The sequence below is a fragment of the Cydia amplana genome, chromosome Z, assembly GCF_948474715.1.
Source record: "Cydia amplana chromosome Z, ilCydAmpl1.1, whole genome shotgun sequence".
In the NCBI taxonomy this organism is placed as follows: domain Eukaryota; kingdom Metazoa; phylum Arthropoda; class Insecta; order Lepidoptera; family Tortricidae; genus Cydia; species Cydia amplana.
The window spans coordinates 30501831-30631883 of record NC_086096.1 but is presented as its reverse complement, the minus strand read 5'-3'; the positions used below and the strand labels follow the sequence as shown (position 1 = coordinate 30631883).

Genomic DNA, 130053 nt, shown 5'->3' with positions numbered 1-130053 from the left:
TACTGGGAATTATATTTCCCAGTAGTTACCAGTGGTAAAAGGTGGGAAAAAAAATCCCAGTAGTTACCACTGGTAACAACTTGGTGGTAACTAGTGGGAATAACCCGCAATGAGGCATTACGGCTATAATCTACATTTACTGAAATGTTTGACACATTTTTATTAAATTTACAATGATTTATTTGGTTTTCTAAGGCAGATATTGTTGAAAAAGCCCAATACTCATTTTGATGTACAGCACAAGTAAACAAAAACAATTTTTTTTTTGTAAAATTACGTCTGTTTCTTAATATTATTGCATCATGTAGTGAGTATAATGTCCATATGTAAGACTGAATGTTTTTAGAATCATAATATTGATAATAAACAGATATATATCCCGATAACATTTTCGTAATACGATTTACTGCTGTGCCCTTTCATTTGACTTTTTTTCGATTATTATGAGATTAGAAACAAAAAATAAATTCCAACCAAATTTATGAAAGCTAACTCATATAATAATTAATAATAATGGTTAATTTACATCACATTTCGTAAAAAACATTTTCTGTACCTAAAAGTTAATATCCAGAGAGGAAAAAGGGGACTATTTTTTGTACGGAGAAGCAGTCTACCAAACTTCATCCCCTTTCGTTTTATTTTAACCTTTTAACCGCCAGCTATTTTTGATCGAGCGTGCTCGTGTCGCCACCGAAAGTAATTGTACCACACAGAGTAAGGTTGGCATAGTTACGGGAGTTATAAATGTGCTGTAAAAACCAAATCAGATCTTTGTCTTATTTATCAGACTGTGGCGAAATGAGCTGAATATGTAATGTCTTATATATCAGACTCTGGCGGTTAAAGGGTTAAGGATGACAAGGATCTCATCATCCAAGAATGGTATTCAACAAGGAAACCCCGAAATAACTAATATTAGGATGGTTCCACATTTACAAAGGCTTTATGGTGCAGTATATATACCAACTGAACATCTCAATGATGTACTAGCTTAATAATATGAATACGATTCGAATTATCAATCTAAAGGTAACGCTTCAACATAATGGATATATATCAGTTTCTAATAACATTTAGGCAGTGTAAATTTAATGCACTAGATAGTATCTAGTCTTGGCCTACCCTACGTAAAACCAAAGAGAATTTATTGTAATAGAGAGGTAAAGTCAAAGAAAAAAACGTTCCTCTTAGTTAGACACTCAAAACAGATGGCGCTGTACTGCACCATATGTTTTGTGGTCACTGAATTGTCAGACGTCAACTTTTAACAATCCGAGTTACCACAAAATGTATGGAGCTGTACAGCGACATCTCATTTACCTGTCAAATTCGAAGCACGAAATTGCCTAAGAATTTACGCATCATACTCAGTCAATGTCTTTACTAGTAAGAAAGAACGGTGGCAGCAAAAATAACTAAGGAAGAGACTAGTATTTGTAGAATAGTATTCGTAAACTAAACATAGCAAGAAAAATACATGTCGGTTTGCGTTCTTGTAACTATTGTTTATTTATCAATAAGGTGACTCTTACCGATAACAGATTTATCAATGTTTCATTTTATCAAGCACTCGTTTTTGGCAAAAAAAATAGGTTTACTTATGACACGATGTACAGTCGGTTCCTTAACATAAGTATCCACTTTTCTATACAATAAGTATGGCAACTTGGTTACTTAAGTTGGGGCACCAACACCAACCATACCAATACAATGATTTATAACTCAAGATAGGTTATAGGCGTTCCAAAACTGAAGCGCTTAACTTGTGACAAATTGGACAAGTTCCCTTTAGACGCGGCTGGACAAGCGTGAAATGTGCACGTGCTAACGAGCTCCCGCACACCGAAAGAGAAAGAGACGACCTTATGTTTAACAACGAGTGTGACAAAGATGGATGGAATGAGAAAATTAATCAAAAATAACAGATTTCTTCTTAGGCACAAAAAAAAAGTATTTTTTTTGCTCCTCAAGTATGAGTATAACCTATCTATGGTTATATAATATCATTGTACCAATATCAATTTAGGCAACTCCGTTATCCAAGAGAACGACATGTTTGTGAGACATTGTACCGCGCAATCATTAAGTATCTTGCCTTCTTTTACCAAAGTGCATGGAATTATGGTAATGAAATAGGAAAAAAAATTGGGACATTATTTCCTATTAGGTTCAAAAGAGCTCGTGATTCTGAGTAGATTTAACATAAAATTCACAGAAAATCTCATAATTTTAATAAGTAGCTTATTTTTTAGAAATGCGTACTTACACGTACGTGTCCTGACAGGTTGCCCCTGCCACTACAAAGATTTGGGAAAGACTGACATAGGTTGCCCTCTGCCTGAACCGAGTCCACATTTGTATTTTATAGAGTATATAAAATATGCAATATACCTAAGGGTACATTAATTTGCTACAAGTGTGGACTAAGCTAATAACTAATAAGATTTGCAGCGATACGCTTTGGTAGAAACTTTTTTTTTTCTTTTTGACTTAATTCCCGACGACGTCTGGTTTGACAACAAACACCAGATTCATTTATCTTCCAAATGAAGTTAGTGTCAATTCTGCCTATATCATTGCCTTTGTGGACACGGACCGATAGCCGGAGAGCTAGCCACACCACAAGGCGCACGCCACGTTACCTGACATAGTTCGTTCAACGATTCAGACATCAGCCTGAGCATGGGCAGCGCACCATTGACCTAAGCCTATTCCTTACATCAGTCTGAACGTGGTCGGTTCGCAGCGCTACCCCACAACTCAAGGGAAGTGTCCATCCTTTTAACGAATTCAACAAAATTTACAATTTAAAGCGAACGCTAAACCATTCAACAGTTTCCTGTGTGCATTTTATAAAAATTAAATTATTGTTACATTCTTATTGCTCGCAGCCTGTTCCTTACTGGTACCATTAGGGAACAAGAAAGACTTAGCCAGGTATAGCCTGACCAGTAATATATGATAATTGTCAAGAGGGCGCTGTTATTCTCATGTATAGGGTGACAATTCAGTGTAGTATGAAAAAATTAGTTCCAGTGAAATTCCGCAACATGGCGCACCCTCAATAGATCCTGGTTCACCTATAGATAGCCTTTTAGTTCATAAGACTCATTTCGGTGTCACACTACCTCTTATAAATTACCTGACTCTGAAACTTAGCTGATTTCGGTGGCAGTTACCTTTTTTTATACTATCTATGATTTTGTGTGGGCAAGGTGTTTGTCTACTTATTTATTTTAAACTGTTAATTATAAAGTAGGGAACAAGAAAGACTTAGCTGATTTCGGTGGCACTTATTTTTTTTATACTATCTATGATTTTGTGTGGACAAGGTGTTTACTTATTTATTTTAAACTGTAAATTATAAAGTCTATTATTTATACTTTCCGAATAAAACGTGGCAATCTTGATATATTTTTTCACCTCAGCAGCTCGAACAAGGGTACTTTGATTCTTAAAAACAGTGAGCAAAATGCGATTTTGCTCACTGAGTGAGACAAAATGACATTCAAGTGACCTTTATAGTCAAATGTAATTTCAACATGCGGGGTCTAATACAAGTTCGAAATACTTGGGTTCTATTATCTCTGTCCCTTTCACACTGTTAGCAAAAAGAAACAGACAAAAAAAAGTTAAAACGACATTCAACGGTATATTCACGGTTTATAATAGACCCCCGAAAAACTTCAGACCGCATCGTTCCAAACCACGTACGAGTATGAATTCTTAATAATTAATTAATAAAAATAAAGTTTGAGATTTGATAAAAACTGATAAAATACTATATTTTAGGTATTTTATTGTAAAATTAAAATAATGTACTCAAAAAATACACAGATCATCACGCAAAATTAATTATTTTACTTTTAAGAATTTCTACCATACTTGACAAATAGTACGTATCCGCAATTCGGACCGTATCTTACAAAGATTTTTTTTACAAAAAAAAGTTGTCGAGAAGTGTCAGTTAATGTTTGTTATTTCTATATTATTTTACTGGAATTTATTATTACGTTTTGTTTTTGTGTTCCATTGCGGTAATTAATCTTGTTTGTATTTCTTAAGAAAACATGAGTGCAGGTATTAAGTGATGAAGAAGGATTACATTTTTCAAGTTGTCTAATAGCTATGTTCTCACTGCTCAGGTGAAAAATGTTGTGTACTACACGAGATCAAAGTTATTTACATCTCGTGCGCTTTTGAGTCCCTTACTACGCTCAAGATTCTAAATTAGATTAACTCGCTACGCTCGTGAATCTATTATAGAGTCATTCGCTTGCACGGGACTCAAAATAAGCACTCGAAGAAATATCAAACTTTGATCACTTGTTGTACAAATAACTATTTCCATTCCTAATAAATTTGCTACAGATTCCAGGAGGAAAACTGAATAATAATAAGTGATTTCAATGAAACTATTTGTATTGTACACAGTAGGTAATTTTTCTAGATAATCTAGATGCATATACATTCGTCTTAAAAACTATAAAAAACGTGTCGCGCCGAAGGCAATACATAATAATTATATTATACACACGGTATCATCAATAATTTTAGAGCTCTATAAAGCTTAATATAAGTAAACTAGAATCTAAGATGAGGTTTATTCTTCATCATGTGCCTGTAACAAGAGAGGGATTGTTAATATTTAATTAACATTTAAAATAAAGGTATAACAAATGTTGTGTGAATTTAGACATTTACCTAACGACAGGGGAATAACATGAAATAAATACATATTACCTTTACTTGATAATCAAAATTCACTAACAAAATGTGTTAAGGCCTGTCTCCATATTGCGCGGCAACGCGATCTGATCGAGTTGGCTCGCGAGCCCGGTATCCATTGCGTGCGGCTGCCTCGCGAGCCAATGTTCGATAGTTTGCCGCGCAATATGGAGACGGGCCTTTAGGGAACATACTTTATATACCGTTATGTGAGTTAAGAGGTGGCATGTGGCTGTGCTGTGACCGACTTACTTGTCCAGTGTCTCCCAGAAGCCGAGCAGCACGGCGCGGTCGAGATGCCGCTTGGTGCGGCTCAGGTTGAGCACGGTGACCGCCCACCGCGACACGTTCGCGTCCAGCTTCATCTCGTCGAACTTCAGGTGGAACGCGCAAACTGTAAAACGTACGCAAAGTTAACCATAGAATAGGGTATGTTGCTACTAGTCAAATCAGTGTCTTTTTAGGGTTCCGTAGCCAAATGGCAAAAAACGGAACCCTTATAGATTCGTCATGTCTGTCTGTCTGTCTGTCTGTCTGTCCGTCTGTCCGTCTGTCTGTCCGTCCGTATGTCACAGCCACTTTTCTCCGAAACTATAAGAACTATACTGTTGATATTTGGTAAGTAGATGTATTCTGTGAACCGCATTAAGATTTTCACACAAAAATAGAAAAAAACAATAAATTTTTGGGGTTCCCCATACTTCGAACTGAAACTCAAATTTTTTTTTTTCATCAAACCCATACGTGTGGGGTATCTATGGATAGGTCTTCAAAAATGATATTGAGGTTTCTAATATCATTTTTTTCTAAACTGAATAGTTTGCGCGAGAGACACTTCCAAAGTGGTAAAATGTGTGTGTCCCCCCCTGTAACTGTGAGAGTCAGAATGGCGGGTGTATGTAAACAAAAGTAAACAAAAAGCATACCATATTTTAGTACCTAATTTGTACTATTTGGTACCTCATATAAAAAAATTAGTACCTCACGGTATTTAAAGTTATTACCAAAAAACGTTACACCCGCCAACCTGACAGTCAGAATGGCGGGTGTATTTTATTACGCTATGATCCCGCGATTATTGATAAATTCTATAAAAGCCAAATTTTAGTACCTTTTTAGTACTTTAATATTCAATTATAAATTGAGCCATTTTATTTGTGGGTTCCGAGTTTTACACATTTTACACTTTGCATTGCTATTAAAAAATTTCAGGCGCTTTAATTTTTCACCGTATCGATATCGTTTTTAAGAAAAAACGCTACGCTAGAACTATTTTGATTACGCCAGGATTTAGTACCTTTCATGTTTAATCTGTTACCCTTTCACGGTTAATCTGTTAGGATCAATGAACTATGAAAATTACGTCTTACAAATGGCCAGGCGCCATGTCAAAGGATTCTTCCTAAAAAGAAATTCCGCTCTTCATTGTGCATGTAATTGTGTACCTAATACCTATTAACAATTTTTTCAATTTCAAAATATACTTTATTCATGTAGGCCTAGCAACAAGCACTTAGTAATTAGGTATTACATAGGTACATATTATCTTAATCTAATTATCAGAGCAATTTATTGATGTTAACCTACTACTAAGTCTACTAACCCACTCTTAAGTACATGGTGATTAATCAAATAAAACCCGCAAATTATGTCTGTTTGTCGGTATATTAGTGTGAATAGTGTGATGTACATATATACTTCTTTGTGGGATCTCGTAGTTTCTTAACTTATACATAACTTATACATAAGTTAAGAAACTATAACCAAGACGATAGTTATGTATAACTAACAAAATACCACACCCGGTGGTATTTTCATGTCCAAAAGGTTCTATGTCGAGTATCTGCTAATGTAATTTCAACTTTATTCTTAAAACAGTAAGGATGTTATCTGTGTGGAATCATTTGTGACGTCCCACGGGTAAAGGTACCTTATGGCCGTTGGCGCTTACGCTATTATAAGCGCCGCTCCGCCGCCGCGCGCTATTATTATTGCGGCGCTATGCGACGTAAGCGCCAACTGCCATAAGGTACCTTTTGCCGTGGAACGTCACATTGGTTGTTATTTGTTTCATTTTGCACGCGTAATTAGCGGTTGGGTTTAACAAAGGATAACAATGCGATTCATCGCCGCGAATCTCTCTATTATAAGTATATAGTAGATTCGGACATTTTAAAACCATCCTACTATCACAGAATAACTAATAGTACTACCGTACAGAAAATTCACTCCTTCACAAAAGTCAGATTTAGGTATAAAATTACACCTATATCGCTGCCTGCAAGCAAAATTGAAACTTATAACCGCGCACGAACCGTGAATCTCCTTTAACTCACGGCCTATGGATCGATACTCCAGCGCTCTGCCATCTGAGCCACCAAGACCTCATCCATAGCCAGCAAATCTTTCCACCATATGGGTCAAGGGGACCCGAGCGATATCTACCGTAAGAGCGTAAGACAGTAATTTTTCCACTTTTAAATGTATTCTAAGCTTAATAGCATGGATCGCAGACGTTTCTGCTTGTTAAAAATTAGTCGTATATAATAATTAGTAATTTAGTCGAGTAGTCGGCGAATTATTCGGGTTGGTCTCGGACTGTCTAGCTAGAACACAAAATGACAAGTGTAATATTTTGCCTATATCCCTTTTAGTCTACATCGCAAACGGTCTAGAACACAAAATGACTACAATTATTTAGACCTTTATTTACCTACATTTCGTCGGTTTATCTTTACGTTAGCGATGTCGACGGAGCCCCGCTGCCGCGGGGCTCCTATTTCTGTGCGGTTTGGCCTTCGGCCATTTGAAGATACCTAACTAACGTAACCTACCTATATGTGGTCATTTTGTGTTCTAGACCGTTTGCGATGTAGACTAAAAGAGATATAGACAAAATATTACACTAGTCATTTTGTGTTCTAGACAGTCCGAGATCAAAGCCCACTAACTCTTACTAGTCTCCTGGACTACATTTTTGGTGTTCAGACACGTTTAGTAACTAAAATACTCGCTACTTGACTAAATTAACGTAGTCTCTACTCACTTGTAACTAGGGCTTCCAAATACCGGACTTCTCACAATACCGGTATTAATACCGAAACTGTCTTCATCAATACCGGGATCCCGGGATCCCGGTATTGGATATGAATCGCTTAAAAATATATAGTTTTATTAAAAAGGGGAATTAGAAAGGCTCACTGGAATACCAGATATGTCCTAAAAGCTATTACAACAATTAACAATCAATGCCGCCATCTGCAATAATTTTATTTCACACTCCAGGTTGGCAATAATTTTATCCAATTTGTTGACTTTACCCAAACTTCACCTCACCAATTTCCGTCAAAATTGGTTTGCCATTATTACAGTTATCCCTGCTCTTTTGTTTTATTTTTTGATAAAATTACAAGAACTAATTATGTTAATGTTAATGTCACTATCATCAATTCATCATATTCATATTCATGTACATATTCATCACTCACATAACTTCAGGATTCATCCACCATCAACCACCAAATATTTATCTGACGCATTAGGCAACGATCTTGTTTCAATAATAAAATGCGGGCTAGAGACCAGAGTTAGACCAAGTAAAGTCTGCAACGATTTTGATAGCATACGCAGTACGCAGTGCAAGTATTATTTGTGTACGTCATAATTTCATAGAAGTTTGACGTTTAATATAACACTTGCACTGCGCGTGCTAACAATATCGTTGCAGACTTTTCTTGGTCTAACTCTAGATGCATCTGACCTTTAGTAAGCTTTGATACAGCCGAATATAATGGATTTAAAGGGTTTATACTGCGCATTTCCCTCATTTTTTTAAATACCGGGATCCCGGTATTGCCTTTAAAAATACCGGTATTGAAAAATGTGTTTAAAACGACGGGATCCCGGGATCCCGAAATACCGGGATACCGGTATTGGAAGCCCTACTTGTAACTCGTTCATCTGTAGTGCGAACGATTTTTGGTCAGTTGACCGATTTTAGTCAACTAAAATACTCGCCACTCGACTAATGTAGTCCGAATATAGTGAAATCTTTTCAAAAAACTGTTTTAAGGCATAGTATGTAGGTACATGTACAGGCATAGGCTATCAGCGGGCTCAGCACGGTTCCATTTTTATCGACTATCACTATGCCCATCACTTTCGCACTTACATACTTGTTAGAACGTGACAGGCATGGTGATAAACGATAAAAATGCGACCGTGCTACTAGGGCAGCGGGCTCAGCACGGTTCCATTTTTTATCCACTATCACTAAGCCCGTCACTTTCGCACTTACATACTTGTTAGAACGTGACAGGCATGGTGATAAATGATAAAAATGCGACCGTGCTACTAGAGCTGATGTTGGAACGTTCTCCCACTCTCTATCGGGCAAGCGCAGACCAAATTCACATTCAATTCAAGCGCATGCTGCGCAAGCATTTCCTTGACAAACTTTCTTCTTCGTCAACTTTAATTAATGATTCACACTAGGTCACTAGCTAGGTATACATGTTGGCCTAAAAATAAGTGCATTCCCGTTGCCAGGGAGGTTTTGGGATTATACTGAGCAACTTTTACTGATAGGACCAACCCCGAAAACGAGTTATTCCCACTAGTTACCACCAAGTCGTTACCGCTGGTAACTACTGGGAAAAATAATTCCCAATAGTTACTACCAACTCGGTTTGGTGGTACCTACTGAGTAGATACCACTGGAACACGCCATACCTACATCAAAAATCATTTGCGTTTATATTATATGTGTGCACGACACGTCTGTACATGCGTCATTGTGTGGGTAAGTAAGTCGCTTATAGGGCTGATGAGGGCCTTTCATCCCTTGGTTAACAATCTACTAGTAACACACCTTTGTTTTTATTATGAAATGATGTAAAAAAAATACCCCGTTATTTGAAGTCGAGTGTGAAAATTATTATTTCTTGTAAAGATTAAATATCTGGGTGATTAAATATCTGGTGACACATATAAAAACTCGAAAACGAGCGTTTTCCCAGAGATAAGATCTAGCTAGATCGATTTTTCGCCCCCGAAAATCCCCGTATAGCAAATTTCATCGAAATCGTTAGAGCCGTTTCCGAGATCCCCGAAACCCCTGATATATATATATATAAATAAATAAATAAACAAGAATTGCTCGTTTAAAGGTATTAGATAGAGTCTGTGCGGAAAGAGAAGAGTCGTGAAATGTATGGGCTCCCTTACATTCCACGACTCTTCTGCACAGACTCTATCGACTAGTCATATGATCAATATGATTCGCTCGGATTATCCTGACTGACCATAATCAAAATTGCATATAAAAGTGCCAAAACGCTGAGCGTGACGTGCCTATTTGTGTTAATTTAATGAATGTATAGAGAATGTATACTTAGTGAACAAAAGCTAGGTACATTTATTAAGTGATTGTTAATAATAAATAATTACAGCATTCGTTTATTTGATTTGATTTCTAATGGTTTAAGTATTTTCCTCGCGTTGGTGTGGAAAGAAATGTTTAATTTGGTAGCAAAGGTTTTTTTCTAAGCCTCATGCTCTGAAGTTGAAACCCTCGCAACTTTCAAGATTCCTGTCCTTTTTTTTGGAACTTTCACTTACTCGTGTATCAATATTAGCACGAGGATATAAACAACAACTTTTCCCCTTGTAAAACAATTGCACATTGTACCCTACCGAGCGACCACGACCTAGGCCAAATTTTTTATTTATAAGTTTTTATTTTTTAAGTGTTATTAAGTTTTTCATTAATAATTATATGTGTAATAGTTATTGTATATTATTATAAATATTATAACGAGCCTTAACAAAACGATCACGTGTACTTTAGGCATTCTTATTGGAATAATTACATCTATCCATTTTCGGGAAACTTTCTGCTGAAAGGGACGGAGAAAACTACTGCCCCTATTAGCAGCAAGTTAGCAGAAAAGTGTCCGGAGGAAGGTTGTATGTGTAACATGAATTATTATTTTTATTATTATAAGCCTATACAGTGTCCCACTACTGGGCAAAGGCCTCCCCTCGATCTCCATCTTATTTGATTAATCACCATGTACTTAAGAGTAGGTATTATAGGTACACAATTACATGCACAATGAAGAGCGGAATTTCTTCTTAGGAAGAATCCTTTGACATGGCGCCTGGCCATTTGTAAGACGTAATTTTCATAGTTAATTGAACCTAACAGATTAACCGTGAAAGGGTAACAGATTAATCATGAAAGGTACTAAATCTTGGCGTAATAAAAATAGTTGTAGCGTAGCGTTTTTTCTCAAAAACGATATCGATACGGTGAAAAATTAAAGCGCCTGAAATTTTGTAATAGCAACGCAAAGTGTAAAATGAGTAAAACTCGGAAACCACAAATAAATTTGCTCAATTTATAATTGAATATTAAAGTACTAAAAAGGTACTAAAATTTGGCTTTTATAGAATTTATCAATCATCGCGGGATCATAGCGTAATAAAATACACCCGCCATTCTGACTGTCAGGTTGGCGGGTGTAACGTTTTTTGGTAATAACTTTAAATACCGTGAGGTACAAATTTTTTTATATGAGGTACCAAATAGTACAAATTAGGTACTAAAATATGGTATGCTTTTTGTTTATTTTTATTTACATACACCCGCCATCCTGACTCTCACCTGTAACTTCTAAAATAAGAGAATGATAAAACTAAAAAAAATATATGATGTACATTACCATGTAAACTTCCACCGAAAATTGGTTTGAACGAGATCTAGTAAGTAGTTTTTTTTTAATACGTCATAAATCGCCTAAATACGGAACCCTTCATGGGCGAGTCCGACTCGCACTTGGCCGCTTTTTTAGAACTGTCAAAACGATTTGCTAATATGGAATTTATATGAAACATTACATCGTGACGTCACGGTCAACTCACCTACTTTTTATATTTCTATCCGATTTACATATTAAATAGAACTTGTGTTTGAAAATAACTGCTATAGATGGTCAAGCAGATCTTGTCAGTAGAAAAAGGCGGCAAATTTGAAAAATGTAGGCGCAAAGGGATATCATCCCATAGAAAATTTGAATTTCGCGCCTTTTTCTACTGACAAGGTTTGCTGGACCATCTATATTTTTCTAATAATTATCTGGTGCTTTATTTCATGCATGGTGTGAAATAATTTATTTTAAATGCAGTATAACACCCTGTTATTCGGCGAGATATTTTCTTGATAAAGACTAACAAGTCTATGGAGTCTACATGTTCATGATTCATGATCCAACTCCGTTTTTTAAATATTAGACATTACGTCGAATCTACTAAGGCAGCGCATATCAATCTTTTTTTTTTTTGACGGAACCCTTTTGGAAAACGAAATACTTGATGGAACCCTACAATAAAACAATAGTTTTTAGAAGTGTATTTTTTATTAATAAGCATAATTCTAAATTCTTGCGGAACCCCAGCAGGGGTGTACCCCTAAACACACTTAGAGTATGGCTGTACTAAGGAAACGAATACTCACTGTTGGCAAAGATTTGCACAGGATTCCCGTCCCACGGCCACCCCTTGAACTGCCAGGCGGGCCCCTGCACGAACACCGCCACAACTCGGTCCCATTCGGCGGCCGACAGGCGGCTCGGGTTGTCAACCACGCGGTACGGCACCTGCACCACATCATAGAGAAATATAGTAAGACAAGAGTGCTCACTCCATACCAGGGATGTTGCGGATGCAGATTTTTTGACATCCGCGGATGCGGATGCGGATTTTTAAGGCTCACATCCGCGGATGCGGATGCGGATGTCAAGATAGGTACATAAAAAACATCAAATATTACATTTTAGTAATTTTTATTTCAAAAAACCGGCCAAGTGCGAGTCGGACTCGCGTTCCAAGGGTTCCGTACAATAAGTCCCACTCACGCTTGACTGCTAATTTCTAATAGGTTTTTTTGGTTAATTACTAAATTACCTAGCAGTCTAGCACTTCCGCCGATGCTAAGACGTTCCTGTACCGAACTGTTCCACATCCGCATCCGCATTAAATCCGCATCGATTTTATGCGGATGCGGATGCGGATGTTGAAAATAATGCGGAAGTTCCGCGGTTGCGGATGCGGATGTTCGCAACATCCCTGCTCCATACATCAGTTCAGACTATTAATTTCAGTGTCTACATCTAGCATCGAGTAGCGGAACTATCAGTACTGCTACATCTATTGTCAAGTAGCAGTACTGATAGTTCCGCTACTCGATGCTAGATGCTAATAGTCTTTTTAGTACTAAAACTGATGTATGGAGTGAGCACTCTATGTATTTTTTTCTCTATGACCACATGCATATGTTAACCTCGTAACAGTCGTAACTCCCAAACCTATATTTATGTTTTTGAATTTGGAAGTTCTTCATTTCTACACGAGTTGAAAACTCGTACACGATGTTGTAATTATACAGGTACAGTCGCCATCAGATTCATCGGAGCAGCCAAGGTGCTCAAAAATATGCACGCGGGGATGTACGAAGTCAGTACGAAGTACTAACCTTCAATCGCATTATTTAATGGCCTGTCAAATGTAACAAATATTTGTGTTTGTTAGAAAATAACAAATATTAACAAAGATTTGCTAATTTTTATGAATAAGGTGGTAACACTGGTAACACTTTGAATGCCATACGCAATCAGTTGCAAAACGTATCTCACACACCAGGATCACGGATGCAAGTGAGCTAGTATAAACCTGACTTGAAAGTATGAAGGTTACTTTGATAGTGCAAATAAGTGTATGCCTTAACACAGGTGTTCTTAGAGTCCAAAAGGGTAAAGTGGCAATATTAAATAATACGATTGTAAAATAATAATAAAAACAACATTACAACACATACCAATTCTTCAACTGACTGAAAAATACAAGCATAATTAAAAACAACAACTATATGACTGCCCTAGGAACAAAAATTACCTTGTAAGTACTATGTTAGTAGCCTTTACAATTGATAGGTTCAATATTTGTTAACTGATATATTTTACGTATCAAATAACTATTTACCGTTATAGCGAAGTTGTTTGCGGGCATATTTTCCCCACCCTTTCTTCTTTGAAGGAGCACTTCGTTTTCGCGAACTGCGCCTTCGGCTTTCTTTTGCTCTACTGGGACGAATCTGGTCAAATAAAGCAAGTTTTTAAAATATGTCAATTTAAGAAACTGTTACAGCTGATGACTAAATTCTGCATGTTATGTAACTTGACACCATTCATAGAAATTGCCTCAGCACTTTTGGCGCTATGGTGAAACTGACACATTCGAAACATAAGACCGTTTCCGGGTTTGACGTCGGGTAAGGAATGTGTCTACGCAGTACTTACTTGTGATCTTGCAGCATGTCCTTGACATTGTACATGGTTATGAGTGAGGTGGCAGCGGCCGGTATGATGATGATGGGCGTGCGCGAGGGCCGCTTGCCGCCGCCAGAGGGCGGGCGCGCCGCGGCCACCGGCAGCAGCTCGCGCCGGCCCGGCGTTCCCGCCGATATTGGCATTTCTGTCAACGACATCACTTTTTAGGGTTCCGTAGCCAAATGGCAAAAAACGGAACCCTTATAGATTCGTCATGTCTGTCTGTCTGTCCGTCCGTATGTCACAGCCACTTTTTTCCGAAACTATAAGAACTATACTGTTGAAACTTGGTAAGTAGATGTATTCTGTGACCGCATTAAGATTTTCACACAAAAATAGAAAAAAAAAATTTTTTTGAGGGTTCCCCATACTTAGAACTGAAACACAAAAAAATTTTTTTCGTCAAACCCATACGTGTGGGGTATCTATGGAGTATGGATAGGTCTTCAAAAATGATATTGAGGTTTCTAATATCATTTTTTTCTAAACTGAATAGCTTGCGCGAGAGACACTTCCAAAGTGGTAAAATGTGTGTCCCCCCCCCTGTAACTTCTAAAATAAGAGAATGATAAAACTAAAAAAAATATATGATGTACATTACCATGCAAACTTCCACCGAAAATTGGTTTGAACGAGATCTAGTAAGTAGTTTTTTTTTAATACGTCATAAATCCCCTAAATACGGAACCCTTCATGGGCGAGTCCGACTCGCACTTGGCCGCTACATTTATGCTTAATACGACGAACGAAAATTCCGCATACATACAAAGCTATAAGCGAATTGTTGCAGTAACAACACATTGCAAGTTGTTTGAATTGTAATTGTCAACATTCAAGTCAATGACCTACAATCTAGTACAGATTTGAGTGCAACATGTACATATGGCATCACTACATAGTATAAAACAAAGTCGCTTCCCGCTGTCTGTCCCTATGTATGCTTAGATCTTTAAAACTACGCAACGGATTTTGATGCGATTTTTTTAATAGATAGAGTGATTTAAGAGGAAGGTTTATGTATAATTTGTTAACCCGTGCGAAGCCGGGGCGGATCGCTAGTGTCTGTTAAAAATATCGACACCAACTTGGCAGGGACAAGTGACAATACATACATATCCCATAGGAGCGCCATAAACGTAAAACTTGTCATTAACGCTTAGCGTAGTCGAACTCCATATCATAACTGCCACAGACCTTACCGAAATTCCTTTGCAGTTTAGGTCAAGTACATAACCTAGCTATCTAACATAAAAGACAGACGGATGCTCTATGTAACCTGGACTACATAGTAAATAACTTACGTGGCATTGGCCGCTGACTAGGATTCTGTGGGGTGCGCGCTGCGAGGGGAGCGCTCGGGCCTTCCGTGACTGACTTCAACGTCATGCCGTGATAGGTCCCCATGGTGTCGATTTTGAAACCCTCCGTTTCTGAGGATACAAAGTATTTGTTAGGTCCCATGTTAGGTTAATAAGGCATTAAATAAAGGTAGAATATAGTGTTTTAGATTTCAAACAACTTTCCATGGAACAATAAAATGAGATAATACTAATAAGGGCCTAGTTTACCCTCTGGGTTGAAAGGTCAGATGGCAGTCGCTTTCATAAAAACTAGTACCCACGCCAATTCCTGGGATTAGTTACCAAGCGGACCCCAGGCTCCCATGGGCCGTGGCAAAATGCCGGGACAACGCGAGGAAGAAGATGACTAGCATCTACTGGTCATAGGGAATAACGCTAGTGTTACAAGTTGTTATACAATAGGTCTCAATGAAGTAGCCAGCGGCATATTATTTTCCACACCACTTGGACCCAAAGAGAAGTGATACTGACCTTCTTTCCTCGTTATAAATCTTTCCTGATCGTATCTGTTGTACTGCGCCTGCTGGGCCGGTAATGCAGTAGGCTGTGGCAGTACTACCGGCTGCGGCCGCGGCACCCCCGGCCTGCCTTCTTCACGCGCTCGGATGCTTTGCAGCAGTGCCATAATACCCCTGGCAAATATCTGTCAATAGCACAAATATGGTTAACCAACTTTTAATACCACTTGCATTAACATTGTTGTGTTTTATAATTATTGTAATAGAAGGCTTGATAATGTGGCTAGTAAATATAGCAATAGCAATACACAGGAACCCTGGGCATTAACTGCGCATTTAGCCATTGCGAGGCGCCAGTTAGCAAATCTTCACAATGCAGTTGTCTTTTGCGGTAAGGTAAAAAAACCGGCCAAGTGCGAGTCGGACTCGCGCACGGAGGGTTCCGCACCATCAACAAAAAAATAGAGCAAAACAAGCAAAAAAACGGTCACCCATCCAAGTACTGACCGCGCCCGACGTTGCTTAACTTTGGTCAAAAATCACGTTTGGTGTATGGGAGCCCCACTTAAATCTTTATTTTATTCTGTTTTTAGTATTTGTTGTTATAGCGGCAACAGAAATACATCATCTGTGAAAATTTCAACTGTCTAGCTATCACGGTTCGTGAGATACAGCCTGGTGACAGACGGACGGACGGACGGACGGACGGACAGCGAAGTCTTAGTAATAGGGTCCCGTTTTTACCCTTTGGGTACGGAACCCTAAAAATGGATACACAAGAGTGCGGTCCTAACTGCCCTACTCCCCATTCCCAAAGGCCGCCACTGCTCAGCATTTTTAACTAGATAATTACCTACTCACGCAGCATCTGGTATATGGACATAATATACGCGACTTTCAAGTTCTTTGCAATTTATCATTCACAATTGATATAATATAATGTATTTAAAACCAAACAAGATTTTATTTAGGTCAGAGATAGTGTCCCTACAAACTGCTTACAAATGGAAATAATGTGAGTATGTCATGTCATGTATAGTCTGTTGTTAAAGAGTATTATTGCCAGTAAAATAAATTAGTACCTATGAAAATCCGCAAAATGGTGAAGGTCAAATAGAATTATGTCAGGCTTTAGAATTTTTTACAAATGAAATTCCGTTAGTGTTTTTTGTTTGAAAATAATAAATTTCACTTACTTTTCCATGACTTTGTAATACTGTAGTCCTTGTCCTCCACTGCCTCTCCCGACTTATAATGTGATTCACATCATAATCTAAGATAGCTCTTAAATCTGAACCAACAACACCTAGGGTGTCAGAGTAGTCATTACTTTTGATTGTAGTCCTCTTTTTGGCTAAACGTTTTGCTTTAATTGCTGCAATCTTCTCTACTGACATAGCATCTGACAATGATCTACAAATAAAACATGATATTAGAAATTGCACAATTACACCATAAATATATGGTAATGTGAATAATATAGCTTACTTAATATTGTCAACAGTGACAGAGGCTTCTTTAGTAACTTCAAGTCGGGCAGCAAGCTGCTCACGGACCTTCTGTACGTGGGTTTCTTCAATACGAGGCTTTTTTGCCACTGATTCACCGACCTCATTGTCATGGGTACGCTTAACCTACATCAAGAAACATAAAAGAGTAATATTACAATTACTATGAAATAAAAACTTCCATTTATGAGCTTTGAAGATTAAGTGCCATTTTCAAATTTAAGGCCCACATCATAAAGGCTACTAATGCCTGGTTTGTATAGGTCTGGTGTCTCTATTATTAGGAGGGTTATCTTGACTGAAACTTTTATTGAAATCATCATAAGTATGTATTTAAGAGAAATGAATAACTAAAATTAATCAAAGAAAGGAAAATGTTGGTCTTATAATAGATAATAATGTCTGTATCTGTCATTATCTACTACATTAAGTACAAAGTTGAAATGAAAGTTTCCTAATTTGTTACCTGTGTTGGAATTTCCAGAGGGGCACTTTTATCAATGGAAGCACAAGTCGCAGTTTCACCATTCAAGTATGCCAATATTTCTTTACGATCTGGACGGCGCACTGCAGGTATATTAGCAGCCTAAAAACACAGATAAATAAAACAATTGTTAAAACAGCAACATGCTTTGGTCTAAAATATATGTCTAGGTAAGTGACTTACCGCTGCTTGTCTGACATATACTGGATGAGTTAAGTGTATATTTTTGAGAATAAACAGAAGACATTCCAATGTGTAATATTCTTTTATACTGCCCTCCTTGCCAGGTCTAGAAATAACAAAAATAGCATATAACCATCTGCAACACTATCAGATGCATACATTTTAAAGAATATAAATTAAATAACACGTGAATGCTTACCCCCACATAAGGTAGTTCGTTTTAACATTCTTCGGCCAAGAAAACTCTCCAAAAATTATTTGATTATCGCGTTCCACTATTTCTTTTTTATTTACATTATATTGCCGAAGTAAACTGAGCGGGTCCGCCATGATTGCTTTACTTCGTTACTCTCCTGAAATTCACAGCATTTTTACAATTAACCTGGTCTATCCGATCAACTATGATAGGATACAAAATTTAAAGGCATTCTTTTCACTGATAGCTTCTTATTATAGCCAACGTATTAAGATTTTCGCGTCTTATGACGTAGTCTTTAATCACCGACATAAAATACGAATTCAATGAATATCACCACGCACAGCTTTTAGAATATATAGTCAATAAAATATGTAAACATACCTTGTAACCAATAACGTGATCCACCAAATTATTTTACTTTCCAAAAGTAAAAGACTTCTTGTTGCACAAGTTTACACTACCTCATTGCCTTGCTTTGCTTGCCTGCCTCAGAAAAATTGCATAGATAATGACAAAACTAAATTAAACGTCAGCTTCTATTTCGTTTACAAGGATTGCTAAAGTTATTTGAACCGTTTGAACGTGTGATTTTTATTCTGCGGTATTGATATAAAGCCGGATTCCCACGGCCTGTTTTTTCACAGATCTGACCGCGCCTCTACAGGCCGAAGATCGTGGGAACGGTCGCAATCGACGAGGCCTGTCGTCACCCGTCCGATCCGTCGGGAGTCGGTAACTTCAAAGGCGCGTCGCGGCGCGGCGCGACGGTGCCTGTAGGGGCGCGTCTGCGTCGGTTCATTTCACCTGGGACAGCGCCACAGATTATTAATATGTAGCTAGGACAGCGCACAGGCCTCATCAGATGCGACCGTTCCCACGATCTGTCGGCCTTAGAGATGGGCGACGGGTAAATACCCGGGGTAGATATCGGGTATTTATCGGGTATTTACCCAATCTACCCGGTATTTACCTTTTCTACCCAAATGAGTGGGTATAAATAAAAGTTGGAAACGGAGTAATAAATTGAATTGAGATAATGTAAATAACAGTTTTTTTGATACTCATGTAGTTCTATAAAATGTATAATATTTGTATTGACTAAGGAATTTGTCAAATGTTTAATATCTTAATACATACATTCTACAATACGTGTGTTTGTCACTATACTCCTCTTAAACGGCTGGAACGATTGGGATGAAATTTTGTGTGTATATTCCAATGGGCTCCTGAAGGGTTGGGAAAACAAATGAACCCGGTAGGTGGCGCTGCTAACGGTATATAGCCAAATTCGATTTACTGTAACCGATTTGGGTGAAATTTTGTGTATATGTATATTTCAACGGATACCTAGATTGTTTGAAATAACTATTGGACCCGGTAGGTGGCGCTGCTGTCGGTATATCACCTAATTTTATTTAATGAAACCGATTTGGATGAAATTTTGTGCATATATTTCAACCGGTACCTGGATTGTTTGAAAACACTATTGGCTATAGATATGAGCGCCGCGCCGGCGCGCCGCCGCCTCCGACAAAATTTTCGCGCCGCCGCCGCCGACAAAATTTTCGCGCCGCCGCCGCCGACAAAATTTTGCGCCGCCGCCGCCGACAAAATTTTCGCGCCGCCGCCGCCGATAAAATTTTCGCGCCGCCGCCAGTTATTTACATTTACCGCGAATTTAACCATTGCAAGCATGGTTAAATGTCTTTAAAAGGTATAAAATGGGGTTAGTTTTGAGATATTAAGCGTTTCCACGTCTAAATGTCCGGCCGTTGGCTTCGCATGGAAGAGCGTCGGAATCGGGTCTCAATTAAACTTGGCCACTGTTCAAATTTCAAGCTTTGCTTTCTCGCAGCTCAATCTTTGGCCTTGCATCGCTCGCATGGAATTAAGCCGCTATCTGAACCTGCAAGTTTTTGGCCCTGTTTGGAGCTCAACTTTCGGCCTGTTTTAAAACGCTTGAGCATTGGTCCTTATCCGAGCTTAGCTCCATTGCAGCTCGGCCTTTGGCGTCGCACGAATGCGCCCGCAGGAAAGCTCCAGATCTTTAACACTATGGCTTCAGTCTTTATCGGCCTGCGCCCTCGCTCTGCTCTCTTGCAGCTCGGCCTCGCACAGAAGCGCGCCAAGCCAAGCTTACACTTGGCGTTCGATTCTTAGCTGTATGCTTACCTGCAGCTCATCCTCTGGCCTCGCATTGGGAGGCGTCGAAATCAAGTCTTCGGTGTTACATGGAGCTCGGCGTTGGGCCTCACTTTTTGACATAAATCGGTTTTGTTGAATCGATATTGGTTAATGACGGATCTCGATTTTCTTTGGACTGTCGACAAGAAGTTTCCCTGATACAGTCAATCCGCAATTTTTAACTTAGCACAAAAGATAAGGGCCTCGCTAAGATCTTCCGGAGAGTCTCGCCAAGATTAAGACCGCCTCTGATGCCGCGCGATACCGTTTATCCACAGTTTATACGATATCAATTTTTTTCGTACCATTATTCAATAAATTATCCTTGAAAATAAAAAATGCATTTATTTCATGACTTTCTTACAGCAAAGACATGTTTATTCGGTAAAATTTTGGTTTGAATTCTTTTTTCATTAATCGAAGGTGTTTCAAGGCCACGCCGCCGTTTCGCCGCCGCCGCCGACCAATTTTGACCGGCGCGCCGCCGCCGGCTAAATGCCTATCGGCGCTCATATCTAATTGGCTATATACCTATAGCAGTGCCACCTACTGGATCATATTGTGTTTTCAAACAATCTAGATACAGACAAAATTTCATCCAAACTGGTTTCAGTAAATCAAATTTGGCCATATACCTAACGATAAAATTACTGTATTAAACAATAAATAAAATAAAATGTAGAAATATCAAATCCAAATTATGAAAATAATTTAAAAATAGTAGGTAAAATAAAAATAAATGAAAAAAAAAGGAAAAATATAAATACATAAAATAATAATACGTACACAAATTAACAAAGAAATGTAAATAATACGGTATACAATAGCTTAATTAAATTAACATTCCTACAACACAAATTACACAAATCGGTGAACAAAATGCACTCGTCGAAAAAAATTTACATTAATTGTGTACAAAAAAGTTGTGTGATTGTGATTTATGTACTTTATTTTAACTTATTTTCATATTTATACCATAATAATGTTGATATATCTTATTTATATAATGAATTTCTTCAATTATACGAACAAATTTTAAATACCCAACAATTTGGGTAGATACGGGTAAATATCGGGTAGATTGGGTAGTTTTGGGTATTTTCCCGGTATTTACCCGCCGGCGCCCATCTCTAGTCGGCCTGTAGAGGCGCGGTCAGACCTGTGAAAAAACGGGCCGTGGGAAGCCGGCTTAATCAACCGCACAGGCATCCACAGGCGTGGCGCGGTCCGGCCTGGCCTGTAAAGAACACGGGCCGTGGGAAGCCGGCTTAATAGAGTCGGACCAAAAAAAGTCTGCAGCGGATTTGATAGCCCACGCAGTGCAAGTGTTGTTTATACGTCATAATTTCATAGAAGTTTGACGTTTAAAATAACACTTGCACTGCGTGAGCTATCAAATCCGCTGCAGACTTTTCTTGGTCTGACTCTAATACCTTTGTCCTATACTATAGTCCGTCAACAAATCTTGTCAGTAGCAATGTAAAGCAAACTAAAGTAGGGCAACACTCAAAGAGCAGTATTGCGCTAAGAAAAGCAGCAATGTACATCGAACCAAAAGATTTTTTTTCCGCTGAGCGCGCCCTGCGTACGTCAATTTAAATTGTCACTCGCGGTTTATTGAAAAAATTTGAATCATGGACGGACAATTTAAAAGCGATGTTAAAACAATGTTAATCAAAATGATGAACAAATTTGACGATATCAAAAACAACTCCCTATCGTAGTGCTTATATTCTCTTTGTTCCCTATCTATGTCTTCTAAGTTTACTATTTTTTTTTATTTGTTATTTACAATATAATATGCCACTTGTTAATGTAAATTCTTACTCTTCTGGATGAATATGACATACCTGTGTAATTTTTTTGATTGGTATATATTGTATAATATACATATTAAAAATAAAACAACTGATATTTGGGTGTTTATTTAATTTAAAGGTAAATAAGATAAGGGTCACTTTAGCTTACACTATAATTCAGGTCATTAATTGAGAAAATATAATGAAGTTACCAATGTTACCGGGTCACTTCAACCAAGCATAATACTCTGTAGTAATTTATTGCATCTTAAGCATAAAACAGATTTGTTTCAAAATGTGTAATTTAAGTTTTCAAACATATGGAATTACTCTAAGTCTTCTCTATGAAAGAAGACTATTCTTTCGCATTCTATGAAATATATAATTTAAATTAACTTACAACAAAGATTTCTGAGGTATTAACTGTTTTTAGTTTACCTAAAGTAAGTAAAGTAATTAGTCTAATTTAAAAATTAAGTACCTTGGTACCATGACGCTAAGAAAAATATATAATTGATAATTTTTAGGGTTCTGTGGCAGACATAAAATAGATTCTTTATGTAGTTTGGCCTAGGACTGACTGTCTAAACAAAGAGAGAGGGAGTCTTACTGTCTTTGTCTTATGCTAAAGCTATGAGTATAATTTTCTACTAGTAGTGTTTGCCAGACTAAAGTTTAGAGAATATGTTTGAGAAACATATCACAATTATAATATTGTTATATTGTGTGTGTATAATTATAGTTCAGTGATACTCTTTACTTGTTAGCTTGGTAACATTTTGCTCACACTACTGTTTTGCATACGAGCTAAAAATGTTTTATATATTGGATAAATCATATTTTGTATGCTGCTATTTAAAAAGGTCATTATCAGGAGAATACTGTTAAGAAATTTTATTAACTTGCACATAGGGCTATCAATACTTGTCATTTTGCAAATGTGAAAATACTTTTACTACTACTAGTAAAGAAAATAATTTATTCAGCGTGCATATGAAGCCATATTCACGCTGAATAAATTATTTTATTTTATTGAACAAACAGGTATGTACAGCGACTTAAAACTTCTTTTAAATACTTAGATACATCCCTACTTGATTGATTGATGATTGTTAGTAAAGTGTCATTCAATAGAACTTGCTAACTATGTAAACAAAAGTTACTAGTAAATTAACATTCAGTGTCAATTTTAGTATGGCGGTTTGTTTACATAGTTAGCAAGTTCTATTGAATGACACTTTAAAACACCAGTTTCAGAAACGCTAAGGCCACTATGCCACTATCCTTAAATAACCAAATAATAGATAGGGTAAAAAGTTATAAGTATTTGGGTTGTTGGTTAAATGAAGACTGGGGATCAGAGAAGGAAATACGAACGAGAATTGAAATAGCCAGAAACACCTTTCAGAAAATGAGGAAACTTTTAACTAACAGAAAAATAAACCTAAAACTGAGGTGGCGAATGGTTAAATGTTACATCATCCCAATTCTTATGTATGGTTCCGAAAGCTGGACTCTGAAAAAGAAATTGGTCAACAAACTAAGGGCTTTTGAAATGTGGATTTATCGAAGGATGCTCAAAATTAAATGGACAGATAGAATAACTAATGTCAGAGTATTGGAAATCATGAATAAAGGCTTAGAAGTAGTATCAACAATTAAGAAAAGGAAAGCAGCATATTTTGTACATATATATATAGAAACAATAAATACAACCTACTGAAATTAATAATTGAAGGAAAAATTGAAGGGAAGCGTGGCCGTGGTAGAAGGCGCACATCATGGACTAAAAATATAAGAGACTGGTTAAAAGTTAAGAGCATAGATAGACTAATTCGCAGGACTGAACATAGAGAGACATATAGACATATGGTCGCCGACCTCCTGGACGGAGAGGGCACGTGAAGAAGAAGATCCCTACTTCAGCAAGTATAAACTAGGATTTCCCATAGGCAGTCCCATAGGTACATATGTGCAGTAACTGAGTGCATGAATCAAATCAGCCTACATAATCTATTTTACATGTACGTTTCGCTTCTATTACTTCTTTGTTTTGTGTTTAAACTACTTCCTACGAGGTCGAAACTTGAATGATACTGACAAAACGTTAACAAATCACCAAAATGACTTAAATTTTTCTGTACAGCAACGCGTTAAATTTATCAAAAAATTAGATCAAAAGTGAATAAAAACTTTATACTAAAAAATCTCCTGTGTTTTCCACTCATATATAATATTATTTATTGGGAGCGCGTACCATTTGCGACAGCTAATACAAATGAAGTTGGCTACAAAGGTCACTCCGTTGTCCTGCTATGACGTATGCGCAATTTTATCGCCCGCGCAATCTTATACCACCCTATCCTATGCATAACTCAATAGTCCCACAAATTATCTTAGCTTTGCTAGTAGTCTTCCTACTTTTCATTACTTGCCCGAAATTGACTGCTAGAGTTAGACCGAGAAAAGTCTGCAACCATTTTTTTTGATAGCATAATAAAATTGTCGTTTAAAATACACTTTCACTGGGTGTGCTATCAAAATCGTTGCAGACTTTTCTTGGTCTAATTCTATTACATTTTTAAGATCCATTAGGTATGCTTAAGGTCTATTAGTAAGTACTAGTTTTGTCTCAAAATAATTTGGCTATTAGGTTTTCAGTTTGCCGCGGCATACTCTCATATTGTATATAAAATTATCTACACTTACCGTCACACCTACCATTTTTAATTTCATTAATTACTCATCAAAATACGATTTTTTTAATAAATCTTATTCAATATAAATTGCCGGAAAAGACCCCGGAACTGACAACTTAGAATACCGATGTCGTCAGAATACGGACGTAGACGCGGTGCGCGGGAATGGTGCGGCGCTGCGCGGGGGCGCCCGCCTGCCTTCGTCCGCTTCACCCCCTTGAATACCTAAAACTTGACTATAAGAGCGCCTTAAATCTTACATTTCTTTGAATAACGTCAACAAGTCATAAATCACTAGAGTTAGACCAAGAAAAGTCTGCAGCGATTTTGATAGCCCACGCAGTGCAAGTGTCATTTTAAACGTCAAACTTCTATGACTTTATGACGTGTAAATAACACTTGCACTGTGTGGGCTATCAAAATCGCTGCAGACTTTTCTTGGTCTAACTCTAGGTATCTATTTCTGATTGATTGATGCCTAAAAATAAACACATAGAATTAGCATCTGTCTCAATATCAGCAATCAGGCAGCGTTAATTCGAAATGATCGGTCAATCCTCAATCATCAATTCGGATTGACGATTACTTTGTATGTACCCAAGGACCGGAAAACCCCTCTTTACGCTTAATCCTATCAATTCGGTAAATATTGTTTATTTTATTTATATTTTGTTGATTTTATTGACTTTATTTATTTAATTGATTTTATTAACTTTATTTATTTATTTTATTTTATTTGTTTTGTTTATTATATTTATTTTATTTATTATATTTATTCTATTTATTCTATTTGTTTTATATATTTTATTTATTCTATTTTATTTTATTTATTTTATTTTATTTTATTTATATTATTTATTTTATTTATTTCATTTACTTTATATACTTTATTTACCTTTGGAAATCTCAGATATCGTTTTAAAGTGCCAACGATCAATGGTCAATCTAGATTGAGAATTGATTTAATCCGAATTGAGGATTGATGCGTTAATTCCAATTGATTCAATCGAATTGACGCGTCAATCAGAATTGAATCAATTCGGATTGATCAATTCGGATTGACGCGTCAATTCGATTGATCAATCCGGATTGATTTAGTTCAGATTGATGCCAACACTGGTCTGGAAGTCTGGATACCACTTTAGTAAGGTTGTGTGAAGCGTTTTACAGAAGAGAAAAAATCTATATCCATCCTTTTTCTGGAGCAATTATACTAGCATAGGGAAAAGACAGTATGATTCTCTACGACTATGCACGAATGAGAAAAAAATTTGGCCAAACTATACATTTAAACTTATCCTAATATCCTACATACATATGACTTATGGTCACCCTTATTAGAACGAGATGCAAGGCTCTGGTTTGACTTCTCATGTGGACACACTTTTTGGCCCATCCAGTTTATTCTCTAGGTCCGTGCATGAGTGACAATGATAAATAATAACAAACGTCAAATTTGCCAGTGTTACCAGCCTCTTTCGTTTTAAATCATCTCCAAACGTCACCGATAATCGCATGCCATTTGCAGTACATTGAGGTATTTGATCGAATTCGTTGAAGTCACATCACAGGCGTTAAGCGCTTTACAAACTTTACTTAATTCAGTAACGATAGGGACGGTGCAATATGTAAATATCTCTACCGTGTCTAACGTATACACTCGGGAGCAAAAAAATCGACTTAAGTCACATTTTTTAGTTTTTTTCAATTTTTCTGAAAACGTTGAATATTTCAGTGAAAATGAAATTGCAGTATTATTGTTTATTAATTAAGCTATCAAAAACATTAACAACCGTTGAAATCGGTTTGGTAAATTTCAGGTTATTGTTATTTTTGTAGAAAACAACATTTTACCTGCTTTGATTATGCACGAGTTGCGCACCTTTGAGGGCCATAAAAACCGGTGTATCCGGTTATTTCTTATCAGTCTCTTATCAGAAGTTGACCTGTGCACATCTCCCGCAATCATTCCCTGGAATTACCTGCAAGAAAATGGACAAGACAGAAACTGAAGCCGGCCAAGTTATCGTCTTGCTCAATCAAGGCCTTACGCAGCGTGCAGTTGCTGAACAGCTGAATTTAAGTCAGTCTGCTGTTTCCAGAGTTAACCAAAAGTTCATTCGGACTGGAAACCTTGCTCGCAAACCTGGATCTGGCCGTCCCAGGTGCACATCGAGGAGAGAGGACCACTTCATCGTTACGGCCAGTCTTCGTGATCGACAGCGTACCGGCGTTGACATCCAGCAGCAGCTGGTGCAGAACCGAGAGCAACCAGTCAGCAAGTGGACAGTTCGTCGAAGACTTAAGGAAGCCAACCTTACCCCAAAAAGGCCTGCCACAGGGCCCAAACTGACAGGGAGGCACCGGGACGCTCGTATGGATTTCGTAACCACTTACGAAAATTGGACGTACGAACAATGGAGCCGCGTACTCTTCAGCGATGAGTGCAGGGTCTGTCTCCATGGCAGTGACAGAAGGAGACGGGTGTACCGATGACCTGGAGAACGATTTGCGCAGTGCTGCATCTCCGAGACAGTCGCCTACGGAGGGGGATCCGTCATGATGTGGGTGGGGATATCCATGGAGGGGAGGACCGAGCTGGTTTTCATTCCTGGTGGGGGCCGCGGAGGTGGTTTGAACGCAGATCGTTACATCACAGATATCCTGCAAGATCATGTCGTCCCCTATGCAGGATTTTATGAGGAGGGGTTCCATCTCATGCAAGATAACGCCCCTTGTCATACCGCACGAGTCACGCGGGCATACCTTGCTGAGGTTGGCATGCCCACCCTTGCATGGCCACCTCTGAGTCCGGACTTGAACCCCATCGAGCACTTGTGGGATTATCTAAAAAGGAAGGTTCGAGCCCGGGATCCCGCTCCTGACACGATTTTGGCCCTGAAAGAGGCTTTGGTCGAGGAATGGGAAGCTTGTCCGCAGGATACCATCAGGAAGCTGATAAGATCCATGAAGAATCGGATTGCATGCGTCAAGAAGGCCCGCGGCGGAAATACAAAATATTAAACAGGAAAAATTAAATGATTTTCTCTCTACGAAATTGCTTTTATTCCCATTTTCAGGACGTTAATTGAACGTGATTTTACCCCATTTTGCTAAAATCGCTCAGATTTCAGTATCTGAAATAATACTTCAGGAATTTTGTGATTTTTAAAAAGGTAAATTTAGCAGCTTTTTAATGGTACTATTACTTTAAGAATACGCGAATTAGTTTCGGAGATATTTCGTTTTTAAATCCAACACAGATTTGAGTCGATTTTTTTGCTCCTAAGTGTAGTTGTCTCCCTGTCGTCAGTTACTGAGTTAAGTAAAGACGTGTCCACACGAGAACATTATTTCGCCAATCTGATTAAATTGTGTGATCAAATCAGGTCGTGCGGACGCAAACGCCAAATTTGGCTCGCCGATTTCGATCCGATTATGACCAATATTAACCGATAAAATGGGGTGCGGACGCAAGAATACCAATTTGTGACGCTAGTATTTTCGTTTCGAAGCATTTTTTAACTTTGAGGGCTCAAATATCACCATAAGCATAGAGAAAAAAATACATAGAGTGCTCACTCCATACATCAGTTCAAACTATTAATTTTCAGTGTCTACATCTAGCATCGAGTAGCGGAACTATCAGTACTGCTACTTGACAATAGATGTAAGTAGCACCGACCGGAAAGTCTTATCTCAGCAGCATAAGACTTTCCGGTCGGTAGCTACATCTATTGTCAAGTAGCAATACTGATAGTTCCGCTACTCGATGCTAATAGTCTTTTTGGTACTAAAACTGATGTATGGAGTGAGCACTCTATGTATTTTTTTCTCTATGCCATAAGTCTTAAATTGGAGATTGACGCCAATTATTATCCTGATCAAATCGGTCGATTTGCCCAGCCCGTCTGGACACAGCTATAACCAGTTAAAAAAAAACCGTTGCTAAAAAGGTAAAATTAATAAAAATACAAGTAGCGTACAAATCATTTTATTACAAACAAAAAATAAATAAATAGGGAGTTATCGTCGTAATCTAATTGAGGCTAATCAGAAAATAAATAAAATAGTAATTATTGCACTTATAAAAAAAAAATAACATGATCCAAATAAATCTAAAAATAAAATATACTAAAATTGAAATCGTTAAAAATAAAAAATAAAACTTATCATAAAAAGTACATTTAAAATTGTCCCTGCATAAAAATCTGTTATTTTTTAGTCTCGTGTGGCGTCTCTGAAACTTTAAAATGATGTGATTTTGAAAAACTATATCGTCTCTCAAGAACCATAAATTATAAAAACATTGTGTGATATAAAACAAACTAAGTAGAGTAAAACGATAAAATATTATAGACCGGTCAAGGATGAGTTATAGGTGAACCAGGATCTATTGAGGGTTCGCCATGTTGCGGAATTTCACTGGAACTAATTTTTTCATACTACACTAAATTGTCACCCTATACATGAGAATAACAGCGCCCTCTTGACAATTATCATATATTACTGGTCAGGCTATAGATTTAAGTAAAATAAACTTATAATATTTTTACGCAATAAACTTACAAAAACTATTTTACACATTTATAAAGTAGGTACTTGGAGATAGACAAAGAAATGTCTTCAGAGATTTTGACAGCACCCGCAGTGCAGGTGTAAGTAAACGTTCATACGTCTATTTTAAACGTCAACTTTCTATGAAATCTGCGTGTGCCGTCAAAATCTCTGCAGACTTTTCTTGGTCTAACTCTATACTGCTATGAAATGAAAAACATTTATCGTTGAACTATGCATATCTATGCCATATCATCAGATTACGAATATTACGATGCCTCCAACCCCTGACATGCTCTTCTCTGTTTTGGGCACAGTTCGGCACTTTGCAATCGCATACCATGCACCGCAGTGTACCCGTCGCTGTTACTTCATATGGATGTTCAATGTTGGTACCAACGATTGTATCAATCTTTTTTATCGCACCTACAGCATTAGTTACATTTTTATCATTAGATACTCGATCGCCATCTTGAATCTCACTATCGGGTTTCTCAGTTGTGACTTCTTTTTTACATTTTTCAGTCTTGCTGGTGTAGAGATCTTTTTTTATAGTGTGAAGTAGGACCAGCTTGTGTTTATCCAGGTTTTCGTTTTTAATCTTCAAGTTGCATAGAATGCAATGGCGGTACGATTCGTCTATCTAAAAATATATAACAAATATTAGTGATGCACAGATTTAAAATATTTCATTTTACTATTGTGGAAGTACCTAACTAGATAATGGAATAGGTAAATAAATGGACGGAACCTACATTTGCTAATTTCTTTTGAGTTTTTTATAATCATAAATCTTTTTTTTTTTTCGATCAATTGTGTAGATTATACCAAACTGCTTAAAATACTACAAAATACATAAGAATTAAAATGCATTACCTTTCTTAGATAATGTTGATCATTTCCTAAGTCTACGACTCTACGCATATGTTTTGAATCGTATTTGTGTACCTCAGCCTCTTCGAAATTTAAAATACAATCACAAACTATGCAATTCAATTTTCCGCCGGAGTACGTCCTATCAAAACTGTGAAAATGATCACTGTAAATACTTATTATTTCATCATTCATCATTATACGTATCACGTTTGACCTTTCGTTGAACTCGAAATGACATTTGCTATCTATAAATTTACGAAGTTCTTTTCCATAATCTTTTGTATCATGTTCATGATGATCGTTAGTTTCAAAATTTTTTACTGCTTTGATTAGGTCATAGGGGCTGGTGCAATTTTCTATCACAACTTTAGCTTCGACAGTTTCTACATTGTTAGTAACTAGAACGTTCTGATCTTTCGTTAATTGAATACTATTAGGTTCGTCAGCGCTTATTGTGCTTATGTTAACTTGGTTGATTTCAACATTATCAACATTTAACTCTTGATCCGCATGATGATTTTCGGAATGACAATCAGATTCATAATCCTTGATTGATTGATTGATTACTGAGGGGCTGTGTTGTATTTCGGTGCTGTCTCTTGCAATGACGTCTTCATCTTCAATAAATTTTGTAGTAGTAAACAATCTTTTACCAAATTTATGAGAAAATAACTGCTTGGGTGTTGCCACATTTATGTTTTCCTCTTCATTATCACCAAGTTCTTCAGTTTCGCTATATTCCTTTGCATTATTATCAGGATCTTCATCTTCACTGTATTCCTCAACGAGTTCTTTCAGACAAGCATTACATTTTTCATGATTACAGTATTCCTGCAAGTTATCATTTGGTTCTCCATTTTCACTGTGTTCTTCCAGGTTATCTTCGAGTTCTTCATCTTCACTGTGTTCCTCGAATAACATTTTGAGTTCGTTATTTTCACAGTATCTCTCCATGCTATCATCGGCTTCTCCATTTTCACTATATTCCTCCGAGTTATCATGGACACAGACTATAAAGTATTCATCAAGGCTATAATTTTTACTGTATTCCTCATAATAGTCGAGTTCCTCGTTTTCAATGAGTGCTTCCAGTTTTACATTGCACACTTCGGCTTCTCTGTGTTCCTTGATAATACCAGAATGAGTGTTCGTGTACAAATATTCTTTTACGTTGTGAGTAGCTGATTGACTGTGTGATTCCAAGTCTATGTTTTGTATTTTTAGATTACATAGAATACAATGACTGTAGAATTCGTTTATCTGAAAAATATTTATTTAACATATGTTACGACACAACAAAATGTTAATTCTGTTTGGATCATAATTAAATATTAAAATATAAATATGTTACCTGTCTTATGTAATGTCCATCGTTTCCCAAGTTAGCAACTCGACGCACATGTTCCAAATCATATTTATGGTCTTCAGCGTCTTTATCATTGAGAACGCAATCGCACACTATGCAGTATAAACTGCCATCGTCGCACGTTCTGTCATAGCTGTGATAATGATCACTATCAATGTTGTTTATTATATATTCGTTTAACTTTATACTAATTTTAACTAACTCCTTATACTCAAATGAATTTTTATCATTTATAAATTTGCGTAACTTTTCACCATAATCATCTTTTTCGTGTCTCAAAATATGTTCCTTACTTGTTTTTTCTTCAATTTTGTTGTTTGTGTAGATATTTTCAGCGATGTTAACTGTAACATTATCTTCACTAGATTTCTCTGAATTATCATTGACTTCACAATTTTTGTCAATTACTTTTCCCTCTTGTTCTACTAACTCTTCTATTACTTCAATTGGTTGACTGTGGTTGTCATCTAAATCGTCATTATTTTTATCGTTTCCCTCTATTTCATTAGTATTTACTTCATCCTGTTGCTCGTTAATTTTGCTGTCATTACTTACATTTGTTTGTTCACTAGGTATAGCAATAAATTTTGATTCATTATGACCTTGAACGTATGCTTTCATCAGATCCCATAGCAAGCTATCAAGCATCACAGCGACTCGATGTTCATTTGTCTTTTCGTGCCCCTCGTCAGCCTCCTTCGAGCAGTTTACGCAGAAACGTGCACATGGTTTAGTAGCGTATGTTGGGGGGAGAGTGGAAATGAACGCGCGCATTCGTTCCGCCGCTACACTCGCTATGAGAACGTTCGCTTGATGTTTTTGGCTCGCGGCGTGCTCGCTCGCGAACGCTGCCGGTACTTCGATTGCACATATGTGGCACGTGTAGAGAATAGGGGGCTCTGGCGCTGTAACTTAAGATATTAAATAATATATTATTTATTCGTAAAGCAAATCAGAGGTATTTAATTAGTAATGTACAAATGACACAAAAGGTCCTTTTTTGCCTGATTAACTACTTGACAGACAGTAAAGCCGATATAAAATATCAAGTGAAGTGATATATTGATTTGGATGTGTCTTACAATCGTTAGCACTCTTGATCCAGAAAAGAATTAAATATGTATAAATTAAATAGTCCTGGCCAGATCTAAACTTAATATAATTTTAGGACAAAAATGTATTTAGTAAATTTCGTATCATTGAACCCATGAGTTTCAGTTTGTATGACTACTAGGTCCTCAATGCATACCTTCAGATGTTGCAGTCTTCATCACTTGGAACTGGTAGATTTCTTTCTTCAAAAAGTTGTTGTATGTGTGTGTGCGCCTGTGGGTTATTGTACAGTCACCTGCAATAATATTTTTTTAGTTATGTTAATTACCTATATAAAATTATAATAACACTAGCTTTTGCCCGCGGCTTCACACGCGCAGGAGAGTTTTTTTTTATTTTGGACCCTCATTTCACCCCTTTAGGGGATGAATTTTGAAAAATCCTTTCTTAGTGGACCCCTAGACCTTATAAGGAACCTACTTGCCATATTTGGACTTTCCAGTCCCAGCGGTTTGAGCTGGGCGTTGATGTAAGTCAGTCAGTCAGGTCTTTCACGTTTATATACAGGGTGTCCCAAAAAGTAGTGATATACTGAAGCTGGGAGGTAGAGGACCTAGAGGGCTATCTGAATCACCCCCATGTATGTTCCGCGATTTTTCGTATTTTCGGAGTTATGATTTTTTTTAATTTTTTCACCTATCGCCGAGTACGATGAGATTTTTATTTATGGTGACGTGAATTATTGCGGTAGATGCTTGATTTTTTTTTGTGTGCTACGCTGATAGATAGGCCAATTCAGTATGGTAACATTTACTATCGTTAGATCTTTGAATGGAATTAAAAAAAAATTAATGCCAAGAAAGATAAAATTACCCAGTATGTTCACAACTTTAGAAAAATAAAACATACTGGGTAATTTTATCTTTCTTGGCATTAATTTTTTTTTTAATTCCATTCAGAGATCTAACGATAGTAAATGTTACCATACTGAATTGGCCTATCTATCAGCTTAGCACACAAAAAAAATCAAGCATCTACCGCAATAATTCACGTCACCATAAATAAAAATCTCATCGTACTCGGCGATAGGTGAAAAATTAAAAAAAATTATAACTCAAAAATACGAAAAATCGCGGAACATACATGGGGGTGATTCAGATAGCCCTCTAGGTCCTCTACCTCCCAGCTTCAGTATATCACTACTTCTTGGGACACCCTGTATATAGATTTATATATGAGAAAGTTAAAAGTCTTTTTTTTAGGTAGTACTAAACGGTGAAAGTGGACGAACGCTCCGAATCTGCATTTTCATAAAAAATTGTCCCCATTTTCATCCCTAGATATTTATAAATTGTTTTTCTCTCCTAAATTTTATAGCAAGCAAAATCATAATAAACAGTCATTTATTTATTTATATGATTAAATATGACATTTTATCATTGTATGAAACATAGCAAGCTTAAAATAAAATAAAAGTCAAACGAAAAGGCATAACTATTTTTAAAATACAACAAATTGTGTAAATTGTTTTTTCACAATGTTAATATCCAGAGAGGAAAATGAGGACTATGTTTGTATGGAGGACCTGTTGTCCCCTTTCCCCTTAAGGTTGAGTGCATTGCATTTACATCTAAAGCTGGTACTTATTGTTAAGTATGCACAATTTGGTGATGAAAAATGATGTCCTAGAAATGTGCGTAGGTTTAGGTCAATGTGGCTATTTCCGTCATAGGGACTATTCCGTCCACGAGCGTATATTTCTTTGATTTTCAATCGTAGGAAAAAAACCATCTGCCTTTGATTGCTGAAACTAAAAGCTTAACACAGCTAGTTATTTATAAAACTGTCAAACATTCGAATGTTAGTAGTACCTTTTATTTTATTGATATGAACCTAGCAAATAAAGCATTAACCCTGTTTGTTAATTCTACATTTTAGTTTTAGTGGAATCTTTGTTACTGTAGCCCTCATTTTATTTTATTTAAACATATGTTTACATGACCTTACAGACAGATCCAATGCGCCATGAAACTTAAGATTAACATACCTATTAAACATATAACTTATGAAAAATCACTAAGTTGCATATGCTGTGCAGGGTATGCCTTACAAATAAACATATCTTATACCTTTAAACGAGCAACTCTTGTATATGTCTATATATTTATATCAGGGATGTTGCGGATGCAGATTTTTTGACATCCGCGGATGCGGATGCGGATATTTAAAGGCTCACATCCGCGGATGCGGATGTCAAGATTAGGTACTTAGAAAACGTCAAATATTACATTTTCAGTATTTTATTATTAAAAAAACGAAACGTTTAGGATTTGAGCAAGAATATAGGTGCGTTATATTTAATAAACAGTAACCTCGCCGACTTTTCTGGATCTAGACGATTTCGTTATAGGTAAGGGGTCATCCGATCAGATCAGATCAGAACTAAGCCAAGTCAGCGGAAATATGTATATGTTCCATCCTAGACTGCATCGGCACTTACCATCAGGTGAGATTGTGGTCAAATGCTTACCTATTTCTAATTAAAAAAAAAAAAAAAAAAATATAGGATTACAACTTAATACGTCCAAAACTAAAGTTGCTACCAATAGTGTAAAAGACCCTATAACGATAAATAATACAAATTATATAGAATACGCCGACAGCTATATATATCTTGGTAATGAAATTTCCTTCGAGAAATCAAGACATGAGGACGAGATAGAACGCCGTATCAACATGACTTGGAAGAGGTTCTGGAGCTTTAAAGAAATTTTAAAATCTAAACTTCCCCTAAAGCTCAAAAAGAAGGTAATAGATTCGTGCTTGCTACCTTGTCTGTCATATGGAGCACAAACTTGGATCTTCCAAAAGAGAACTAAAACAAAAATACGCTCTTGCCAGCGCGCTATGGAGCGAAGCATCCTTGGTGTTAAACTTACAGACAGATATAGAAGTGAAAATATCCGCAGAAAAACCAAACAGATAGACGCCGGACAACACGCACTACAATTAAAATGGCGATGGGTGGGACACGTAGCGCGAATCACAGACCAAAGATGGACGAAACGGGTAACCGAGTGGATGGGCCCCACTGGTAAGAGGAGCAGAGGGAAGCCAAAAGAACGCTGGATAGACGAAATTCAAAAGAAAGCTGGTAGAGACTGGATCTTGAAAGCGCAAATTAATTGTTATATAACTGTTTAATTGTTTAAATTGTATTTATTTTATGTGTTTAAGTATGTTTTAACTATGTAGTTACATGGCAATAAAGGCTTTTTTTATTTTTATTTATTTTATAATGACGAAATTACCTAGCACTTTTACGCCGCCGCTAAGACGTTCCTGTACCGACTTGTTCGACATCCGCATCCGCATAAGCTCCGCATCGATTTTATGCGGATGCGGATGCAGATGCGGATGTTGAAAATAATGCGGAAGTTCCGCGGTTGCGGATGCGGATGTTCGCAACATCCCTGATTTAGGAATCGAATCGAATCAGGGATCTCGGAACCGGCTCTAAAGATTTCGATGAAATTTGCTATATAGGGGTTTTCGGGGGATAAAAATCGAACTAGCTACTAGCTAGGTCTTATCTCTGGGGAAACTGGCATTCTTGAGTTTTTGTATATTTTCTGAGCAAAGCTTGGTCTCTCAGATATTAATAGGTACATATTACAAACTGACATACTCTAGAAAGAGTACCTATTTCGTCACTTTAGTAAAATATATTACGAAAATGTTTAAATTCAATCGAGTAACATCATATTATGTTTTTTGTTGAAATTATTGTTAAATTCGTTTAGTATTAATTCAGTGGTACTCTGAAAATATGTGACGTTCCACGGCAAAAGGTACCTTATGGCGCTTACGTCGCATAGCGCCGCAATAATAATAGCGCGCGGCGGCGGAGCGGCGTTAATAATACCGTAAGCGCCAAGTGCCATAAGGTACCGTTATCCGTGGGACGTCACATTAGTCACATATCATCTAACTAAAGTATTTTATAAACGATTTCCAGAGAAATAAAAATAAAATACTACCTTACTCAACTAAAATTAAGCTATTAAATAAAACACACTGATGAGTGTGTTTATTCTACTTACTTTGTGCAGAAACATATGAAGATACCTTTTGGTTTATATTTTCTTGTTACACATAAATAATACAATTACTAAATAAAACAAAAGAAGAATGCACAGTGCTCGACCGGTAATCTAATTTGATTTTGAAGTTAGCCGTGATTTTTTTTTTTTTTTATATGGCATCGCGCTCCTGGCGCATTCAGCCAGACGAGTAAAACGGGGAAACGGAATTAAAGGATATTATAACGGGTAAGTCGGAATTTTGGAAAAGGATCAGGGAAAGGTAACGTGTAATAAATTATAGTTTTATATTATGATGTGAAAGGAATGAATATAATATTTTAAATATATCTGGAGAGGAATCATTAATATACAGGAGTGTTGTAATAGATGTGGGAAACGGAACTTTCAAATCTGACAGGTGTCGTAATAATATAGAACGGTCATATAGAGTACAAGTACATGCAAAGAATATATGATTAAGATCAGCGGGATCAGCTCCACAAGTACACGCAGAACTGGTCACGCGATTTAGTAGTTTCAGGTGTTCCGGTGTACATACGTGACCCAATCTCATTCGAATTAACATACTAGTTGCAGGTTTTGGCAAAGAGATTTTAGCAAACCAAGGTTTGGCAGGAATTGATGTTTGAATGCTCCGATAATGTAACGCAGCGGCCCCCGCACCAGATGTCCATAATTTCGTCCAATCCTTTCGTAGGTATAATTTAGGCAGTGCCAACAGATCTTCAGCAACATTCTTAAACGGAAACATATCCCCACAACTGATGGCATCTCGAGCTATGTCATCCACCCTTTCATTACCCTTAATCCCTCTGTGCCCAGGGACCCAGGCAATGGAAACCGAATAACCTTTGCGGTGACATTTTAACAGTAGGCTATGGATTTGGTAAATAATTGGGTTATTAGATTTAGATTTGAAAGGAAATTTAGATATTGCCTGAAGTGAACTCAGGGAATCTGAGAAAACAATTGTTTTTTTGAGATGTATTATAATGATGAACTCTATTGCTTTCAGGATTCCAAAGCACTCACCACTGTACACAGAGGATTCCGGTGGCAACTTTATTTTTTGATAAATATTAGATTGGGTGTGGAGAACACCAATGCCAACACAACCATTGTCTGACATCTTAGAAGCGTCTGTGTATATATGATCGGCACCCAGGCCATCTGTTCCAATGAATCCCAGGAATTGTTGATTTTGTTCAACATCATTCTTGGAGACACCAATATCGAGGAGAACCGGAGGAACAAGAGTCAGAGAATCATATTCATATTGGAAAATGGGAAGTGTCGAAGAACTAACAGTGGAAGCCGATATAGATTTAAGTTTTTGAAAACTTTTGATAAAGCAAGGAGGACTCTTGTGTTTCCAATAGTTAGAAGTAGTTATTTGAAGCAGGAGGTTAGACAAGATAGTCCAAAGTTGGTGATTAGAGAATTGGGAACAACGGAAAATAAACCTATCACAAAGATATTGGCGTCGTAAATGAAGAGGAGGCTCAGCACACTCAACTTGCATAGCATTGATAGGACTCGAATTCATGGCACCACAAATCAATCTCAATGCTTTGGATTGAATATGATCTAGTTTTTGAAAGCCAGCTACAGATCCTGGCTCTAACAAAAATGTCCCATAGTCTAGAATACTTCTAATCAAGGCATTGTACATTAGTTTCATGCAAAAAGGATGTGAACCCCACCAAACTCCTGAAACGCACCTGAGGACATTAATATTTTTTTCACATTTAGAAACTATGTAATCACAATGTGGAAGACCCGTTAATTTATTATCTAAAATAACACCCAGGAACTTGGTTTTATCTTTAATGGAAATGGAGCTGTTATTAAATTGCACATTGATTGGAGGAGGAAACATTTTTCTAGTAAACAAAACTACAACACTTTTAGGCACTGAGAGTTCCAGACCATTTGAATCTAACCATAACTTCAATAAGCCCAAAGAACACGTGACGGATCTACTGGCCTGTTCAATAGAAAGGTTTGGGGAATATAATAATAAATCATCAGCATATTGCAAGACTGTAACAGTGTTATTTAAGGATGACTCTAAATCAAATGTGTAGATATTATATAACAAGGGACTTAATACAGATCCTTGTGGAAGCCCTCTCCACACTAAACGGGAAATCTTATTGTAGTCGTCTATGAGAAGGCTAATTGACCTTTCTGATAAAAGGTTTATTATGAAATTGCTTAACATTATTGGTATAGCTAATTTGTGAAGTTTTGCTTGTAACACTGAGACTAAGACATTATCATAAGCGGCTTTTATGTCTAGAAAAGCAGCTACAACAGACTCGTTTCTAGAAAATGCCAATCGAATATCTGAAATTAAAATACCCAAGCTATCATAAGTAGACCTACCTTTTCGGAATCCAAATTGACTATGAGAAAGTAATTGATTTTTTTCTACAAAATATTCTAATCTGTTTTTAACTAAATGTTCTGCTACTTTAACAAATACTGAGGAAAGGGCAATCGGACGATATGAAGAAACATCTGACACTGGTTTGAAGGGCTTTAAAATAGGAATAACTATTTGAGATCTCCAAGAATCAGGGATTTTACCAGACTGGATAACAGAATTTATTATATTTAGATAATAAGAAAGAATACCATCACTGGCTTTTGCTAAAAAGGAATAAGGGACTCCATCTTCCCCAGGTGAAGTATCTTTTAAACCACTTAATACAGCTTTTAACTCCTCAATTTTAAAAGGCTCATTTAAAGTATTATAACAGCAAGTGTCAAATGAAAAGGCAGCAGGGTGAAATACATATTCTTCGGGCACGGATGCAGGTGCTAATCTGTCCATAAACTGTGTAGCAAGGTTAGGAGGAAGGATCTGTCTAGGGGACTCATTGAAAGCATGTCTAAATCGTTTAATATTATTCCATACTATGGATGGTTTTACGCTAGGACTTAGAGACAAACAAAATCGCTTCCAGCCTTCGAACTTTTTCTTTCGTAACAATTTTTTAGTCTCACGAGCAACTTGCATGTACATCTCAAAATTTTCATTTGTCATAAAATTACAATATTTTCTTTCAGCTTCCTTGCGGTTTCTGATTGCTTGAGAGCAATCATCATCCCACCAAGGCGGAGAAGGAATTTTACCCGATGCACTGTTTTTTACTGGGAAAATTTCATCAGCTGCTTCAATCATTGTCTGGGCTAAAGCAACTGAGCAACTAACTACATTACTATCATCTATGGTTGGTAAACATAACAATTTCTCCTCTACACGGGTTTTGAAAAGTTTCCAATCAACATTACTTAAATTATACTTAAGCCTAGGGCTCGGTTTTGGAGATGGTGGAATAGAAGATGGAAATGTAATAATGATAGGGTAGTGGTCACTCCCATATGTCGACTCCAGAGTGTGCCAAGTGAGAGAAGACGCCAGATCGACTGAACAAATTGACAAATCAATAGCGCTAATTGACTCTGTTGGAGCTGTTCGGCGGGTTGGAGATCCATTGTTTAAAACACAAAGATTGTGTTCGTCTAAGATATGTATGAGACGATCTCCATTATAATTAGACAATGAACTACCCCAAACCTGGTGATGTGAGTTAAAATCTCCTAAAATTAAAACGGGCCGAGGAAGAGAAGAAATTATTTGTTCAAGCTCAACAAAAATGGATGATGATGGATGTGGAATATATACAGAAATGATACAGATGTTATTTACAATGGCAGCAACAATTGAAAAATTATCGCTATGAGATGGAAGATGAAACGGTGAAAATGATATGGAATTTCTGACGAGTAGAGCTACTCCGCCCCATCCGCCAGGACGGTCCTCTCTGAGACATGAATATCCCGTAGCTCTAAGAAGAGCTCCAGGCTTGAGCCATGTCTCAGAGAGGGCAAAAACAAACGGTTGAAATTTATTTAATAAATGAATTAAATCTTGTTTTTTATTTATTATACTTCTGCAGTTCCACTGCATAATTTTGGCCATTATTTTTAATAGTTAATACAAGTTCTTCAAGCATGGGGGCAACGTGGGACGGTATTCTTACATTAGGCTGAGATAAATGCTTAATTAATGCTTGGATTTCCTCAGCTACTGATACATAATCTTTTTGAGACTCCTGCTGTAGTGCACAGCCATTTTGAGGAGATGGAATGATACATTCTTTAACTAAAGCATTATGAGCTGCTACATCATACCCTATTATGTGTTTTTTTACTGTACGTGGTTTCAAAAATGTTGTCTTTTTATAACTATGTGACTGCATTGTTGTACCCGGGGCTGGAATATGGACACTGCGGTGTAAATTTGACTGAGACTGTGGAGGTGATTGTGTCAGAAGGACGTCAGCAAATGATTTTGAGACAGCTGGATGTAATTTAACAGCTTCACCATACGAAATACAATTGTTAGCCATAGTTACTTTAATATCCTTCTGTCTCTTATGCTCCGGGCAAGCCCTGTTCGTGGCGAAATGAAAACCATTGCAAAGGCAGCAAATGGCATCTTCTTCCTCCACTGAACAGGTATGACCGGCATGCAATTGACCACACTTAAAGCACTTGGGTCTGGATCTGCAATTAGTTTTCGTATGACCAAACTTAGTGCAGTTGAAGCACTGGATTGTGGGAAAGATATACAGTTCAACAGGCAGCGAGTTGTAGCAAGAAAATACCCGTTTTGGTAAAACTTGACCATCAAAAGTTAGGACAACTGTTTCAGAGGGTTGCCACGAAACGGAACCATTAACTGTAACTCTATGGTTCAAGCGCCGAACTTTAAGAACTTTTCCGCACCCAATAGGCACGGAAATGTTAGACACTATTTCCTCCTCGGACCACTGCGATGGAATACCACGAACTAAGCCCATGCGTGTTACTGTAAACGACGGTATGTATGCTAATAAATTTTCTTTGTCAAGTTGAGGATTGGTCACAAACAAATTAGCATCAATATGATTTGCAAAAGCCATAGAAATTCGAGTCCTACCAATACGTTTCACACTGCCATTTATTATATTTTTGAAGCCGTTTTTTACTAAGAACCTACCAAAAGACACCGGGTGCAGGGACGAGTTAGGCTCAGTATGTTTTAATTGAACGTGCACCGTAAACGGTGCAACATCAGATGATGAAAATAAATTTCTGCCAACTTTTGGTGTTTGAATATCAGAAACTACTTTATTTGTGTTTGTGTCAGGATTTGTAATAGAACGAGGTTGGGTCTTCTGTACAATTTCACACTCGCAAACATATTCCCCAACATCATTACACTTTCTCTTTTTTTTACACTCTTTGCACCTCTTGCTTCTATATACTTTTCTTTTCAAATCTTACTTACAACAGATGTATCTGTGTCCATGCTGGATTCAATTTCAACATTAATAGCAACCTGGAGGTTTTCCCCTCCAGGGTCGGGAGGATCATCCTCCCCCATTGTAAATAATTACAAAAGACTTACCTAATATGAGTGAATGTTACAATATATACAGAAAACAACAATATTTACATGAAATACTATCTAAAATATATACAAATTACCAATTCACTGATCTTAATCTTATAATAAATTGAATTAAATGAACGAGAAACCAAAACACACAACCGCCACGTTTCACGTTTCCCGCGCTTTTTTCTAGCCGTGATTTTGACACTGATAACGAACATGACAGATAACGGTGACATTTGCTAATGTTGCCATACTTTGGTAGTAAATCTACCAAAGAGTTATATTTTCTACTAAGTATTAAATAATTAATTTTGCACTAGTGCGATAATAAAATTAGCACATTACGTTACTATAGTTGGTGAAACCAATTTGTCAGTCAGTAAGAACCAGGAAAACTATACTCATCCTTTTCTTTTGGGTACTAGTACTGTTAAGATCGGTTTTCCTAGGATAGTGGTGCCGTCATATAGCGGCCGTCTCCATACTAAATAATACGGCTAAATATGGATGTCGTAGTATTTGTATGGAGACGGCCGCTATATGATGGCACCGCTATCGGAGGAAACCAAAGCTTAAGTCAAAGATGATTATCTCTGTCTATGTTTGAAATGAAACAGTCCTTTAATAAACTATACGTCGAAAATTTTATGGGCTATATGTACATAAAGCCTATATAAACATATACCAAGTAGCTACCTACAGAATAATGTGCTTGCACACCAACATGAATCATAATGTAGAATTGCTCTAGTCTATGATTAAAAGTGATAAGAACAAAATTAAATATAGTATTAAGCCGGCTTCCCACGGCCCGTGTTCTTTACAGGCCAGGCCGGACCGCGCCAGGCCTGTGGATGCCTGTGCGGTTGATTAAGCCGGCTTCCCACGGCCCGTTTTTTCACCGACAGATCGTGGGAACGGTCGCATCTGACGAGGCCTGTGCGCTGTCCCAGGTGAAATGAACCGACGCAGACGCGCCCCTACAGGCACCCTCGCGCCGCGCCGCGACGCGCCTTTGAAGTTACCGACTCCCGACGGATCGGACGGGTGACGACAGGCCTCGTCGATCGCGACCGTACCCACGATCTTCGGCCTGTAGAGGCGCGGTCAGATCTGTGAAAAAACAGGCCGTGGGAATCCGGCTTTAGTTATACGAGCAATTTATTGGTCACGAAGGATTATTTTAGAAATAAAAACTTATAACAATACCGGTATTTCTAATAATTCAAATGACTTTTACAGCAGAGACTTCAATTTCAGGTTATTCAAGTGTCTAAATCCTTTTAAATGGTCTTCTCTATTGCGTACATCCTTTGGTACTCTGCATTCGCATACCAGACACCGCAGTTCTCCTTTTATTTCTTCATAAGGCTCATTTACATCAACTGTTACATTATTTTTATCATTTCTTTCAGTTGTGGTCGTTGTGCTTGTGTTTTCGTTGTTTCTCTCGGTCGTGGGCGCTTCTTTCGGTTTGCTGCTGTTGGTTTTTCGTAAATTGTGGTGATGTGATTGCTTGTGTTTTGTTACGTTTAGGTTGTTGATCTTCTGGTTGCACAGAATGCAGTGGCTGTATGCTTCGTTTACCTGAAATATGTATAAAACATGTTTTAAAACTACGTTCGTTTGGAAAGTGCAATTCACAAGAGCCGGAAAATAGAAAATATTGATCCGTGAATCTCTCTATCAGCTCAGAGATTGTTGACCCCCCTGCAAACAAGTTTCTATGCAGGGGGGGGGGGGTCAGTTGTCTCTGTAGCTGATTGTACATGACCGGAGAAATGTGTCTACGAAAGTGATTAAGAACAAACTCCAATAATAATGATTAATGACCCAGTTATTTCCAGGTAAAACATTTCAAATATTTTGTACACACAGCGTCAACATTGGTGTACGGTTTAAAATGTTTTCAAATTTTAGCAATATTAAAAATTGTATTAGGATTTAGGTATATACCTAGTTCATAGGTCATATAAATTTCGAAAACAACGTTACCAGTAATAATAGGGGAAACTGGGGAGGGTTGATCACCCCTTTTGTTTTTAGCATACATTTTCTTAACTATTTGTAGTATTGAAAAACTTTATAGACCATACGATTCAGAATTTATCTCTTCATTAATAGTTTGAATTAGAACAGATTTGTGCAATAAATTAGACCATTATTTAATGAAAACCCATACTGTTGACTTTTACCATGTGTCCCCTATGTAAGGGAGACTTGTTTACCCCTGGTCGGGAGCCTTGATCCTAGGGGGATCAAGTGACCCTGGTTCTTGGGACACATGGTAAACAGATTTTTACCATGTCTCCCCATACCAGATTCTCATTAATTATATAACTCGGATCGCTATTAGCAATGCATCTATAATTTGTAAAATACACAGCAAATATATATATATTGCATCTTCCATGCTTTGAAGTTGTATTTCCGGTAATCAGATGTCTAAGCCGAAGGGATCAAGTCTTCTAGATTTGGGGACACTTGGTAAAAAGATTTTAAGCGGCAATGTCATATTTCGAGGGTAGTATCTACATTAATTTATTCACTCTATCTACAGAAAATTAATATATGAAGATATCAAACACATATTAATCCATAATCTTATACTTTAAAAAAACAATGTAATCGTATTATCCATAAAACAACATAAAATAGGGAATCAATTTTTGAACCAAAAAAAGTTAAAAAAAAAACAAAAATCTAAGTTATTAACATAAAATTTCTTGTAACAAGCTAATTTTTTTAAAGTTATTATGAAGGTATTTTTAGCGTCAGATACCTACAGCAATTTTAAATTTTTTACCCATCTCTGGTCGTTATTGTTTACTATAATAAATAAGTTTAGAAATTTACTGCTCACGTTTCGAGGACGGTGTTTGAGCTGCATAATCCTAAAATCCTTTCTATGGACCGTCGGTTCTATAGTACATAAGGTCGGAAAGCTATTGAAATAGCATATATTTCATCCATAAAAACAAATATCGCCGGTTGAAAACCAAATATCGTTATAAGTGTTGTTTGTCGACCGAGTGCGGGTAGTTCGTAAAATGTTGATGTCAACTTTAGTTAGTCTTTTCAAAGGTCACGTGGATAGTTCCGTTTTCGGAGTTCGGAGTCGGTTGTATAATTAAAAACTGAATTATACGCCATTAAATCCCGTTTTAATAAACAATAATGAGTCAAAAACCTTGAAAGTTTAAATCAGTGTTTCTCTGGTCGTACTTTTGCGGCATGATTTACTAAAGAAAAGAAAATATTTATGATAGCTCTATGAATCATTTTGTAAGTAAATTTATTACAATGTATACTAGATCACTTTGGGGGTGACATGATCCCGGAATCATATCTCCCCTGAAGAAAGAGACAAAGTCTCCCCATACATAGTAAGATTATAAAACGTGCCGTACTCGAAACGTGTGTTCGCGTATATCAATGTAATCCAAGTTAATCATCACTTCAATAAACAACAAATAAAATAAGCACACTCGCTAACATCATTTCCATCTCATATTATAAAATAAATCCAGTTAAAGCTTACCGAAAATTGAATATAGTACGCAGAAAATCTTTCACCGTCCGCCATTTTTGAACCACTGACTTTTTCGATACAGTGCCATGACAGAACGTGAAGTTAGGAACGAATGAATGAGTGTTACCAGTGCAAAAAAATGTATCTCGTTTGGTTTGATTAAAAATGAAGTTTACCAAGTGTCCCCTAGGGATCGACCCTCCCCACCCTCACCTAAACGTAAATACTTGTACCTTTCTCACGTATTATCCGTCATTTCCAATTTTAACAATACCACTCATGTGATCCAAACTGTATTTGTGTGCTTCTGAATCTTTCACCAAGTTCACTTTAGTTTTAGTAGTTTTGTATAAAAAGTAACTTCGAATATTATGTAGGTACATTCAGATAACCCTAATCTAAAGGTAGTAATATGTTTACTTTTACCTTTTACTATATTAGTACCTTATTACGTCCAAGAAAACCAACCGTTATCGTTTTATTTCTGCTCACTTTATCCAACAGAGATTCAATTGTTAATATACGCACTATCAACATCAGTTATAGAGAATTGTAAGTAAGAAAACTGTATTGTAAGCACAGACTTGTCATTTTCGCGCTCGATGAGAAAATTAAAAAATAAAGTTTTTCTAACTATATCGTGTTACATATCAAATGAAAGGGCTCATTGTAAGAATCTCAAATATATTTTTTTTATAATTTTAAAATAAATAGTTTAGCGGTTATTCAAGAAAATAGGCAAAAAATGACCATTCCCCCCCCCTTATCTCCGAAACTACTGGGTCTAAAATTTTTAAAAAAATACACAAAATAGTTCTTTCCTATAGATGACAGGAAAACCTATTAGAAATGTGCAGTCAAGCGTGAGTCGTACTTAATTACTTAGTCTTTGACCCTACCCCTACGGGTTTTTTTTATGTTTTCTCCGAAACTACTGGACCCATTAAGGTGAAAATTGGTACACATATGCAAGTTTGTAACTCAAAGACGGCCATGTAACGCAAACAAATGAATTTTAAACATGGGAGCCACTTTTGGTGGGAAACTTAAAAAATAAAGTTTTTCAAACTATATCTTGTTACAATTCAAATGAAAGAGCTCATTGTGAGTAACTCAAAAATGGGGGGAAATGCCTCCGGCGCGCCTCACTCTAAATTTTATATCTGCATAGATCCATTGAGCTATTACTACTAACTACATTATACTTCAATGCATAGATCTAGCAACTATATCAAGTTTGGTGTCTTTTTCGTGTAATTCGAGGATAAGGAATTCATTTCTGTGACTAAATTTTCACTCACCCATACAAAAAATACGAGAAATTCATAATTCATAAAAAATCTTTACACTTTTTTTTACGAATCTCCTCTACAGAATTAAAAGTATGGGGATTTGCTGTAGAAAAAAAAACCTGTGAATAGCCCAGTTATCCTACTATATATAATAGTAAACTTATCAAACATTTTTCTTTTATAACCCTCTTAAAAAATGTTTTGTGTCTCACGGCGTACCCGCATTGTAAGAGCGGTAAGCAGCTTTTAGGATTTATAAGTATGTTTAGATGATTTCTGATAAGTTGTTATGCTTCTGTACGGCTACCATCAGTTTGGCACTGACATAAACGCCATCGAGAACGTAATTTACTTTCTATGCATCTCGCTCGTACTCGCATATTAGTGCGAACGAGATGTATTATAGAAAGTAAATTACGTTCTGGATAGCGTATATGTCAGTTTTGACACTGTCAGTGACTCATGGTACGGGCTCTGGTTGTAGATAACATTAATAAATTACTTCTGGACTTGATATATATACACATACAATTTAATTATTTTTTTAAGAAGCAGAAATGTCTGCGACCGATGCTATTATGCTCAGAATAAATAAAAAATTGGAAAAAATACTGTCTTGGGTGACACTTGAACTCCAGACGCCGTGAGTTCAAGTCTCACCCAAGAGAGTAATTTTTAGAGATGCACCGGATATCCGGTTACTATCCGGTATCCGGCCTATCCGGCCGGATACCGGATAGTGACCTACTATCCGGCCGGATACTGGATAGTAAAATTAACACATTTTGGGGTAAAAAATGGAATCTAAAAAACAGTCACGGTCATAATGCTAACGACACAGTAGATAGAAATGAATACGTAACCAATGTCACACAATACCCTTAATTGTTTACACAAAAATACGCGCGCGCACTTGTAAATATATACGAACTTACTACGTAATGACATGATAAAACTCGTTACGATCCTAGAAATGTGTCCGCGCGAACGTTCACTACGAAACAGGTCGAAACCTGCACGACGCGCACCTGCAAAACTCAAAATATAGGTATAGTTCCGCCGGCCGGATACCGGATATTCGGCCAATGTCCAGGCCGGATATCCGGTATCCGGCCAAACAACTATCCGTTGCATCTCTAGTAATTTTTCCACTTTTAAATTCATATAAATAAAGATGTTGGGAACACTTTCGCCAGTAGAGTTATTATAATTGTGATAAAATTAACATATTTAGTTCTTAGGATATGTCTGACAAAAAATGCACATAGGTCCGTGCAAATGTGCAGTCAAGCGGGAGTTGGACTTAATGGACGGAACCCTTAGAACGCGAGTCCGACTCGCTCTTGGCCGGTTTTTTTTTCTAAACTGAATACGTAAGTATAATATGATGTACATTACCATGTAAACTTCCACCGAAAATTGGTTTGAACGAGATCTAGTAAGTAGTTTTTTTTACGTCATAAATCGCCTAAATACGAAACCCTTCATGGGCGAGTCCGACTCGCACTTGGCCGCTTTTTTTTAAAATCTTCATACTGTTTTCACAACTGTGTGTGATTCTCTTTGTACATAAGTAGGTACTTACATCATTTGTTTCATTCACATTCACACTTCAAAATTCTAAAACCTATAGCTGCAGTTTAGATACAGTAAAGGTGTAAATTTTCAAACAATCAAAATTCTAAAATCATTATACATATAAACAATAAATAATTTGTCGAATAAATAGACAGTCGCCATAATTACATAGGTACAGTCAGCAGCAATAGTTGCTAAGCGGTTCTAAGGTACTCAAAATGATCTTGACGCGACTTTATTGCCACGAGAATAAGAGCGCGTCAAGGATATTTTGAACACCTTACCCGCTTAGCAACTTCTGCAGCTGACTACATAGAGAAGCCCTATTTACTTTGAAACCTCATATAAATACCTACATAATTAGGTATTTAAAAAAATACATGGCAAATTCCACTTGAGGTACTTGCACCTAGTTTGAACAAACTGTTCGCGAATATAGCGGCACCTTTACTTTTTTTCTTCTATCAAATGGGATCTGAGGGCAGTTTGATAAACGCTAATAAATTGCCTACCAACATCTCTTTCTAACTAATGAGGTTAAAAAGAGACCGTGTGCATTACAAATTGGGCACGTAGCGTTTTTCGATTCGACAAGAGCGAGCTACTTCGAGAGCGATGGCAAACCTCCTGTCCCGTCTTGAATCTGTCGATTCCAATAAGATCAGTGGATTGACAGCGGCCAAAGCGATCTTCTGGAGCTTATCAAGTTGGTAGGTACATTTTAGCCAAGGGTCCAAATCGACTCGAAATCTTTGACCACTTCGGTTGGAGGCGAATGCTTGTGAAACATAAAGTAGCCTTGGATCTGTGCGGGGCTGACTTTCTTGTTATTTCTCATCACACTGAAAGAATTAAGAATACAATTAATAGTTATTTTCGATACAAGTGCGAAAAAGAGGAAATTCGAAACGAGTGGCGATAAATTAAAACACGACCGAAGGGAGTGTTTTAAATCGACACGAGTTGCGAATTATCTATTCGCACGTGTATCGAACAACGTTTTACAGTACATATGGCACTTTAAAGTTTCGACATACGCACGAAAAGTGCTATTTTACGCACTAGTGCGGAAAAGTAGCCCCATATGTACTGAAATAATAATTATTAGAATGTTTCGTGAAATGATGACTGCGTACATTAACACATTCATTGCCACGCAGCAAAACAAGACGTCCGCGCCAGGTCACAAAAAAATCGTCATAAAGCTGTAGACCACGATCCCGACTATCGGGTCGTTCGGCCTGGGAACCAAATTATAAAATACCCGATAGTCGGGTTTTCGGCACTGAATGTGTTAAAAGATAGTATACTTAGTTCCATTTCTTTTTTTGAGTAGGTAGACTAGGTAGTGCCGGACCAAGCCAGGTCTGCATGACATTTGCTATGAAAAAGTGCGAGAATGTTAAATTTCTATGAAAATATGCCGGTTTATTTATTTATTATTATTAACATTGACACCTCCTCGCTTTGTTCCTATTCAAATCAGTGCAAACTCTGTGTGACGGACTCTAGTTCGGGTTAGCACAATATTTTTCTACTATGTTACTTTATCATATGCATATCTTACTTCTCGGCAAAGATCCTCGCATGCTCTTCAGCTCCATCCCCTTTGTAAAACCTCAAGAACATGAGTTCAACTTGTTGCTGGTCGCAGTAGCCCACGTACTCTTTCATGTCGACTCTGCCGGGCCTAATTAGCGCAGGGTCCAACCTGAAAGGAAAATTCAGTTTCAATTCCATGTAGAACCGACAGAACCGCATACTGGTCGAGATGTGCATATTTTTTTACTACACCAGCTTGTAAAGGCTCTTTATTCTTCAAAGATTGATGAGAGAGTTGCATTTTATCCACAAGAGTGGCAAGGCAAATAAGTTTGACTTGTTTCTTGTTTAAGTGGCACTATTGGTAGAATTTGCTTTCAAAACGATGATTTTGATTGATAATAAATATTTAATAGTGTTCATTTGGTTTGTAATGTTTTACACTTAGTATTTTCCTCGCGTTGGTGCTGAATATTTATGTGTTTCACTCGGTAGCAAAGTTGGTTTAACGCGTAATATCCCAACTTTTCGAAATCTCTTAGTTCAATTTGGAATTTTTTGCTTGATCTGGTATCAATATTAAGTCAGGGATACAGGTCCCTGTCCTTACCTAAACTACCTAATGTTCTACATGTAAAAACATATTAGGATCATTCTGTTATCACGTATCACGGCTCGTCAAATAGGTACCTAAAATAGATCTAACTACTATATTGTATAAACATCGATTTTATGACAAGTGATTTAAAGAAGAAATTATAAATAGGGTACCTACAGGGTTCTAATGTCAGCCCCTCTCAATAATTGCCCCCTTGTATTTTAAGATAATTTGTTATTAATTAAAAATTTAAAGAATGTACGAGTACCCTACGTACACAAATATTGCTTGTTAATCGCATAGCGTAAATAGTACTAAACGACACTAAAGGTTACTAATTCAAAACCGTTTATAATGACGAAACCTTCAAGATTAGTATAATATGAGCATAATGTTGGGTAAGTATAGCCACTATCGGTTGGAACGACCAAAATAATCGGCCCCTTCGATGTCGTAGACTTATTGAATACCTTTCCAAGTAATTAGTGGTCATGAAGACTATCCTCGCCTCCGTGGAAGCAACGCCATCCAGGCAGTTGAGCAGTCCGCTGAAGGTGACGCGGTTGAGACCGTCGTACGCCGCCTTCTGCGAGGGCGTCTCCTCGCGCGACACGAATGCCGCGTCGATGTCTTCCAGTAGGATTATCGACTGTTGTGGGGCAACGCTGCAAATTGTATCACAGATGCAACTAGTTCGTATATACAAACATAAAATGTGTGGTCATCCTTTTGATGTTCACATTAGATTTAATTCCACCTGGACTGAGAAAAGTTGATGTCCATACAATGATTAGATGTCTCCATTGTGGCGCACATGTAAAATAGTGTTGAGCTAATCTAGGTTAGTGCATACATGCATAGGAAGAAATTCTCAAGAACATATCAGCATGTTACATGTAAAAATAAGAGCATCATCACACTTATAATTATTATATTTAATTATGTTAGATCAAAGAAGTCAAACCTCAGTAGATGGTTTAGTCTGTCATCGGTAAGTCCCCTTTCAGATAAATTAAGTACACAGATGTTATACTCCAATTCTCCAGCTAAGGCCATAATGAATGATGACTTTCCACAACCAGGTGGACCATACAGCAGATAACCTGAAAATATAGAGATAGTAATGTTATAATGTAAGAAGAAAACATAAAATAAATGGGATTTTTCTGTTTCCTTACCAAAGCTTATCTGTGCGTTGTTAAAATACAAATTGGTCAAGCTGAGTTTTTAAAAACAGCCTTTGTAATATTAGCAACAGGGACATATTTAGTCACAAAATGATCACTAGCAGATTGGCAGTAACTTCAGCTAGGATCAATTAATGTATACTGTTGGCAATAAGGGCTTTGTTGCCAATAATATGAACTAACAATTTGTTATTGTTAATGAACTGCAATAGTTACCTCTTCTGTAAGGTATCCCTCTTTCCGTATACCATTGTGGATGGTTGATGAAGTCCAGACAGTCCTCCAGGATTCTGTCTGTCAAGCCCGCGCGCAAGACTACACTGTGCAAAGGGCGCCTGCGCCGCGGGTGCCCGAATGGTCGCCACTCGGCCCCCATCGCTGTGTACATGATGGTCATGCCTTCATGCTGCTTCAGCGCCATTGTCCGAGCTGTAAATGAAAAAGTTAAACCTGTAAGTACAGTTTAATTCCTTTGTTTCATGTTATTGTCAAATTTAAAATTATTGGTAATGATTTCAATAAAATTCAGATACCTAAACATGAGCTTTTTCATAAAAATCTAGGTATAGTTGGATTTTTTAAGGGTATCCCAACTTTTTTGTTTATTGTTTCATTTGAAACAACTATATTAGTTTATAGAAATCAATATAAAGGACTTTGTTAAAGTATGAATATTTCATCAAAGGTTGTTACGGTTTACCTTCCTCAAGAATGTCATAATATAGCTGCTTATTGCTGCCAAAGGATGTCAAGGTGACAGTTTCCCATGGAACACCCATATGTAAATCCAGAGTATGTTGTTCCCTGGTGCGGTCTACTTTGATCCAGGCTCCACGATATCTGCAATCAGGATTAGTGTCATAAACATTGGAGTAGTTAATTAAAGGGAAAAACAATATTATTATATAACAAGATCTTGAGATGAAATTTCTGGCTTTGTCATCTGTCCATGTTAACTCTTGGCTATGATCAATTTGAAGTTAAAGGCAAATATTAAATATACTTTTTTTCTTTAATATAAATTTTAGCCATTTATTCTGGGAACTTTTGATTTAAAGTTACATTCCAAATTGATAGCTTTCTAGAGACAACAGTGAAGTACCATGAGTGCATGTTACTTCTGCATATGGTATACCTGAAAAAATGCTGACCTACACTAGGAATAAAGTCGTATTTAGTTTTGATTTGTCCGGTGTCCTTCTGGAGGAAAGATGTTTCTACACTTAAATGTTGCGTCTGTTTGGCGCCTTTCTGAGTTATCCACTGTAGTAACCATTGGTAAGACTTGTCTCTGCATGGCACTTCAAGTGTGATCATGCAGTGCCGTCGAAATAATATCATAGAGGTTTGAAATCCTTTCCGTAAAATTGCAGCACTCGCTCCAACGCCGAACAATCCAAAACCCGCCCCGAAATAAGGGTTTTGGGCTAGCGAAGTCACATATTCTACGATGGTCATGTTTGAAAGGAACTGTTAACACCAATTCAATATTTTTAAATAATATTATTGCAATAGTTTTTGTGTAGTACAATGCAGGGATGTTGCGGATGCAGATTTTTTGACATCCGCGGATGCGGATGCGGATGCAGATTTTTAAAGGCTCACATCCGCGGATGCGGATGCGGATGTCAAGATTAGGTACTTAGAAAACGTCAAATATTACATTTTTAGTATTTTTTTAGGGTTCCGTACCCAAAGGGTAAAAACGGGACCCTATTACTAAGACTCCGCTGTCCGTCCGTCCGTCCGTCCGTCCGTCTGTCACCAGGCTGTATCTCACGAACCGTGATAGCTAGACAGTTGAAATTTTCACAGATGATGTATGTCTGTTGCCGCTATAACAACAAATACTAAAAACAGAATAAAATAAAGATTTAAGTGGGGCTCCCATACAACAAACGTGATTTTTGACCGAAGTTAAGCAACGTCGGGCGGGGTTAATACTTGGATGGGTGACCGTTTTTTTGCTTGTTTTTTTGCTCTATTTTTTGTTGATGGTGCGGAACCCTCCGTGCGCGAGTCCGACTCGCACTTGGCCGGTTTTTATTAAAAAAACCAAACGTTTAGTATTTGAGCAAGAATATAGGTGTGTTATATTTAATAAACAGTAACTTCGCCGACTTTTCTGGATCTAGACGATTTCGTTATAGGTAATGACGAAATTACCTAGCACTTACGCCGCCGCTAAGACGTTCCTGTACCGACTTGTTCAACATCCGCATCCGCATAAGCTCCGCATCGATTTTATGCGGATGCGGATGTTGAAAATAATGCGGATGTTCCGCGGTTGCGGATGCGGATGCGGATGTTCGCAACATCCCTGAGTACAATGTACTTCTTTGATTTTTCTAGGTTATAAATGAATCTTCAGTCTTCACTAGTGTCGCCGATGACATTGACAGAACAGTCAGCTGTCATGTCACAGGGGAGCGTTCAGGGATGGTTTGGGCTCGTCTCGTGGCTCGCAATCTGCCTATAAAGCAAACTAAAGAAGGGCAACACTCAAAGAGCAGTATTGCGCTAAGAAAAGCAGCAATGTACATCGAATCAAAAGATATAATATTTGTAAAGATGGACCCTAAGCGAGCTATCACTGTTGCCACTTTGTTTTTATGTACGATTAACAATATGTAACCACCTTGCTGTGGCCATGTCGATAAAGTCATATCGATAAACTATCGACATTTCTTGCAATTTGAATTTTACTTGAAAAGTTTACCGATACCTAAAATGAACAAAAAACGCTTTTACTCTTTATCGTGGTTATCAGATCACGATTTTATCGTCACGCCACAGCGGGAACGAAGGGAAAGTTCAGATTTTTAATTACAATACATAAATACGTACTAAAAATTATTAAGTATTCCTTGTTAAATATAATATGTAGGGTCAGCAATTACACATGGAAAATAATGTCAGACAAATGTCCACCTCTAGCAGCATGGCAGATGCGAACCCTTTTCATCGCGTTTTTCATCACTTTTTCACACATTTCTGGCGTTATCTCAGCGAGTGTTTCGAATATTTTGTTTTAATTGCTGAAGGTTCGTTGGCCTATTAGCATAGACACATCCCTTTAGATAGCCCCACAGAAAAAAGTCAGGAGCTGTTAAATCAGGAAATCTTGGGGGCCAGTCAATGTCACCGTTTCTCGAAATTAATCGACCGGGAAACGTTATTTTTAATGTTTCTATTGTTTTTAATGATTAAAACACGTTGTTCCGTCGTAAAACGCTCCATAATAAATTTGCCGTATCTACACAAACTATAGTCCGTCAACCAAATCTTGCCAGTAGCAATGTAAAGCAAACTAAAGTAGGGCAACACTCAAAGAGCAGTATTGCGCTAAGAAAAGCAGCAATGTACATCGAATCAACAGTTTTTTTTTTCCGCTGAGCGCGCCCTGCGTACGTCAATTCAAATTGTCACTCGCGGTTTATTAAAAAAAATTGAAACATGGACGGACAATTTAAAAGCGATGTTAAAAAAATGTTAATCAAAATGATGAACAAATTTGAAGATATCAAAAACAACTCCCTATCGTAGTGCTTATATTCTCTTTGTTCCCTATCTATGTCTTCTAAGTTTACTAAAATAAAATCATATCAAAATGCAGATAATTAGATAGTGCATATATTTGTTATTTACAATATAATATGCCACTTGTTAACAATATAAGTTACTCTATGCTTGTTAATGTAAATTAGTGTACTGTTCTGGATGAATATGACATACCTGTGTAATTTTTTTGATTGGTATATATTGTACAATATACATATTAAAAATAAAACAACTGATATTTGGGTGTTTATTTAATTTAAAGGTAAATAAGATAAGGGTCACTTTTCGACTTGATTGCGTTGTACACGTACATAAACCGCCATAGGTAAGTATTGTCTGAAAAGATACTACCTACTACGAACGCCTTATATTGGGCAAGATTTAATCCTGCAACAAACATGTATGGATTAGGTAGATATTGCGAAAGAACGGCGATATAATCAAGGATCTTAATACTGTTTAAAAGGTTTACCTTTGTAAATAGTCACAACTGATTGCTGAAAATATTAGACATGTGGGCCGGACATATGGACGGTTTCCAGGACACAATTTATGGTCTTGTTGGATAGATTTAGGCATACGTTTTAATTTTATTTATGCCTTTTAACACTAAAACAAAAAAACTGAACATAATCATAAAAGTTCGAAAGAGTTCTTCCAATTACTTGTCATAACCTCAATTTTTAGTAATGTTTACCATCAACGAGCATGATTGTACATTGTAGGCCCCTTAGCTTTGCTTATTCTTATTTAATGTATTGGTATTTAATGGTGACAGCAGAAATATCTCTTGAAACAGAAACGATTCAGAATGAAAACCAAATGAAAACAAATAAGGTGACGGCTGTCATTTATGATCCACATTCCACAGATAAAACACAGATGACAAGCGTTTTGGAATTATTTGAACACAGTGTTGCTAACCCGCGATTTTTCAAATTTGCCGCCTTTTACTACTGACAAGATTTGGTTGACGGACTTTAATTTTCATGCAATAACTGTCATATTTACCGCCAAGATAAAATGGCGGCAAAAAAAAGTTGTATACCTCTGAGTTGGCCATCCTGTATAAGAAGTTGCTATATCTATGAATTTCCTATATCTATGAAAAAGTTAAAAAAAGTTACAAAACGGACCAATAGATGGCGTCCGATGCGCTAAATTTAACAAAATATGCAAATTGTTTCTAAACATGGCCGCCGGTCGGTCCTCTTAGTTTATTGATATATTTGTGATTTATTATATATTCAACCCTTTGTAAGAGACTTGGAATAAGTGTTAACATGTCATAGTGGTGCAAACAGCGAATTGAAATGACTTCGACTCCAAAGACTGAGAAATGCGGACAGGGTAAGTTATGCGTGACATTCTAGTCTAGTAGTTACACTTTTCTACGTTTGTTCTTTGGAAATCGAATTCATTTGTATTAAAACTTTATTTTACTTTTTTAACTTTCTTTTGTGTTTGGAATGCAGACTATCTCACTTTAATTTGCGATGGACAACTATGTCAATTTGTAAATCCTTTGTTTTTTTCGGTTTAAAATGCACTTGCGATGAGAATGAAAACCGTATACTTACTATTTTATAAATATCAATATTAACCTTAAAGTATCGTTTATAAACGAATATATAATGATTAAGTCTGTAATGAAATAAAGGGTTTCTGGTTTATGTTGATTTTTAATTAATCTTTATGAAATTCTTTTTACGCTATCAGTGAAAAGGGGGTGTGAACGGAAGTGTTTCGACTCGTATGAATTCGGCTATGTTTAGAGTATTCCGAAAACATACGGGAATTGAATGCAAGTTAGTTACAGAAGGCCTCAATCCCCAATAACATGTATGCGCGTTTTACAATTTTGCTTACAAAAGTAAATAAACAACATAATAGATATCCAATGCATTGAAATCTAATTACTGTTATCAGACACATTTTTTTTTAGAAAATTACATATCAAATGGGAGAATAGCAAGTTTGTATTAAAAAATTACAATTTTATTTCAATATCTTCAAGAAGCAGTCAGTTTAAGAAGGGAATTTATTTAACTGTCATAATTTTATCGACGTTAACGAGATTTCACTCTATGCTGATGAGTAATGAATGTAATGATTAATAATGGACATCCTAGGTAGGTATAGCAGCAGTTTTATAAATAGTAAGATTTTTTTAAATGTATTTTATTTTCTTGGGCTGCTTAAGGACTATGATGCCTTTTACCAACTTGATTGTTTGTTTTAAATGTGAATAAAGCCAAAAAAGTCCAATTAGCAAATTCCATAATTTCCTTATGATGATACAACATTGTGGGTATTTGTGTCTAAGTATAAAAGTCAGACTTCATCTAACTTGAACAATATTAAAATTTAATGTAATTTGAATATTGAGGTATGAATTTGAATATGAGGAAGTACAAGTACAAACATGAGAGTTCTTTATAAAAACAGCAAATTCTGACTCTTTAGTTATACTTATTTTAATTTATTGATTTTACCTGTGTTGAAATTTTAATTTGTCAGCATTTAGACATTTATTTATTTATAATTGATTACAAAAAGTATTGCACTAATTTAACTATATTCTACTCGGATTTACTACAGGAGTGCGACACAAGCTTGTGCGAAGTATTGTTAGTGTGACGTATGATTAGGCGATGTACGATTGTACATGTCATTTGTGGGAACTATTGTTCGTGCGAAACATTATTAGGCGATGCACTACTATAAGATGTGTCGTTTGAGCGAATGATCGTTTGTGCGAAATATTCGCGTTTTAACCGTAGTCACACTTTATTTTTATTATTTATTTTTACCATAGTCCCACCGCACTAAGTGTTTCTTTTCCAAAAACATTTCCTTCACAACTTAATTAGACGGAGCGGAGCCCCGCTTCGCTGGGCTCCTATTTCTGGGTGGTTTGCCCTTCGGGTATCTGAAGCTACCTAACGAACCTAACCTACCTACCTACCTACCTACCTACCTACCTACCTACCTACCTACCTACCTACCTACCTACCTACCTACCTACCTACCTACCTACCTACCTACCTACCTACCTACCTACCTACCTACCTATATTTCCCCCAAGTGTAATGTTTTTACGGAGGTCATACTAAATCAATAGGTAGGTTAGGTTCGTTAGGTAGCTTCAGATGCCCGAAGGGCAAAGCGCCCAGAAATAGGCCCCCCGCGAAGCGGGGCTCCGTCTAGTTCAGTTGTGAAGGAAATGTTTTTTGAGAAGAAACAGTGTACTGAGACCATGTTAAAAGTAAATACCCTTAGACCCACAAATACTGTCGTGCACTAGAAGTATTGTCGAGCCGTAATATGTCACACAATTTAACTTCGATCAAAAATACTGCCGGACTATAGTTTGGTCGAATAGTGATATGTCGCACAATATCACTTCGCAGAATTGCAGTGTCGTTAAAAAAAATATGTCGCACAATCGTGCATCGCACACTTGGGGACGCACTTATGTAATAATCCCATTCTACTCTACCCAATAAATAAAACAAATGACATAAGGGTTAAGGAATATTTCATAAATGTGACTGACTTTCAAGTTCTAAACACGAACATTAGGGTGGGGCAAAAACACTTTTGTCTTATTTTGATCATTCCTGTATCATCAATCAAAGAGGTTTTCTTTTCATGCTAAATTTCAACATTCTAAATTGACAAAAACAAAAAAAAATGTTTTCCAGTTTTTTTGCTTGACCTTCACCCTAATGGACATAGTCTCTCTCTCTAGTGTACCTTAAAAATATATCTAAAATACCCCAAAGCACCTAGAGACAGCACATACTGTGCAAGTGTTATTTATATTTTATATACGTCTTAAGCGTCAAATTGGTATTAAGTATACCAATAATTTTGGGGTTATTTTTGGGTGCAACAGATATTCGGCAAAGTGGTCGAATAGGCCGAATACCGAATAGTTGCCGAATATTCGTGGCATCTCTGAAAGAAAGTATTCTCTTTCGTTTCAAAGTTAATTAATTGTGCATTAACTTTTTTTATGAGTTAATTCATTGCAAATTATGCAAAACAAATTGGTATTGGTACACGCGCTCATAAAAAAATAGTTTAATAAAATCGCTTTCTTGTTTCCATATGTCTAGTCAAGTCATTTTGAGTTAATATGTTTTGTTTTCTTTTTGATGATGATGGTATCCTGTTATCCCTCATCAGGGACGTAGGGCTCTCAGAAGGGATTTCCATTTTTCGCGGTCCAGCGCGGCCTCCTCCAGCTCGCCCAGCCGAGGCCAACTGGTGCAGCCTCCTTTTCCACTGTGCGCCCCCAGGTGGTACGTGGGCGACCTTGCCCCCTTTTTCCGGGAATTTTCCAAGACAGCCCTTGCTTGGATAAGTTATCTTTTTTTAATACATTTTTAAAATAGATTGCCTATTTTCGGTCGTAGTCGTAGTGTCGACACCTTTGTAGATGAAACATGACATATATGACATGTGTTTACGGGCGTTACTTGTCCGCCGCCTATGTTCACTTGTTATTACCGCCCTGCAGTATTAACATAAATTTCACATGACATGAATTTAGTATGCTTGATCAGATATGCCATCATATCTTGGGTAGGTAAACATATTTGAATATAAAATGAAGCTTAATTCGACCTGATAAGTTATCCACTCGAATGAGCTTTACCTATGTAGGTATCGGAGTGACGCACTTGTTTTCATAAGATAGACTATGAAATAAAATGCATTATTCTATTTTCCGCCAAACGCGGTAGGAGGTACGTCAGTCAAACAGTGCATTCGACATTTATGGGCAGCGCGCTACGCGGGCGTAACATCCGGTGCCCGCTCCAGCTCGTCGCTGGGCGTGGGCCAGGACCGTTCCATTCAGATTTATCATAAATTAAGGGCTTCTTGATGTGAACAAAATCAATATCTTTATTTAATATAATAAAAACGGGTCACTTACGTATTTTAAGTTGAAAACATATCTATCTAATACCTTTAAACGAGCAATTCTTGTTTATTTATATATTTATTTATATATATATATATATATATATAATATATATATATATATTTCGGGGATCTCGGAAACGGCTCTAACGATTTCCATGAAATTTACTATATGGGGGTTTTGGGGGCGAAAAATCGATCTAGCTAGGTCTTATCTCTGGGAAAACGCGCATCTTCGAGTTTTTATATGTTTTCCGAGCGAAGCTCGGTCACCCAGATATTGCATATAATATGATTATGTCCGTTATTAAAATCAATATATTTAGTTGAAGAATTGTTCATTTTCTCATATTGCCCTATCTTCATGGAAATGTTGTAGGTACATTAATTTTGGTCACATCATTTTTGTACATTTTGTCAAAACGATCAAATGTATGTTTTAAGTCAAATTGTCTTAGGGCGCGTGTACTCGGTGCTGCCTCCGCGCCGACACCGCACTGCCGCCGCACGGGCTCGTGTACACGGTACCGCCTCCGCGTCGATACCGCACCGCCGCCGCACCTCCGCGCTATGTACACGAGACGCGTAAAGCCCGCCGCCGCGCCGCCGCCGCACCTTCGCGCTATGTACGGTCAGCTGCAGAGAAAGGTGACCCCCCCTGCATACACTGATTGTATGCAGGGGGGGCCACCTTTCTCTGCAGCTGACTGTACACGAGACGCGTAAAGCTCGCCGCCGCGGGCGTGCTTTACGCGTCTCGTGTACATAGCGCGAAGGTGCGGCGCGGCGGCGGCACCGTGTACAGGTGACAGGCGCCCTTACTTACTGAATAAGTAAAATAGATTAAGATAGGTATATGTATTATGTATAGAGTTGTCACGTCGATTGGGCTATTCGAATTAGAAATTCCTGCGGCGGTGCCGCAAGTTATTACGTATGCGACGTTGTGCACGCATAATTATAATCATTTACATTCGATATGTTAATACACATATTTATAATTTCAGAACAAATAATTTAATGCTTATGATAAAATATTACTAGCTCCGAGACTCAAATTCGTCGTTTCAGCGGTTTAAACATAAAGAGGTAACATACAGATAGACGGAGTTGAAAGTAGAATTATTATATTTGTAGGGATTGTTGATTGCATGTTGATTGTAACTGTCGCTCGCTTCTGTCAGTCTTCTTGACATTACATTTATTGTGGCAAGCTTTTAGAGTTATTACTTGTTACATAGGCCAGTTGCGTTGTATCCAATACCCCCTGGCCCCCTGGTATTACAGCAATGTTCTGCCGCCAGAGTGCGGCACTATAGCACATTGTAAACCATAGAGTAGGGGAAGCCCGGGCAATACGCATAATGTGGGTAAGAAGAATATCCGATTTTTAAAAAAAACGGTAATAGATAGCACTTTGCCATTTGCCACCATGATTCGGCATGTGGTCGGCGACGCCATGACAGTTTGACCAAAACAATGTAAGCGCTCGTTTATTGTGAGGAGAAAAAAAAAGAATTTGTACTGTTTCGTTAATATTTTCGCAAAGGTTTGTGCATCAACTTTTTTACAGTGTATGTAATATATAATTATAAGTTTTATTTGTTCTATGCAGTGGTTCAATGGCATATTTATTTAAATATAATTTGTGATACTAGTTTTTTTCATAATCTACAAATAACATTTTAATTTTGTTTATCGATCTAATATTGGTATTATGGGCAAAACGAATATGGGCAAGACGGATAATTATTACAGACTGTTTTATTACAGATGTTTTTGTTATGGTTTTAAATTACAAAAGAAAGAGTGAGAGGGCATCGTGGTCGGAAAAATCTTTAGCGCAAGCGGTAAAATCAGTAAAAGAAGAAGGAAAATCTATAAATTCTGCCGCGAAAACGTTTGGGATTCCATTTCTTACCTTGCAAAGTTACTTAAAATTAGGAAGTATCTCGAATGCCAAAATTGGGCGTATGAAAATTGCACATCATAAGCAGTTGTAGGTGCTTGGCTATTGTGCCTAATGCCAAGGCTGACTTTGTTGTTTTTGAGTTATCCTTTTTGCCCTAGTGGCATATCCGTTTTGCCCGACCCCTGCGGGCAAAAAGGATAATAGACACTTTCTGATTTTAATAGTTTTAATAGAAGAAATTGGTAAAGTTTTTATTTTTTTAATAGCTGTTTCCAAAGTTTATGAAACAGCGTGCAAATTAAAAGTAAAAAGAGTAATATTTATTACATACTTTTATTTTATTTTGTTACTTTCCCTTAACATATGCGTTTTGCCCGGGCCTCCCCTAACTATACATACTATGTCTTAAACAGTTTCTTGAGAAGTTTTCACTATGCCACTGATGCATCAAGGTTTGTTTATAGAGAGCCTACTGCGAAACGCAAAAATCTAAATTTTGTCGTCTGCTCAAGAGTGATAGAGAGGCAGATAACGGAATTTCGATTTCTGTGTTTCGCGGTAGGCTCTCTCATCTCAATATGAGCTAGTGGCGCTCTCTACGCAGAGTTTTACGTAATATTCCCTATTGTTTCACTTGTTTTATATATCTCTTCTTGGTTTGCGGTGTCTTGCTTCACAACGAGGGATATAATTCAGTTAACTCATTGGTTTTAGAATCCTTTTTATAAGAGGCCTCACCACTTCGTTCGTTCGTCTTTTCTTTGCCTCTATCGCTTTAATATGCAGACTATGCAGAGCGATAGAGAGGTAGAAAGTAAATCCAAAGTTGTCAAGTTTATCATAAAAAAGGTATTTTTTTTAATGTAAGTATTTAATTTCAAACATGAATTACCTATACAGTGTGTGGCCTATAACGCGGGCGAATAATTAAAACGTAGATTCTACTCCTCAAACAATAAAACTTTTGTTCAACAACTTTTTGAAATTATGTAGTCTTAAAATTGTCCCTTTTTCAAACAAACCAAAACAAACTAAATAATATTTTCAATGTACTTTAAATTCCGTCTAATTGACATTGCCCGTCGTGCCCGTCAGTCTTGTCACCGTCAGGCATAATCAATTTCGTAATACATTTCGTGTTCGATTAAATTTTAAAGTGTTTTAAAATACAAACCACAAGTTATTTTTAAAAGTCGCTGAACAAACATTGTCTAGTTTGAGGACTGAGGAGTAGAATCTACGTTTTAATTTTTCGCCCGCGTTATAGGCCACACACTGTATACAGATACAGCGTTTTCGCAGTTGCATCCTAAAGGATCTTGTGGTCCGTCTTAATTGTGTTGACTGATCTAGCAGGTAAATAAATCGTAATAAACCCGAATTTGAACTACTTAACTGCCCGGTTAAATATGTGCCGTAATATATTATTCGTTTCAGTTTGTAAATTGGGTTAGGTTATTACCTATGCAAAAATATACATACAGTTACGGGAATAAAATGATCGGTGTGCGGTGTGCAACAGAGCCAACCACAGGCAGCGCAGCAGTCACGGATGACGCCCTGAACGTGATCGCGGCTAACGTTCTCTCGCTTCACTCGTCCGTGCGGCGCAATCGACTGTACTATTTGCTGTGTCTTCAATGGTTTAGGTAACATCCTAAACAATATTAAGTATGAAATCTCGTCAAGGCGCGACCACGATCTCGTCTATCGCGTTGTATCAATGGTGTCAACATACAATACTTTACGAATATGCTTGCAGCAATTTCTTGTGACAAGTTAGGTACAAGGGCAACCGTTTCTTACAGATATTTTTTTTACCTAAAATTGTAAGTTTTGATGTATATGATTATGATAAGTGTCTGTCTTCGTTCGTTTTATATTGATTCAAGTTTCTATTGAGGTCGGATATGAATTTGGAGGGAACTATTTCGGACATTAGTATTTCAAACAACATATGTAAATATGTATTAAGCATTAGTGTACTTATTATTTAAATATATGATTTCTAACCTAAAAAATAATAATCTTGAAAGAAGACAAAGAAGTACTACAAAACAGATCATTTGTAATTGGAGATTCAGAATAATCAAACTAAGGGTTGAACATTTCTTAATCTAGGTATGGGGGAGTTTAACTGCATCAGGCCTTTAAGGATTAAATGCAATTAGTTTGAACTTTAAAGTACCGTATGAATTCAATTATGTTCCTAAGGTACAAACACTGTACTGTTGGTCGAGACTGCGATGTTGGATAATGGGCGAGATGGTTACATCGATTCATAGTGCTAGTTTATTTAGATACAGCGCAGACCGAGCGAGGCTGTAACGGGACCGCGCTCGCTCGGCTAGTTTGGTACGTGCTGCCCGTGGCCGCTTCCATTCCCGTGAATAATACCTATATCTTATATTCTTATATATATATGCACTGCCTGTGTCGCTCGGTCGCCTGCTACTTGACAGAATGGGCTTGGCACCGGTTGAGTTTGCTTTTCTAAGGGCGGGTTGTTACAAACCGCTGTCGGTAAAATTATGCATTCGGTTAAAATGTAATATACTGGATATAGTCAAATTATACATATATGTATAACTTACCCAGATAAATTTATTAAACAGTGTTGAGTTGTTGTCTGACTCTCTAGCTACTAACGACGATTTAGTATCTAACTAGTAACTCTGAGAGCTGTAGACCTCGCGACCCCATTTAAAAATCCAAAAAAGAATCGGCAGAAAAAATCTATATTATTATCGAATCTGCTCGCAAATTTTCACGAGAATCGGTTGAGAAATGCGACCTTTAGAGAATAACAAACAAACGAGAGATGATGAACGCAGACATACCCCAGGACTCAAATTATCTCCAATATCTCCATACCTAATTTCATCTAAATCGGTTCAGCGGTTTAAGCGTGAAGAGGTAACAGACAGAGTTATCCTACCGCAGTTATTACCCCAAATGCAACTTAACTCTTGGACAGTTAAGCGAATGACGAAAATCAATCTAGATGAATCCAATTCGAAATTGCATTCTCAACACATTTCTATAGTTTCAGTCAATAATGTCATTCTATCAGTTAGTAGTCCCCCCCCTGTCTCCCCCGTCTGCTGAGTTGAGATAAAATTGATCATAAGGTAGTAAAACGAGTAAAACAGACTGACCACGCTGAATAATACAACAACAGCATCAAAAACCGTTACAGGCGATCAGTGATGTCGCATGTTTACTCTATTACTGTGGGCTCATGGGCTGGTCGCATAATGTTGGTCATGCAAATGTATGTTCGAGCGCTCCAATCTTTTCATTATAGGCCGGTTACTAAACTTTAAATTGTTCGAGAGCATCACATTATATCCTACAGTACATTTGTGTTTGGAATATAATAGAACACTATTTTGTGAATGTATGTGTAAAGTAATCTCTAAACAATATATTGAGATTTTTGAAAAAAAATATTTTAAAAATTTAGTTTTTAAAAAGATGTAAACATCAAATTCTACAGTAGCGATTTTTTGTTCAAAAGGCATAACCAAATATTTTACACTGTAAGTAAAATATGCACCACTTTTTTAGTGGTGCATACGTCACGAGCAATAAAAATGTTTGAAATAAATAATTACAATACAACATTAATTAAACACTTGGTGATTTTCCACTATATTGTTACGCCAATTATTCTACTCAATCTAATAAAATAAAAAACCAGGGGATTTTATTTTTACTATTTTTTAAACAATTATAACGTATTTTACCCCACGCGCATTAATTCTACAGTATATTTTTTTAATGCACCATACAGCCTGTAATTAATGTTATCACAACGTCAAAGAATCTCCTATTAATACAATGAGCTTTTGTCACAATTGTAAAAATGGCTATCGTTAAATTATTTAAATGATCGGCGCGGGGCGGGAGGGGAAGCGATGGCGATACCTCAAGGCCGCACGGCCGCAAAGCAACGGATTGGATAGGATGAAGGTATCTTAGGGCGGTTACAGAGTAGCGTTTTATACGAGCGTACGCGTACAGTCACCAGCAATTAAATGTCTGCTAGTGCACGAAAATACTAACGACCTTTTTTCCTACGTCCAGTTGACCTAAGTTTAAAATGTATAAATTGCGAAACTTGTAACGACATGTGTCCCACGTTTAGCTGACCTAAGTTTAAAAAGTCTACCGTACCGCGAAGAAATTCAAAGGTGTATGTGAAGTCCCCAATCCGCATTGGGCTAGCGTGGGGACTACCGTACGAAACTGATAATTTTATTTAACATCACGATTTTTGGTCGTTCATGAACTGTCAAAAGTGACGTTTCTTCAAATAAAAACGTCACTTTTGACACTTGTATGGATGGGATATGTCAGTGTCAAACAAGTGACTAAAGTGACGTTTTTTTTAGAAACGTCACTTGACACTTGTATGGATGGGATATGTCAGGGTCAAACAAGTGAGAAAGGTGACGTGTTTTTAAGAAACGTCACTCTTGACACTTGTATGGATGGGATATGTCAGTGTCAAACAAGTGACAAAAGTGACTTTTTTTTAAAAGAAACGTCACTTTTGACAAGTATGGATGGGCTATGTCAGTGTCAAACAAGTGACAAAAGTGGCGTTTTTGAAGAAACGTCACTCTTGACACTTGTATGGATGGGATATGTCAGTGTCAAACAAGTGACAAAAGTGACTTTTTTTTTTAAAGAAACGTCACTTTTGACAAGTATGGATGGGCTATGTCAGTGTCAAACAAGTGACAAAAGTGACTTTTTTATTTAAAGAAACGTCACTTTTGACATGTATGGATGGGCTATGTCAGTGTCAAACAAGTGACAAAAGTGACGTTTTTTTTAAGAATCGTCACTTTTGACACTTGTTGACACTGATATATCCCATCCATACAAGTGTCAATAGTGGCGTTTCATAAAAAACGTCACTTTTGTCACACGAAAATACTAACGACCTTTTTTCATACGTCCAGTTGACCTAAGTTTAAAATGTATAAATTGCGAAACTTGTAACGACATGTGTCCCACGTTTAGCTGACCTAAGTTTAAACAGTCTACCGTACCGCGAAGAAATTCAAAGGTGTATGTGAAGTCCCCAATCCGCATTGGGCTAGCGTGGGGACTACCGTACGAAACTGATAATTTTATTTAACATCACGATTTTTGGTCGTTCATGAACTGTCAAAAGTGACGTTTCTTCAAATAAAAACGTCACTTTTGACACTTGTATGGATGGGATATGTCAGTGTCAAACAAGTGACTAAAGTGACGTTTTTTTTAGAAACGTCACATGACACTTGTATGGATGGGATATGTCAGGGTCAAACAAGTGAGAAACGTGACGTGTTTTTAAGAAACGTCACTCTTGACACTTGTATGGATGGGCTTGTATGAGTGTCAAACAAGTGACAAAAGTGACGTTTTTGTAAGAACGACACTCTTGGCACTTGTATGGATGGGATATGTCAGTGACAAAAGTGACTTTTTTTAAAGAAACGTCACTTATGACATATATGGATGGGCTATGTCAGTGTCAAACAAGTGACAAGAGTGACGTTTTTTATGAAACGTCACTATTGACACTTGTATAGATTGGATATGTCAGGGTCAAACAAGTGAAAATGTGACGTTTTTTAAGAAACGTCACTCTTGACACTTGTATGGATGGAATATGTCAGTGTCAAAAAAGTGACAAAAGTGACTTTTTTTTTAAAGAAACGTCACTTTTTACATGTATGGATGGGCTATGTTAGTGTCAAACAAGTGACAAAAGTGACGTTTTTGAAGAAACGTCACTCTTGACACTTGTATGGATGGGATATGTCGGTGTCAAACAAGTGACAAAAGTGACTTTTTTTAAAGAAACGACACTTTTGACATGTATGGATGGGATATGTCAGTGTCAAACAAGTGACAAAAGTGACTTTTTTATTTAAAGAAACGTCACTTTTGACATGTATGGATGGGCTATGTCAGTGTCAAACAAGTGGCAAAAGTGACGTTTTTTTTAAGAATCGTCACTTTTGACACTTGTTGACACTGATATATCCGATCCATATCGTTTCTATAACTAATATTTGACGTATCTCAACTGACCTAAGTTTAAAATGTATAAATTGCGAAATTTCTAACGACATGTGTCCCACGTTTAGCTGACCTAAGTTTAAAAAGTCTACTGTACCGCGAAGACATTCAAAGGTGTATGTGAAGTCCCCAATCCGCACTGGGCTGGCGTGGGAACTACCGTACGAAACTGATAATTTTGTTTAATATCACGATTTTTGGTCGTTCATGAACTATCAAAAGTGACGTTTCTTCAAACAAAAACGTCACTTTTGACACTTGTATGGATGGGATATGTCAGTGTCAAATAAGTAACTAAAGTGACGTTTCTTCAAAAACGTTACTTTTGACATGTATGGATGGGCTATGTCAGTGTCAAACAAGTGACTAAAGTGACGTTTTTTTTAGAAACGTTACTCTTGACACTTGTATGGATGGGCTATGTCAGTGTCAAACAAGTGACAAAAGTGACGTTTTTGTAGGAACGTCACTCTTGGCATTTGTATGGATGGGATATGTCAGTGACAAAAGTGACTTTTTTTAAAGAAACGTCACTTTTGACATATATGGATGGGCTATGTCAGTGTCAAACAAGTGACAAGAGTGACGTTTTTTATGAAACGTCACTATTGACACTTGTATAGATTGGATATGTCAGGGTCAAACAAGTGAAAATGTGACGTTTTTTTAAGAAACGTCACTCTTGACACTTGTATGGATGGAATATGTCAGTGTCAAAAAAGTGACAAAAGTGACTTTTTTTTTAAAGAAACGTCACTTTTTACATGTATGGATGGGCTATGTTAGTGTCAAACAAGTGACAAAAGTGACGTTTTTTTAAGAAACGCCACTCTTGACACTTGTATGGATGGGATATGTCAGGGTCAAACAAGTGAGAAAGCTGAAAGATTTTTAAGAAACGTCACTAATACACTTGTATGGATGGGATTGTCGGTGTCAAACAAGTGACAAAAGTGACGTTTTTTATGAAACGTCACTATTGACACTTGTATGGATGGGATATGTCAGTGTCAAACAAGTGACTAAAGTGACGTTTTTTTTAGAAACGTTACTCTTGACACTTGTATGGATGGGCTATGTCAGTGTCAAACAAGTGACAAAAGTGACGTTTTTGTAGGAACGTCACTCTTGGCACTTGTATGGATGGGATATGTCAGTGACAAAAGTGACTTTTTTTAAAGAAACGTCACTTTTGACATATATGGATGGGCTATGTCAGTGTCAAACAAGTGACAAGAGTGACGTTTTTGAAGAAACGTCACTCTTGTATGGATGGGTTATGTTGGGGTCAAACAAGTGAGAAATGTGACTTTTTTTTAAGAAACGTCACTTTTGACACTTGTATGGATGGGATATATGTCGTTGTCAAACAAGTGACAAAAGTGACGTTTTTTATGAAATGTCACTATTGACACTTGTATGGATGGGATATGTCAGTGTCAAACAAGTGACTAAAGTGACGTTTTTTTAGAAACGTCACTCTTGACACTTGTATGGATGGGCTATGTCAGTGTCAAACAAGTGACAAAAGTGACGTTTTTGAAGAAACGTCACTTTTGACATGTATGGATGGGCTATGGCAGTGTCAAACAAGTGACAAAAGTGACGTTTTTGAAGGAACGTCACTCTTGACACTTGTATGGATGGGATATGTCAGGGTCAAACAAGTGAGAAAGGTGACGTTTTTTTTATTAATATTGACTTTCAAAGTATTGTCATTAGGCTTTTTGAACGTAGCTATTTTGAGCGTAGCAATTTTAAAAGTATTGGTCTCAAATTATTTGTTATTTATTTTGATTTCTCGCAAAGCACTTGTTATTATTCCAATATTTTTTTGATAACACGTGTTAAATAAACAGATAATTGTAGAAATATAAAATTTTCGAGTGTAGGATGAATAAACATATTTTTTAAGCATAAAATAAAAAATAAAAAATCATAAAAAATAGATCTCACGGTATCCGAGTGGTGCAAATTTCCATATCAATTGAGATTAATATTATGACCTAATCATCAAATTTTCGAATTGTGTAGGAATTTTTAAGTTACATTTATATCGATTATTTAAAAAAAAACTATAGATTGAGCTTACTGTACACAGCTCACAGGAAACTCTCGGGATTTCTTTGTTATTAATCATGAACTAACTTAAGACATATAATTGATACATTATCCCGACTGTATGACTTAGTCTGTATAGTGTTCTAGATATTGACCCTAGGGTCATTAATTTCATGAAGAGCTCAATTACGGTACTGGAGATAATCGTATCGTGGGCATCTGTAAACCCTAAATATTGATTAGAAAAAGCTTTCGAAACTGTACGAATTAATGCAAGCAAAATTTTTTCTTCCCCCGCCTATTAGAGAATCGTGATGTATCTTGATGATGATGACTTCTGTCGTAGCATCAGGTAGATTACCTTGGGCCCGCATCACACTCGATTCAGGGCATATCTGTCGATCGTCTCGCATGGCTGACGAAAGTGAAAGGTACGGAATAAAAACCGGCTAAGTGCGTGTCGAGACGTGCATAATTTCGGGTTTCGCTGTCATTTAAATTTTAACAACCTTCCTTCAGTCAAATCTGCAAAAAAAAACCTACAAATGGCAATCATAGATTTTTCTTGAGTAACAATCCCGCAAGAAAGTAGGTACCTTCAGTATATATACAAATAGTGCAAGATTTAATATGTAAAATAGGCCCATGAGGCATTGTACCAAGGATGCTGGCGGCATTTCCTCGTTGTATCGCAATGCTGATACGTTGTGCGAGGATTGCGAGGAAAGCCGCCAGCTCTTCGGTCACCAGTCGGCCTAGCCAAGCTGACAATCGCTATCGCTTCGACAACTAAACGCTATGTGTCTCTCTATCACTCTTCCATATTAGTGCGACAGCAGTGACAGTTGCGTATCGATCGCTACGGAGCGTAAGCGATTGGCATGTTGGCTACGCGGCCTGTTACGTCAACAAGACGCTTCGCGATTTCTGCAAAAAACTTTTGCGCGCGGGGGTCCCCGGTGTTTCAACGCCTAATGGTACAAAAATACACGTAAAATAATACAAAGTATAATTATGTAATACTAGATGACCCGGCGAACTTCGTTTCACCTATTTATATCAATTTTTTTTGCAGTCTTTTTATCATAAGAATCTTCTCCTGACAATTACAAACACAATAAAAAAAGCGGCCAAGTGCGAGTCGGACTCGCCCATGAAGGGTTTAGGCGATTTATGACGTATTAAAAAAAAAACTACTTGCTAGATCTCGTTCAAACCAATTTTCGGTGGAAGTTTACATGGTAATGTACATCATATATTTTTTTTAGTTTTATCATTCTCTTATTTTAGAAGTTAGGGGGGGGGGGGGGGGACACATTTTACCACTTTGGAAGTGTCTCTCGCGCAAACTATTCAGTTTAGAAAAAAATGATATTAGGAACCTCAATATCATTTTTGAAGACCTATCCATAGATACCCCACACGTATGGGTTTGATGAAAAAAAAAAATTTGAGTTTCAGTTCGAAGTATGGGGAACCCCAAAAATTAATTGTTTTTTTTCTATTTTTGTGTGAAAATCTTAATGCGGTTCACAGAATACATCTACTTACCAAGTTTCAACAGTATAGTTCTTATAGTTTCGGAGAAAAGTGGCTGTGACATACGGACGGACAGACAGACGGACAGACAGACGGACAGACAGACGGACAGACTGACAGACAGAGAGACATGACGAATCTATAAGGGTTCCGTTTTTTGCCATTTGGCTACGGAACCCTAAAAACGAATGGCGAAATTGGTCCACCCGTTCACGCGTGATGCCGTGACCAAGTGAAATAGGGATTGATTTTTATATATGTATGTATATATTATATAGATTTTAGTAATTCAATTATTTGAGTTTTGAGACGAATGAATCGTCTCATAACAGTCATAACTCGTGAACCCACTTAAGTATGGGTAGATATTTACAAGTTGCCTTCGGTTATTTAACTACCTATCTAGTGATTGCTTTTACGTTCTCTGAGCTCACCTCTAAGCATAGTTGCGCAACAGTACAGTAAACAACAAGTGTGCACTGGCCTCAACCTTTCTACAGATTTTCTTATTGATTACACTCTCACTTAACGTAGTTTTTCAAATAATATATTACAAGAAATATAAGATTATCAGGTGCCCGCTGCCTTTTTAAAATTGACATTTTTGTCATTACTTAGCTTAACTTGTAGCAATAGCAATAAAAGTATGTATTTATTTTAATTTGTGCCATTTATTTTAAGTTGAGACCCTGAATTAGAATTATGTAGTTACGTGAGAACACGTGAGTACGAATTGCTATACGCCGATTACGGCCAATTACTTGAGCCAAATTATTGCTATAGAGAGGTTTTCGACCTTCATTCGAACTGATGGAAACTTCTATGAGAAGATTCAAAGGGCCTTCATTGATTCGTTCCCTTTCCTATGACGGCTAAGACAGACAGTAAACCGACCGCTATTTCGTTATTATTCATTTTTAGGGTTTCATGCCCGCCACGTTTATACTCGTATATGCTGGATATGTACTTAGAGTAAAACTACCTAATACGAGTATGAATATAATATATATTTATTGATGATTACACTATTTACCAAATGTTAAATGATTTATTGGTTAGCAGGGTTAGCATATTGTATTATAATCTTTTTTACTTATGTAGTCTTTCTGTGCGGCTGTCATAGTCAGGTAGATAGCTGAAATGTTACGTGTAATACTTTTTTTTATATATTACATAATTTATATACCTACGCCTGAGTTAGCGATGCATGTTATTATAGTAATATGCAGATATGATCCCACCACTGCTCGTCTATGAACGGTTACTTGTTGCATAGATAGTCGGTAGTCGTGAATCGTGATGATGTTTGCTGTAGCCGCATTATTGAGTAAACCCCAGCGTGGTTTTGATAATTTTCCAACGGCAAAGAAAGTTTAGAAAACGCACAACATGTTAGATAAATAAAGAAGCCCTGTAGTTGCGCCTACGACGCACACTTATTCCTATGTATTAGCTATATTTAGTATATTTTCCTCACTATTAAAAACAACCTTCGCTCATCGCATAGAACATCCACTGGCTAAAGACAAATGCCACTAAGTTGTTGAAGTACAGTTCACATTTTTTTTAATTAACGACTATAAAAACCCTAGTATACTTTAGGACTACAAGTCAGTTGCTAATATAGCTAGTCGATTGAATTTACAATATGAAAAGAAAAGGCTAGCTCGATTAAAGGGTTTCACAAATACATCTATGTGGATCCCGTTCGTCTAGGTATCAAGATCGGGTCTAGGTATTGGAAAGTGAGTTGCCTGGAGCGTGGCCGGCGAGGCGGGCGGCGCGGCGCGCGGGGAGGCGGGGCGCGTGTACTGGCGTGACCCTTTCCTAACGCAGGCGGGAGGAAAGCCTCTCTCGGCTGCTAAGGGAAACTTGATTAGGATAAAGGAAGCTCACTTGACTCCTTCCTTTATCTATATATGTATAATACTTAAATATTATATATAATCCCACATTCATAGGAGAGTTAATTTACAAGTGAATGTAACTCTTCAGTTTGCAATAAAAGTTCAATGCAGGTTATCTCTTCCTTAGGTTATTTTCCCGATTTGAAGAAATCGGGATGATAGATATTGTTGAAACATTTGTTGGGATTTAAAGGTTACTGTTACTACATTTGTAAAGACATAAGCAATAAGTTGAAATAGTACGTCACTATTCAGCAGATTTTGAGCCGGTTTTAATTTTATGTGATGGCGCCAAATATAACAAAATGAAGCAAAAAACCGGCCAAGTGCGAGTCGGACTCGCGCACGGAGGGTTCCGCACCATCAACAAAAAATAGAGCAAAACAAGCAAAAAAACGGTCACCCATCCAAGTACTGACCCCGCCCGACGTTGCTTAACTTCGGTCAAAAATCATGTTTGTTGTATGGGAGCCCCACTTAAATCTTTATTTTATTCTGTTTTTAGTATTTGTTGTTATAGCGGCAACATAAATACATCATCTGTGAAAATTTCAACTGTCTAGCTATCACGGTTCGTGAAATACAGCCTGGTGACAGACGTACGGACGGACGGACGGACGGACGGATGGACGGACGGACGGACAGCGGAGTCTTAGTAATAGGGTCCCGTTTTTACCCTTTGGGTACGGAACCCTAAAAAATGGATATTCAGATGGGCATTCAATTTACTTATCTCTTAGATATTTTTACGGACAAACTATACGTAATAACCTGGGCTTACCAATATTGGAACTTTAAGTAAGTGAAGTTGTCGTGAGTCGTGACTTGCAATTCTTTACTTTATTTAGTCTTTCATCGTTGTAGCCACGAAGTGACCGTTGTAAGTAAGTAGGTCGGTCGAAGATTTAAAATTATTATTTTTTATTTAATATTATTCGTGTTTTTAATTTAAATCGGTTGCCATGATAACCAGCGCCATGGCTAAGAAGAATAGTCATCGGCAGATGCTGAGTGGCATCCATTTTGGTGTCTTGTATTAGAATAAGATATATTGTATTATAGGTTAAGATTTGGCACCAAATAAACCATTTCAATTTATATATTACTTGAGAATTATTATGATCACTTTACCAATTGATTGTGTACAAAAAGATTTCAGGGACCGGGAATTGGCAATTCGTGGATGAGTTTCGATTATGTTGGTCGATGCGAAGCAGTCTCTGTCAACCAGAGGGCCTACCGCGAACCACGTTCGACGTGTTACCTCCCTGTCACACTTACGTACGAATTTACAAGTGCGACAGAGAGGCAACACGTCGAACGTGGTTCGCGGTAGGCCCTCAGAGATTTGCCTCGATCGACTCATTTCAAGGAATGTGACTCATCAATGAATATTTGATTTACCTACAGCTAATTCTTCCTTCATTATTTTATTTCTAACAAATCACCTATTATTAAGTTGAATAACTCGTGGTTTTTATAGATATGTAGTTCGTAATCAATTAGAGTCGACTAGATAGGTAAAAATAATATACCTATGAAGAACTATTTTCTCTCATTAAATTGTGGTTACTGATCGAACAGAATTCAGTTCAAGTATCTATGTAGCCCTGGCACTATCCGCTAATGGGCAAATGACACAGATTTTCAGCACACTTCTGCTGTGCTGTCACTTCACCGTCTATATACCAATGTAAATGTAGGTATGTAGGACTTACATCTCGGATGTTTTTACTTCCCATTGCCTGTATTCTCTACAAGTCGTGACATTTCAAATAAAGGATGTTTAATATTATTTTTAATAACGACTTGCCGTTTTTTAGGGTTCCGTACCCAAAGGGTAAAAACGGGACCCTATTACTAAGACTCCGCTGTCCGTCCGTCCGTCTGTCACCAGGCTGTATCTCACGAACCGTGATAGCTAGACAGTTGAAATTTTCACAGATGATGTATTTCTGTTGCCGCTATAACAACAAATACTAAAAACAGAATAAAATAAAGATTTAAGTGGGGCTCCCATACAACAAACGTGATTTTTGACCGAAGTTAAGCAACGTCGGGCGGGGTCAGTACTTGGATGGGTGACCGTTTTTTTGCTTGTTTTATTTTGCTTGTTTTGCTCAATTTTTTGTTGATGGTGCGGAACCCTCCGGGAATTCTGAGTATATCCTTCATCTTCTATAACCCTACTAAGTAACATTATACATGCGATAGTTATTACTCTGATTGTTACTTCCGCTTAACCGCTTAAACCGCTGAATCGATTTAGATGAAATTTGGCACGGATATACTTTGAGTATTGGAACGGACATAGGATAGTTTTTCTCCAGGAAATTATCCCTTAAAGGGATGTAAAGGGGGGAAAAATTTCCTAAGGACGTAGTAATTCTACGCAGACGAAGACGGGGCTATTACTACGTAGGTACTTAAATAAATATTGGATAGGTGAAAAGTGTGTCAGGATGATAGCAACTGGGGATCCGTAAGGTCTGCCTACCCCTCAAGAAAACAGAATATAAATACATATAATAGGTATATGTATATAACGATTACTAAAATTTCAGATATTATAGAAATTAACAGTAACATTAAATTATCAAGAAGGACGAGCTCAGGTACTAAACACTGGAACCAAAATTAAACGTTTCCTTAATTCTTAATCATGAAACTTAACAAGCTTTTCTACTCAGCTTGACCCAATAGTGTTTATTATCTTATGTCAAACTATTATTGAAATGAGAATTGTCAATTTCCGCGAGCTTGTGTAGTCGGCCTGGTAGACGACGAACAGCATCTGGGTAGCCGGCTTGCGGCTGGGAGTCGGCCGGGAGACGCGCGGCGGACGCAACACTTTCACTCTCGCGCGGTGCGACAACGCTGGCCGCGCGAACGGCGCAGTGCCACCGCGCCTTCGCCGCTGCTGGCCGCACCGACTGACTCTCGCGCAACATCATTACTGCGCGGCACCTAACTTCCGAGCACGATTGACACCGGTGTCATTTCTGTGCTTCGCGCATCATTAACTATATATCTAGTTGGCCTATTCGATATCGATGACGTTATGAAAATCGTGCGCTTATTATCCTGATCATATCTAGTCAAAATTTATCAGTGATTGATCGTTATCGTGTTCCCTTCTTTGAAAACATATGATCGCTAGTACGAGTGAAACTGCGAACTGTTGTTAATTGTCGACCCGGCCACTTATGGACTCAACAAATATAGTATACATTTAATCTTATAAGGTGTTGTTGTGTAAGCGGCGTATGACTGAGAATTCAAAGCGATGTCCAAAACCAGACGGTTGTCTCATAGAGAAAGTCGTTAATTCCAATATTTAAGTGAGAATATTGACTGCATGAGAACGGATTTTAGTAATTTTGTTTGAATGTTATAACGAATACTGCGAGAAGTACACTTGTTTGTTATGTAGTGGGTGTAAGATAACCCAATTTCCGCCATAATAACAAACAGGCCTTCATATATCACTTACTAGACTATAGTATTTGCCAGTCTAAATTCGGCCAGGGTTGATTTACGGACGTCTCATTTGTAGTGTCAAGGTTGGTGTTGCTGGACAGAGCTGTCGCCGAGACGACGCGATGCGCACGAGGTGCTCTGCTCACAGCTCTCTGTAAATAAATAATGATCTAATTGTACATATATGCTATTTCTGGCTCTGACTGATACGTCCAAGATACCGATTTGTACCTACTGTCATGTAAACAGTCTCACGTGATTTTAGCTGGTAACACGTAAATGAAATGAATGCGACAGATTTACTTCTAGAAAATTAAGAAAAAACTTCGTAGAAAGAAGTATAATACTTTAGATTTCTATACATCGAACAGGTATATCTATTTGCTTGAAAGAAATAATTCGTTTCTATGGAAATATGCACACACTTTGCTAAGAATAACTAGTTTTGAACCAGGCGCGAGAGTAAAATACATAATTTTCACATCAATATATATTTGAAAGTTAATCATGTCTTCAATAGCCTGACATTGGTAGCAGTTGATTACTGACTGAACTTGAATAATAATGAAGATCGGTTATTGAATAAGTTAACATGCCTCATTACGATGAAAGTTTTATTTACGATGATAATCAAAATCAGCGGAGAAATAAAAGGAGTTACCGAGTTTATAAAAACGGAATAAATCCCTTTTTGGAACCCAGCGAAGTACTACATGTCCTAGAAGAAAGAGGATCATCGGTTTTAAAACGAAATATCAGAAATATTAAGCAGCGTGGCCATCGTTTTAAACCCGATTCGCTTCCAAGTGAAAATATCTATCAGAGCAACCGTACGGGAAATGTCAAAATATTAGTAGATCCATGCCCACGTTTCACTTGCTACGACGAAAACAAATACTACGACTTTCAAAACAACAATATCGTAGCGCTCACTACTTGCAAAAGTTTTGATAATTTAACATTGGCCCAAGTTAGAGGCAATGGCGGCAAGGAAAAGATCATCAGAAACGGGATTAGTCTGCAAAATTTGGCGGACGAAGAAAATATACAGCATTATGTTTCACCGAGAGAAGAGCCCTTCTCAGATACAAAAAGGGGCGAGACAAGAAATTCATACTCTGTCGTTGATGGGCGACGGCATCCCTCGTATCGAAGAGTCTCCCGCGGTACTGCGGCTCCAGGTGTCGGCATCTATCGGCAAATAAACATCGAAGGAACAGCTCGAAAAGTAACACGGGGTATGATATTCACCTATTTCAAAAATATAATCATTCATATTTCCAACGAATAAGTCGCGTTCACGATGGCTTTCATTATAGCGTTACTTAAACAATGTATTTTTAGAAGCAGGTATTTAGTGGTTGGTCATATTATTATGGCTGGTCAGTCATGTCTATGTGACACGATTTCATCGAAACTGACACAAGTTTTTACGTGACTACTGTGGAGACTCGTAACATGATAGCATATTTCATTGTTGAACGCTAAACGCCCAGTTCTAGGCGGAAGTTAACGCAAGAACGATTTGCATCCTTTTTTCTTGGTTCGCATTTTGTCATTAAAATCGACACAAAGCATCTATACGAGGTATATACCTCCTTCTATTTTATGCCCAAATTTCCTCTCCTAAAAGCTTAGTTTTAATCTTGTAAACAGCGCTATTTAGAGACTTGACCATACATTGAATTAAAATATGTATTTTAATCGCTAGGGACACTAAGGGCCGGTCGGTACAGACGGACTGCAACCCGACTGCAACTTGTATGGGAAAACTAAAGGATCGTTAACACTTATCAACGATTAGAATGCTATAATAGTTAAAAAAAATATTACCGTACCACCGCTGCCTTGATGTCATTATCTTCGGCATACCGAAACGGTAAAAGGTGAAAGCCTAAGGGGGCTTCCAAAGATTTGTATTCCACAACACTAGTCACAAAACAAACAAAAAAACCTGATCGCACTGTGAGCGGTCAAACTAACATTATCAAGTAAAGTTACTCAATGTGCAATTGTTACCTATGTTAACCAAGTGCAAGAGTATGCCCAATTGCGACCATCGTGTCCGAGCAGGAGCCTGAATATTAAGTTAAATATTGAAGTGCTAGGACGTGACCCGCCCGCGGCGGACGCAACAACTTACAATACCTAGTTGTTGTCGTGCGCATTGTTTCCGACGAACCACTATAAGTTTGATGACCGATGACGCCTTGATGATACGTATGTCGAGGTCTAGTCATACCAGGAACGAGCCCACTGTCGATTCAATGTTAGTATGATTGGTGAGTAAGGATCGGTGGTCGTCGCGTTCATGTTTTCGCGGCCACAGTGTGCCAGTCGCCGCGTCTTCGCGCTCATCCTGCAGTCGCCTGCCAGTATATTTATAAACCCGCGCGTCACCGCCACTGATAAACCTATGTTTACTACTAACCGAATAGCTTTGATTACTATTCCTGCTGTGCAGTTAACTGGATACGGATTACCGACCTCGGAGAATCTCTGTGACACGATTATTGACTTACGTTATTGGCCTTGAATATTTTTTGTAAGTAGGCGTATTGTCATATTATTAATTATAAAAGTTAGGAAGTGCCTAGGATATTGTTTTATTACATTTATTTAATTTTCCAGAATAATTAAATATAACTAGTTCTGAAATATGATTCTGAATATCTTTATATTAGGTACTATGAGTAACATAATGACAATAATCATGCGTAATTTCGTACCTGAGATCATCACTGTCCATGTTTGTTCTTGTCCTTGTTATGATGTTGACGTTTTATAGGTTTATTTCGATTCGATGTTCCTTTTATAATATTGGTATTCAACAAAAATTTTTTTAAATGTAATTAAAATTAGCATAACACATTTGTATCAAAATGTTTTAAATACAATTGCCTAGTTGTTAAATAGATATAATCTTTTTAAAATACTAATAAATAATGTTCTAAACTAAACCGATTGTCTTGTATCAAAATTCATTATTAAGCATTCACGTACGGATTATATTATCGATTAAATGTACTTATGCTGTACAGCATTGCGCATTAGAACGGGAAAATTGGTTAAATGGTATTGGTACTTGCTCGCATCAATCTAATAATTGCGAATTAGCGTTAGGGGGGAACAGTGGGTTCCTAAATGAATTTGTTCGTTGTGATTGCAGAGGGCGACGGGTCCGGCGAGCCAGGCTCGGGGCACCGCGGCTCGCTGCGCGGCGCCAACAAGCTCGCGCGGCGCGCGCGCTCCTTCAAGGACGACCTGCTCGAGCGCATCTCCAACATGCGCTCGCCGGCGCAGCAGCACCATCCGCCGCATCTGTCTTCAGCCATCCGGTACGTGAACAATACTATTGCTATCGCAATACCCTCCAACTGTTTCCGCTTAGAGAGAACCCACACTAGCGTCTTCCGAGCGTCGGAGTCCAAATCAACTCTATGGCCGCTGCTCGACGCAACGTTGGCGCAACTGCGCAGCGACGTCATTTTCCATAGCGCTGACTAGACGCCGACGCACAAAAGACGCTAGTGTGGGGTGGCTCGTATCCAGTATGATGCCTGCTTTACCTTTATTGAGGACGGCGAATGGTCCCCTGATGGTATTTTTCGGGTTTTATTCCCTAATTTTTATCGGATCTCTTCATAAAGAGGGCACGAGTGGTTTTGCAATAGGTAACTATCGTATCGCAAAATGATATCCTATCAATACAATGCATTTGTTGTTTTATTTACCTCTCAGAATAGTCTGAAACTACTCTAGTTAGTCTAAAAAAAAAGCAGTCAATGCACCATGCGCAAAATAACAAGAGTAAACACTAAACACTGAGTAAGTATATAAAACAGTGCAATCCAATTTTGTTCATTTAATTCAAACATTTACGTCACACTAAGTAGTCGAGGTAGCAAAAAACTTTCGCAACATCCGTCCTCCCGCACTCCACTCGGTACGGCATACTGCACCACGACATATTTCTACTTCTCACTTTGGTTTATTTGTCATTAAACAAAACAAGACCAACCATGTCAATATGACCGTCAACAGCGTTTACCTCATCTTGAGCATGACTCATTAGGACGTATTAACGTATACATAATTTTAACCATATCCGAGGTCGATTCGATTCGGGTCAGTTTTGCTTTTAATTTGGTGGGGTTAGGACGCTTTAGTTTAGTTTTGTATAAACTACGGAAAATTAACATCTAAAAGAAGCTGCGGTGGTATTCGGAGTAAAGTTAGTGCAATGCAGTTCATTTCGCATCTTTAGCAAATGATAAAAGATACGCTTTGCTCTACTAATAAGTGTGGGCATCTGGAAAGTGAGCACTGATTGAAGGCGATAAGGTCTACATTCATATGACAACAGGCCACCAACGGATATCCTGAGGTAGTTCTCCGGCGAGTTGACGTCAGGTATGAAAGGGGTGGGTTTTCTTAACGTGTATTATGTCAGTGTAGTTTTCTTAAGTCTAGTCTGCGAGACACACGCGAGGTAGCAGTACCGCTAGAGTTGCAGATTAAAGTGATTTTGTTAATATATTTGGAAGTGCATTGAATGTCTCAATTTATAACAAGTAACTTTTACAAACGCACTACGACAATAATAAAATAAGCAAGATAGAACTAATATGATACATTTTCTTATTTTGTATTAGAAATTAAATATCAAATTAACAGTATTAGCTGTTCGCTAAGGAAAACACACGATAAAATCAAGAGCTTAAAAACAGGAAAATCGTTACTTGTGACTAAATAGTAATACCTCGCGATTGTGATTATCCTTATTTCATTTTTATGTTTTGCCGTACCTAACTTATTCAGGAACACAGCGCAGAATCATTATTTAATGAGTTGTAGACACTGGGATAATATCTACAAACAATATTATTTCTTATCTGAATTGATAATTTACGTACATAACTTCGCTATCTTATGGTGCCAACTTCATAAGAAAGTGTCCTTCATTTTAACAGTTTTATCTCGACCGCCGTAGAGTACAATAGCGAGGCGCGTGGGCGTTATGATAATGTACATAGTTTGATGTAAACGGTTTAAAAATTATATGTGTAACAGCTGGTAATCTTGTGCGGAATTGCGTAAAGAAGCATTACGCATTGTCGCTCGGGTCGCTATCGCGGCGCGTCGATAGTGTATATAGAGTAGACAAAACGACAGTGAGTCACGAGTGCAACTCTCATTACCACTCATTAGCGACGTCGTCCGCTGAAATCTCATTACTTTAGTGAACCTTCTATAAAGTGATTATGTTTTAATGCACTCGCGCGAAGACCATTACTAAAATGTTTTTTATTTGTTCTTTAGTGGTCGGTCACGGTTTTTTACAATAATCGTTCGCCGGACCTAGTTTCGGTGTAAACATTTCAACATTGTAGCAAGTGTGATCGTCGATCGAGTGAACAGTTTTGTAACAGATAGCTGAGATCAGACTTTGACAATGTCTCAGTCCGTGCGCTCGCCGGTCGGTGGTTGGTTCAACAAACGTACAAACAAGTTTCATCGGAGGCTCGTTAACAATGACAAACGGTAATATATTTCTCATTAACATATGCATTATATTTTTATTTATTTGTTGATGTCACGTTATTGTTTTGTTACTGGCGTGTGAAGTGTGTGCGACATGAATTGATGTCCCAATTGAAACACTTATTTTTAGGGTTCTGTAGTTAACAAAATAGGAAATCGATAATAGTACATTTTTACATCGCGCTCGAAACAGCACACAGAGCATTCCTAATTTCCTAAGAGGAATTATGTTTTGATAATGATTAACAATCCTTAATACATTTAATGTTGAACAAAAAGGTTGAGATACACTATATAAAACAAAGTCCCCCGCCGCGTCTGTCTTTTTGTGTGTTTGTATGTTCGCGATAAACTCAAAAACAACTGAACGGATGCGGTTTTCACCTATCGATAGAGTGATTCTTGAGGAAGGTTTGTGTATATGTAATTGGTTAACCCGTGCGAAGCCGGGCGGGTCGCTAGTTTGTAATAAAAAATAATAGGTATGTATTATCAGTTATCACTTTAATTAGCTACAGTTTAATATGGTACTACCTTTTTTTAGTAATAAACACTATTTACATCTACACTAATCTACAGTCATGCTCCGTGAATATTAAAACATTTAGAGTTCTAGCTAAATTGGAATTTCTGTAGCGTAAGTATTGAACAACCAATTTAACTAGAACCCTGAATGGCTCAACAATCGCGGAGCGTGATGGTACATATTTATGCACAGCCATTTGGCTGTTATGACGATTAAATATTGCGTAGCATTTAGTTGTTACCCGAATACACGATGTCGTTTTAACCTATGGAACAATGGTAGAACATTTAATGTTATTTTAGAAGATAAACTTAAAATTACTTTATTATGACAAATTGCTAATTTTATTTTATGTTCATTTGGTTATGTAATAAAATTTAACAAGGGTCAGTCAGCCAACCTCTTAGGGATTTTGCTTAGACTTTAAACGAATTATAAATTATGATTTCACAGATTTCATAAAACATTTACCTATAGTAAAGAAAACTGACCAAGCCCTCCCAAGTCCCACGGGCCAGTGGCCGAGGCTTCCCGTTTAAATTTATTTGTTTATATGTTTCTTACTCGCAGCTCTGAGCATAGCCCGATCCCGATATGAACTTGGATTGGACATTTGCTTTATTTTAACAAGCGTTTGCGGAGTACGTATAAGGCAAATGGGGACTCTTGCACATTAGAGTGTGTAATCAGTATAAAATTGTCGCGTACCGCGCCGCTGCAAACAAACTGAGGTTTTTCGTAATACATTCCACACTGTGACATTACTTAAGCATTTTTAATTTACGTTAATAGTATTTCGTTACTATGGCCAAATGGCCTCGCAATATTCAAGTAATATCTATGTATGCAATTTTTAATGGCTAAAGTGCCTATTTAGTTAAATTAATAGTAGCAATTTTGATTGGATATTAGTGATTGAAAACATTGTTTACTAAGTATGAAATAGTTATTTTCGATACAAGTGCGAAAAAGAGGGAATTCGAAACGAGTGGCGATAAATTAATACACGACCGAAGGGAGTTTTATAATCGACACGAGTTGCGAATTACCTATTCGCACGTGAATCGAACAACGTTTTACAGTACATATGGCACTTTAAAGTTTCGACATACGCACGAAAAGTGCTATTTTACGCACTAGTGCGGAAAAGTAGCCCCATATGTACTGTAAAAATACATTAAGACCATGTTGATTCGAACACTTGAAGTATACATCCCTAAACTCAGAGATTCTCATGTGTTTAGTTCAGTTATGAGCTATTTTCTATGTATATGATTTCCCGGAGGAAATCAGTGTTCTTTAAATTGTTTGCAATATCGGCGTTCCTACTTTATTGAATGTTGTTGTTCCAGGTCGCACTCGCCGCTTAGTCCCAAGATACGCAACATGGCGTCCAAGGCATCCACGGCTGAGGAAGGGGAGTTAACACCGGCCAAAGAACTGGAGGGGCTAGTCAAAGAAGTGCGTTATTACCTACTCTTTTGACCTATTATACTAAAACACGTGGTTAAATCATACGTAATAAGAAAATACTATATCAATATCATAATAGGTATTGTTTGTAAAATATGTATTCAAAATTCATTAATTATAATTTTGAAAACAATATATTAGGCGTACAAACTATCATAATTCATAACAATTTTACGTTTATTACATTTATTATTATTATTCGGTTAACAATGTCTTGTCGTTTCTGATCACGTCGCTGATTCACCTTGTATAAACACAGGCCAGAAAAATTGATCGGGCCAAAAGGGTAACTCCTTAATTGCTTATGGAATTTAAAGGAATTATTTACACTTATTTATGAATTTAGTTATCACGTTACTAATGCGAAATACCTTGATGAATAAAAGCGGCCAAGTGCGAGTCGGACTCGCCTATGAAGGGTTCCGTATTTAGGCGATTTATGACGTATAAAAAAAAAACTACTTACTAGATCTCGTTCAAACCAATTTTCGGTGGAAGTTTACATGGTAATGTACATCATATATTTTTTTTAGTTTTATCATTCTCTTATTTTAGAAGTTACAGGGGGGGGGGACACACATTTTACCACTTTGGAAATGTCTCTCGGGCAAACTATTCAGTTTAGAAAAAAATGATATTAGAAACCTCAATATCATTTTTGAAGACCTATCCATAGATACCCCACACGTATGGGTTTGATGAAAAAAAATTTTTTGAGTTTCAGTTCGAAGTATGGGGAACCCCAAAAATTTATTGTTTTTTTTTCTATTTTTGTGTGAAAATCTTAATGCGGTTCACAGAATACATCTACTTACCAAGTTTCAACAGTATAGTTCTTATAGTTTCGGAGAAAAGTGGCTGTGACATACGGACGGACAGACAGACGGACAGACGGACAGACAGACAGACAGACATGACGAATCTATAAGGGTTCCGTTTTTTGCCATTTGGCTACGGAACCCTAAAAATTTTATGCAAACCTCCTGTTGGCCGTCAAAAGTGCTTTCGGTGCAATAAAAAAAATACTAATTTCATAATTACACTTGTGTCCCGTTAATAATTTAATATATGAATGTGGTCTTCCACAGGTAACCTTCGGATTGAAACATTTTTCCGATGTCATTACCAAGAGAAAGCTGGAAATGCTCCCCGACAACGGCACTATTGTTTTCGAATCTATCGCTAATATTCATAAAGGTAAGTGTTATACACATAATTACCGTCAACATTAAAATTCCTTATGATGTTAATGTTGGAATTAGATCTTGGTTTGGTGATTCTTAAGCCAATCGCTATTTGTCTAATTTTCCAAGTATATATTTATGTATAATTCATGCCGAGTGGGGGAATTGTAAATTATAAGTAGGTACATAGGCTTTATTTGATAGTTTTTCATTTTGAATGACTATTTAGGATTTATAACGACTGATATTATGTATTTTTCGGTTGTCTGACCGTCGACGTTAATAAATTAGAATAAGTAAATGGGTGTCGTAAATAGGAAGGAATATAAATTTACGTTATTTATTTATGAAATAATTGAAGATACGATAACCGAATGGATCATCTATTTCAGCAATAAAGCCATACAGCGGTCGGTCGCCGTCGCTGCTGAGCGCTGTGAAGCGTCTCTGCAACGCGCTAGCGACGCTGATCCGTCTGTGCGACGAGATTGCGGCCGTGAGCCTGCGCGCGGACGCGGGCAACGAGGAGATGGACGCGTCGGCGCTGTCGGCCGAGCACGTGTCCACGGTGGTGAAGGGCGTGACGGCGGCCGTGGAGGAGGTGGCCGCGCTAGCGCAACAGCACATGGCGCGCCCGGCGCTGTCTCCGCGCCCCGCGCTCGTCTCACCGCGCGCTTCTACGCAACGGAACTCTTTGCCCGGTATGTATGCTCCTGCCAAGGGTACTAATTGGACGAGCTGGCTTTGGGACAGACCAGTATTACACCGTGCGTGGTGAAAATAACGTGACAGCGGCTGCGGAGGAGATAGCGACGCTGGCGCTGCAACATAAGATCGCCGCGGTTCGCTCTTGTTTTCCCACGCACATCCTTCTGCATAATTCCTTGGCACTGAGAGCGATATGATAGCAAAAGGCGTGCCACTAGTCATCAGTATAAATAGCGGCGTTGGGTAATAGTGGGGCATTTCTAGCGTTTATTTTCACTCCTATTCAGACAGCTGAGTAATGAATGTTTGTAACGTTTCAGACATTCCGTTAACGCCGAAGGAGCGATCGCTGCTGACCGGCGACTCGGGCTCGGAGTCGGCGGTGGTGCGCGCGTCGCACTCGTCCGAGTCTGTGCTCGACGCGCCCGACTCGCCGCCGCCGAAGCCGGCGCGCCCCAACAGGTTCGCCATCCATCTAATACTTCATTCTCGCGCTCGTGTGTTACGTTATTTTGGTTTTACAAATGTGACATAAGCATACACATATAAATCATAGCATAAACGAGACGATTTTGAATTTTCTAAAAGATTCTAAATCACATGAGAACATTAACGCATTCACTGTCAGCGGGAGCTACGCGCCACGCATGTAGCCGATACTATTATTATGTGCTATGTAGCAAAAAGCGCCTACGAACACAACCTACCTAAAGGTCGCTGCAGGGAATGTATTAAAATAATACATAATATTTCTAAAACACAATTTTATGGTCGCAACAACTTAGTACCTTTGATGAATCGTTGTGTAAACAAAATTTTACAATTAGATGTAAATTATTCGATTAGTTAACATGAATATATGACACTTTTCTCCGTACCTAACATGTAAAGTCCTGTTATACCGCAAATACTAAGAACTACTTGAGCAAGGTCATTAACCATTGAGTTTACGACGCCTTAAGTCTACTGATGATTAAATTAGTAGAAAGCCTGACTGACCAGTCTCGCGCTAACATTCGCGTATTGCTAAACAACTCTCTCGGAAGCGTAAACTTAGGGCCGACGTTTACTGGTGGTGGGCTATTTTGGAGACTATACAAGCCTATAATAAGAAATATTATAAACTTACAATTGAAAGCGAAAATATATTTCTGGGGCCCGTTTCTCAAAAGCTTGTAACTTGTAATACAAGTGGATGTCACTTTTTGACAGCTTTCTTTTGAAAGGGACTTCCACTTGTATTACAAGTTACAAGCTATTGAGAAACGGGGCCCCTGGTCTGTCCGATTTGACCTAAAAATTTGCTAAGTAAGCTACTGTCGTGACTGTTTTGCTGACTGTACATGCGCGCAGGTGTTATTATGGTGTTAATAATCTCGCCTCGAATTCCATAGGGTAGGATGTGAAAATTTCAACTTTTGATTGAACTACTACCTACTTTTACTTTTTTTCTGGTTAAGTGAACATGTTTAAAAACATGATGTGTGATAAACACGATATTTCTAAAAAAGAATATCTGATCAGACTTTATGATTTCTCAAGTATATGCACAACACAATAGAAATGCTTTTGACGCGATGCGCTTTCCGCACAAACAACAGACCGCTTAAGTTCGGCTGCGGGTGGCTCGATTAGCTTCGTTGAGGAAAAAGCATTTCCTGTAAACATCATGTTTGTTTCCCCAATAGCAAAGATCATTCTTAAAAAGGTTGGCACTGTAATTAAGCATGTGAGGATACACATGCTATAGGACTACCCCAAGTGGGTGAAAGCTCTTACTGACATATTCATCATCATCATCTCTTTTATCGCCCACTGCTTAGCAGAGGCCTCTCTTCGAGTACGCCACTTATCCCGGTCCTGAGCCAATCTCATCCAGAAGTGACCCGCAATCTTCGGAATATCGTACTGACATATCACTAAATAGTATAAAACATAGTCGCTTCCCGCTGTTTGTCTGTATTATGCTTAGATCTTTAAAACTACGCAACGGATTTTGATGCGTTTTTTTTAATAGATAAAGTGATTCAAGAGGAAGGTTTATGTATAATGTGTTAACCCGTGCGAAGCCGGGGCGGGTCGCTAGTTATTCATATTAATGTGTTGCAGGAAAATGGAGTTGGCCCCACCTCTGCCGCCCAAGCGGCGCTCGGCGAATGAAAACTCCCTCATAGCACAATCCATTGACAGGTGAGTCGTTATAACGTCGTTAATGTCATTCTATGACTTATTAATTATACCAATAAGCGCATGGTTTTCCCAACTGCGCATAATTACTCACTAGGGAAATTAATTAATCATATTTCTTGTATGTCACGGTTAGCAGTTATCATACACAAATTAATTAGTTGAATGAAATGTGGGAGTCAGTTCAGGAACAATAGGTAATATGTATTTTTGACTAATGTAATAAAGGTGTAAATCCATGTATGTACATATACCCAAAGTTCCGTCCACGATAGATCTATGGGCGCAAAATTTCGGATGCACTGCTTCTGAACCACTGACCTATACCAAAACCATCTATACCTCTCGCGTCGAATGATGGTCTCACTGTGACACTTCATTTTTATATCGACTAGCTGTCACATAAAATGTTTGTATGTAAGTTTTATGTTATAAATATACGGTAAAAATGTATTTCTTGAATTATTTTTTTAATTAAACCCTAAACCTAAAGAAACTGGAAGAAACTGTCATCGGGACCATCATTCGAGATGTATAGCCGACGTAAATTATAAATGTCGAAAAAAAACCTTTTTGAAATAAAACTATTAAAACGGATTATATGGCGTATATTTAATAGTGTTATTTCATGAGTAACTATCGATCGAAGACAATATTAAAAAAAAAACTTTTTGAAATAAAACTATTAAAACGGATTATATGGCGTATATTTAATAGTGTTATTTCATGAGTAACTATCGATCGAAGACAATATTAAAAAAAAAAACTTTTTGTTTGATGGGCTAGTTTGCTGTAGTTAATGAACAAAATTAGCCCTCAAGTATTTGGGTGTCATTCTGAATCCCTAACAACGTTTGTCCTAAAGTCACTTGCCCTAACTGGTTTGTCCTAATGGGCACATGCTCTAATGATCAATTGTCATAACCATTATTTTCCATAATGTAAGGTTCGGAAAAATGGTTAGGTTTTAAAACTTGCTGCCACAAAAGTGGGTTAGGTTAAGGTTAGAACTGCGACCCTCGCAAAAAAGAAAATATGCTTAATAACATTAGGATAAGTAATCAATAATTAGGGAAACCAAAATTAGGGTTTTTAGTGTTAGGACAACTGATCATTATGACAAACAATATTAGGGAATGCAAAGATAGAAGAAAAGACTTTAGGGATTCAGATATAGATCCAAGTATTTACTTGCATCGGCATTCTGAACGAGTGTTTCCAGTTAGATGATTTATTTGGTTTCAGACTGTCCCTGCAGTCTCACAGCAGCGGCTCGCTGGACTCGATGCTCAACGTGTCCAACGAGGAGGACCGCCACGCGCACGACTCCAACAGCCACGAGCGCGTCTTCGTCACGCCGCCGTCTTCCGAAATAGTCGGTCAGTATCTTACTGCTTTAAGTCGAGTCCAGACGAGACAATTTTTCGCCATACTGATGAAATTGTCCGATCGAATCAGGCCGTGCGGACGCAAACGCCAATTTGATTCCCCGATCAAATCATCAGGTGCGGACACAATAATGCCAATTTTCGAAGTTAGTATCTATGGAATGCAAATTGGTGATTAAATTGTGTACGTGTGGACGCTAGATGAGATTGGCGCCAATTATTTTCCTGATCAAATCGGTCATTTGCCCAGCTCGTCTGTACTCTACTTTATATCACATCCTTATCAGATGCCGCATAGTATCTGGCACTCACCATGCCTATATTATATTAACGCTTACGTACTCATTTACTAAAGAAGAGCTTTCCATATAAATTTTAATATGTTGACCCGTCTGTTTACATCTGTATTGAACTCGCACTATTATGCACATGCACAACGATTTAAATTTACACACATTTTTAGGGTTCCGTACTCGAATTAGCGTATCGCCGGTCAGTTTCCTAATTCGTCAATTTTGCTGATTCAACAGTTTACCTTCTGGTCATTTTCACTAGGTTGACAATTTCGCTAGTGGGTCATTTTCCTAAACCTTCAGTTTACTCTTTCGCCAGTTTTGCTAGGCTTCAGTTTCGTAAATTTGCTAGTTTCCTTATGTGCTAATTTAATTATTCGTCAGTTTGGTCAAATGGTCATTTCCCCTAGATAATCGGTTTCTATATTCGCCAGTTTCACTAGTTGCCAGGGTCTTATAGTCGTGTTTCGGTGTATCAAATATACAAGGTGATTTCAGGGTCGTGTGGCAAGTAGCAAGAGACCAAGGCTATTTAATATTTATTTATTATTCCATCAGTTTTAGTGTAAAATAAGACATGACTATGTTTTTTTAAAAAGAATACGGCAATGTGGTTTAAAAATATTAAACATACATTTCGTGACTTTTAGCTGAGTACAAAAATATGTCTTGTATCGCCTTAAAAACAGCTGGGTTCCTAGTTTACTACGGAACCCCAAAAAAGTAGCAAATCATAAACATGACGAGATGGGAAAACTGACAAACTAAACTATCAGATGAACAAGGAAAGTAACGGATTAGGAAAATGACGAAATAGCAAAACTGACAACTTAAGATAATTGAGGAATAAGGAAGTTTGCGACTCAAGAAACTGGCTTAATAGGGGCTCTGACAATTTAGTGAAACTGGCAAAAAAGGAAATTGGCGAATTAAGAAACAGTCTAATCATTAAACTGTTGAATCAGCAAAATTTACGAATTAGGAAACTGACCGGCGATACGCTAATTCCCGTACTCAAAGGGTAAAAACGGGACCCTATTACTAAGACTTCGCTGTCCGTCCGTCCGTCCGTCTGTCACCAGGCTGTATCTCACGAACCGTGATAGCTAGACAGTTGAAATTTTCACAGATGATGTATTTCTGTTGCCGCTATAACAACAAATACTAAAAACAGAATAAAATAAAGATTTAAGTGGGGCTCCCATACAACAAACGTGATTTTTGACCGAAGTTAAGCAACGTCGGGCGGGGTCAGTACTTGGATAGGTGACCATTTTTTGCTTGTTTTTGTGCTTTCTTTGCTCTATTTTTTGTTGATGGTGCGGAACCCTCCGTGCGCGAGTCCGACTCGCACTTGGCCGGTTTTTACAAGTACAACTTTCAGCTCATTCATGAACAGCTTTGTAAAATCAACCTGTTCTAATTTGTGTTACAGTACATAGAAGTGGATATAGAAAGCTATGCAGTTCTTAATGCTGTCACAATATTGGCCTTTAAAATTAATCCTATAATAGGTGTTAAATCTAGGATACTTAAAATTTACGCATTTGCATGACTATATGATTTTACATCTCATCTTGCTCGCTCGCCTCGCGAAAAATTATGCTTGATGCGAATTTCTTTACCTCGATCTGAGCTATGCGAATGTTTTTATATATTTGGCATTCCATTAACTGTTTATTCTGTTTATTTTACGTATAGGTATAATATGTTAATTTTGACGTAAATCGAATTCTGGCTAGATCGTTTTCACAGTATAAAATAACATATTGGATACTTCCGCAAGTTTTTGCTAAAAAATTATTAGTACCTAATACAAGTTTTCAGATGACGAATGAGGGTCAATTGATTTGTTTTTAACAAGCTTTTATTAGGTCGACCTGTATGTAACTATGTAATGGAATCTAAGGTAACTAATTTAACCATCTTCCAAGGATCGTAGCGTCATGAAAATTGGCAGCTGTATGTAGTTCTGATGACAATACAATAATATGGTACCGTCGAACTGATCTGAGGATGGAGACAGGAGGTGGCCATAGGAACTCTGTGATGAAACAACGCAACCTAAATTGTGTTAGGGGTTTTTAGAATTGTCTCGATGAGTATTAGTTGTTTGTAGTAAGAAAAGTACAGTCAGCGATAAAAGCTTGTAGCAAAAATTAAATTTATGCCAAAAACTTATGTATAATATACTTGATTGAGGGTTGTATAATATATATACTTGAGAAACTTGAGTAGTCATAAATTAAAATGTTCATCAACATATATCGAATTTGTAAATTCTGTTCAAAACAATTCAATGTTTTCCATTCCGCTGTGTTTTTATATGAGCACTTCATAAAGTAGGTTTTTTTTTAGATGATTTTTTGTTTTTAACAAGCTTTTATTAGGTCGACCTGTATGTAACTATGTAATGGAATCTTGCAAGTTAAATTTCATCCACTTCCCGGTTTCCGATTGAGCTGAAATTTTGCATACACATGTAAGTCGGGTGACAATGCAATATTATGGTACCATCGAGCTGATCTGATGATGGAGACGGTGGCCATAGGAACTCTGTGATGAAACAACGCAACCTAATTGTGTTAGGGGTTTTTAGAATTGTCTCGATGCGTATTAGTTGTCTGTCGTAAGAAAAGTACAGTCAGCGATAAAAGCTTGTACCAAAAATTAATTTTTTGACAAAAACTTATTAAGCAGGTACTCCATATTGATGCAAGCCATTAATCTTAAGGAATATTATAGGTGGTGATTTCACTCATGTTGTTGACTGGATCGGTCTGTCAAGTTATCACACAATGTTATTTTTTATTATGAATGAATGAATAAAAAAACTTTATATTCATGCAACTATTGGTCCATAGATAAATAAATACCTTAAAAATAGCTTACATATTATTATAAAATATATCTTAAAACTAAAAACATACAATTATGGCTGCGAATTATGCTGCTATTATTATAAGAATAAATCTATTGCATATCTAGCGAATGTATGATAAGATCAAACCATTGCAGTTACACGTTACTTATTAGCATATAATCTTTTTAATTATTTAATAAACCCGATTTTAACAGGTTTAATAAAATTATCATTCACAAAATACAAAAAATTGTAGTTCACGAGATGATATGTCGTGAACTACCTAAGTTGTCGAATGGATAATTTAGGTAACGGAATTTCTTTAAAAAACATTTTATCTTAACACTTCTGCAAATATTTCTTAATTTTCATAATAAAGAAGGGCACGAAATCGGGTCACTTGACGCCTTAAAGCCCCTGGTGGTTATGCCCATTTCATAATCTCATCGAGAAACAAAACGCCCCTAAACGCCATTTTGACATTTGTGCTTGTTAGAAAGAGACAGCATTTAACAGCAGTTTCTTAATTTACGAATAAGGTGGTAAAGGTAATAACTAGAGTGTGCACTTAATTTAACACCTGTGTTACTAACAGGCTACCTGGCTAACAGATGGTATGAAGTGTTGTTACCCTTACAGGCATATGCAGCTGCCACAGCGGCAGCGAGTTGCGCTCGTCGCTCGAGTCGCAGGAATCTCACGCCAACAGTATTCACGTCCACTCGCACTCGAACCACAATCGGTACGTCCACCAGTATGTATATTGTGCTTTGTTGTTTTTACTAATTTAACGTATAATCCGTTGATAACCTAAACTTCCTTGCAGGATTATTCACACTTATAGTAACTGACTGACTGTTATATAAGTGTAACTGACATACGAGCTTGTTCAAGGTTCTATGGATTTATTTGAACCCTTTGACCGCCAAAGACGTCAGCTGACGCGCGTGGCTACAGTCCAATATCGACGTTCGTGCATTCCGACAAGGTTCACGATAACGCGCCGCGCACGATTAAAATGTGAAATCTAGAGTGAATTTATTATCGCTTTATATACCTTTGGTGTTATGCCGCACTTGTTAGTGTTTTGTTGTGAACGGATTAGTTTGACTTTAAATTATCGCTGTTTTTTTGATCAAGCAATGTACATACTATAAGATATAAAGTGTCGATACTGTTCAAAACAAATGATTTGGCGCTAATTTAATTTCTAGATGGTTTTCTTTTTGTTTGCCAAGTTTATAGACATTTTAAATAAAATACTTATTAGGAGTTTTTATGGCGGCTATACACCGCTCTCTGAGTCGGAGTAGAACAGGTACGGAGATATCGTCACTGACTTAATAGGTACATTATCATACGTGTGCTAACTCGGGCCACGGGGATTTGATATCGATATACATATATTTATAAATGTGCCCATTTGAAAATCCTCTTATGTCTGTTGTTTTTAACTATAAAACTAATACGCCGTACATTTTCTATGTATAGAACCAAATGAGCGTTCCATACTATTTCTTATGAGCAATACTTATAGATAATACAGGTTACTCTTGCCCCTTGCTCCGATTTAGCACACGTATGTACCTACATAATAATACTAACAGGCTCATAAAATAAGAAAGAAACAGAATGCTGTCCAAAACCGACACAACATGGTATACGAGTCTTGTAAACCCTGGCGCTTCACTTCACTCAACGCTTATTTTGTGCTGCAGTTGAAAAACTTATAACCAACAAAAATATGGGTATAATGACTAACGACTTTTGGCCAGTATAGCGGCTTAGCTTTAAGGATGACTCACGTTAGACCGGGCCGCGTCCAGGCCGGAGCTTCCGGAGCTTCCTTTTCTATGGAAATTATCACGTGATCACCAGTCATCTCATCTGTCATAAAAAAGTAAGCGTTGGAAGCTCGGACCCGGTCACGGCCCGGTCTAACGTGAGTCATCCTTTAGGCCCAGTGTGTTGTAGCTCTTTGTATCCCATTTGAAGGGTGCGCTCGCCTTTGTAGCCCCTTTAAATAAATTAGTATAGTGTAGACCAGAATAGAATAGATTTATTTGTATTAATTATACATCGTCAGAATCAAAAAAATTACAATTAGAAGAACGAAACAATTATTAAATTAATGATAGGTACATTTATATGCAAGTCATAATGTTTTTATAGGCCTAATACGATCAATATGTAGGAACAGTTATGATATAAACAATTGTACAGTGTGTTTGACAAGAGCGTGACCAGTGGCCTATTTTATAAAGCTACAAGTTACAATTTACAAGCGGAAGTCTCTTTCTAACCCTATATGTTAGAACGAGACTTCCGCTTGTAAATTGTAACTTGTAGCTTTATAAAATAGGCCACTGGGTTCATGTATATTTTAAGGATGTGGCACAGAAAAAAAAAAGTACTAGCTTAATAGAATGTTCTTTTGCCTACAATGCTTCGTAAAAAATAATAAAAATCTTTTGACAGTTTCCCACCTAAACTTCAATAAAAAAAAGAATGTCGCTTACGATTCACGTTATTATGAGGCAGTGTTCTTCTGTCTGTACGTACCCGAAAGGGCCCAAAATGTTACGAAACCAAGCTGATTGCATATAAAGAAATCGAAGGCGTTTGTAATTAAGTGGGTGAAGCATTATATGGAGTATAATAGTATTTTATGCAACCGTTGTTTAAGAGAGGTCAAAAAAGGCGAGTGGCGTGAGTAACAATTTGAGGCGAAGCCGAAAATTGTTAATAAAGACGCCACGAGTATTTTTTGACTCAGTTAAACAACGTTGCATACAATACTTTTTCTACGACCAAGCACTTACTTTGAAATAAAATTGTAAATTTAACAAATATTTTTAATTCAAGAAGTAGCAAAAATGGAGGGCAAGGGCGGGAGAAGAATGAATGATTGAATGAAATTAAAAAAAAAACATGTCTATGGTTCACTTATTTGTCAGAGATGACATTTAAAATAAGGTTGGCAACACTGTATTTCATTCAATATTTTTTAAGTTGTCATTACACGAAGTATCGTAAAATCGCCAAAAAGATACTGCGTGTATGCACAAATTCTTTTTTGGGGAATAGACTAAAGACTTGTCTTGACAACTATAAGGTAGGGTTTTAAAGATGTGTGCACGACCCTTTAAATGACAAATAAAAGTACGGGAGTAGAAAAAAATGTTTACGATTTACCAGAACACGGGAAAAAATAAAAAATATCTCCTCCACATATGATTTAAACCGGGTCTAGCAGATGTTTTCAAAAAATTCACTTATATCATTGCGTTCTGGGCCTTCTGAGCAAGAAAACTAAAGAAAAAAGGTTTGAAGATATCTCTAGATACAATCAGAAGGCGTTTGAATTAAAATGGTTTAAAATATCGCAATACAAGTTTTACCGGTCACGCTCTTATCGTACATAATGTTAATACAGTTTTTATCGCTAGAATCTATTATAAATGTAGCTCAATTTCAGTGATTTCATAAGATAGGTTTGTCTTACTCCTTTTGGTTTTACAATGCCCCCAATATTAGTTTTTCTCTTTTCATTTTATTATATTATTTCTTCCTATTAGATTGCCGTTACGTACGTAATGGATGATCAAACCCAAGTACCGTTTAGGCATTCGAGCATAAACTGTCACCGCCATTACTATTTGTCTTGTACCTACATTTCTTTCGATTCTTAGATGTTTATTTTTGATTCAACAGTTTCTCCAATGAGTCAGGTTTCGCGTCGCAGGGCCAAGCCGAAATGTCTACCGAACACAGTTTCTCTTCGGCTTTCGCTTCGCACCACTACTCGAGTCACACGGACAGGTTATTTTTTGTCACATTTGTGTGTTATGTTTATTTTTGTGATTTCTTTCTTGACTGTTTTAAGAGTTCCTTTTTCGTTTGTACCCACCCCTTTCACGCTTTTGTGTTATTGTTTTTGCAGTAATTTTGAAAGTACACTGTATGTGAACGAAATGATGGGCACGCGTCAAAGTATTGAGAGCTTCATGAATGTACATATGACAAATGCATCCACTCATCAGTCTATAAGCACAATGTGAGTTACCACTCTTCAATTTCGCAATTTGTTGTTAATTGCTGTGGCGGCGATTTCTTAACATTGTTGGGCCTGCCAACCGTGTCAGAGACTGAATAATCAAGAATAGTATCAGGAAATAAGTTGAATTCCCTCAGATAGTTCTAGTGTCATGCTTGGCTAGCCCGACTATAACGTGCAAGACGTTTTTACTAATTTAATCCTATTAAACATCGTGGATCTCATCGGTTATAAGCAAGGTTCACAATATAATAAAATTGCTGGTAAGACATTTGGCTTGCAAAATGAGGGTTAATAGCTTGATGTATTCAAGGTGATTTTTTTACGCAAGTTCAAACTCGTGTTTGGTAACTCAGGTTGCCGAGCATCACGTCAGACGAGAGCGAGGCGCCGCCCGAGCTGCCGGTGAAGACGCGGCGCAATAACCGCGCGGACGTCCAACAGAGCTTCCCTAACGTTGAAATCAGGTGATCACACAACTTTACCACCTGTATGCTTTTGGTTTTGAATCTACAATCTGCTCTGCACCTTCCGGAATGGTAGAAGAGTACTACGTAATGTATCTCGGCCTCATATCGACATCATTTTTGTTTTTCGTATGTTTAATATGAATTTGCGATTATGTCTCTTGTACTAGCTAACATGGACGCAAAAGTTGAATCCATTCACATCTATAAAAGTATATAATTTGAAATTTGACAAGGTTAAGGACCGGGTTATTCATAGACTAGGAATCCTCTAGACGGAGTTTGGAGCAATTATTTCATGAAACCGATGCCGCCAAAAATACTGGGGTGCGGGGGACGAGGTGAGCGAGTCCCGTGCCGTGATTGGTCCGTTCAAAGACACTGACGTCACACAAAGACACTTTGACTCGAAAATGGAGTAAAACTACCGTATATTTGTGGCAGAGGGGGTAGCGCTACTATGCTCAGTCTGGAGGATGTCTTGTCTGTGGGGTAATTTGGCGCAAGTTCCTTAACTTTACATTTGAAGTCGATACATTTTGTATGATATGCGGAGCGGATCCGTTGACGAAGACAGATTGTCAAATGCATTTTGTCGCATCGGTTTTTATAATGTGATGTCAATTTTAGTCATATTTGTATAAACTGATTGTACAACTACACATGGTGTTTGTATTCGTTCGTATCAAAACTATTGAGATTTGAAAGCAAAGAAAATACGAGATTATGGTTTCCATAATTGATTCTACCATATACAAAAAGGTGTTAAGATAAAGTTAAGTACCTATGTTATAAATTTGTAAAAAAACATCGTCGTATTCTTTACGTTATACGTTACACACATGAACAATAACAAAACATAATTAATATCTTGTTATCGTACGTACTTTAATTACGCTAACATTGAATACAAATTAGCCATCGTTTTGGTTACGTAGGCGCATGAGCGTTCGGTGAACTATTATTCGCTACTCGTTCAAGGCAATTATTTAAATTAGCTTTCCGCGCTCTCGCACTCATCTACTTGCGATGTAATAGATTAATTATAATTGTTATTTTATACTATTGTAAATTAGCAAGTTTAAATAACAGGTGTCACTGATATCAAGATGACTTTTAAAGCATTATTTGGAAGTACGATATGACTTCAATAAATATAAAAATTTCTATTAGAAGGTTATTTCGGTTTGTTAAAGTTTACTGCATTCTGCGTTCTGCTAGGCTAGTAGGAATAGTAACATGTGTACTTGTCAGGCAACCTTGTTTTCTTAAGCTACTAGCTGTACCCGCGGCTCTTGAGCATGGGATTTTGCCAGGGCGTAAAAAAAAGGATTTAAGCGTTTAAGATTTTTAGCGATTTAATATAATGTGCATTGAAATTACTTCCTTGAGTGGTTGCGAATAAGTACAGTGGCCATCATATATATCGGAGCGGCCAAGGCGCTTACAAATATCTGAACACGCCTCTATTGTCAAGTCGTGTTCAGATATTTTTGAGCACGTCGGCCGCTCCGATAAAACTGATGGCGACTGTACTAAACGTAGATTTGATGTTTCAGGCAAAGCCCAGTGTGCACGCTGCACGGCGAGGCGCGGCCGCACACGCTGGCCGAGCACCACCCCACGCGGCCGCCCCCGCTGCCGCTCAAGAAGAAACACAGTCAGTATTCACTGGTTTCGTTTACCGATCGACCCATGGCCGCGCGAACACCTCACCTTCCCTATACCCTAGCTTAAAGTAATAAAGCCTAGAAGGTGTGTCCGAACCCTTAAAACTAAGCCGGGTGTAGCAATAGTATACCCACACTCTTTGATAAACCGACTCAATGGAACTACGTTTCTAGGCTTTAATATACCTACTTCGCTGTGGACAACTCGTTATAAAATATGGTTTGGCTAGCCTGTCAGCGGCAAAATACGAAATAAACTTATTTAGTAACTATTTTGTATCCTGTATTTAATATTTTCATCTAGTATTATTATATGTCAATATAATAACTTAAGCTCAACTTAAACATTATAAATTCATAATGATTATTATTATAATTGATCCAGATGTCCAGAAAAGAGGAAAGTTGAAGTATTTTAAATACTTGAAACAATATTTTGTTGGTTTACAGATTTTTAAAGTTATTATATACTTGTATTGTTATGCACATCTAGCCAGACTATATTAAGTAATCCTAACGGTTAAGCAAAACAATACTTACATTTTAACTAATTCAGACGGTGGGGAACTTACTAACCTTGATTGGTTTAGGACTGAGTAGCTAAAAAAAAAACATTTAAAAAGTTAAATGGACGAGCTAGCCTACATCTTCATATCATATGTATGTAACTTGCAACATCTTAAAGTGAATGATTGGTATCTTCAGGATATACATGCTAAATTGAGTTAACCTTTTAGCTCCCATTTTAACCTTGATGCAATATATAGGTACTTGTTAATAGGATCTACATATTGTATGTAGACAATAGTGTGTGTAGATAGTACTGAAAATTAATGTAAATTAGTTATTATTACTATTGTGTCCATATACGAAAACATGTTGAAATAGATAGATGTTAACACTAGCCATTACAACCGTCATGAGTCAGAGCACTTGGCTTCCCGGCAGACTAACTTAGCCGAAACTAACTACATACTATTAAATACGCCTGTAGTACCCGTCTTTTTAGGGTTCCGTACCCAAAGGGTAAAAACGGGACCCTATTACTAAGACTCCGCTGTCCGTCCGTCCGTCCGTCCGTCCGTCTGTCACCAGGCTGTATCTCACGAACCGTGATAACTAGACAGTTGAAATTTTCACAGATGATGTATTTCTGTTGCCGCTATAACAACAAATACTAAAAACAGAATAAAATAAAGATTTAAGTGGGGCTCCCATACAACAAACGTGATTTTTGACCGAAGTTAAGCAACGTCGGGCGGGGTCAGTACTTGGATGGGTGACCGGTTTTTTGCTTGTTTTGCTCTATTTTTTGTTGATGGTGCGGAACCCTCCATGCGCGAGTCCGACTCGCACTTGGCCGGTTTTTAGGGTTCCGTAGCCAAATGGCAAAAAACGGAACCCTTATAGATTCGTCATGTCTGTCTGTCTGTCTGTCTGTATGTCTGTCCGTCTGTCTGTCCGTCCGTATGTCACAGCCACTTTTCTCCGAAACTATAAGAACTATACTGTTGAAACTTGGTAAGTAGATGTATTCTGTGAACCGCATTAAGATTTTCACACAAAAATAGAAAAAAAACAATAAATTTTTGGGGTTCCCCATACTTCGAACTAAAACTCAAAAAAAAATTTTTCATCAAACCCATACGTGTGGGGTATCTATGGATAGGTCTTCAAAAATGATATTGAGGTTTCTAATATCATTTTTTTCTAAACTGAATAGTTTGCGCGAGAGACACTTCCAAAGTGGTAAAATGTGTGTCCGCCCCCTTCAACTTCTAAAATAAGAGAATGATAAAACTAAAAAAAATATATGATGTACATTACCATGTAAACTTCCACCGAAAATTGGTTTGAACGAGATCTAGTAAGTAGTTTTTTTTTATACGTCATAAATCGCCTAAATACGGAACCCTTCATGGGCGAGTCCGACTCGCACTTGGCCGCTTTTTTCTTATTGTATTCATTAGAGAGGGGCGTGTAGTCTATCTCGCGGGAGAGAAACTGTCGCAACCCTCCTGTGCTAAGCCAACTGAAGGTTTCTGTAATGGTATAGGGGGCAGCATAGGAGCCGTCAGATCTTTGGCGCGAGGCATAAATGTGAAATTCATGCTTCCGATGTAGCCCACAAGATGGCGTAACTTACGATGCACAAGAAAACGTACGAGAACGGTTGATGGTAGTACTTGCTTTGGCAATTTTTTGTTGTGTTTCCGATTCAGGCCACAAGATGGCAGACCCTCGAACGTGCACGGTCCCTATAAAGGTGATATTTGGAAGGCGACTGCTGCATCGTTACTGCGTCCACGATGATGATGACGTTATCCGATTATCACCTTTAGGATAAGCTCGTCCAATGTGCGTAGTTACATGAAACTATATTTATGCAAAGTGGCTCTTGGAGTACCTATCATTTAAAAGATCATCTCCGAGTAAGTCAAACGACTGTTTCGTGATAACATATGTTCTTTTAAAACATTGTTTCCCAAAGTGGTTAATACCGCCCCCCCAGTGGGCGATTGGGCGGCGTTCATGCTGCCCAGGGGGCGCTTCCGCAAGTGAAAAAAAACTAAAATATTAGAATATTTAATATCTCAGAAACCATTTTATCAAACATATTTATTTGGCAGACAAGTACGCACATCATCACTGTCACCAATTTGATTTTATTGTTCGCGAATAAAGTCACGCGTTAACAACTATAATAACATGATCATTCATTGTTATATCACAACTGGATTGTCTAATAATTCGCACCTAATATTGTTGTCACTAGCTCTCGTCTATTCATAATGGTTAGCCTTTATTATTAACTTATTTCACTTTAGTATAAATGTTGACCATTTGACCATTATGCCGTGCACACTTGCACTATAGCATTCATCATGAGTAATAAACTATTCCAAAAGCATATGCATAACTTTTGGTTTTAAAAACGAAACTTACATAGTTAAGTTAACTTGACTGTCTCATTTACTGAAGGCTGAACTATGATTGATACTGCAAAAATAAACATGAATTCGTACTTTTATATTGTCAAATAAAGCCGTTTATTTAGTTCGTCGTTTAGTGATTTTATTTTTGATGTCACAATTACCGTTTCCAAATGCATTACCGTAAAATGTGTCGCTCTACTCGTATGCCAGCGCAAACTTTTTACTAGTAAGCTGTTATTATGGCAGTACGAACTCTTGTTAATTTTTTCATATCTGTTGGTTCAGTAGTCCGTGCGTGGTAAGGCCACTAAAACGCATTTCAATTCAACCTTTTAACCGTCCAGACGACATATATTTGGCTCGCTATTTTAACTCTTCACATAATTTACAAAAGACGTAGTTTGTCTATAAGATAACGGCGATTAAAAGGTTAAATTAAAAACACTAACGAACCATGCACATTTGTCTTGTGAACACGTCAAATAAGTTCAGAGGGTCAAATGGTATACATTGAAGGGGTTATAACGGCATGTTTGTCTGTTGTGCCGGTGCGGTGCCGCAGTGTTTCAAAGCGTCGCCTACAGCGGTGAGTGGATTGCATGCAAGCGCTACACAGCTCCAACTCATCTCGCTTCCATCGGCTCGGTTGTCGGAGCTTTTACTCCTTCGATTCTAGTACACTAATCCATTTAGCAGCATTTTTCACCATTTCAGGATCGATATCTGCGTTTATAACTGTGTATATATAATATAACTAGTATTCCCGTTGTAAACGACCTGGTTTCTATTAGTCCGACGTCGACACATTGTTCATATAGTTATCAGTCACACTCCAAATGCAGACTACCTGGAGGTTCATCTGCGTGCTTTTAGCGGTTTTCACAGCTTTTACCACTGACATGTAGATCTAAGACACAGCCTCACTTAGTTTGCTTTCTTGTTCTTGTGAAAGTTAGTGCTATGAGCAAAGGTTTACTTCTCTAACGACTTTGGAATTAAATCTGAACTATAGAGGTGATGACGTCTTAGGGCGCTTCATAGTATAAATGTGTAACCACCTACGTCATGTTCTATAGTTTTGACATAAAATTATTCTATTTCATGCGATTGAACGTTTTTTTGTCTTTAAGTTATTTTTGGCATTATTAACTGGTATTGCAGTTGGTTAAATTTTGATTGTTTGCAAAACGACTTGGTTTTATGTTGAAATTTGTGCTCAAGGGTGTCGCAGGATAGCCGCATATGGAAAACTCCTCACTACGCATAACAATCACTAATTGCATTTTGTAACTCATTTGATTGTATTACACGTTTTGACTAGTTTTCAAGACAGTGGCCTTTGTTATGCGTAGTGGGACAGATAACAGCTTTGGGGGCCCTTTATGTAAGCTATCCTGATTCACCCTTTATCGGTATGACCCGCGGTAATCGATAGTTATGTAGATATGTTTCCAAGGCTTTCCACGAGCTGCTAATTAAAAGCGATCAGTGTGCGGATAACGTTTTCGGTTCTAACGATTCTATATCACTTGTCATGTAATACAATGTAGATCGTTTCTTTAGTTATGGCGTATATGGAGATGTTCGGCAACTGCAGTCACCCGCCCAACAACGCGGCCGCGCCGCCAGACATGTTCCGGCACTCCATTCATACATACAATCTGGCAAGGTATGTTTCAACATTCAGCCGAAGAGCTCTTATAAGATTCCTAAAATTCATGTTTCACTATTCACATGTCAAGACTAATCATTGCATGGGACGTAACAAACAACATTAAGCGGCATCACTTAACCGATTTCTACCATTTCGGGGTCGTCCAGAAATCATGTGATCATATTTGGCCTATTGCCCCTCCCCTAGGTGATATTTGGTGATTTTAACGCAACCCCCTCCCCTCTGCCACAAGATCACGTGATAATTTGTATGCGGGTACTCTTAGACGCTAAGCAAGTATAATGTCGTTTCTTCTGTATTGCGCATATGTTCATGATGCTATATCTCAAAAACAGGCATCGTAAAAATCTGCTTATCACTTATATATATAAAATAGAGCGGATTTATATTTGTTCTGATACATTTTTGGAGTAATATTGTTGTTTTTGGCTTTCCCGCTTTGAAAAAAAATTTACACGTGATATCTTCTCAGATCCCCCCCAACCATCGTGATAATTCGTGATATTTTCCTTACCCCCACCCCCCCTATAAACGATCACATGATTTCTGGACGACCCCTTCTATGATGATGAAATTTCTATGGCATCATTAGGCAAGCCGGTGCCTTTTATTTAGATTGCGTTTATTTCGTGATCTGTAGAATATTAGTCCGCTGTTTTAAAAAACCGATGGGAATCGAGTCTCATGGACGCCCCGAGGCTTAACACGCTAGGGTGTAATCTACTGTCAAATTCAGTTTGCTTACTCACTTGAGGTTCTTTCCGTTTCATGTCAAAGAATTTTAAGCGTATCTCATCAGTTAAACATTTATTTCATCCATTATTCCTCAAACTGTACAGCCGATTGACGTCATCGTCTTCTAACAAGCATATTAACAGTTGATCTAGTTTACGTAGTGTAACATTACAGTGCGTATTTACGTAGTGTAACATTACAGTGCGCAACACACGAGCGGGAGCGCTATGGTGCAGCGCCACCAGCACGTGCAACGGTCCATAGCGCAGTCGTTTACTGTGCAGCACTTTAGCAGTCCGCCGGTATTGAGGTAAGAGATCCTGGACACTAATGTATAGAGCTGTATTAAAGATTTACATGTCGACAAATGCCTTTCTCGCCAATGTAAATCCTGGTGGCTTTTTTAACGTATGAATATTTGGCAATTGTGCAATATATTAATATCTGACCACCACCGGCTGACACTATGTGGCGTCATCTTAACCCACCAACGTAGTGGGAACTGACCTGAGAAAGGTTTCATTATAAATCTCCCCTAAGGATGGTATTCCACTTGTCCAATTTCTTGGTCGTCTCACTCTCTCACTAAGCAAAATGTGAGACGTAAATACACATTAGACAAAGAAATTGAACAAGTGATGGTGCGACCAGTTTACAAGCAAGTATAGCAACTGGCACGGAAAGTTTAAATTTATAAATGAATCACAGGAGTAGAGCATAACTTTTGTGAAACACGCTCTTTTAGTCTAAAATTTTGTATTTGTTATTTACACCGAATTTGTAGCTACATAATGTGATTCATGAAAACGATTGAATCCCCAACATTACAATAGATGGTTTCCTAAAATGGGACCAGGATATTATGCAATGCATCGCTGCTGGTGCTGACTGTACATATGTATAAAACAACTGAAAGCATTAAGATCTATTTTTCGACTTGAGTAAGTATGCGCATTTATTTCGCGCGTTGCGCGTTGCGGCGGTGAATATTTTAGAATAATTATAGCGAGTTCCTGATAGTGATTTAAAAGATCTGTGCTCTGTCCGCAGTGGGTCCGAGGACAGCGTCAGTTTGACCACGTCTGGCGGGACCAGCCCCGTGCCTCCCGAGCTACCGCCAAAGATGAATAAAACTAAGGTACCGCATACACTCTATTATTAGTATGGAGAATTGGTGAATGGGACAGCCGAGAGAAAATCACGTTATAATAATGCCAAAGTTTCATATAATCTTAAGAGCCAACAGGAGCTAAGATTTAAATATTTTAGGTAAATATACCCGTCTCGCTAACGGAAGCGGCTCCTAAAACTAGTGCGATAAGGACAAGGCGAAAAATCCTGCATTAAAATCTCAAAAATCGAGGTTTCGTACTCGACTGTTTCCTCCTCCAAAACTTAATCAATCGTAACCAAATTTGGAAATCTAAATGATTATGACATTATCTGTGACGGACCGTTTTGCTTTTTTGACTAATTGATATCAGTTTTGAATAGCACGCCTCTCATTGCGGCATAATCAATTAGGCCATTTTGGACATTTTTGAAGGGCCTAGCTTCTTAAAAAACAAAAATATCAAAAAAAGCAAAACGGTCCGACACAGATATTGACAATATTAATCTGTGTTGAAAAAATCATTGCTCTAGCTTCAAAACCCACGGAGGAAACAGTCGAGTACGTTTGTATGGAGAAATGACCACTCCTGTTGGCTCTTAATGTAATTTGCACCCGTCAGTCGCTCATTAGTGCGATGACATTTCGAATGCTGATTTTATTAGTTTTATTACACTGTATATGTATATAATATTTTCACTAACCTAAGGAATGGGACACCAAACCTCTGGTCTTATTTGGCCAGCGATGATCCCTAGTCGAAGATGTAGTTTACTTCCAGTTCAGTTATATATATTGCTCACTCCATACATGAGTTTTCTAAGTTGTATGGGAGGTATGGTGTAACGTATTGCTAATAAGTTTAAAACTTGCTTAAAACTTAATACTTATTACCTAATCTTAAATAGGTTTTTATCTTTTTATGAGTGACCACTCTACGCTTACTTATTTACTAGTTATAATTAGCCTATTTACACTTGGAGATATGTACACCGTATGGCCAGTGTTTAAAATGTATTGTATTTTCAGATTCAAATCAATTCGAGCAATGAACTTCTACCGCCCCCCTCGCCTCGACCCTCATCGCACAATAGCTCTACGTCCGTTGAAGACACCATGCATAACAATCTGGTATTTATTTTACACTCGCAGGTAGAGGTGATCGTTTGAGGAATTTTATAATTATATCCAAAATAACTAAGCATTAGTAGTATATCTACCAATTCTACCATATAAAGATTATAAGCTAATATAAAACATAAATCATTGCTACCACATAGACACTACAAAAACCATAGGTACTCAACACGTGACAAAACAAAAAGGATAGCTTAAAGTACACGTGAAGCAATAACACATTGATTTTATTTCAGAACTCTGATGAATCTTACATAAGTACTTCCACGCCGGCCAAGTTCCCCATCGAGGACGAGCACGAGTTGCTGGTGCCTGAGCCAACACCGTCACCAGTGCCTTCGCAGGTTGGTGAAATTATATCTTATAGTAGGTAGTAAAAATAGTAATACAATCTAACGAATATATTATATTGGATTTAGGAATTGGAACCTAGCGGCACATTTTATAGATCTTGACGTACCATAATAAAATGAGACCTCACTTGTATTATAGTTAAAAGTTAGAAGTTTCTTGCTTAACGTGACTAATGTCATAAATTTGTGTAGAAGAGCGAAAGCAGTACTGAGCCTATTGCGGCCACAAAAGATTCTGACACCGCTCCTCCGGACGCCGATCCCGAAGACATCATACTGCAGACCGACATTAGCTCGAACTTACTTCTGAAGGCGCCCAGCAAAGACGGGCCTGAGGTGCGCGGCGGCCATCCGGACGCACTCATCGTCCTCGCCACTAAGGCTACCAAAGGTATGTTGTATATTGCATATTGACTAATAAAACCGTACCGTTGTCAAAAATAAATAAGAACTAGTAAACAACGTGAAAAATGTTGTAAAAATGTGTCGAGGAAAATTAACTTTTTATCGCGGCACCTAATTCCGCTAATTTTCGCCTTTTGGCCGTCTCATTCGTTTTTCTGGTAATCATAATCATAACTTGTATGGTAAATGCTGAAATCTGTTAACTTTCCGGCGAAATTTACTCTATCAAGCCACGAAAAGTGCTAGTCAGTAATTCCAATAGTGTAAGCACGATAACATGTTTTCCTGAGACAATAACAAGATGGTTTGAGAATCCATTGAGAATATTTGCACACTGCATGATTCTGGAGCGGCAGTCACATTGGTCAATAAATGGAACCCAATTGGCTTATATTGTGCATGATTACATTTTGGGAGTGACCCTATATTAAAATTAAACGTGCTGTCACGAATGAGTTGACGTTTCTCTAAAGTTAGGTACACATCCCATGGCTTTTAATCTTATAACTTTCATGCTTTCACTTTACAGAGACGGACGAGTGTAAGTGGTCGATTCATTGTATGGTTTGGGGCTGAGAAAATACATGGATGTATACTTTCTTATTCTACTAGTGCTTTTGCTTTGAATGATAATACCGCCAAATCGAATCTATTGCCATGCTAGTGATAATTTGTAAATAATGCTAACCTTTTGACCGCCACAGTCGGCTGCGGCCGTCATCGGAAAGTCTTGCCAACGACGGCTACAGCCGACAGCTTCGCCAATGCAATAGGGACTTACGCGGGATACCGTAAAGTTAAATTTCGCTTAAAAATCCCGATCGCCTGTGGTCCGGGGTACGGGAAATTCCTTCGCCGTCTGGCATTCAAAAGCTTTGATATAAACTTGTGAATAGAAATTTACATACTCCTACAAAATAATAAAGTCCTGTATTTTACAATAAGTTTGGTTCTTAAACTTGTAAATAAACTAAAGTGTAAATATGTAATCCTCAAATGAATATAATCTACCAAAGAAGTTTGATCTGTATATTTGGCAACAGTTTACTATCTTGCTGCACATTTTGAAAACGTAGCTGCTTATTGCGCATGTTGTAAAGATTTCCATTTAATTTATAACTTACCTACTACTACTAACATGCTTAAAGTCACAAAGTGAGCATCAGCACACGAAATATTTAAAAACACTACATACATTCTTTGTTGCCCCTGATGCCTTTCCATGTAAGCTCTTGTCACTTGATATTTCGGCCTATCAATAAGACACTATTATGTAATACAATAAATAAAGCAAGTTTAATTTATACCTAATTACGTATTTAAATAGTGTAATTTGGTTTTTCTGTTTTCAAAGCCGGACTCAAGTACGAATAAGGGCCGTTTGCACCAACTCCATTTTTATCGACAAAAAAATTGATTTAAAGTAAAATTTACCACAATTTCAACATTCACATAGAACTTCCTTACCAACATCCTTACTCGTGAAAGAAATTGTTTGTACCTACGGTACGTTTACGTTAAATCTTTTGTCGGGTAATATATCTTATTAACCTAAGACCATACGTAGAAGAACACTTGTTAAAGATGTTTCACATACTAACACGAACAATACCACCATTAAAGTGACTTTTTTTATGGAAAAGTGACGTTAATGGAGGTATTTGACGTGTGACGTTGACGAATTGAAGCCAGCCACAGGTGGTTGGTGTAACTGGTTCTAAATTTAAAGAGATGCATGTTGGGCACATACAGATATTTGCTTATGAAACGTTTTCGCTTTGCTCTAGAGTTATATTTTTCCCAGAGTGAAACCTTGTTATAGTTATCTTATATGTTGATGTACGTTCATGAGGAAGCCATTATAAAACAATAGGCAAATTTTTACTGTACTGGCAAATACTGGTTTATTTTTAAGTCGTGAACAGTAACCACATTTCCCGATAAAGCTTCCTTAAAACTAACGAAGACCTTAATTAATTATCAATAAAAAAAATATTCCTATGTATCAACATTCATGGTCACCCTACTAGTCACGTGACTTAATTGCAATGTAAACAACGTAATGTTATAACTTACGAAATTTGTCATCGTCAATCTTATACTAAAGGTAATCTTATCTTATACCTTTAAACAAACATTTCTTGTATATTTATCTAACGATTTCGATGAAATTTGCTATATGGGGGTTTTCGGGGGCGTACAATCGGTCTAGCTAGGTCTTATCTCTGGGAAAACGCGTATTTTTGAGTTTTAATATGTTTTCCGAGCAAAGCTCGGTCTCCCAGTTATTATTTCCTACTTTTATTTAACGTTTCCAGCCAGCAAATACAAAGAGGTTGATTTAATAATTTTGCTACTTATAATTAAGATACATACATGCAAGTGATGAGTTTTGTTAAGCTTGATATGTGTGCGCAGACTTCGCGTACCAGGAGGCGTTCCTGGCCACGTACCGCACGTGGGTGGCGCCGCGCGAGCTCGTGGCGCGGCTGACGCGCCGCGCGCACCACTTCAAGTCGCGTCCCCACGAGCTGCGCTCCACGCTCAGTCTGCTCACGAGGGTTGTAAATGATCTTACGTAAGTTACACATCATTTTACTTTGTATTTATAAAGCTAGTTAAATAGAGCGATTTTAATCGGAGATGGGCAATAAGCCTGGTATGAGAGTTTCTATCTCTAAGGTGCCCTTTCAGTGTAGCTAAACGTCATATTGTCTACATCACTTTAGAAACGCATATTATGTTATTCAAATGGATACACAGACAGGGAAGTTGATCTTGTTTTATTTATTTTAGGATGACGGACCTTGAAGAATCTCTGATGCAGAAAATTATGGAATTTATTTACTGGCTTATTGAAGTCGAAGAGTTGCCAATCGCTAAAGCACTAAGGCAAATTTTGGTTGACAAGCAAAAGCAGTTGCATAACCAACAACAGGTAACTTTTTATCACTATCATTTACGCACGCGATTATGGCACTGCATTTTATATTTATTCTGAATTATGGACGTTGAATTGTCGATGCAAAATAAATAAATACATTTATACACAGGTTTACCTAATAAACATCATCATTTAACATGTAAAAGTCACATAAATTAATAAAGCTGTGCACCTTCTAATTGAGTGTATTATCTCAGGCCAACACTAGATATGAATACGAATCTCCGTGCTACTCGAGCGTCTCGCTCCGGCGCGACACGCTGCTCGACTTCAAGCCGTCCGAGCTCGCGGAGCAGATGACGTTGCTGGACGCGGCGCTGTTCGCGCGCATCACCACGGCCGAGGTGCTGTCGTGGCCGCGCGACCAGTCCGAGGAGAGCTCTCCCAACCTCACAAGGTTCACGGAGCACTTCAATAAGATGAGCTACTGGGCACGCTCGCGAATTTTAGAACAGGTGTGTACGTTTTACATGTAATTCATACCTACCTCGTTAAATCTTATTAAACTTTGACTACAGTTTTATCACCTACTTTTAAAACTTCCTACTGTGTTCTTATCATTATCACTTTAATCAGTCTGGTTACCATGATCTGTAAAACAACACCAAAAACCTTCGTAAGCAACCTAAAATACTTTTGTTCCAGGACGAAGTGCAAAAACGGGAACGCTACGCCCGGTGCTTTCTAAAAGTTATGAAGGCGTTGCGTAAAATCCACAACTTCAACTCGTACCTAGCGCTGGTGTCCGCGCTGGACTCGCCGCCCGTGCAGCGGCTGGGCTGGCCGCGCGCCATCGTCGAGGCGCTGCACGACCACTGCGCCATCATCGACTCGTCCTCCTCCTTCCGCGCCTACAGGAATGCCCTGGCGGAGACGCAGCCGCCCTGCATACCCTACATGTAACTATCACTCTCCTTATCACCCTGCGTATACAACGATTAGAAGATTCAATTATATTTCGTCACTTCATTTTTCAGATATAATTATATATTAACCATGTAGTTCCCCTATTGTACAGGTAGCATCGCACACATTTAAGAGTAACTATTTTGATTAAAACTGTCAAAGCAACTTCCGCCCACATCCGGTTACCGCTCACCGGCATGCCGCTCTTCATTCTTTATTTGTGCGTGGTAGCGTTCACACGTCGTCGGTCTAGTTGCCGAAATATTCGACACAAGACCACATTGCTTTTTTAATAACGATCTTCGTTTCGTACTATGGTGTTAGCTGTGAGATTACATTTTATTCGTTGTGCAATATAAAAAATATTTGTTATTAATATAGTTGGGCAATCCTTCAACTTGAAGGACATACATAAATCCTGGGGGTTAGTCGAGAACTAACACGAAGGAATAAATCATCCTGGGGGTTGGTCGTGAACCAACACGAAGGAAAGTCTGTTCGTATTTCGAACACCAATTTCGCCTGGGGGTTGGTCGTGAACCAACACAAAGGAAAGTCTGTTCATATTTCGAACACCGATTTCGCCTGGGGGTTGGTCGTGAACCAACACGAAGGCATAAGATCGCACAACGAAACAGAGGGCCTAGATATTCATATTGGCGCATTTTTCATAGTAGGTACCCATGGTACCATGGTTGCAATAAAGAATTACGAATTATGTTATGTGAAAAATGTATTGTCTTTAAAATGGTAAATATGCTTTATTATAGAGCCGAGGGAGGCTTTCTTTTTACTTGGTTTTAGATGACCTAACATATAAAAATATATTTGAATTTCTAATATCCAATTATGTTTCACATAATAAATTTTACTCACACCTAACCCATAGAACGGTATTTAAAAAATAGTATGAACCCTCAAAGTATAATAAACAGAAACCCTAATGCGCCCAGAGGTCTAATGTGAATCAACAATAAAGACTATCTCACATATTTTATAATTAACACAGTAGTACATTGCTTACATGTACCCACATAAATAATATTAATACAGGAGGTAGTTATAACTTGTCTCTAAAAGTGGGAATTGCTAGATGTACCTACATCACGTCACATTATTACTTTATAGTAATAAACAAATGAAGTGGTGCGCTGACAGTGGTGCATACATTTTGGTGACGATGAAACTTTAACAACTTCGGTTTACTCTTACATTAAACTGCATAAAAAAGAGTCAACCAAATGAGTACATAAAAATATATTTATAATGTCAAGATCGCTTATAGGCGAAGTCAGTAAATAAGTATTACTTATTGTCTGATTGAGATATTGTTTTAAAGTGAAATAAAATGATTTATTCATTTGAGTCATCCAACTATAAGGAGTACACCTAATTCAATTGAATTAGAGGAACATGAGTTTATTCATCATAATTTATCTAATAAACCCACTTGAACAATTTGTGAGTACTGAATACGAAACACTTTTTACGCCTTTTTCATCATTAATACATCAGTTCATGTCGAAGCTGACAAAGTGTCAAGCGTCATTTAGAGTAGGTACCATGACCATCCATCTGAGAATAATAATAAAAACTAACTAGGTACCTAACTAGGTAACCTATTCATATTATAATATTCCATTTTTCAAAACGATTATCCTTTAAAGGATTACCCTCAGAGTATGCCCTTAAAAATATAAATAATTAAATAGGTAATAGAAACCGTAAAACATAAACAAATGAATGTATGGTATGGTTCAATAAGTTTCATGTGTCGGTCACGGTACCCCTCCAGCCATTGTCAATACAATGCTGACAATACGATGGTACCTACTATGCAATACGCTTTTGCCAAGTTTAAAATATATGTAGGTACCTACCTTCATATCATAAATGTATTATCCGTAGTTGGTGGGACCCACCACTTATACTTCTTTTGCTATCTAACCATATCACTATGTCATTAATACAGCATATGTTATTAATATAGCACATTCATAATATATGTCATGGCGTCAAGATGAAATCACTAAACATATTTGTTTTCTAAACTCACAATACAACCACAGTAGCAATACAGCAAATACAATATTTTTATTATGCCAACAATATTTTATTTCCGACAGAGCGAATATTTGGATAAAAATAGAAGGCATAAGTTTGAGTTTTGTTGCTTATTACTTACCTCAAATTCTGCGGATTGCTCTCGTAGTTGATTGCTGTAAATAGGTACCTGTTTAGTTCGCGCTGCGGGAATAGAAGCTGCAACAGTTGCAACACCGATATCTATGCAAATATGGCCATTCATTCCTTGTTGTCAATAATATTATAAAATGATAAACAGAGGTTCATCCCCTATAATATATCTTTATTCAAATGTAAAGACTCGTCACATGGAGTTATGTACAAATGTACAGTAAGCTAATTACAAATGATGTTTGTTGAGTAGGTACGCTGACTTTACCTACTCGGGTTTTAACTGGTTATTAGGTAAGTACTATGCACAATTGCACATTCAGTAACTCGAACAGTATACATTAAGTTTATAAAATTGGATCATACATATACTTATTCTGGTGCCATTAATGGACCTTGGCCCTTAGATCATCTTTTATATGTATGTAATATGAGCGCAATAATAACCATTCGAGTTTGAGCAAATTATTTGAAAGATTACTACGAAAGTTGAGTAGCAGTATAGTCTTATAAATGATTTTTGTTTAATATACCTTTTGGTAATGCTACACATGTGATAGCGCATGATTGAACCGAAAGCATAATTATGCACGTTCATATCGGTATTTGTTATAGATCGCAAACATGATTTGAACATTGAAACATGATGGATTTTGAAATTTGGTTAAAATAAAATTTATATTTTTTTTTCTTGGATAGATCCAGAGGACCTAACGATATTAGACACGTTATATATGTAGAAAAAAAAAAAAAAAAACTTTGAAGTTGACAGTCTTGAAACGCGCTAGGCCGCGTGAGTCTTTAGAATGTCCGTTGTGTCACAATTTGTTCAGCAGGAGCTGCTATAAGTTGACATGCGTGTGCATAACTAAATTTTCTCAGTGTCGCTGTCTGCTCAAACGTCACACGGCCGACGCGTCAAGACGCGGGGAACGATATCACAGCCACAGCGTATCCCGTCCTGCATGGAGGTAACGCTGGGTTGTATGGTTGTATCGTTAGCCTAAATTACGTTATGACTCTTAGACGAGCCTGTTTTTGATATCAAGTAGTACCGCTCGGAGCCTCTAATTCCACATCGCGGACAAGGACCGCTAGCGAACTTTAAAACCTTTTTTCACAAAAGGACATTTTAAGAGTTTATAACACCTTTTCAAATCAAATTAAATGTAAAGTTGACCACAAATTATTAGTAGAATTCTTATCAATTACCTACGTTTTATCAACAAATTGAAACGGGATTATTAGGATTTGTTCTAACATCGTAATGTGTTCAAAAAATTTAACCTAGCTATACCTAATATGGACCTTTGTTGAACCTGCATCACTAAACTTCCTTTGTGCTTTTTAACAATGCTTTATGACTCAATTTGCACAGTAAACTTGTGTATAATGTACACATATTATGTCCTGAACTTGGTGTGCAGTACACGGCGTTCGATATTATAGTAATAGATAAATATTTAGATAATAACTTGGGTACTTGATTGCCTAAAAAGTTAAAAACACAACCCGTTAATACAGTTGTTTGCTAATTTTGGTTCAGTTTAGTTTCTCGTGCTTCTGGATTCCTTTAGGATAGCAGTAAATAAATCAGAAAAGGTAGTATCATGGCTTCATGAAAAAGGATCATCAGATCGTATTATTTTAACTTAAAGTTAAACGACTACTAAAATACGGTTTTAAATCATATAACTTACTTGGTGACATATGTGGTATATTTGGGACACTAATTGTAAGTTAAAAACGTAACATCCAAAATGGGTACAACATAATAAAATAAATCCCAAGAATAATTAGAATAAAATTAAAAAAAAAAAAAAAGTCAATATTTTACACGCACGGCGATTTTTATTTATTTTTTATTTATTTTAGTTATTTATTACACAAAAGTTACAACTTTTTTGTTAAGGACAAAGCTCCACAAAACTACATTTGTTTGACTGTGGAGTCGCATTATTAATTTTAAACTAATTAATTAACGATTATTTTACAAACGAATGTTTTGAAATATTGAACTTTAATAGGCATAAATTATCTCATACCAATGACACTATTTATGAGTACCTAGCAGCCTAATATATTCAGTACACTTGGGCCAAATAAGAATTGGCGTTCCGGTTTAGCACCACGGTTAACAAACACATTCCACCTGAATTACTCGTTTTAATAAATAATAAATAAATAACCTTTGTTATAAATAAAATAAACCTTGGACCTGTTTTTAAATGTTTTTTACTATACTTTTAATAATATATTTCTAATGCCAGTGCGTTGTGTACGTAACGAACAGTATTTAAAAATACTGCGTTCAGTGGAATATAAACTGAGGAAAAATAAATTCATTCGGGACGCCCCGGCGCCCATGCGATAGTCAGGAGGAATCTCCTAACTTAGACAAAAAAAAAAAAAAAAAGATAAAAGAAAAAGACAACCAACACTTTTATCTTTTTTCAACCAAAACTTATATCTCTAAACATCTACATGGTTAATATATAATTATATCTGAAAAATGAAGTGACGAAATATAATTGATGATCAAACGAACTTCTTGAAGTGAAGTTCGATCGAAATTATATGAGTCACTTCATTTGATCATCAATTATTTGGGTGAACCAACTTTTTTGTCACTTGTTGAAATGGTTACTTTCTCTCGAGAGTACAGGTCACTATTTAAGCCGCATTAAAAATAAATTTAAATTTATCTGAAATACTATCAAAATTGATAGTATTTGGCCCACTTGTATCCTAGCTGAATAACCAAAAATTGTTTGATCCACCCAATTATTATAGATTTTTCACGAAACGAATATCAAGCCATCAATTTATTGTACTTGATAATCTTGATATACACGTTAACATTGCCCTTGTATTAAGGGTTTACATGTTTATAATGGCATACTACGCGCTCAAACACCGAAATGCAGGGGAGTAATTAACATCTGATGGTTCTTTTGCATAATCAACTACAAGTTTATACCTACTGTAAATTTATTCTAGGGTATGATCTTGATACACACTCGTTGACATTATTTTTGTCTTGACAGTGGTCTAGTACTCCAAGATCTGACTTTCGTCCACATCGGCAACCCAGACCTATTGCCCGACGGAAGCATCAACTTCACAAAGCGATGGCAACAGTACCACATCATGGAAAATATGAAGAGATTCCACAAAGAGTGTGTATTTTTGTTTGTCTTACTTATTTTATGTTATCCGTAGTTTTAAAGCAAATCCCTTTGGGTTATTTCATGTATACGGTGATTTTTACACGCCAGTAGCGATAGTTTTTGTAATTGTCCTTCGTCGATATTATGGTGGTGGCGCCGCAGACGATAGGCGTAGCATTCAAAGGGTTAATATGGAGGGTAGTTAAAAAAACGGCAATAATCCCCTACCCTACCTATAAATCCACCATAAAGTATCAAAAAAAAAACAGGAAAAAATATAGGTTAAAAGTGGCCCGTTTATTCAGGATTGATTTATTTTCGCAGCAGACAGTACAAGTTTAAGAAGAACGAACGAATCCAAGCCATGTTCAACGAGTTTGACGACGTGTTAAGCGAGGAGGCGATGTGGCAGATATCGGAGAGCTTGAAGCCGCGCAGCGGGCGGCCGCGCGCCGCCGCCGCGCCCGCGCCGCCCGCGCCGCCCACTGCCTAGCTAGCGTCGCTGCTCAACTGCGCCCGGCTTACCATGGCGGTCAGTACGCACATCTGCCCAATATTTAGCCTAGCCCCCATTAACTTACCGAGTACTTTTGTTTCAATACTATCTGTACTCTGGTAAGCCAACTTTGATATTAGAAAAATTCAAAATTTGTATGGGAGATCAATCCTTTCTTTCTACAAACAAAGCTCGGTTGCCAGAGTATAATATGAAAAACGAATCCATCAACAGTGGAAGTTCTTATGCACATTACATTTGTTGCAGATAAAATTAGAATCCAAAGAATAGAAAAGACCAAGAGATCGTATGGACGAGAAGAACTGGCTTATATCGATGAGGAATTGTGTAAGTTAAGATGAAATGTGATTATCTGTCCTAAAAAGGCCTAATTATTTTAGTGTATTAATAGTAAGCGTGCGATTTTCAACTGTGATGGAACCGGGAGGAACGTCGAAGCGCGCCGGCAGGCGTTTTCCTCGCTTCAAATCTCAAAGCTTTTCGTGTGGAATGAATATTTAATCATAGTAAAGTTTGAAGCCAAATATTCACTATCAGTATTTGAGTCGGATATACTATCGTCTTATACATATCAGCATGTGACTTGTGTAGTGAACTAAATAAACGAGTGACGCCGCGGTGTTTAGAATAATGTCCTTGATATTCTTCTCGTTGTTGTATTTGCCATTGGAGTCGATATCTAAGTAAATTTGCTTCGAAAATTTAAACATTACATACATCGAATTAGAGAACATTTTGAAGTAGGAATTTTGAATACAGTGTAGTATATTAAAATACAGTGTCAATTACTTTTTCCATTAATCTTAAATTAGAAACCAGACCTATAGCAGAAATTATAAAATAGTCCCTAAAACGTCAAATAGTGGGTTTTTTTAATCAGGTTTCTTCTTTGTATAGAGAAAGCCTTTTTAATAAAAGTAATTGGCACTGTAGTTTTCGACTAAGTAGGCTAAGCGTAAATTGTGCCGTTTGTCAAATCATTGCGGGTAATTAGGCATCGATCTAAGAAATGCACTCATCGCAAGGTGCAATGTGAGCTTTGCTTATTAATTTTTTATACCCGACATGTAGCTTGATTAGAATGTCAATGCCAGTAACATATGGTGTGGCTCCGAGTAGAAAACTATTTATATTAGACATTGCCAATTCTATTACTTAACTTGCATGTTGCAATGGTGTTTAAATATAAGGAACATAGACTATGTAAATTACTGATCCTAGTAAATCAATTACTGTACGAAATGATAAATCATAGGTAACTTGCATGGCACTATTATGGTATTACTTAAATTAAATTGTAATTTAACAGAAGATGCGTACAAAATTGTATAATATGGAATGTACTACATAGAAATGTAGTACATTCTATGCTGTACTTACTGTGCGTGTCGAAAATGCAATAATAGAGTTGTGACTGTAATTACAGGAGTCATAGACTAGCCACTTAATCTGCCTCGTAATTAGCTATATTCCATATAAACTTTTAATCCCAGTAGCAACTTTTTAGAGGTTACCAACATCACATTTTAAGATTGGTCATTCTAATCAAGTTTCATAATAATTAAAAAATAAATAAACAGTAGGTAGGTCAGTGGCATGGCGCGATTTACATTAGAACAGTTCGTTATCGAAACAGCATTTGTTTTTTCTACAATATTAGCCAAAGTATTTTTTGTTAGGTTAAAGAGGTTTTGTAACTTCATTTCTTGTTTTTTTTTACTATGCTAGCATAATTTATCCAATAAATGGAGGTTTATTTATTATTCTTTTATATAGGTACAATTTATACTAGAATCAATAACAAAAGTGACATTAGGATATTAAGTAAAATGTCGTTTTGGCGTCTCTTAACGATTTATTATGTGTACATTTAAAACGTAACATCGCCACTGACCAATAAACGTGTTCCCATTGTCATGTATCAGTTACATAATAATAATAATAATGTTATTCTATCGGCGGGGTTTGACAACATTTGCCTTGTATCATTTATACAATTATATGAAACAGGACAGATTGTTTTGTTTTTAAAGTTGAGATAATAATTATTTATAAAATTTGTGTAATAGGGCTTCCAAATATCATCATACAAGTAATTTTGCTAAAACCGAACTGATTAGATCCTCACTTCTCAAGGCAAAGTCCCCGCCCTCGGTTCAATCTACTCCCGTTATGAATCAACCAACTGCGTGCCAAATTTTAAACACAAAACAAGTGTCCTACTTTCATATGTTTATTATAGTAATTTTAGAGGGATCGGAAATGTTTGATGATGGCATAGTACAATTGAGGCGACGTCATTGTAAATCGAAGCACTTATAGTACCAAATTCTACGTTAAAGTGAGATTTAGCATTTGACTTTTCACTAGGATTGAAGTTGTAGGTATCATCTAAAACCTCTTTTACAACCAAGTTAAGTAACTTTAAAATTGTACTAGGATAAAAGAATCTTCCAACTAATGTCACACTTATTAGGCTAGTACATCTTCCAGTTTTAAAGTACGCATAGACATTAACCATCCAATGTTTTAAACGAATATAAAAATGCCATAAGGATAAGTTAATCATCCATTTAGTAGAAAGTATTTAATGCGATATTTTTGTGCGTGTTCTTTAAAATATTAAAGTCGAAGTTACTTTTTATTTTTGATATTCAGAAAACTATATTTTTCTTATAAGTTGCTACCTAAAGGCAGCAACCATATTTGAATATAACGTACTTTTGAGATGTTTACTTGTCTATTCTATCGTCACGGTTTGTGTCATTTTACTCTAAGAATGCTAGTGTCAGACGAGGCTTATATCGTAGCCCAGCGCACGGATTTTATTCACTGTTCTCGACAGCCGAAGGTCTAGGTAATTTTTAGCAAGAAATCATAATCGGTGTTTGTTTTGCCTTAAGACGATCGAGTTCGAATTAAAAGAAATAGCAATAAATTTTGATGGTGTTGTAGAATCGTTGCACAATTGTGATACTACTCGTGTAGCGCTGCTTGCTACTCTGTCGTATTGACGCCCTCGTTATGTAGGCAATTATATTAGAGAATGTTAGCTGTAAGCGTTAAAAAAAACAAACCCCAATATTTATCTGTCGCTAAGTTATTGTAATATATCAGGTAGTGCATTATTTGGAGGAACATAATGTTCCGTGCAATAACTAGACCAATATTTAGGACATTCTACAATGCTTTACTGATTTTACGCTGACGTATTCTTGAGAGGCGAAGTAGTAGTAGTTTGTGTTGGAAGTGCAGCATAGGAAACCTGTTGGCGACTTCTTTGTTCAATATGTAGCTAGAGCGAGGTATCCAATTTTTTATTATTTATAACAATTTTAACTTATGAGATTTCAATGTTTTTTTGCGACTAATAAGAAAATTGTTATTATGATTGAACAATATGCTACACGATGTATGCATTATATAATACAAAAATCTTTTATTTCAACAGTGCGTTCAAATGTACATACCTAAGGCACAAGCTTAAAGAAGGAAATGGGACAGTTCATATGCCTCATGAACGTGTTGATAGATTTCTTTGGAATTTTACTTTAGCTTGGCTGGAAAGTAATACATTACCAGTAATTAGAATTACTCAATTGCATTAGAATTCGAAACATTTTTGGAAAGTTTTTATTTATTAAAGACCTGACAAAGAAAAAATCCATCAATGTATTACAATGTACTTTAGTTTGATTATTGAAATTTAGAATATCCGGGGTCCATGTGGCATTCAAGCTTTCCATCCCAATACCAATATTTCTATACCCACAAAAAACATCGATGCAATTAGAAGTCGCACAGTGAAAATACTCTGGCAGTTTAGAACTGCTGAAGAGTGAGGACCACTTTACATACATTGCATTGAGAAATATGACTCGTTTGCTAGCTATGTTCCTAAGATCATGATTTTTGTTTGATATTATTTATTTAGTGTAAGAATGTTTATGTAATTGTAAAATTTAGTGACGGGAAATATATTTAAAGACTGCATTAATTAATTGTTCATTATATTTGACAATGTTAGGATATCCCATTACTTAATTGGAAATATATTAGGTATTTTGTAAGATTGGTTTGGCAGTGACCAAGTACCGGCTCCAATAGATTGCAATATTTGCTATGAAAGGGTTAGCATAGCAATCTGTCGAGTTCGCTTCAAAGCCGGAGACGGCGAGCTCACGGGGGCGAATATTCCGCTTTTCATATTGTCTATTCACGTTGCCGTATTTAGGCTAATACAGCTTTGAATCTCTTTTGTTTTCTATTTTAAGGAATGAGATGTTACACGAATATTTGTGCAAATACGGCGAGGTGAATAGGTATTACCATTAGAGTGTTACACAAACAGAGGTCGCCGGTGATGTAGGTAGAGGGTGGTCGTTACCTTAACTTACAGAAGTTCGACTTGAAACTACTCGTTTGTACGGTGATTTATTGTTACAAGTCGATGTTTAAACATAGCGGTTACGATCGTAGATAGATTGCATCGGATTGAACGGCATACATATAATTGTGTTGTATTAGCGAGTTCAGTATTATGTTTAAAAGAAATGCCATAATGTACGAAATGGATTATATTATTAGTGTCTATTCATAAAGCGATTTTTTACACCTTATCATATTCATGTTAAACCTTACTTTAAGTAAAGTTTTTTTTATATTATATTATAAATATACTTTTTATTGTAAATTACTTACTGAGTTAACCATAAAGACGTACTAAGTATATGTCATTTGCATGTATGTACAGTCTAAATCTGCGTGTCAAGTTTTTATTATTTGTAAAATAAAATAACACCTTATTTACAAGACAAACATGTTTTTCTTTAATATTAAGTTATAGAGCGTAAAATTGTATACTTTATTGATAGTAAAGGTGAAGTAGGTACTTTAAATAAATTATCAGAGGATCTGCCGTAGTTTCAACTTATTTAGCCAATATTAGACATTAGTATAACTAATTGTGTTTGCCAGTTGCGTATTATGCATTTGTATTGCTTATGCTTAGTAATTAGATTATTTGCACCGTAATGACAATGTTACGAACAGACAGATTAACTTAAACGTTTTACTACCTATAATTTGCTAAATGTATAATAATTAGTCAATCCAATTATCGTTAATACAAAAATATGTTATCTTATGCGAAGCTATTTATTACCTCTCAGTTCAGTTGGTTGCCATCGCCGATTACGGCTTAAGAGGAAAGTGGACCACCGCTTCCCCATACAAATGCAGTCCCCATTTTCATCTCTAGATATTAACATTACAGAAAAATTATCAGGCAATCTGATGTTTTTTAACTACAGTTGTGCCCCTTCGTTTGTTAATTTTTTCGATGTATTAATTATTATAAGGGAGGAGCTTTTAAAAATTTGTATGATATTTGTTTTTTGCTCCTCTTATATCAAAACTCTTAAATCTCGTCCTGACTCTTAAATCGAAAAGCCAAACGAAGGGGTGCACTGCTATTTACGTACAATTAAGTGTGTAAAAATGTTTTCTATATAAAGTCTATATCTGGGGTAAAAAATGAGGATTACGTTTGCATAGAGAAGCGGTCGTCCACTAGCGTCTTAAGCACCGAACGTTTAATAATGTAATCGTATAAACTTATAGAAGAATAACTGTATGTTCTTGGGGTAGGCTCCACATATCTATTGGCCAATTATATCCATCTAGTGCAGGATCATCCATCAGTCTATCCACAGTATTCCACAGCACCCAAGGGTGGGTTCAATAACCAAAAAAAAAAGTTGTAAGTGATTATACGCTCATGTTACATTCTAAGGAGATTACCTAGACTGGTAAGGGATCCGTCGTAGTAAGGTGTACTCGAAATGTAGCGTTCCTTTATTTAGTATAATAAATAGCATTCAGTAGAAACAAGTATACAAACATGCTATTTGATATAATATAACCTCTTATTTGTTCAATGCTTTAACTTTACGTTTTTACTGACATAAATAATGATCAAGTACCTATATTACTTGAATGTTTACACTGATGCAGTTTCCACAGTGATAGCGGGACGTCGCTGAATTTATTGTTTCTTTTTTAAGTGGATGAGACGTAAAAAGAAAGAACAATGTTCTTTCTATTATAGCCTCCTAAGGCTCACGGTCCTACCTATAGGGCTTAACAAATTCGATGAAATTTATAGTATTTTATGCAACCGTTGTTTAAGAGAGGTCAAAAAAGGCGAGTGGCGTGAGTAACAATTTGAGGCGAAGCCGAAAATTGTTAATAAAGATGCCACGAGTATTTTTTAACTCGGTTAAACAACGTTGCATACAATACTTTTTCTATGACCAAGCACTTTGAAATAAAATTGTAAATTTTATTTCAAAAAATATTTTTAATTCAAGAAGTAGCAAAGCATGGAGGGCACGGGCGGGAAAAGAATGAATTAAATAAAAAAAACATGTCTATGGTTCACTCATCTGTCAGAGATGACAATTAAAATTAGGTTGTCAACGATGTATTTCATACAATATTTTTTAAGTGGTGATTACACGAAGTATCGTAAAAGCGCCAAAAAGATACTGCGTGTATGCACAAATACTTTTTTGGGGAATAGACTAAAGACTTGTCTTACAACTAGGTATAAGATAGGGGTTTAAAATCATGTTCAATAGTAAGAGAGTCGCATTTGGTTTGTTACGTTCAATTTTCGAACAAAACAAAATCAACCTTACACTGTAAAATCAAAGTTCAAGACAACAATTTTTTATAGGTAAGTATATGGAGGTATGTGCCAATTTAAGTAAAAAACAATTTTTTTTCCTTTTGTGAAGAATTTTTTTTATTTGATTAAATGTGTCTGTTAAGGCACTGCAAAAAATGCAACCTACAGTTCAAATTAAAAAAGTGTTTGATAGGTAGTATTTTTCAAATCAGAAATCATTTTATTCGTTCGTGGCAAACTTAAACTCCATACAAAAGTATAGGACAAATGAAATTTAAACTGCATATATATTTGGTGTTTTAAATATAAATTGTATAGAGGTGACCGCTGTGGCCATAGCCAAACTACCTATGTGAAAATTACTACAACGGAAAATTAGAGTCATTGAGACAATTCATGATCTAGCTGTCCAATTCGATGAACGAATTAGTGTTATCGCGGTATTCGGAAAACAACATCCGTTCTAGAGAAGAGAACGATACGATAGGTATGTACTATATACCAACTAGTTTAGATTTCAACTAGATATCTTTTGCAGCTCAATTCGGGCATCCAATGTCACTTTTACGTTAAATTATCGTTTAAAGATGGTTTCAAAAGCGTTTTGAGATCTAAAAATACATCGAGACGTTTTAGACATTGTGAAAATCGTTCAAGAGTATCTCCAGAATCGCGGAAATGTGAAATTTGACAGGTTATATCTTAAAAATATCGTTATCGTATCTTGGTGATGTCTAAAAGATATCTAGTAGATGTCTATTTCAAAATCAGAATCGGGCCCTTAGACTACATATCGTAAACTATAACGAATCTTTGTCATTGCTGAAACTTATCTGTACATATCAGCTTAGTGCATGGTGTTGAAAATCACGTATCCGGAGCATCTATGTAGACTTCTTATGAGACAATACTATGCCTATGCCAGTAAAAACAGAAGAAATGGATTGCACGAGTAATGTTTTCAGTAAGTAGTTTTTTTTATAACTGGTTTAATGTAATACTAGTACATACTGTACATAGCAAGTGTATGTCATTGATTTTCGCGGCTAACCCGATTTTTACGATATGTCATAATTTCATAGAAGTTTGATGTTTAAAATAACACTTGCACATCCGTGCTATAAAAATATCGCTGTAGAGTTATCTTAGTTCGACTATATTAAGTTACTTAGTTACCTATTTTAAAGTAGGTAACAATTTATACGGAACCCTACATTTAAAAAAACCCTAGCTACCCTCCATGCATGGTCTAATAAAACATGGTCTTCTCTTCCCAGAGTGTCACTTGCCTACGTCACAATAACATTGCCACTTTATCTATATATATAAATGCAAGTGTCCTGACTGACTGACTGACTGACTGACTGACTGATTCATCAACGCAGAGCCGAAACTACAAAAGCTAGAAAGTTGAAATTTGCACACTAGGTTGCATTTGTAAAGTGTACAAGAGATAAGAAGCGATTTTGAAAAATTCAACCCCTAAGGGGGTTAAAAAGGGGATGAAAGGTTGTATGGGGTTCAAGTTTTAGTTTAAGCTAGAAATTTGAAACTTTGTGAAAATGCATTATATAAAAAAATAAGAAAACTAATTTCAGCGTTTTCGAAAATTCATCCCCCAAGGTGGTGAAAAAGGGGTTGAAAGTTTGTATGGAGATCAAATATTTTTGTGAGTGTGTGACTTTAAACTTTGTATATGGGTATATTATTATAAGACAGGAAAAGTAATTTCAGCGTTTTTGAAAATTCATCCCCTAACAGGGTTAAAAAGGGGTTGAAAGTTTGAATCCATTACAAATGCTTTGAAACTTCTTAGAAAGGCATAATAGCCGATTACAAAAAAAAGTAATTGCGAAGTTTTAGAAAATTCAACCCCTAAGGGGGTAAAAAAGGGGATGAAACTTTGTTTTGGGGTGCAAATTTTATTTTAAGCTAGGACCTTGAAACTTTGCAAAAAGGTATTAAATTAAAAAACAAGAAAACTAATTTCAGCGTTTTTAAAAATTCATCCCCCGAGGTGGTGAAAAAGGGGTTGAAAGTTTGTACGGAGATCAAATATTATTGAGAGTGCGGGACTTGAGTCTTTGTATAAAGCCATATTATTAAAACTCAAGAAAAGTAATTTCAGCGTTTTTAAAAATTCACCCCTTAAAAGGGTTAAAAAGGGGATGAAAGGTTGTATGGGTTTCAAGATTTATTTTAAGCTAGGAATTTGAAACTTTGTAAAAATGTATTGTATTAAAAAATAAGAAAACTAATTTCAGCGTTTTCGAAAATTCATCCCCCAAGGTGGTGAAAAAGGGGTTGAAAGTTTGTATGGAGATCAAATATTTTTGTGAGTGTGTGACTTTAAACTTTGTATATGGGTATATTATTATAAGACAGGAAAAGTAATTTCAGCGTTTTTGAAAATTCATCCCCTAACAGGGTTAAAAAGGGGTTGAAAGTTTGAATCCATTACAAATGCTTTGAAACTTCTTAGAAAGGCATAATAGCCGATTACAAAAAAAGTAATTGCGACGTTTTAGGAAATTCAACCCTAAGGGGGTAAAAAAGGGGATGAAACTTTGTCTTGGGGTGCAAATTTTATTTTAAGCTAGGACCTTGAAACTTTGCAAAAAGGTATTAAATTAAAAAACAAGAAAACCAATTTCAGCGTTTTTAAAAATTCATCCCCCGAGGTGGTGAAAAAGGGGTTGAAAGTTTGTATGGAGATCAAATATTATTGAGAGTGCGGGACTTGAGTCTTTGTATAAAGCCATATTATTAAAACTCAAGAAAAGTAATTTCAGCGTTTTTAAAAATTCATCTCTTAAAAGGGTTAAAAAGGGGATGAAAGGTTGTATGGGGTTCAAGATTTATTTTAAGCTAGGAATTTGAAACTTTGTAAAAATGTATTATATAAAAAAATAAGAAAACTAATTTCAGCGTTTTCGATAATTCATCCCCCAAGGTGGTGAAAAAGGGGTTGAAAGTTTGAATGGAGACCAAATATTTTTGTGAGTGTGTGACTTTAAACTTTGTATATGGGTATATTATTATAAGACAGGAAAAGTAATTTCAGCGTTTTTGAAAATTCATCCCCTAACTGGGTTAAAAAGGGGTTGAAAGTTTGAATCCATTACAAATGCTTTGAAACTTCTTAGAAAGGCATAATAGCCGATTACAAAAAAAAGTAATTGCGACGTTTTAGAAAATTCAACCCTTTGGGGTTAAAAAGGGTATGAAACTTTGTCTTGGGGTGCAAATTTTATTTTAAGCTAGGACCTTCAAACTTTGCAAAAAGGTATTAAATTAAAAAAAAAAAGAAAACTAATTTCAGCGTTTTTAAAAATTCATCCCCCGAGGTGGTGAAAAAGGGGTTGAAAGTTTGTACGGAGATCAAATATTATTGAGAGTGCGGGACTTGAGTCTTTGTATAAAGCCATATTTATTAAAACTCAAGAAAAGTAATTTCAGCGTTTTTAAAAATTTATCCCTTAAAAGGGTTAAAAAGGGGATGAAAAGTTGTATGGGGTTCAAATTTATTTTAAGCTAGGAATTTGAAACTCTGTAAAAATGTATTATATTAAAAAATAAGAAAACAAATTTCAGCGTTTTCGAAAATTCATCCCCCAAGGTGGTGAAAAAGGGGTTGAAAGTTTGTATGGAGATCAAATATTTTTGTGAGTGTGTGACTTTAAACTTTGTATATGGGTATATTATTATAAGACAGGAAAAGTAATTTCAGCGTTTTTGAAAATTCATCCCCTAACAGGGTTAAAAAGGGATTGAAAGTTTGAATCCATTACAAATGCTTTGAAACTTCTTAGAAAGGCATAATAGCCGATTACAAAAAAAAGTAATTGCGAAGTTGTAGGAAATTCAACCCCTAAGGGGGTAAAAAAGGGGATGAAACTTTGTCTTGGGGTGCAAATTTTATTTTAAGCTAAGACCTTGAAACTTCGCAAAAAGGTATTAAATTAAAAAACAACAAAACAAATTTCAGTGTTTTTAAAAATTCATCCCCCGAGTTGGTGAAAAAGGGGTTGAAAGTTTATACGGAGATCAAATATTTTTTAGATTGCGGGACTTGAATCTTTGTATAAAGCCATATTATTAATTCTCAAGAAAAGTAATTTCAGCGTTTTCAATAATTCATCCCTTAAAAGGGTTAAAAAGGGGTTGAAAGATTGTATAGGGTTTACATTTTATTTTAACCTACGAATTTGTAACTTCGTAAAAAGTTATTTCATTAAAAGAGAAGAAAACTATTGTTAGCGTTTTTCAAAATTCAACATTTAAGGTGGTGAAAAAGGGGTTGAAAATTTGTATGGTGGTCAATATTTTTTGTAAGTACGGGACTTGAATCTTTGTATAATGACATATTATTAGAATACGAGAAAAGTAATTTCATCGTTTTTAAAAATTCATACCCTATAAGGGTCCAAAAGGGGTTGAAAATTTGTATAGGGTTCAAATTTTATTTAAAGCTAGGAACTTGAAACTTCGTAAAAAGGTATTTTATTAAAAAACAAAAAAACTTATTCACGTTTTTAAAAATTCATCCCCCGAGGAGGTGAAAAAGGGGTTGAAAGTTTGTATGGAGATCAAATATTTTTGAGATAAGATAAGATAAGATAAGATAAGATAAAATTAATTATTTATTTATTATTAATTAATTAATCATTCATCCCATAACAGGGTTAAAAAGGGGTTGAAAGATTGTATATGTTATAATTTTATTTAAAGCTAAGAACTTGAAGCTTCGTAAAAAGGTATTTTATTAAGAGAAAAGAAAACTAATTTCAGAGTTTTTGATAATTCATCCCCCAAGGTGGTGAAGGGGGTCGAAAATTTGTATGGAACCCAAATATTTATCGGAGTGCGGGACTTGAATCGTTGTATAAAGGCATATTATTACAATACAAGAAAAGTAATTTCAGCGTTTTAAAAAATTCATCCCCTAAAAGTTTAAACAGGGGTTGAGAGTTGGTAGAGGGTTCAAATTTTATTTAAAGCTAGGAACTTCAAACTTCGTAAATAGGTAGTTAGGTAGTAGGTTTTATTAAATAGTGGACTTGAAAATCTTCTGGGGGTTGAGAGAGATTATATCGAGATTATCGAGAACAATTTTTTTCAGTTAGGGGCTTGAAACTTCGTAGCCAGATTGTGAAAGACAAATCTCATACGTTGTATAATAATTAACAAATGATTAACCGTCCCTACCTTTTGCTGCATAATGTTCTAAGCTAATGTAGAATTTATAACCACCAATATACAAATCCACGCGTACGAAGTCGCGGGCAACAGCTAGTTTCAACATAA

The 130053-nt window shown here is 37.0% G+C and overlaps 3 protein-coding genes and 1 long non-coding RNA gene across 12 annotated transcripts; 2 read left to right on the top strand and 2 right to left on the bottom strand.

Annotated features, from left to right (window-relative positions):
- Positions 1-4464: 4464 nt before the first annotated feature.
- LOC134661103 (parafibromin) lies at positions 4465-18710 on the bottom strand. The gene is made up of 13 exons (XM_063517046.1): positions 18692-18710; positions 18311-18464; positions 18112-18217; positions 17911-18030; positions 17425-17570; positions 17133-17349; positions 15950-16121; positions 15419-15547; positions 14088-14262; positions 13771-13882; positions 12248-12389; positions 4984-5125; positions 4465-4624 (listed from the first exon to the last, which is right to left on the bottom strand). Exons 2-13 carry the CDS (start codon positions 18439-18441, stop codon positions 4588-4590), a joined length of 1629 nt encoding a protein of 542 aa, XP_063373116.1. The 5' UTR covers positions 18442-18464; positions 18692-18710; the 3' UTR covers positions 4465-4587.
- Positions 18711-37379: 18669 nt separating this feature from the next.
- Positions 37380-40893, top strand: LOC134661131 (uncharacterized). Its single transcript, XR_010097925.1, has 3 exons — positions 37380-37556; positions 37966-39638; positions 40026-40893. It is a non-coding gene; the product is annotated as an uncharacterized LOC134661131 (long non-coding RNA).
- Positions 40894-49429: 8536 nt separating this feature from the next.
- On the bottom strand, positions 49430-53657 carry LOC134661041 (mitochondrial chaperone BCS1-like). The gene is made up of 7 exons (XM_063516939.1): positions 53267-53657; positions 52832-52971; positions 52348-52560; positions 51909-52047; positions 51415-51609; positions 50372-50515; positions 49430-49646 (listed from the first exon to the last, which is right to left on the bottom strand). Exons 1-7 carry the CDS (start codon positions 53587-53589, stop codon positions 49526-49528), a joined length of 1275 nt encoding a protein of 424 aa, XP_063373009.1. The 5' UTR covers positions 53590-53657; the 3' UTR covers positions 49430-49525.
- A 3205-nt stretch (positions 53658-56862) lies between these two features.
- Positions 56863-118070, top strand: LOC134661085 (guanine nucleotide-releasing factor 2). 9 transcript variants are annotated; one of them, XM_063517002.1, is made up of 26 exons: positions 56863-57042; positions 80780-80948; positions 85033-85141; positions 86242-86350; positions 86730-87038; positions 87366-87507; positions 89155-89235; positions 90478-90611; positions 94416-94530; positions 97491-97598; positions 97720-97833; positions 98190-98300; positions 99860-99960; positions 103469-103492; positions 104470-104575; positions 105519-105626; positions 106367-106454; positions 107457-107558; positions 107801-107908; positions 108110-108308; positions 110741-110900; positions 111119-111260; positions 111464-111721; positions 111912-112165; positions 117416-117547; positions 117863-118070. In XM_063517002.1, exons 1-26 carry the CDS (start codon positions 57006-57008, stop codon positions 118029-118031), a joined length of 3489 nt encoding a protein of 1162 aa, XP_063373072.1. In that variant the 5' UTR covers positions 56863-57005; the 3' UTR covers positions 118032-118070. The 9 variants fall into 9 exon arrangements, with proteins under 9 accessions (XP_063373072.1, XP_063373070.1, XP_063373068.1 ...); XM_063516998.1 differs by lacking the exon at positions 56863-57042 and adding an exon at positions 77973-78848 and having other exon boundaries at positions 94416-94518; XM_063516997.1 differs by lacking the exon at positions 56863-57042 and adding an exon at positions 77973-78848 and having other exon boundaries at positions 117866-118070.
- Positions 118071-130053: the final 11983 nt, after the last annotated feature.

Coding starts and splice junctions, on each gene's coding strand:
- LOC134661041 (XM_063516939.1), bottom strand. CDS start 53,589: ATGACCATCGTAGAATATGTGACTTCGCTAGCCCAAAACCCTTATTTC. Junction 52,048..52,347: donor AGGGATACCTTACAGAAGAG/GTAACTATTGCA, acceptor CTATATTTTCAG/GTTATCTGCTGTATGGTCCA. Junction 50,516..51,414: donor ACCACTAATTACTTGGAAAG/GTATTCAATAAG, acceptor TTTTCCTTTCAG/GTTGGACCCTGCGCTAATTA.
- LOC134661085 (XM_063516996.1), top strand. CDS start 78,203: ATGCCTCATTACGATGAAAGTTTTATTTACGATGATAATCAAAATCAG. Junction 97,599..97,719: donor TACTCGAGTCACACGGACAG/GTTATTTTTTGT, acceptor TTGTTTTTGCAG/TAATTTTGAAAGTACACTGT. Junction 110,901..111,118: donor AGGGTTGTAAATGATCTTAC/GTAAGTTACACA, acceptor TATTTATTTTAG/GATGACGGACCTTGAAGAAT.
- LOC134661103 (XM_063517046.1), bottom strand. CDS start 18,441: ATGGCGGACCCGCTCAGTTTACTTCGGCAATATAATGTAAATAAAAAA. Junction 15,548..15,949: donor ATTTATAACGAGGAAAGAAG/GTCAGTATCACT, acceptor TTGTATCCTCAG/AAACGGAGGGTTTCAAAATC. Junction 12,390..13,770: donor CAAACAACTTCGCTATAACG/GTAAATAGTTAT, acceptor GATGTGGTGCAG/GTGCCGTACCGCGTGGTTGA.